Raw genomic sequence first — 140,559 nt, 5'->3', positions numbered from 1 at the left:
ATAACTGTAATTCTAACATTATTATGAATTGAAACGTGTGTGTGTGTGTGTGCGTGCAAGTGCATGCGTGTGTGTTCTGATGGTCTTAGGTGACCCCTGTGGAAGGGTCTTCCCCCCGGCAAAGTGGTCACCACTCACAGGTTGAGAATGGCTGCCCTATGTGACACTAGAGCATATAGCAAGCAATTAAGGTTAATGAAGTCATGGGAACAGACCACCTCACGATGGCACAAGGATTGCTGGGAACCAAGTGGCAGGAGTTATGTTTAACATTCGTGGGCCCTAAGTTTGATCGCTGGCACCAAAATAAAATTAAAGAGAACTGGACATCCCTCTAGCCCCCTTCTCCTCTCACCCCCTTCTCTCCCTTCCTCCCCCCTCCCAACCCCTCCTCCCTCACTCCCTCCCCCACATGTGTAGGTATCTAATCCTTGCCAGGACCCAAGAAGGCTGGTTCTTTTGTCTTAGACTTCCAGACACAAGAAATTTGAGAAAATGGGTTTTTTGTTTTTTTGTTTTTTCTAGTTCTTGGAGACAGGGTTTTTCTGTGTAGCCCTGGCTGTCCTGAACTTACTCTGTAGACCAGGCTGGCCTAGAACTCAGAGATCTTCCTGCCTCTGCCTCCCCAGTGCTGGGATTAAAGGCCTGTGCCACCACCTCCGGGATGAGAAAATGGATTTCTGATGTTTGAGTCATTCAGTTTGTGGTGCTTTCTTAACACCCCAAGCTGACTGCTGTAGCCTAGAAGCTTTCTGAGAGGGCAAACCTAACAGTTTGCCTACCGCTGAATCCCAGTATCACACACAGAGCCTGGCCTATAGTCAAGGTCTCATAAATATTCATCAAGCAAAAAGCCCTTAAATGAATGTCTAAATGGAGCTTGAAAGAGCCATGGGGCTATGCCCCTAACGAATGATGGAGAAGAGGTTAAGTTATGCCCAATATACCCAAGTCTGTGAGATGTATCTTTCTGTTTTGTATCTTAAGGAGAGCTGCTGTTCATTGAGTGCTTGCTAATGTTTCCTTTCCACTCTCCAGCCTCTGCACCAGCGTTTGCTGAGCCCGATGACCAGCCATGGCAAGGCAAACTCAGAACTAGTGTCGCTCAATTGAATCAAACTTTTCACCAGGTGCCCCGACTGTTCTGCACGTTCTAGCTGCGTGTATAACTGCATCTAGGGCTGGAGAGATGGCTCAGGGGTTGGAGCGCTGGCTGCTCTTCTAGAGGACCTGAGGTGAAGTTCCAGCATGCAACATAGCAGTTCACAAGCATCTATAGGATACAATGCCCTTTTTGGCCTTTTAGGGCAACAAGCACACATGTGGTGCACAGACATACAGACAAAACACTCATACATGTAAAATAATAAAAAATGTTTACATTTAAACATGCATTTTGGCTTTTTAATCTCAGCACTCCTTTAATCCCAGCAATTGGGAGATAGAGGCAGATGGATCTCTGTGAGTTTGAAGCCAGCCTGATCTACACTGTGAGTTACAGGACAGGTAGAACTAGACAGATAAATGCCCTCCCCCTCACACACACACACACATACACACACACACACACACACACACAAAGTGTCACTTTATAAAATGAAATTAAATATATCAATTATTCTCCCCAATTTCCTCCCCAGCTAAGTCTCAGTATAATTTCTAGCATGATCTTTTATAACTCTCCTCTTTTTATTTCTTTCTTTGTGGTCCTGTAGACTAAAACCAGGAGCTTTCGAATGCTAGGCAATTACATGCAATTGTAAAAATCTTACAAACTAATCAGAAAATTTATTTATAAATAAGGGCCTAAACATAACAGAGATAGATTTGAAGGGGACAAAAATGGAAGTGTCTTTTTCATAATAATCAAACCACTATAATTAAATCTGCGACATTGGCTCGAGAATAAACAATAAAACCCACACAGAACTGAGAACTTAGCCAGGCGTGGTGACAATCATGCATAGTCCTAGTTACTGGAGAGGTTGAAACAAAAGGCTCACCTGAGCCAAGAAGTTCAACTCCAGACTTGGAAACATAGTGAGACTCTCATCTCAGTAAAACCATAAGTTTAGAAACCACCTCACACATTTATGGACGCTTAATGCTTTATTTTATTTATATGACAGTCATTCATTCATTCATTCATTCATTGAGACAAAGTCTCACTATATGTCTCTGGTTATGTATTCCTTATGTAACCTAGACTGGCCTGGACCTCACAGAGATCTTTTTGTATCTGCCTGCACAGTACTGGCATTAGAGGTGTAGGCCACCATTAGTCTAGGTGTGGGATTTTTTGTTGTTGTTTTATGCAGGAGCTATTTATTTTATTTATTTTAGCCCACTGTAACTGTCTCCAGACACACCAGAAGAGGGCATCCGATCCCATTACAGATGGTTGTGAGCCACCATGTCGTTGCCCCAGCTGAACTCAGGACCTCTGGAAGAGCAGTCGGTGCTCTTAACCGCTGAGCCATCTCTCTTGATTTGTGGAGTCCTGAGCCTCATCCATACGAAGCAGTCCCTCTATCCCTGAGCTATACCTAACCCTAACAGCAGTCTTTATATTTTATATTTATATACATGTGCACTCGTGTGCAGGCCAAAGGACAACCTTGAGAGACAGAATCCTTTTTTTTTTTTTTTTTTTTTGGTTTTTTGAGACAGGGTTTCTCTGTGTAGCCCTGGCTATCCTGGAACTCAATCTGTAGACCAGGCTGGCCTCAAACTCAGAAATCCGCCTGCCTCTGCCTCCGAGTGCTGGGATTAAAGGCGTGCGTCACCACGTCCGGCCAGAATCTTTTCTTGACCTGGAGCTCACCAATGGAGTTAGGCTGACTTGCAAACCCTGGGGACCTTCCTGTCGCCATCTCCCACGCACTGGGAGGGCAAGCTCGTGCCAACACGTCCATAGCTTTATGTAGTTCTGAGACAGGAACTAGATCTTCATGGTTGTAAGACAAACGCGCACTGACTGAGCTAATTCTCCAACAACCCTAAACGGTCTTGTTTTAAATCTAAAAGTAAAAGCGAAAACAATAAAGAAAACAGTTATCCCCGGACCTTAGGGTAACAAAAGATATAAAGAGGACACGGAAAGCAGTTGACCGTAGAGGAAATGGTTGATAGATAGGCTGTGAATTGGCAAAGTTAAGCCATAGGCCAGACCTGGCAACTGTTTTTGCAGATGGGTCTAGGAGAGCACAGCCCCTCCCACTCATTTACATAGTTTCTATGGTTGCATGGCCCCGCCCAATCATTTACATAGTTTCTATGGCTCTTCTTGCAACCTGGCAGAGTTCTTCAGGGTCAGAGACTGTGTGGTTAACAAAGCCTGAACTATTTCCTTGTTGGCCCTTTTTTAGAAAGTGTTTGCCAGCCCTTGAATTAAACCAAATTAAAGTTAGGCGTATCAAATCATCAGGTGGCACGATTACAGAGACAGAGGAGCTAAGTCTCAAGCTGGGAAAATCACATACAGCTCAGAAAGGGCTTCTGCCCAGGAGATCCAACCAACTCCTATAAACGAAGTTGAAAAAAAAAAAAGAAACCAAACTGAGCATAAGTATGAGAAAAAAAGACTGAACACATGTATACACCAGAAAACAAGTGACTATCAGATTTAGTGACATGTTCTCAGCCGCATCAGAAAAGCAAACCAAGAGATTCCAAATTCAGATCACAGAGGAAAAAAATAACCATCGAGAGAATCGCTGATTCTTGGAAGCCTAAAGCTGCTAAGCCGTGATCAGACATGGAGGGAGCAATTATTACATTCTCACAAACGGGAGGCTGTAGCCTTTACTTTGCTGCTGTGATAAACTACTGTGACCTAAGGCAACTTAAGAAAGAGAAAGCTGCCAGGTGGCAGCTATGGCAGGCGATCCTGTTGACCACACAGGTGGCTACAGCTGCCATTAAGTTAACCCCAGCATCTGGGGGCTAGAAGCTGATCTTTTAGAGTCTGAGGCTAGCCTGGTCTACAAAGTGAGTTCCAGAACAGCCAGGGCTATGCAGAAAAGCCCTGTCTTGGAAAGCGGGGTGGGGGTGGCGGGAACTCAGGGTCTTGCTTGCATTCCTCAGACAAGCCATCTGCACTGAGGAGTACACACCCTTGCCATAATTACACTTAAGTGTATGAGTGCATGTATGTGTACCATGTGTATTCAGTATTCACAGAGGCCCCCCTGGGACTGGAGGGAAGTATATGCTAGGAACTGAACCTGGATTCTCTTGACTGCGCTCTTGACTGCGGAGCAGTCTCTCTAGCCCCAGCTACTGGTCATAGAATAACATTCTTCCTTGCATAACTGGTTCCACAGCATCCTGGACTCAGGAAACTCTAAAGGCCAGTAGGTCCTTTAGGGCACATTTCCTAATGGCCCGGAGAGACGTTCTGCTTGGTTTGGAAACATTCCCTTTGGACTCATCACGACACTATTCAGAGCTGGGACCAGCATTGCCAAAGCCCCAAGTTGGCTTCATAATAAAAGGAGACTCAATGGCTCTAGGGAGAAACCCACAAAGGCTCTGCTGAACCTAAGAAAGCTGGGACCCCAAAAGGAGTGGTCACCCCCTTTTGTCTGGGTTGATTGCTACTTTGGGGAGGGGGGATCTTCCAAGTCATGCAGCTCGTTCAGTTAGTAGGAAACATGGGGTTTATCAGCTTTGCTTGTGAGAATTAGACAGGAAAGGACAGGTGAGCTGGTGAGTTCCTGCTTATTTGCAACTTGTATCTTTTTTAAAAATTTTTTTGTTTGTTTGTTTATTTTTAAAAAATTACGCTGGGCCGGGCGTGGTGGCGCATGCCTTTAATCCCAGCACTCGGGAGGCAGAGGCAGGCGGATTTCTGAGTTCAAGGCCAGCCTGGTCTACAAAGTGAGTTCCAGGACAGCCAGGGCTATACAGAGAAACCCTGTCTCAAAAAACCAAAAAAAAGAAAAGAAAAAAGAAAGTATAGCCTGAATGAAGGAGGAGGGAGGAGGGAGGAGGGAGAGGGAGAGGGAGAGGGAGAGGGAGAGGGAGAGGGAGAGGGAGAGGGAGGAGGGAGAGGGAGGAGGGAGAGGGAGGAGGGAGAGGGAGAGATACTTTAAAAATGAGGTAGAAGGAGAGAATTGAATCCAGAGAGGGTGCCCTGATAATCACCAAACACATACACACACTAAACACAATTAAAATTAAAGAGGCCAACCTGGGCTACAGATTTAGTCCTTGTCTCAAAACAAAACATCTGAAATGGTTTCCCCCACGACACCTCCAAGCTGTCTGAGGAGTCTGCCACCTGCACACTTCTCTATGGAGGAATCAGGTGTTCAGTGACACTGGCTCCTGGCTTCTGAGGGCTTCAGGATATATAAAAGACTTAGTCTTTAGAACCCACCGTTCTGACTCATCTCTGCTGTCATTCCCTATGGCTCTGGTCAGTTCACTGGCACACTTAGTTTTTTGCTCTTCATATGGAAAGACTGCAAGTGTGCAGAGATTTGAGGCTTGCAAGGATGGGGGTGGAGGATGGGGGCGGGGATGGGGGAGGGGATGGGGCGGGGATGGGGGAGGGGAGGGGGCGGGGATGGGGGAGGGGATGGGGGCGGGGATGGGGGAGGGGATGGGGGAGGGGGTGTGTGTGGTTTGGGTTGGTTTGATTCTGGAGACTGAACTCCACTGAACCCCACCCTTTCCTGTAGAAGCTCTTGAGCAATCCTTACAAAACAAGCTGGTGTCCACTCTGGAGAGATGCCCTCACCCAGCCCCCACCTGCTTCTACTCAAGGCGACAGACAGGAAGAATCCAAGGAAGCTGTTATACAGCTTTAAAATACTGAACCTTTGTTCCCAAGGAGGGATGCCTGGTCCACCTGCTGGCACAGTGAATACAGCCGCTTTGTTTGTGCCCTTTCTGGACTCTTGACGCAGCCTTTGCTCAAGTGTTCTGAGTCCGGTAGAACCGGATCTATGCTTTACATAACACCAGTACACCGTCATTGTGACTTTTGCTGGTCACCAGACCCACAGCACGGTCTCTTACCTACCCTGCCCTCCAGCAAATCCCGGATCCTGGCAATAGAGTCCCTTGACTTTCTGTCCCTAAGCTGGTCTACTTCCTGTTTCTTTTCAATACCCGCTGGAAACCTTATTTTATGTGGCACACACGGTGGGGTTTTCTGGGCTATCAGCTTCCTATCGATTCCTATTTTAATGTTTGCCAGCCGGTGCTCCAGGCACTTGTGTGGCTTCAATGTGACTGCATAGTTCCTTTCCAGAAAGAGTGTCACCAACTAAAACCCTATGTCCAGGTAGCTCACAGCGGATTCTGGCCTTGAGCTCTGCCGGCTGTGTGGTAACACAAACCATCTGTGCAACAACAATGAGCGCCTCAGATCTCTTGGGCACTTCCTTCCTCTGATTATGAATCCCAGCAGAACTCAGTGAGAAGCCGCCGGGCAGAGCAGGCTTGGGTGCCAGTTTGGCTACCACAGTGTAGCTCTACATAGAGAAACCCCACTTCCTGTAACAGTTCTTTCCCCGGCTTCTAACAAACCTTGAACTTTCCATGATTTTGATCTCTGCTTTCCCCCAGAGGGCTTAGAGAGAAAGCTTCCATTTATGGAACCAGAGTCAGGCAAAATTACGAGGTTAAATTTCTCCTGGGTCCCTTATAGCTCTCATTTTCTCATTTTCTTGGCCTTGCCTCCCACTTTTTATGCTCCCAGAAGTGTTTGCTCCAGAAACCCCCCACCCACTCTGGTCACAAGATAGACAGACAGATGGACAGACAGACAGACAGACAGTCAGGACAGGACAGGACAACAATGTATATGCTAGGTTTTAGAGTAGTACATGCCTAGTGCACGTGAAACCCTAGGGTGAATCCCCAGAACTACCTAAACCAGGTGTGGTGACACTCACCTATAATCCCAGCATTTAGGAGGTGAAGGTCTCAGGTGTGGTGACACTCACCTATAATCCCAGCATTTAGGAGGTGAAGGTCTCAGGTGTGGTGACACTCACCTATAATCCTGACATTTAGGAGGTGAAGGTCAGACGAGAAGTTCAAAGTCATTCCGACTATGTAGCTGGAGGCCAGTGAGTACCACACACAAAGCTGGCTCAATCCAAGCCAAGGCTTGTGTGATCGCTCAGCAGATAAAGGCGTTTGCCGTAGCACCCCGATGTCTGGAGTATGATCCTTGGAACCCAATTAATGATGGAAAGAGAGACATGACCTCCATCCTCTGACTGACACAGGTACAAGGTGACATGGTGGAAAAGAACATTAAACCCGCAGTAATGATAAATAGAATAATTTAGGAAAAAGAGAAAGTCAATGTTCAATTTTTAAATTTTTGTTTATTTTTATTTCCTGAATATGGGTGCTTTGCCTGAATGCATGCATGTGCACCACATCCAGGCATGCATTGCCCACGGAGGGCAGAAGATGGCAGACGATCCCGTGGCACTGGAGTTATAGCTGAGCTGCCATGTGGGTACCTGTAGATAAACCTAAGTCCTCTGGAAGAGCAGCCAGTGCCTTTAACCACCGAGCCATCACTCCAGTCCTGAAGTCCTGTGTCTTACTAACCGTCTCCCTCTCAGCCATCCCACATCTTCACATCTATGACCTCCCATGATTCCAGAGGAAATGTCTGTGACAAATACATTGACGTGTTGGCTTTAGTCCATTTCCTGTTGCTCTCCTAGAGCACCCGCGAGGAGCTGACTTGTAAACAATCAGGGAGTCTTTGCCTTGTGGTTATGGAGACAAGGAAGTCTATGAACAAGGAACCAGCAACTGCTTGGTGATGTCTGTCTGTGCAAGAAGGGCATCATATGACAGGATGGCAAGCATGCTAGCTCTCTCTTCCTCTACTTACAGAGCCACAAAAGCCATCATGGGGGCTCTACCCACGAGCTCATCCAATCCTAATTACTTCCCAAAGGACCGCCTTCGAGTACTAGAAACTTAAATTTACCTCGGTTGATTTGTTCACACTAGGATTTTTAAAATTTTATTTGTTTGTTTATGTTTCACTAGGTGTGTTTGGATATATGACGTATGTGGGGGACATGTGTGTGAATTCAGGAGCACAGCCTATAAAATGCATGTGGACGTCAGAGGACAACTCTTGACGAGTTGTCACCTCGGGTGTTATCGTTCAGGAGTAGCAACATAGACAACAGAGTCCCAGTGGAAAAAGATGAAAAGTCTTAGCAAATTTCAGGGCAGTGGGGTATGATTTGGCCGGAGCATGGCAGCCACGTTGATTCCTCTGGGAAACAATGTTTTAAACTGGGGTCTCCAGTAAGCTGGAAGTTGCCAGTCTCAGCCTAAGGATTCGGATGGACAGTTCTTGGATGACTTGGACAATCCAAGGCCAGACAGATTGATTGGGCCGGACCTGTGTGTGCGCACGCGCCTATAATCCCAGATCTCAGGATTAGGAATGTTATGCTGTTTCTCAAGGCCAAGGTTTCACAGAACAGCTCCGGGCCGGAGGCTGCAGGTGGAAGGCGGGAGGGAATCTCTCTCCCAGGGTCTCATCAGCGCTCCGGCTGCAGCTCACAGATGGAGCCAGCCACAGTGGTAACAGCAGGCATAGCGTCCACATCCGCAAAACCTTTACATCCATCGTCGTCTTTAGAATTTTACGAACTAAGCCTTTTTTTTTTGATTCTCATAAAAGAAACAAAAAGCCATCACATCCACAACCGCGGCCCTTGGGAAACTGAAGCAGAGGACCTAGAGCTCAAGGCTACTTTGAGCAGGAACGCAGGCTGAGTTCTATAAGACCTTCTCTCATAACAAGAGTGAAAGGAAAGACAGAAAGGTCAGGAGATGGCTCTGCAGGTAAAAAAGCACTAGCTACCAAGTCTGAGGGCCTGAGTTCCATCCCTGGAATGCAAGTGGCAGAAGGAGAGAACGGACTCGCCATGACACACATACATTCATTCACAAGAAAGGAAAGAGAGGGAGGGAAGGAGGGAGGGAGGGAGGGAGGGAGGGAAGGAAGATTGGGGGAGGGGAAGGGGAAAGAGGAAAGAAAGGAAGGAGGGAGAGAGGAAGGGAAGGAGAGAGGGAGAGGGGAGGGAAGAAGCACAAAGTCCCGGGTTCAATCCCTGGCACTGCCTAAACCACGTGGAAGGAAGGAAGCAAGCAGCAGGCTCCCTATAAGCTTACTCTCCATATACAATCTGTGTCTGATTACGTAATTAATAGGAACACGATGACTCTAGTTTGCAGATGAGAAAGCTAAGATTTAAGAAAAACAAACACCTTATCCCAAACTACACAGCTATAAGTGAAATGTTCCCCTTCTGAGTCCATACGTTCTGGTAAGTCTAATGTCTTTTAATTTAATTTAAAATAATATTCGAACAGCAAACTGGGGGCAATGGTTCCACAAGCATGAGGGAGGACCTGAGTTCAGTTCCCCAGCACCCATGCAGAGAACCCTACGTGATGGCACCAATTCTCAGTGCTGGGGAGGTGGAAGCAGGATCCTGTGAGCTTGCTGCTGGCCTGCCAGTCTCCTAACCGGCAAACCCTAGATTCGGTGACATTTGTTCACCAGAAGAGCACATCTAATGTTGATCTCTGGCAAGCACTGGGTAGGCACCCACGTGAACACACACATATGCACGCACGCGCACACACACACACACACACACACACACAGACACACTGATGACACACATACCTGATACTCAGACAGGCATGCATTGTGCTTTAAGCTATTGGACCTCCATACCTTTTCTTTTGTCATGGTCACAGCAGCTTCATGTGTGGAAGCAGGGGGTAAGAATTTGAGGATAATGTAGGGTGGCTGATTTATGTATAAAATGCCTGGCCAGAGAATTCCCATGAGGAAGGTAAAGTGTCCTCTTTAATTTAAAAGCCCTTGGGGTAGACGGTGGATACCATCTGCAGGATTAAAGTGCTTGACTGAGCCTACTGCTGTCACCACGTCCCTCTCTGTGCCCCTTGTGGAGTAAAAGAGATTCAAGGACACACGCTGGGATCTCACTGGGATCCTCCAGGATGCTGTTCTTCCACACCCATAGCTTCAATACCAAGATGCCAGGCCCTCAACTTGCTCTTAGGACCCCACCCACTTCTACCAAGGAATTGAAGGGAAAAAAAAAAAAAAAAGGCGGCCAGCAACTTCACATCTCTAACCCTAGCATTCAGGAGGCTGAGGCCAGCCTAGGCTACAGTAAGTAAGATCCTACCTTGTAAAACAAAACAAAACAGAACAAACACAAAACATCAAAAGCAAAAAGATAGAAAATTCAAACAATTGCCAAGAGGCGGAAGTGTGCACCCATCATCTCTATATCTTTCCCTGGTTAACCAGGGAGATCAAAGTCAGACTGTGAAGAGAGGAAGAAGAAAGACAATGGAGCAGTTTTGTTTTTGTTGTTACTAAGCTAATTTCACCGACATTGGTTTTGCAACTCAGTATTTCTCAAGATCCTATTTGACGGGTGGCTGGTGTTGACTAGTTGACATCCCTCTGTGCCTACAGGTCCCTAATCTCAACCAGACCCACTTGTGGGGGACAACATCTGGAAAAAGAGCTAGTCCAAGTTCTGCTCAAGAGGTTGGGGAGAATAAGGAGGAAGCACTGGCAAATCACAAGAAAATGCTTTCTTTATATTTGGGTTTTTACTGTGCTGAGTATCAGGGTAGGAAAGTGAACCGGTGGGTTTTCTGGTCATGTTTTTCTTTTTGTTTTGTTTGTTTTGGTTTTGGTTTTGAGGAAACGGGTTCTCCCGACCAAGGTAGCCTTGAACTTTGTTTTGTGTCAGAACTTTTCTTGGAGAGATGCAACACGCCCCAGTGAGGGAACCCATGACAGGTCTAAGTACAAATAACACCAAAGTCCAACTTGGTGAACCAAAGAGTTTTATTGGGGATCCTTATAGGAGCAGAAATCACTCAGTGACAGCTGCACCACCTAAGCCCATCCCAGCACAGGTGACAGCTCATCAAAGCTGGCAACCTGGGGCACGCTGCACACCCTGAAGGTGGCTCAACCGGTTGGAGTGTCCCTTCCAAGTGACTCAGTTGCTGTAAATCTCTTTCAGAAGCTGGTCTGGTGTCAGAGTCTTACAGCGTGGTTTGTCTCAGAGGGACTCAGAAAAAACAAAACAAAACAAAACAAACAACAAAACTTATTATTCTATGTATTCAAAGATCTCCCTCTACAAGATCTTATTTGTAAATATTACAAACAACAGTCCTACAGTGAAGGTCTCCCACAGCAAAGGGAGCAGGCATGAAAACATTTGTGTATTCTGGTTACAACCTATAGCCCTTTTTCTTAAAAAGAATATCCTTGAGACATCAGCTTGCTCTGTACCCGTAAGTCTGTGACTGATATATCACGAGCGTTAACCTAATAGCTCAAAGCTCTATAGGAGACCAAGACTGCACGCACGGCTTGAGTAAGCACTGTGCTCCCCGTAATTACTTTGTAGACTCAAGCTGGCCTTTCAAGAAAAGGGGAGGAGACACCTCTCATTTTATGAAAAGAGAGGATGATGGGAAACAAATACTAAGAGGTTTTTACTCCTCCTAGACTGTTCATTATGAATAAAATGGAAGGTTTGCAGGTGGTCTTTCTGAAGAGCACCACCTATAAAGACCTCCAGACTTACACCTTCACCTTAGTCTGTTTGTGACTTGAGTGTCAGCATTAGCTTGCTTGGCTGTGATGGGGAGATAGACTTATCTTTGGCAACACTCATTTTCCCACCTGTGAAGAGGAAGTAATTACAGTCCCTTTAGGCTAAGATAAGTAGGTGAGAAAGTGCTGGGAGCATTTTAAAAAGCATGGTCCAAGACCTATGGGGCTATCATTATTATACTCTGCTATTTAATTTCTCCTTGTGGAGATGCAGCCATTAGCGGGAGTACCACTCAAGGATACAGTGAAGCTCTATCTTTAAGATGTTGAGAGAACTTTGAAGATGAAAGAGTGCCTCCATGTTTGTTTCCCCGGGGTCTGGTCTCACCCAGATTAAGTGGCGGGATGGGGCTGTGATCTCCTCTTCCAAAGTTTTACTTGAAAACGCTCACACAGTATGCCTCAGCAAAGGTGCTTGCTGCCAGTCCTGACCAGTCAAGTAGCCTGGCCATCAGAGTTCAATCCTTGGAACCCTCCTGGGGAAAGGAGAGAACCAACTCCCTCCCACAGATTGTCCTCGGACCTTCACGTGCATGCGGTGGCTTCTTTGAAAAGATGCTTTGTGGACCGGAGGTGTAGTGGTAGAGTTTACTTGGCGAGCTCAAGGACCTAGGTTTAGATACCTAGGCACCACACACACACACACACACACACACACACACACACACACACAATTCCAAATAGCTAATATATGTAAGCAGAGATGTTATTAAACTCAGAGAGGAGTCTTCACACGGAGCTTACGGGTACAGGGGTTTCTGAGACAAAGGGAGGAAGTAATCTATGGAAGGTGTGTCTTAGTTAGGGTTTCTTTTTCTTTCTTTCTTTTTTTTAAAAAAAGATTTATTTATTTATTTATTTGTTTGTTTGTTTATTTATTTATTTATTTATTATATGTAAGCACACTGTAGCTGTCTTCAGACACTCCAGAAGAGGGCATCAGATTTTGTTACGGATGGTTGTGAGCCACCATGTGGTTGCTGGGATTTGAACTCAGGACCTTCGGAAGAGCAGTCGGCACTCTTAACCAGTGAGCCATCTCACCAGCTCCATAGTTAGGGTTTCTATTCCTGCACAAACATCATGACCAAGAAGCAAATTGGGGAGGAAAGGGTTTATTTGGCTTACACTTCCATACTGCTGTTCATCACCAAGGAAGTCAGGACTGGAACTCAAACAGGTCAGAAAGCAGGAGCTGATGCAGAGGCCATGGAAGGATGTTCTTTACTGGCTTGCTTCCCCTGGGTTGCTCAGCCTGCTCTCTTATAGAACCAAGACTACCAGACCAGAGATGGTCCCACCCACAAGGGGCCTTTGTCCCTTGATCACTAATTGAGAAAATGCCTTACAGTTGGATCTCATGGAGGCATTTCCTCACCTGAAGCTCCTTTCTCTGTGATAGCTCCAGCTATGTCAAGTTGACACAAAACTAGCCAGTACAGAAGGTTAGGGGCTGGAGGTGACATTAAACAGTGGCTGCTATACAGGTAGATGAACTCTCCCAGGGACAGTCAGTCACCTGTGGTCATCTGTCTAGATCGAGTGTCCTCTTCCCTGGGAAGAAAGAGGGGCAAGCCTGTACCTGCACTGGCTACTGATGCATAACAGGTACGAATTTCTCTTATAAAAGGTTAGTTTTTCAGAAATCTTTCTATGACTGCTAAGCATGGTTTCTCTGAATATCCAGAGGAATATATTTGAGGTTGTATATTTTATTCTCCCCCTAGACACACTGTCCCACGCCGTTTCGGTTTTGTTTGGTTTGTTTTGAGACAGGGTCTCAGCTGGCCTCAAACTCACTATGTAGCCAAGGATGACCTTGAACTTGGTCCTCCTGCCAAATGCCACCATATGGATTTCAAGTAAGTCCCCCCCGAACCCCCACCCCTCCAGGACAGGGTTTCTCTGTGCAGCCCTGGCTGTCTTGGAACTCACTCTGTAGACCAGGCTGGCCTCAAACTCAGAGATCTGCCTGCCTCTGCCTCTGCCTCCCAATGCTGGGATTAAAGGCGTGTGCTACTATACCCAGGTTTTTAAAAGGCTCCTTCTAGAGATAAAGCCAACGTCAACATATCGAGATTGTTGTGATTTCTTCTTATGGTTATAAAATATTTTCTTTAACCAATTGACCAACTGATGGATAGTTTGATGTTTGTCTTTTTTTTTTACTATAACTTTTTATTTTCTTCCTTCGAGACAGGGTTTCTCTGTGTAGCCCTGCCTGTCCTGGAACTCACTCTGTAGACCAGGCTGGCCTCAAACTCAGAAATCCACCTGCCTCTGCCTCCCAAGTGCTGGGATTAAAGGTGTGTGCCACCACGCCCGGCTGTTACTATAACTTTTAAATTTTTAATTATATTTTACTTAGTGTGTGTGTGTGTGTTGCCACGGCTCATGTTTCAATATCAGAGGACGACCCGGGAACCCCGTCCTCTCCTTCTCCCATTGGGTTATGGGAAATGGACTTTAGATCACCAAGCTCAGGCTTTTACCCACTGAGCCATTGGTGGCTCTATTTTATCTTTGTAGGACTGGGGAATGTCTGCAAGCTAAGCTAGCACTCTTTGATTGTTATAAATAATGGCACCAGCTGCTGGTACACACTGTAATCCTAGCACCCTAGCACTCAGGAAGGTGAGGCAGAAAGAGCAAGTTCAAGGCCAGCGTGGACCATAGAACTAGACGTTAAAATACTTACGGAAAAAAACAAAATCAGTATGTCATTTATACGCAGCAGATGTCACCCTTTCCAGGGCATAGTTCAATAAAGCCTGACGTACAAACAAACAATTGGATAATCTACCTTGGCCACTGCAAAGGTTTCAAACAGTTCCTGCAGTCGGAGAGATGCTTAATGGTTTAAAGCACTTGTTCTTCCAGAGGACTGGAGTTCCATTCCTAGCAGCCTCTTTGGGGAGCTCTCAACAGCTGGAACTTCAGCTCCATGGGACTTAGAACCTTCTTCTCCTCCGGCATCTGCACACACATGTATAGGCACACACGTGTATAGGCACACACATGTATAGGCACACACGTGTATAGGCACACACATGCACATACATGATAAATTAAACATTTAAAATAGTTCCCAGTGTTTGCCTTCTGCCTCAGTCTATTATATTTTGCCACGAGGCTCTATCTTCTTCATGGGTATAAGAGCTATTAGTGTCAACATTTCTTTATACTTGGTAATTGTCTCTCAAGCTTTCGTTTGCTTTGGGGTGCTGGGGACCGACCCCTGGGCCTTGTGTAAGCTAGGTAGCCTCTGTACCTCTGAGCCATATACACAGCCTCTTTGTACTGAAAACAAATATATTATAAAGCTTGAATATATGTGGTGGGAGTAGTGACAATGTATTGTTAGCATTCATATTTTTTTATGGAATATAGAAGATCCTGTCTCAAAAAACAACAAAAGGAAGGAAGGAAGGATGGATGGAAGGAAGGATGGGAGGGAGGGAGGAAGGAAGGAAGGAAGAAAGGGGAAAGGAAAGACAGACAGACAGACACATTATCCTTTCCTTCCTGGTACAGAAGTGAAAGGTCCCATAAGTAGAAACTTCCTTTGTGTCTATTGCATTGCTAGGGATTGAAGCGACGAATCTGCACATGCTAAGGGCGTGCTACAGCCCTAAGCTACAGCCCAGTCCTAGGAGGAGAGAACTGTGCACTCCATTTATAGATATTCCCTTGAGTGTGCTGCTCTTCAGTTGCCTTCAGCTCAAAATAATCCTCATACCAGAGCGGCATATTTTAGAGCGGCATATTCTAGAGCGAACGCCTCCACCCTCTTAGAAGCATGTTAGAAATAGCAAGCCTACCTAATTTCTTTAGAAACGGCCCCATTTCTTCCTGCTCCCTCCATCTGTGGTTTGCTGCACACATCTTCACATTAAAAAAAAGGAGGAGGTGTGCTTCTGCCACCATCAGCCAATGATTGGCAAAGGTCAAGATCCTGGAGTTGCGTTTCCCAGGGGCCAGCTAGAAGCTGTCCTCCACACTGTAGGTTGGTGTCATAAACAAGGGAAGTTACCCAAGCGTTACCCAAGCGTAGGCAGAGCTTGTTTGTCTGCCCCTGTTCCTTGCTCTTTCGACACAGCCCCCATCCACTGGCCCATAACAGTTCTGCATGACTTGTCCTGACTCTTGCCCCTGGTAGAGAAAGTCTTACTTCCTCAGTGTATGTTCAAGACCTTGGCTCAAGGCATGGATCGTCGACTAGTCTATAACAATTTTAGATTTTTCAACAGGGGACTGAGAGTGTGATTGAGGGCCTGGGTGACTGGGTAGAGCTTATTTATTTATTATTTGTTTTAATTAGTTTGTTTATTTAGGTTTTTCAAGACAGGGTTTCACTGTGTAGCCCTCGCTGTCCTGGAACCCCATCTGTAGACCAGGGTGGTCTCGAACTCACAGAGATCCACCTGCCTCTGCCTCCCGAGTGCTGGGATTAAAAGCATGCTGAAATTTGATGTCTGTCTAGTCTCCATGGTGAGTTCCAGGTCAGCCATGAACTCCTTATATAGTCTAGACTATTCTGCAGCTCATCTTCCTCCTGCCGTAGTCTCCTAACTGCTGGGATTACACACAGATGCTACCACGCCTGGCTTTCCGATAATCGCTTTTCCTTCCTTATTTTCCTCGTTCCTCTCTGCCTCTCCCTCCTTCTCTTCGTTCTCTGTGCTGGCATTTGAACTCAGACCCTTCCATATGTGAAACACACTCTGCACCTCAGCGCACACCGAAACCCCTCACTATTTGGTTTCATTCCTAATTCTTCCTAGTTTTACATTTCATGTTCACATGGCTTGGACTTTGTTTTTGCAAGAGACCGCCCTTCTCCCATCTGTCCTTCTCATGTCAGACAAAAAGCTACCACCTCCTCTGAAGGTTTCCTAGACCTAGGACGTATTGATTGGCTAATTACAGACCATCTGCCATTATGATATAATTTTCCCAGCTAAATTACTAGGGTTTGGAAGGCAGGTGCCAATTTAACACGTCTTTTATGTCTCACCCAGTTCCCCCTGTTCTATGGATCTAGTGAGGTGTCAGCCCCAGAAATAGTGAAAGAAGTGATGTTTCTGACACAAAGGGACCCACAGCAGCCGTGCAGAGCATCCCTGCTGACCTACATCCCCAGCCAGGCTCCTCATCTTGGATGTGGATGATTTATGCTGCTCAATTTGAGCAGTGCCTGGGCAGCCTTCATAGTATCCCACTCCTTGTAAAAAGGCAGCATTGGATTGGAGCCATGCCTCAGACGTTAAGAGCACTGACTGTTCTTCCAGAGGTCCTGAGCTCAGTTCCCAGCAACCACATGGTGGCTCACAACCATCTGTAATGGGATCTGATGCCCCTCTTCGGGTGTGTCTGAAGACAGCGACAGTGTACTCACATACATAAAATAGAAAGTAAGAAGTCAGCATGAACTCTCAGGGAATGCTTGTCTTCAGCAGAACTTGTCTGTTCAGTTGGGTGGTGGTGGCGCACACCTTTAGTCCCAACAGTCAGGAGGCAGAGGCAGGTGGATCTTTGAGGCTAGCCTGGTCTACAGAGTGAGTTCCAGGATGGCCAGGGCTACACAAAAGAGAAAACCAAAACCAAACCAAATCAAAACTTGCCTGTTCACCCGAAGCTCTTGGCCTAGACTCTGTGGATGGTGGCATCTACCTGAGGACGCCATGTGTTTCACAGCTGTCTCTGTCAGTAAACGCCCTGCCCTGAGAATGGGCCACAACTCTGACCAATGTCGCAGAAGAGAAAAGTCATTCAGCATCAGGCTATCTGGACAGAATCAGGCTGGGGAGCAAACAGCCCTTAGCAGGCGCATGTGGATTGGGAGAGAGTAGCTTACACAGAAGGACCAGTCAGTCTAAGTATTGCAAAGCCAGACTAATGGAGCACACAGCTGTAATTCTAGCACTCAAAGGGCAGGGGAATCAAAGATTCAGAGCCAGCCTGCACTATCCGGGGAGCCTTTATATGAATAAACAAACCAACAGACACTGGGTGGTTCAGTGTCCTAATTAGCTGAATAGAAATATTTTTTTCTTTCCCACAAACTTAAAACAAACTCCTTATATCTGTGTTTATATCTGTGCTTGTGTGTATGTGTGCCACAGCGCTCATGTGGAGCTCATGTGGAGGAGCAAGCTTAGGCCATGAAGCTTGGCAGCAAGCACCTTTATCCACTGAGCCATCTCGTCGACCCTTTTACCCAATCTGAAGAGCAAATATTTCTCATCCCCTCACACAAACGCAACATCTCTTGCATCAGATGTTAAGTCAATACCGAGTAAATCATTTGTGGGCGGCAGAAACCTGGATTTTTTTTCTTTGAGGCTGGCTGACTCTTTCCCTCAAGTGACTGGGCCCCACGGGCAAGGTACACAGTGGTTCGAAGGTGACCTCAGGTGTGAAGATAACCCTGTCATTCCTGGCTGCACACACTGCCCTTTGGTCAGGGTCGCCCCGGGAAGTTAATAAGGAGTCAGTGAGTTCCCACAGATCAAAGTTCTAGAACAGAACAGTGTCTAGTATACAGTAAGCGCTCAAGTGATGTTCAGGGAAGGCCAAGAGGCCTTCTTTACGGAAAAGGTTTCTGAAAAAAAAAAAAAAACAAAAACATAGCAAGTACTTTACATTTCCCCCTTTCTATAGGGTTTCTTCAGTTGTGTGTGGTATTGTCTTGGACACAGTGCCAATTCGGTGGAAATAAGAGGGGTGAGCACCCTGATCCGCAGCACCACATAGATGGAGCATGGTGGCACACACTTACAATCCCAACACTTGGAGGTGACAGTAGCAGGACCAGAAGTTCAGGGTTCCCACGTGTGGTAGCTCAGGAGGCAGAAGCAGGCAGGTCTCTGTGCGTTTGAGGCCAGCCTGGTCTATAGAGTGAGATCCATGACAGCTGGAGCTACATAGTGAGATGCTTGGGGGGAAGGGGGAGAGGGGAGAAGGAAAGGAGGGGGAGGAAGAGGAAGAGGAAGAGGAAGAGGAAGAGGAAGAGGAAGAGGAAGAGGAGGAGCCCAGGGTTATCTTTAACTATCTGGTGAGTCTGAGGCTAGGCTAGGATACCCAGTCAGACCTAGTCTCAAAAACACAGTACTTTCCTCATCAAAGTGTGCTCACCTAGTAAGACCTCCAACTATTTGATGAACGGCTCTCGGGACTTTTGATCTCCGAGGACTTTTGAGAACCCTTTATATTTGCCAAAATAATAAGTGTTGGTGTGGTTTTGCTTTCTGAGAGAAGCTGGAATTCTATTGATTATGTGTGTGCTTGTCTGGAATTCTATTGATTATGTGTGTGCTTGTCTGGAATTCTATTGATTATGTGTGTGCTTGTCTGGAATTCTATTGATTATGTGTGTGCTTGTCTGGAATTCTATTGATTATGTGTGTGCTTGTCTGGAATTCTATTGATTATGTGTGTGCTTGTCTGGAATTCTATTGATTATGTGTGTGCTTGTCTGGAATTCTATTGATTATGTGTGTGCTTGTCTGGAATTCTATTGATTATGTGTGTGCTTGTCTCTTTTGCTTGGCTTTCTTTTCAGCTGTGACCCAGCATAGGTGCTGGTGAGTGGGATTATCAGTGAGCACCTTGGGGTTAGCATGGTACTGGACTTTTCAACTTTAGGAAGCTATAACCTATGCAAGGTGTGTGTGTGTGTGTGTGTGTGTGTGTGTGTGTGTGTGTATACATGTGTGTATGTGTGTATATGTGTGTGTACATGTGTGTACATGTGTGTATACATGTGTGTATGTGTGTATATATGTGTATATACATGTGTGTATACACGTGTATATGTGTGCATGTGTGTGTATGAGTATGTGTGTATATGTGTGTGTATGTGTGTATGCATGTGTATGTGTGTATATGTGTGTGTACGTGTGTGTACATATGTGTATATGTGTGTGTGTGTGCGTGTGTGTTATATACAAGTGCATTGCACATGAGCATTCAGGTGTATGTATGCATGGAGCCCATTAGTCAGTATCAGGTATGTTTCATGTTTACCTTATTACTGTGATTATTATTTTTAATATCATTATTATTATTTTGGAGCAGGGTCTTACTATAAAGCACTGACTGTGCTGTAACTCATTATGTAGACCAGGCTGTCCTCAAACTCATAGAGATCCACCTGCTTCTGGGTCCTCACTGCGGGGGTTAAAGGTGTGTGCCACCATGACCAATAAGAACAGCCTATTGGGGCGAGGGACTGATCTCTTGATAAGCCTGGAGCTCACTGATTTGACTAGACTGACTGGCCAGCAAGCCCTCAGGACTTCCTGTCTCAGCCCCCCATCCTGGGATTGTGGATGCCATCTGTCCCACTTGGCTTTTTACGTGGGTCTGGGAGCTGAACTCAGAGCCTCATGCTTACACAGCAAGCACTTAGCCTGCAGAGTCATCTCCTCAGCCCAAAGGCTTTAAAGATACTATACTATGTTTGTGTGTGCCTGCCTGTATGTATGTGCACCACATGGCTACAGTGCCTGAGGAGGTCAGGAAAAGGGCTCAGTTCCCTAAGCTGGAGTTACAGGCAGTTGTGAGCCACTCAGTGTGCTTGCTGGGGACCAAACCCAGGTCCGTGGCTGGAGCGGCAAGGGCTCCTAACTGCTGAGCCATCTCTCTAGTTCCCTCACATTCACTTCTATTCTGGAATAATTTTGCTCTATTTCTGTTTATATTTCTTTGGTGAAATGAACTGTTAGACATAGAAGTGCTGATTCCTTCCTTCCTTTTTTCTTTTCCTTTTTCTTCCTTTTTTTTTTTTTTAAAGATTTACTTATTTTATGTATACGAGTACATTGTAGCTGTCTTCAGAAACATAAGAAGAGGGCATCCAGTCTCCTTACAGATGGTTGTGAGCCACCATGTGGTTGCTGAGAATTGAACTCAGGACCTCTGGAAGAGCAGTCAGTGCTCTTAACCACTGAGTCATCTCTTCAGCCCTCCTTCTTTTTTTATATGTTGGAACCCACAGTGTCCACATCAAGATCATATCTGAATTGTACCCTTCTGGACCTTCTTGAGTCATCCTCATAGTTACAGACATTCGTATTTGTATTTATTTCACATAGTTGTGGGAATCCTCTTAACTGCCATGACCTAAGCTTGAAACCTGTGGTGGTTTGAACAGGAATGGTCCCCATAGGCTCATCTGTCATTAGGGAGGGGCACTACTTGACAGGGATTAGGAGGTATGGCCTTGTTGGAGGAAGTGTGTCACTAGGGGTTTCAAATGCTCAAACTGGGTTCAGTGTCTCTCTCCTCCTGTGGCCTGCCAATCCAGATATAGACCTCTTGGTTCCCTCTCCAGCACCATGTCTGCCTCTCTGCCACCCTGTATCCTGTCATGAAGATAATGGACTGAACCTCTGAATTGTAAGCCAGCTCCAATTAAATGCTTTCTTTTATAAGAGTTTCTGTGGTCGTGGTGTCTGGTACAGCAACAGAACCCTGTGTATATATATGTATGCATTATGTATATAATGCAATTTAAATCTTCTCATTCCAATTCTGCTCTCTCCCTCCTATTATTCCTCCTATTATTATATTTCTATTACTGTGACAAAATACCACGACCAAAGCAACTTATAAAGAAAGCATTTAACTGGGCTATGGTTTAAGAGGGTTGCTCCATACGGTGGAGCGAAGGCAGGATGGCAGGCACAGCTGAGAATTTACACCTTCCTTCATCCACAGGCAAGAGGCAGAGAAGGAGGCTGTAGGGGAGGGAGGGAGGAATTTCTTCTTCCTCCTCCTTCCCCTCTTTCTCCTTCTTCCTCTTCCTCCTTTTCTCCTCCTCTTCTCCCTCCTCTTCCTCCCACTCCTCCTCCTTCCCCTCCTCCTTCTCCATTTTGTGCTATCAGCCTAGTACCCTCAGGCTTACGGGTAGCATGTGACCTTTCTAGGTCCTGAGATTGTGCAAATATGGAGCATCTGTCTTCATGTGCTAACATGACCTGAACCACATTATGTGTCAGGTACTAAGTTCTTCAAGCCTTATTGAACATAATCTCTGGAAGAATGCTACAACCTGAGTGCTGTTATTTTCCTACTTTCTAAATGTGCGATGGGGTTTCAGTGAAGTCAGACAACTTACTGTGGATCACACCATCCTCATCCATCACACATTTGAACCGGGCCTTCTGATTCCTGATCCTACGCACTTAACCACCAAACACCCTGCCTTACACTTACAATGTTATCTTTGCCATGAACACAATGGAAGTTACCTGAGTGACAACCACAATGATGGGGAAAGATCAAACCAAAGAGACACCGATGGTACCAGAAAGGCTATCCTAAATGGTTTTCTTCTGGCCTTCAAGTAATCAACTTCCATAAGAAAGAACCTTTCTATTTTTAGCTATATATATATATATATATATATATATATATATATATATATATACACGTGCATGCATTGTAGAGGTGTGTGCATGTAAGTGTAGGTGCCTACGAAGGCCAGGAGAGAGTCCAATGGCCTGGAGCTGCACTTGCAGTTAGTGGTGAGCTGCCTGATAGGGGTGCTGGCAAGTCCTGTGCAAGAATACTATGTGTAGCCGGGCGTGGTGGTGCACGCCTTTAATCCCAGCACTCAAGAGGCAGAGGCAGGCGGATTTCTGAGTTCGAGGCCAGCCTGGTCTACAAAGTGAGTTCTAGGACAGCCAGGGCTACACAGAGAAACCGTGTCTTGAAAAGAATACTATGTGTTCCTAGCCATAACTTTCTCTAAGTTTGGCTGTGCTAGGCATTGTTGTTATTGTTTGTTGTTTGTGTCAAAATCATGATGCAGTCCTTATTGGCCTGGAACCCAGTTTATAGATGACACTTGCCGCAAACTTGTGTGACCTTCTGGTCTCTGTGTCAGAATGCTAGTGTAACAGGGACATGCTACCACACTCAGCTCTCTCCTAGAATTAAAAAAAAAAAAGATTTAAAATTATTTTTATTTATGTATATGTGTGTGTTGACATAGGTGCTAGGTTTAGAAATTGTGTCTTTGTAACAGCAAATTCTTGACTACCGAAGCATCTCTGAATCCCCTTTTAGAGTTATTAAGAGAAAATTTTGGTTCAACAGTTTTTCTTTATTTTGAGATGGGATTCTCATTATATTGGCCAATCTGACTTTAAACACCCGAGTTTAAGCAATCCTCCTGCCTCAAGGCCTTTTCAGTAGCTGGGACTACAGGTGTGTGTGTGTTACTATGCCAGGCTAAGAACACATATTGTCTCACATAACAAGCCCTAAGTAGGGCAGTTTCAGAGCTTGTTAATTAAAAGGTTCAAGAAGTCTCTTTAATCATTTGCGAGATTCGCGGTGTCGTTTATGTCGCGGTGTCATTTATGCCCATAATTTGGCTCCAGAATTCCCAGGCCCAGAGGGGTGTCTTTCTTCAAGGTGACAAGATGGTACCCAAAAGCTCTATCTCTCTCCCGAGTTAGTGTCTCAATAGTTGGCTCTGTGTGATCAACCCACACTGAAAGCTATCGTGGTAGTGAAGGCAAGCATGACTGACTGGCCTTAAGCCAAAGCCCTGAGCAGCCACTGAACTTTTATCCGAGGATAAAAAGTTTAGCGAGCAAAAAGAAATGAGTAAAAGATGCTGAGCAGCCATCAAGGTCTGATATTTTTAGGGTAAAAAGACTCACATTCGCTTGTCTCCATTCTGCCAAGGGTTTTATGAGATTTCTCTCACTTAATCCTTATGAACTAAAGCGAATAAAGTGGGCACATTGTTATTCCCATTACTGAAAACAAACCTGTGTCACAGCGTAGCTACTTAACATTAAAAGGCACACAAGAGCCGGACATGGTAGCGCAACTTTAATTCCAGTACTCAGGAGGCAGAGGCAGGTAGACCTCCGTGAGTTCGAGGCAAGCCTGATCTATATAGCTATACTGAGTTCCAGGGCTATGTGGTGAGACCCTGTCCCAAGAGGGGGAAAGGTCATATAAGAATGAGTATAGGGACTGGAGAGAGGCTTAGCAATTAAGAACTCTGGCTACAGAGAACCTGAGTTCAAATCCCAGGACCTACATGTTGGCTCACTGTTGCCTATAACTCTGTTTCTAGGGGACCTGACATCCTCTTCTGGCCTCAGGGGTACCAGGCACACACAAAGTGCACACACATAGACGCAGGCAAAATGTCCATACACATAAAATAATAAAGAAAATAATCAATAAGCAAGAGTGAGTGCGGTCTTTCCAGCGCTGGCCTGTCCGTCCCACAGGCCATCCTCCTTCATGTCACACGGCACCAATGAAATAGTGATCAGTTGGTGTGACCTTTAGGATAAATCTGTGTCATCATTTATCTTCTGTCTTAGCACAGAGTCAGAACCTCACCTGCAGTTGCAGGTACACAGATGTGATTGTGTCACACATGCCTTACAATCATGCTGGCTGATTTCAGGAGTGAAAAAAAATGGACCTCCTTGTTTTATTTGTTTGAGTGTTCATATCATTCTAAAAGATGTTTGTTTTTATCTCATGTGCATAGGTGTCTTGCCTGCATGTATGTCTATATGAGGGTATTAGTTACAGACAGATTTAAGCTGCCATGTGGGTGCTGGGAATCGAACCTGGGTCCTCTGGAAGAACAGTTAGCACTCTTAGCCACTGAGCCATCCCTCTAGACCCCAAGTTCCTGTATCATTTAACTCTACTCTCTGCTCAGTACTGAGTGATTTATAAAGGCAAGTCAAATATCATTATCCCTTTGCTCAAAATCTCTGGTTAAAAACAAAACAAAGCAAAAACCTTTACAGAACAGTGACTTTTCTGTGGTTGTTACATTTTTACCTTTTTTTTTTTTTTCAGTGCTGGGGATTGAACCCAGGGTCTCTTGTACATGCTAAGAAAGTACTCTGCCCACCAAGCTACATCTGTTAGGGATTTTCTGTTACTCTCTGACAAAAGTTCCCAACACTCACCTTCCACTCACACAGTTAGAAAACATTGATGTGCTGGCTGTTGTTTGGATCTGCCGAGCACTCTCCTGCCACAGGACCTTTACACACGCTCTTCATTCTGCCGGAAAAGCATTTCCCAGACACTGTACAGGACTAAGCCCTTAGCCTCCCTCACCTTCTCTACAGAGGATGCATGTATTACTTTGCTCCTCTCTCTGACAAAGCTACTTTGTATACATTTACTTTAAGTATGTTCCCCAATTAACATGGAAAGAAAAGCTATGCAGGCATTTGATGAGAATCTAAGCCAATAGGCTCCTCTATCAGTGGGACATGTGTGGTGATTCACTCCACTCACAAATTCACGTCTGTGTTTGACAATAAGGCCTTTCAAACCTGAGCCTGCCTGAGTCTCTTTTATTTACTCTACCCTTCCCTTTCCTTGGATTTTAAATGATAAGACTGTTTAACTGTTTAGCAAGGCATGTTGAGTTTTTTACAATCTCTAAGTCCCGTTAGTCAAATCTTTTTTTTTTTTTTTTTTTTTTCGAGACAGGGTTTCTCTGTGTAGCCCTGGCTGTCCTGGAACTCACTTTGTAGACCAGGCTGGCCTCGAACTCAGAAATCTGCCTGCCTCTGCCTCCCAAGTGCTGGGATTAAAGGCGCGTGCCACCACGGCCTGGCTCTGTGAGTCAAATCTTAAAACTCAGCTTTTATTTAAAATGATGCTATGTGAAAAATATAGAAATATGGCTTTTACTTTTTGTTCCTAGAAGCAGAGACTTTCCTTAGTCATACTTTGTGTGTGTGTGTGTGTGTGTGTTTGAGATGGAGTCTCTATGTGACCCTGGATGTTCTAGAACTCAGAGATCTGCCTGCCTCTGCTTCTCTGCTGGGATTAAAGGCGTGTGCCACCCCGTGGCAGAACCAGACTTTCTTAGCTTCAGGCCTGTTCAGTAAAACCCCAGGACCCCGTTAATAAAGGTGATCCACCCTGGACTACCCCTCTTCCGAATTATGATTATTTTTTTAAACAAGTGGTTCTCACGAGGCCAATGAGATGGGTCAGTCAGTAAAGTTGCCTGTGGTTCAGGACCAGCCACCCGGGTTCAGGGGCCAGGGCCCGTGTAACTACGTCAGGAGAACTGACAGCACAAAGCTGCCCTCTTCCTTCCACAGGCAAGCCATGGCAGGGGCACCTGCCCACAAACACTAATTTCTAAAAGTTAAAAGGCAGCAAGCCTAAATGATTCTGATGGGGTGCTGACAGCCATAAAATGTAATGTAGACTCTTCCCCTTAAAAATAACATCAGGGGGCTGGCGAGATGGCTCAGTGGTTAAGAGCGCCGACTGCTCTTCCGAAGGTCCGGAGTTCAAATCCCAGCAACCACATGGTGGCTCACAACCATCTGTAACGAAATCTGATGCCCTCTTCTGGAGTGTCTGAAGACAGCTACAGTGTACTTACATATAATAAATAAATAAATCTTTAAAAAAAATATCATGAAAGGGCAGGGCAGTGGTGGTGCACGCCTTTAATGCCAGCACTTGGGAGGCAGAGGCAGGCAGATTTCTGAGTTCGAGGCCAGACTGGTCTACAAAGTGAGCTCCAGGACAGCCAGGAGACCCAAAAGCAAAAGAAAACAAAACAAAAACCAATCCAAACCATGAAAGATCTTTTCTGTTTCTGTGTCTGTGTCTACTCTAGGTGACGCATGGATAATATAATATAAATATAATAATATAATAAAACACGTTTGTTAAATCGTTTACCCCAGGCTGGAGAGATGGCTCAGGTCACAAGGTCCTGAGTTCCCAGCAACCACATGGTGGCTCACAACCATCTACAATGAGATCTGGTACCCTCCTCTAAAGGCATACATGCAGGGAGAACATTATATACATAATAAATCAACAAATCAATAAATCTTTAACCCACCCACTACTCAAACTGGAGTATTTAACTGAAGCCCCTGTTATTTCAATATGGCATTATCTGAATGATGTCACAGTAGGAGTTAAAGAAGACAAATCTTGCATGGAGTGATTGTCCTCTTCTCTTACATTTGGCTCCTAAGTACACAAGGAACCTGTAAAGTAAGGCTTTCCGGCTAAAGGAAGAGTAAAGCCAGACTCTGCTTTCTAGTCATCCATAGTCGAGTGGTGCCTGGGAAGAAGTCTTTCAAGTAAGGGCTTTAAAATAGGCTGTGACTCTAAGGCCCCTCTGGGGGTGAGTTCCCTGGAGTGAAAGGCCAGTTTGCATGCTGAACACGTGAATAAATCTGCAGGAAGGCAGATAAGTCAGCCTTCTTTCTGCCCGAGGGAGGAAGGAACTACACAGGAGCCATTTCTTTCCCTTGTCCCAGACTTCTCTCCGGTCTGGCTTTCCCCCCTTCTCGTTCTCAAGTGACGATTAGGCACTCAGTCCTGATTCCAGGAAGGGTACACAAAAACGCCACAGAAGCAGCGGGTCTCAGCCTGAAGGCGACTGCTACCTTTATGTTTTAGTCACAGCACTGGGGGAGTAGAGGAGAAAAGGGCTTAGCCATAAGCAATGACGAGTTTCTCTTTTAAAAAACTCCTTAAAAAACAAAACAAAAATTCTGCTACGGCCTGCATATCATAGCAGCCTTAAAGCTTCAAACCCTCTTTCCCATCAAGGTCTCTTGCAAGCAAGTTAGTAGGACTCAAGTCAACTCCATCACGCCAAGGGGAAAACGACCCCCCAGGTCACCCTAAGCAAAAAAAAAAAAAAAAAAAAAAAGTCGCATTTTAAAAATTTAGCAGATTCCCGAAGGGAAACCTTGTTTTTTGTTGTGTGGGTGAGAACGGAGTGGTCTAATCTACTTGCTCCCCCATGGGGTGACCATGTAAGGTTGCTTGTGGGAGGCGACATTTCCAAAGTGCATTTAAATTAAAAGTACTGGATTGTTCGGTGATTATGAAATTTGTCCCCCAAATTCTCAACTGCTTTAGCCATCCACATTTGGGACACGCCTTCGCCACAGGGAGGCGGGAAAGCTTTACCACCGAAGTTCAAAAGAACCAGAGAGGATGTTTTCTTTCAAATAAGCACAACCCAGTCGCTCTTACCCCACCCACCTCTGCTAACTTATAACGGTTTGGGAGGGGCCAGCCGCACGCGTGGCTCGACCCCCTCGACCCAGACCGTTTCCACCAAGGCCGAGCCCGAAGGAGAGTGGGAAAAGTTCTCCATTATATTGCCGCCCTCTCCAAAACTTCGGCTCCAGTGACGGGAAATCACTGAGGAGTTTGCAGATTCCGGGAGGTTGGGGAAGCCCTCGGGAGAACTGTTCCAGCAGGGGCGGTGCTCGAACCCACCTTCCTCCAACAGTCCACCGGTGCTAGGACGGAGGGGCGTGGCTGAGGGCCGCGGGCGGGGCCCCACCTGCGCGCGCGGAGCTGGGCAGGACGCAGCAGCGGAGGCCCGTGGGGCGGGGCCTGGGCGGGGCCTTGGTAGCAGGGGCGTGGCGTGTGCTGGGTCCTTGACGGGCTGGGGGCGGGGTCTTGGCTGGGCGGGGTCTGGTTTGAGGTGGGTGGGGCCTTGCCAGGCGTGGGGGGCTGGGTCCAGGAGGGGGCGGGGTCGTGGCGCACCAGAGCCGGGAGGCGCCCGGAGAGGGCGGCTGATCCTGCGGGAGGGGACCAGACGGCGGCTTGAGCGGCGGCTGCAGCTGCAGCAGGACGGCTTGCCGGCGGCTCGGGGCCGCGCGCCGGGAACCTCACGGGGCGGGCGGGCGCCGCACCCCGGCCTGGCCGCCTGCGCCCCGGGGAGGCCCCCTGCGCGCAACCGGACCAGCAGCATGAGCAGCGGCTACAGCAGCCTCGAGGAGGACGAGGACTTTTTCTTCACCGCCAGGACCTCCTTCTTCAGGAGAGCGCCTCCGGGCAAGTCCCGTTCGGGTCAGCCGGTGAGTGGCGTGCTCGGGGGTCTTGGCTCCACGTGTCTGCGCCCGCGCTGGGCGATGCTCGCCCGAGGGCTGCGGGGCTCTGAGAGTGGCCTTTGCCCTTTCGGCGCCTGAAAGGTGCTGGGAGCCTGTGCAGTGGGCGTGGGCCGCCCGAGGCGAAGGAAGGAGGTGGAAGGGCGCGGAGCCAGATGGCCTGGGCCTCTCTGCTTGGGGGACGCCGGCTGCGGGAGCAGCTCCAAAGAGCCGGGAGGTCCCCGGGCCACTCGGGATGGCTCCCCCGACAGCCCTTCGGGGCGACGGCCGGGTCACCGCGCCGTCCTGGCTGCAGTTTGCTTCTAGCTGCAGTTTGCTCGATGGCCCTGAGTGGCTTGAGGGCACGCAATAGCCCAAAGTGACCGAGCAGCCCCGGTGCGGGCAAGCTGCAGGGTAAAGGGACCGGGCGATCGTCGGTGCTCACTAAAGTCTGGGTCTCATCAGGTCCGGTTTGCGGGTCCTGCGGACGTCCTGGGTAGACTTAGCTCCAGAGGGCTGAGCCTTACGCCGATTTCTTCCTTTTTTGGAGGAAGGGTGCCGTGGGAAGCGTGGCTTGGGAAAAGACAGTACGGGAAGTTGTGCCAGTTTCACAGATCGGGACAGGGATTATTATTATTTTTTTTTAGGGGCGTCTTCCAAATGGGGCACTTTGGCCGGACTTGTAAGGTCGGCGCTTAACCGGTGGCCTTCTGGCCCTGGAAGCCGCACCAGGGAGCCTGGCCAGCTCGGCCACGCTCTCGTCAGATATAGGAGCTTTAACGGAACAAACTTGTTGCTCCTAAAAACACCACAGACGCACACCAGAGGTTTCTGTCAACTCTGGAGATGAAAAACAAGAGAAACTAATCGTTCAGAGGCCCAGTGATGGGGATTTTGGTGGAGAGAAATCTCTGCCCAGACTGCCCTTGCCAACCCTTTTAAGTTTAACAGGCCGTTGTTTTCTAAAGTAAAACTCCTTTATCAGATTTGGAAGTTCTAGGCTTTTTGGTCTATTAGATTTCCAAACTAAGAGGAGGAGGAGGGTGAAAGGCTAGGATGAGGTCATTATTGCTAACAACTAGTCCCCTAGTGAAGGGCTAGCTAGGGTGGGTGGTAGCATGCCTTTATCCTCAGACTTCAGGTTGCTCCGTTTACTAGGGTGACCTTTTATTTTCAGTAGAATGTGCTAATGGGGGAATTTGGAAGTCAGAGATTACCCACGACTCCCACTCCCACACTGCCTGGCCTACCTCCTGTGGGGCAGACAAGAAATGGCCTTTTCCCCCTTTCTCATCTAGTTTTTCCCTCATTGGGGTTCTTCACCACTTTACATATTCCCCTCCCGTTTGCCTTGTAAAGAGCTTGAGCCAGTTTGACTTGTATTCCAGAAGTGCCTGGTAATTTCCAGAAAACCAGGGGGTTCTTGAATTCTACCGGTGTGGGAGTCCCCTCCACGGGGGTCCAGCCAGAATGCTGTGGTTGGAAGTCAAGAATCTTGTTCCTGCTTTTTAGTAGTTGAAGCGGCAGCTGGGGATGTAGCTAGTAGCTTGCCTAGTACTTACTGCATAATATGGGGTTGTAGTTCACAGTAGTGTGTCTGTCTGTCTGTCTGCCTGTCTGTGTGCAGGCAGGAAGATCAGCAATTCAAGGTCATTATCCAGACCCCCCCCCCCTTCACACACACACTTTAAGCAGCATTTCTGTGAGGTTTATGTACATTAAGAGAGTCTAGGTTATACGTAACCACTTTGGTAACCGTCCTCTAACTGTGTCTGTATATATCATGCAATATTGTCCATTGAGCACTGACATGACTGTATGACGTGTTGAAAATCAGGGCAGTAACATCCACTTCCTGGGTGGAGCCATTCACTGTCTATTTGAAGCTCTGTGGCCTGTTTTCTGGCATCACACGCGTGTGTTAAAGAAAGGGCTCTTGGTTAGAAGGGTTTCTGAAGCCTGAGTTTGTTTGTTTATTTTTGAGACATGGTCTGTACATAGCCTTGCCTGTCCAGGAACTCATCGTGTGAGCCAGGCTGGCCTCAGTGCATGGAGATCCACCTGCCTTACCTCCTCTGCCCCTGCAGCCACGCCTGTCTGCACCTTGGATTGCAGCAAGCGACTTGTGTTTTATTTAAAGAAGTGAGTGTATCTTAAGTTCCTGATTACATATTTGTGAACGAGGAAGTAACGCTCGCAAAGCCATGCACGCCAACGGTAGAGTGTGTCTTTTGGGTCGGGTCAGATAACACTTCTTCACTTTGATATGATTATAGGGGCAAAAGAAACACTTCTTACACGGGTACTTCTACCTCTTCCCTAGAAGGTGGGGAGAGCCATAAGGATCCATTCTTGCTTGCACAGATCCCCCCCCCCCCGCCCCCCCGCCCGCCTCCCGTAGGCTGTACCACCTGCTGGGAAAGCTAGGAAGGATGGTTTCTGGAACCCTTGCGAATATTCAAAGAAAGCAAGAGGGCTCGGCTGAATACAGGCTGAGGAGAGGGGGTGTGTTTGGAGAGTCAGGGGTAGACATTTTCTTTCTTCTCTTGCCAGGCCAGGAAACATTCAACTTCTCCCCATCTCCAACGATAACAGAAAGAGTCATAAAGAAAATGGTGTCCTTTTCTCCTTTTATTTTGTACCATGTTGGTCTTAAAAAAAAAAAAAAAAAAAAAAGAGGCTTTGAGGGGGTGTTAATGTGCCCCCCCCCCCCCAGCCAATGCTTCACTGTGCAGTTGCTTAGTGAACACTGGTTAGATGATCCCTTTCCTGGTTTGAAGATACTTGGCTCTTCACCGCTCTCAAACGTGTCTTATCTCATGGTTCTCCCAAGAACACTGCTCTTCGGAGAGGAGAGACTGTTGAGCGGCTGTCTAAGGCCCCTACTAGATGCTAGGAAGGCCGGAGCGTGGGTCAGCTGCTTTCTCAGCAGAAGCGTAGCTTAAGATGCTGTGTTCCCTTTAAATATGGACATGTGTATACTAAGGCTTTCTTAGGATTCTGACTCTGCTGCACAGAATATCTTGGCAGTGCTCAGTTCTGGTGTGTGGATTCGCCAGGCTTCAGAGGAGCCGCCTATTCTTAGTTTTATAAGCAGAACCAAAAATGTTCTGTAGTTACTAAAATCAAACTGCCTAGAACATACGCGCAGCCTAAAACTAGTAATACAATCTGCTAATCTTCTATGTGGCCTTTTTTTTTTTTTTTTTTTTTTTGAGACAGTCCCATGTAGCCCAGGCTGGGCTACACAGCTCTCTATGTAAGACCTTGAACCTCTTGATCCTCCCACCTCCCCCTAAGTTCAGGGAGTCATGCCCAGTTTCCTGGGATGCTGGGGATCAAACCCCAGGGCTTGGTGCTCATGGGACAAGCATTCCACTGCTTGCACTGAGTTTCCTCCCGGCTCATGCCTTCCCTCCCAGCTGAGGGGATAGATAACCTTTGTGTATGGTGCTTTGCCTGCTACATGTATGTCTGCACGATGTATATATAGTACCTTGGAGGTCAGAACCTTGGGTTCCCTGGGACTGGAGTTCCAGATGGCTATGAGCTGCCGTGTGGGTGCTAGGAACCACACTTTTGTCTTCTGCAAGAGCAGCCAGTGGTCTTAACCAGTGAGCCATCTCTCCAGCCCCTGCTCTCCCTTTATTAGTGTTTCTTCTGGAAGTTTTGGAGGTCGTTCACTTGGGCAAAAAGTGGCTCCCAATATCAGCAGTATTTTAGCTATATCAATTTTAATCCTATATAACTGAGTACAAGTATTTCCACCAGCAGTACTTTTTTTTTTTAATATTATTTTATTTTATGTGTATGGTGTTTTGTTTGCAAGTGTCTGTATACGCCATCCTTGCCTGATGCCTGCAGAGACCAGGAGTTGCCAGAGCAGCCTGGAACTGGAGTTAAGAGGTAGTTGTGAACTGCCATGTGGGTGTTGGGGATTGAACCCTGGTCCTCTGGAAGAGCAGCTGGTGCTGTTAACAGCTGAGACAGCCCCCACCAGCATTTTTGCCTGGCAGAAGCCGTTTACAGTGCACATCTCCCCGACATGACTGTTCTTACAGTCTTAATCCACTGAGCATTTGTGATTGTGTCAGCAAGATGCACAAAGGCATATTTCTCTCACTGAATCTCAAAGGGAAATCAGTCCCCAGCCTTCTGCAACCTCGAATGAGCGGTATGCGCGGCTGTGTTTCCTCTCCTGGCAAACATGCAAGATTTACAATGATTTGAGTGCAGTGACAAAAAAAAAAAAAAAAAAAGGACTAAAAATATCCAATGATGTAGTTCTTCTCTTTAGCCTTCCTTGGGCAGCCAGTGCCTGTCATCCTGTGACCATTATTTGTCTAGTCACACACGAGGTCAGTCCCATTCTTCTCAGTGGGGTCTGATCCCCAGCTCTTAGCCCTGAATGTCAGCCCCTTGCTTTCTCTTCCCTCCCTGGCATAAGTAACTGCCATTTCAAAAGGTCACAATAGGAGGCTCAAAGGACATTAGACATCCTTGGGCCAATTTTCGGAACCATAGCAGAAAACTAGAGTAGTGTGTATGTCCAGGTGCATCTTGTGTGATGTGTGTGCCCTGGAAAGCACAGCTTAAAGTTTTATATATATATATATATATATATCCTAGCTTCCTTTTTTTTTTTTTTGGTTTTTCGAGACATGGTTTCTCTGTGTAGCCCTGGCTGTCCTGGAACTCACTCTGGACCAGGCTGGCCTCGAACTCAGAAATCCACCTGCCTCTGCCACCCAAGTGCTGGGATTAAAGGTGTGCAACATCACTGCCCGGCTTTTTTTTTTTTTTAAGATTTATTTTATGTATATGAGTACAATGTTGCTGTCTTAAGACACACCAGAAGAAGGCATTGGATTCCATTACAGATGGTTGTGAGCCTCCATGCGGTTTCTGGGATTTGAACTCAGGACCTCTGGAAGAGCAGTCGGTACTCTTAACCGCTGAGCCATCTCTCCAGCCCCCAACACATCCTAGCATCTTAAAATCGTGGGGATCCTTCAGTTGAATATGTACAGAGAAAAATCTGACTACAGTGAGAAGTTTCTGAACCAAAAACAAATTCACAACCAAACACACAATTAATCTCCTTACCCGGTGTGTTGGTTGTGACAGACTTCATTACACCCTGGTTGTGTGCACACACCCTGGGCAGTTTGCACAGTGCATGTTGACACACCACGCAAGGTTAATTAATGGCTGTTGCCTGAAACGCCTCATGTGGACATGAGACTGTTCTGTGTTTTGAGCTACACTGTTCTGGCTAAATAAATAAATAAATAAATAAATAAATGGTTTTCTGCTCTTATAGAGCATCATGCTTAAATGATGGGAAACAAACATGAGCTGTTTCCCTGTTATTGTTCTTCAATGTGTAATATCAGTTTAGTGTATCTTTGAATTGTGCTATGTTCGAGTATTTAGTTTTGTTTTTGAGACAGGCTGTTTCTATGTAGCCCTGGTTGCTCTGGGCCTCTGTATGTACGCAGACCAGGCTAGACTTGAATTCTCTGCCTCCAGAGCACTGGGGTTAAAGGCTTCTTTCTGGCACTACCTTTGGCAAACCATCTGGTTTTTAAAAAACAAACAAGCAAAAGTGAATTTTGGTTTGGGATTAGGACACAAGTTCCTCTTTTCTCTGAGATGACCCTAAACATACAATCAAAATGGCAATTTCCTACCATTGTATGTGTGTGAATTGGCATTCAGACCACTGCCAGCATTCATGGATATAAAATCAAATATCAGCCAACTCAGACCCAGCATCTTTGACGTTTTTCAGTTGTGAGGTAGTTCCTTGTGTACAAATAGACAAACATAACTATCATCAGTATGCAGACTTGCTTTTGTCTTTACTTTTGAAATTTTACACACACATGCACACACAAAGAGTCGTTACACAATAAGTTCTCTTAAAACAATTTTTGCACATATTTATTTTGTGTGTGTGTGTGTGCACACTTATATGTAAGTTTGTATTTTGGTGCTTTTGTGAGGGCCAAAGGACAACTTGTCGGAGTTGGGTTTTCCTCCCACCCTGTGGGCCCTGGAGGCAAACTTCACACCACTGATTGGCTTGGAGGCAAGTGCCTTTGCCTGCTGAGTCATCTCACATACAGCCTTTTTTGAGACTGGGTCCTTCAGACCTCAGGCTGGCCTCAAACTCATGAATCAACCAATGGATCTGATAACTTCCAGCTTCTGATTTGGGCGCTATCGACAAGTCACAGCTGCATGCATGCTGCATGCAAGCTGCTGCAAGCACTTACCCACAGAGCTGTCTCCAGCCCCTAAAATACATTTTTTTTCATGATTTCTTACCAATGATGTTTGGTTTGTGTGCCTATTTTACATACCCATAATCCTGCAAGTCAAATTAAAAAATTCCTCTGGAGAAAAGGGAACTTGAGTAGAAACAGTTTAAGCAGCCGTGATAATAATAAATAATAATAGAGCAGAGAGTTTTATTCCCTGGGTTATGCAGGCATAACCTGTGAGAACCAGGTGTCTTCCGGCCCATGTGTTAGCCTCTTGTTTATTTTTGAGGCTGGAGATCACCGTACTGCCCAGGCTGCCTAGGCAGTGGTCTCCCCTGCCCCAACCCCCTTCATGCCTGGAATCATAGGCACAGACCTCAACTCCTTGCTTGCAGCTTCTTGTTTTAAGAAATCAAATCACTGCTTTGTATATTCATTTCGTGAAAAATGTATTCAGTCACCTTTGAGGATAGAGAACTGTAAGCAGAGCCGGTCAGATTGCTGGTTAACCAAAATATAAACCAAAGTAAACAATTCCGCTCCATTTTCCCTGCCCTCCCCCTCCCCTCCCTCCCTTCCTGTGTTTTTTAGAGTCTCACCAAGCACTTGCTGATCAGCAACTTGCTCTGTAGCTGAGGCGCATCTTTAACTTCTGACCCCCCCTAGCTTTTATTTTTAGTTACTGTTCCCCCCGCAGTAGGTAGACATTCTACCAGTGAGTTACACCCTAAATCCTTCCTTCCTGGCTGCCCTGGTACTTGCTGGGTAGACCAGGCTGGACTCCCACCTCACAGATAATCTGCCTGCTTTTGCCTCTCCAGTGCTGGAATCAATGGTGGGCACCACCATGCCCAGCTAAATTTTTTTTTTTTTAAATAAAAAGTCAACTGTGCTCCTGATCAGAGGGTGTTGGAGCATGACTGGAATTGGAAATGTATGTGAAAAAACGGTCAGAACTGGCTGTTAGGGTCACGTGACTCTTCCAAAACCGTGCTGTCCAGCACTTTGGGGTCTTGTGGTTACTAAGACCATGAAATGTGGCTGGCTTGGATTGAAATGGACCGTAGGTATTAAAAAAACATAAAACAGAAAGCAAACTCACTAGGTTCCAAGGATGTAACTCTAAAGGAAAGAATGCAAGACACACATCACAGTAGTTTAAAAAGATATGTTGAAATGTTAAAATCTGAATATGAACTATATGACACGCCCCCCTGAATGACTGATTTGAACTCCTGAATGAAACCATACGGTACCGTGTTTGAATAGCATGCCGTGTGCGTGGAATGTGAAATATGTTACACACAGAAATGTTTTAGGGACATTGGCCTACATTACTTTAACCCATTCTTAAAAACTTTATTTAAAAACACTCTACATGTATTTGCTTTTAAAAGTTGTTTTAATTGTCTTTGGAGACAGTCTTCTCACTGTGTAGACCAGGCTGGCCTTGAAGTCACAGAGATCTGCCTGCTGCGTGTGGCTCTAGGGTTCTGCGATTTAAAGATGTGTGCTGCTATGTCTGGCCTACGTGTGTGTGTGTGTGTGTGTGTGTGTGTGTGTGTGTGTCTGTGAACACAAACGCCACTGTGCAAGTATGGAGGTCAAGGACAGCTTGTCTGAGTCCGTTCTTTCTACAGGGTGAGTTTAGGGGATCAGAGTCGGCTTCCCATGCTTGGCTGCAAGTGCCTTTATCTGCTAAGCCATCTCCACCCTCACCTGTTTACTTTTAGACACCTGGAAAGTATAAGAGCAAGCATATGGCTCGGATTATATCCTAGTTGGATAGGGTTGCATATTAAAGCAGACTTCAAATCTTCATCGTCTGGGTGGCTGTGCCTGGGGTCTGGAGTACCCGCCAGGAATCCTGGGAAGAGTGTTGTCTGTGACGGGGGCTTGCTCACTGCTGGGGGGAGTAGTTCCGTGGGTCATGCATACCAACATTTTAAGGATATTATGAAATGTGTGTGTGTGTAAACCCCTCACCTCTCATGTGAGCCTAATGGGATAACACAGCCTGATGGCATGCTTGCTACACAGAGACAATGGGACTTGTGATTTTAGAGTATTAGAACAACGAGCTTAGTACGCATTTTAAGCACTGTGATTGCTAACTGCTGCTCCATGATTCAGTCAGCTAAGAATAATTTACTAATTACACTCTGCCGCCCTCAAGTTCTTTCTCCAGTTACTAAACATGGGGAGATAATGAGAGGAGGGGAAAGGGATAAATTTGGAAATTGGAGACCAGAAGAATGGATGGATGTCCTAGGAGATACTGGCTTTAACAGACTTGTTATAGATTTCACTTGAAATAATGGCGGTGGGGGAGGGGACTTTCCAGTGAGGGAGAAAAGAGACGGAGGGGTGGGGAGGGGACTTTTCTAAATCCATTTCCCGTGTTGACTGCGTGCTGGGCTGGGTGTTAGGGAACCTGGGTGAGCAAAGCCCGTTGAGTTCTTGGGCTCAGTTCTAGTCTCTGTAGACCACCCTGAGCTTGACCATCTGGGCTCAGTCGTAGGGCACTGTGTTGGTCTTTTTGTGATGTGTTAGTCTTCTGGATCCGCCTGTGCTGTAGCATGTGTATCACAGTATCTGCGTGTACATCCTCGTGCCTCCATAACCATTCACTGATGGGCACCTCGTTATTACAGCCTTTGAGTGGCTGAGCGGTGCCGATGTTGTCGAGAGGCCCTGCTGGCAGCTCCTTGGCGCGCCTACTCAGAAATACCATCATTGGGTATCATTTGGTAATTAATTCAATTTTTGATTTTTTTTTTTTAGAGAATGTCATGTTGACATTTGAGTCCTGCTCCTTAAACCTAAAATGCTGAGATATTGCCGATGACGTTAGCTTTAATTGATATCTGTATCGTGGTTTATTAAATAGAAAGTAGGCTCCGCTTATTGGAAAAACACATCTATGACCAAATGTATACGACGATAATTTCTATGAAATTACCTGACCTTTTGTCTGTGTGGCTGGTTAAATCTGGATGGCTCCAATTCAGAGCCTGTTGATCTGATAGTTCCCTTTTCCTGTGGTTGGGTGAACTTTGGGTTGTTATTATTATAACTTTAAAAAAAAAAACTTGCCCTGTAGTAGAGGGACATTCCCATAGGACAGGCATTGCCAGGAAGGCAGAGCCATGGATGAAAAGAGTGAGGAGCCAGCCGATGGTGTCCCTCACTAACCCTGAGAAAGGAGACTGTAGTTGCTGTATGTCAGGAGATCCAGAGTCCTCCCAAAACAGACATTAGAGAAAGGATGGCAGGGCAAAGGCCTGAAACCCACCCGGCAGAGAGAATTACAGCGCTTGCTTCTAGGTTTACAGTGTGACTGAAGGAACAGGAAACAGGAGTCCAGCATCGCATCCACAAAGTTGGTGCCTCTGTAGAAAATCGCTGTCGAGTCCTTACATCCTGACTAACCCCTTTCTACGCGGATGGAACTTTTTCTTCTTTCAGCTTTCAAAAAAAAAAAAAAAAGATTTATTTATTTTATGTATATGAGCACACTGTAGTTGTCTTCAGACACACCGAAAGAGGGCATCAGATCCCATTACAGATGGTTGTGAGCCACCATGTGGTTGCTGGGAATTGAACTCAGGACCTCTGGAAGAACAGTCAGTGCTCTTAACCACTGAGCCATCTCTCCAGTCCTTAGCTTTCTTTCTTTCTATCTTTTTTTTTTTAACCAAGAGAACATTTCAAAAAGAATTATAGTTGGGTGGTGGCAGTGCTCACTTTTAATCCCAGTACTCTGGAGGCAGTGACAGATCTCTGTGAATTCGAGGGCAGCGTGATCGATAGAGTGAGTTCCAGGACAGTACAGAGAAACCCTGTCTCCAAAAAGAAACAAAAAAATTTAAAAAGAATTACTGTTTGGAACTAACCAGTACCCCGGAGCTCTTGTCTCTAGCTGCATATGTATCAAAAGATGGCCTAGTCAGCCATCAATGGAAAGAGAGGCCCATTGGACTTGCAAACTTTATATGCCCCAGTACAGGGGAACGCCAGGGCCAAAAAGTGGGAGTGGGTGGGTAGGAGAGTGGGGGGGGGGGAGGGTATGGGGGACTTTTGGGATAGCATTGGAAATGTAAATGAGGAAGATACCTAATAAAAAATATTAAAAAAAAGGAATTACTGTTTGGTTTTAGGGTAGATGGGAAGTGGGTCTGGTATTCGTGGGCATGGTCATAGGAGTTTAAGTGCACACGATTTAGTTTTCAAACTGCAAAACAAAATTAGTTTAAAAAATGTATGAATAGGGGAGGTACTCATGCTAAATGAAGTCTAGTTTGCTGTTGGGACTTGTAATCAGTGAAGCATTCTGGGAAAATTAGGATGGGCTTGATTCTATTGTTCATGGGATTTCTATGGAGCTGAGACGAGAAGTAACCATGGGGTTTTACTGCCCTCTGATGTAGCAGATGCAGGTTTTATGGCCTGAGTCGTGAATTCAGGGAAACTCGACCACAGTGAGTAATTTCCCAGCTATGGGAAAATGTAAATATTATGTACATAGCTAAAGAAACAATAACATCACTTTCGTCCGCTCCAGGTCTGTCCCTGTTTGTTTACACAGGCTTGCTGATGGCTGGTCTTCAGAGCCAGGCTTCCTTTAGGGGAAGGTGCTGCCCTTTCAGAGCCTTCTGAAGTTTGAAGGTTGCTTTCTTGTGTTTCCTCTGACTGACCGTCGTTGATCGCATTATACAGTCGTCTAGCACGAAACTGCCATGCTCAGTTTGATCCTTGCTCTCCGCTAGAGGGAATTTGCTCTATACTTTTTAAAAAATACTTTATTTTATTATTTTGTGTGTATGGGCCTTTTGTCTGTCTGTATGTCTGTCCACCACATGAGTGCACCTCAGAGGGCATCATATCCTCTGGGACTGGGGGTACATCTGGTTGTGAGGCATCACGTGGATGCTGGGCATAGAACCCAGGCCCTCTGGAAGAGCAGCCTTTGCTCCAGACCAGTGGTTCTCAACCTTCCTAACACTGTGACCCTTTAATACAGTTCCTCATGTTGTGGTGACCCCCCAACTGTAACATTATTTTGTTACTACTTCATAACTGTTATGATTTGATATGCAGTCCCAAAGGGGTCATGACCACCTCTCCAGCCCCTTCCTTAATTATTCTAATAATCATTCTTGCCAGTTGGTGGGGAGAATTTGGAGGAAGACTCGTTAGGGTGAGAACTGCATTTCAAAAGGTAAATCAACTTCATTCTGTTTTGTTTGTTTCTTCTCTGTACACACGCACACACACACACACACACACACACACGCACGCACGCACACACACACATGCACGCACACACACACCACACACACACACGCGCGCACACACACACACCACACACGCGCGCACACGCACACACACGTGCACACACGCACACACGCACGCACGCACACACACACCACACACGCGCACACACACGCACGCGCACGCACACGCACACACACACCACACACGTGCACACACGCGCACACACACACGCGCGCACACACACCACACACACACATGCACACCATTCTGTTTGTATGAAGGTCAGAGAACAATTAATGGGAAGTATATCTTTCCTTCCACCATCTAGATACTAGCTCAGGTCATCGACCTTTTAAAAGCTGGGTATGCAGACGGAAAGAAGGACAGTCATGGTGCCTGCCTTTGATCCCAGCACTCAGAAGCAGAGGCAGGCCATCTCTTGAGTTTGAGGCTAACCTGGTGTATATTATAACTTTAATTTTTTTCAAACAGCTATTTTTAATGATGGTTCTTAAACCGCTTTAACTTCCCTTTTAGCCCACCACCCACCAGAGGTAGTGGGAAAGGAAGGATACGGGAAGTGGACCTGTTTAGAAAGGTTCTTTGGAACAACTCCCGTCTGTGTTGTCTGGAAATTGGCAGTTCAGTTTATAGGCTAGCAGTTCCATCCATTCGAAAACCTCCAGGGATGCGTCAGCAATTCCCGTCCAGTAGAGTTGGAGTAGCAAGCACGAATCAGCAATGGTGGCACCTAGGAGAGACAGCCAGGCCTCAGCCTCTGCTTGAGTCAGCAGGAAGGACCAGGAGGAACTCTCATGGAAGTGAAGGTCACAAAAACACTAGACCCACAGGCTGGACCCACGGGTGTAGCACAGCTAGCTCTATAAGTAAGCAAGCCTAACTCAGCCTCCATCACTGTCCACTGAGTTTTTTTTTTTAGATTTATTTATTTATTTATTTATTATACATAAGTACACTGTAGCTGTCCTCAGACACACCAGAAGAGGGCGTCAGATCTCATTATGGGTGGTTGTGAGTCACCATGCGGTTACTGGGATTTGAACTCATGACCTTCGGAAGAGCAGTCAGTGCTCTTACCCTCTGAGCCATCTCACCAGCCCCTTTTTTTTGTTTGTTTGTTTGTTTTGGTTTTTTCTTTTTTTTCTTTTTTTTTAAAAAGATTTATTTATTTACTATATGTAAGTACCCTGTAGCTGTCCTCAGATCTTCCAGAAGAAGGCATCAGATTTCGTTACAGACGGTTGTGAGCCACCATGTGGTTGCTGGGATTTGAACTCAGGACCTTCGGAAGAGCAATCGGTGCTCTTAACCACTGAGCCATCTTGCCAGCCCCGAGTCTTTTTTATATACCCTCCAAATATCATGTGTCTTCATGTGCCTCAGCATGGGTCTTGCCTCAACACATGCATCTGTCTCAGCTGACGTCACTCTGCCGATCAGCCGGAGTCCACGGAAGAGGCAAGAAACTACAGCACACCAGACGTCGTTTGGTGCCTTTCTCTCTATGTCGTCCTGACAAAGGCAGCTCAACTACACAGTGTAAGGCGGACCAATACATACGTGTCGTCACGTGTGCTTTCACATGTTTGCTTTAGCAGAACATCCTCTCTCCTGTGCTCTCATCCTCTGCTTCAGCAAACCGTTCCTTCACGAGTCTGCCTGAGCCTTTCACCTGTGTCCACTTCAGTAAATGTTCCTTCACCTGTTTGCCCCAGCCAAACGTCATCCAAAAGACTTTCCAAAGAACCCTTAAGTTTCCACGGCAAGTACTAGGCATGGCCCCAGGCTGCGGAGGGAGACACAGGAGGACCTCTAGAGCTTGCTGCTCAGCCAGGCTACTCACGACGGTGAGCTCCAGCTTAGTGAGAAAAGGTTTTTCTTATCACAGCTAGGCCGAAAAATGGTGAGGAACGCACCTGATGTCAAAATCTTTATCTTAACATGTATATGCACACACGTGGGCAAGCAGGCGAGTGGTCTAACGTCGCTCTCCCATCGGATCTATGTTTGTGAATGGTGAGCTGACTGGAGCAGTTACTACAATAGTTTGGGGTTAAATCAGGCTAGCTGTGGGCCCCGTGGGCGGGCAAGCCATCACAAGCCTTTAAGCCCCATCTGTGAACCAGCAGCCTGCGTAGCGTTAATAAATGTTAGCAGTTGCTCTCTCTAAGAGATCCCACCACCTGTGATAGCTACCCCTTTAACTGGCCAGACCGGATGGAGAGCCCGCTGCAGTTGAGATTTAAAGTGAACCATACTGTCAGCTGAAGGGTGAAAAACTACAAAAGCTTAGTGTCTCGTTGGCTGTCCTGACTTAATGGACAGGGTATCTGCGGTTGATGAGGATCACCAGTCGGTCCTGGAGGTTATTATTATCTTTTAACTGCTTGCCATATCACCGCGGTGTTCTTGTTTCCTGGGAATGGGGCTGTTGCCTCCCTGTGAGACCGAGGCCACCTAATATCAAGATGTTACCAGCTTTTTCCTTTCAAGCAGGCCGCCCCGGCTGGAGAGAAGGTATTCAATCATATATAAAGCTTTGTTTTGAAGTGTGAACTCCCTGCCTTCTCTGCACTTGCCTGGCTGCAGGATCCTCGCTGCCAGTTGTGTTCTCTTGGGTGACACTGCGCTTCCTCCTGGAGGCCTTTCCTTTTTCCTGCATCGCCCTGTGCGCATTGTTTGGGGACTTAGTCACTGTGCTCCTTCTGGTGATCATGACATCAGATGAGATGAGATAATGGTCACCAACTGCGAAGGGAGCGGGAGCCATGGCCGCTGTCCCCGGAGCAGAGCGATGTCCGAGGCTGTGGCTGGCTGCTCAGCCTTCTCCCACCCACAGCGTCCGTCTCAGCGGGCAGGGATTGCAGACAGCTATGGGGGTTGCAGCCCCTCTGGAGGCTTGCACACTCTGAATGGACTTGCTTATGCTTGAATGCAGGAGCTGAGGAAGTGCAGCCCGTCATGGGATCTGTTTGGCCAACCCTGCTGAGTTCCTTTCTACTCTGGGGGTGGGGGTGGGGGGAGCTTTCTGGGTTCTGATGTTCACTCTCTACTCCTACCCTGGCCTCCCTTTCCTTTTGAATTTGTGTTTTTCACCAAAAAAAAAAAAGTAGTCTGAAACTGGCCTTATGTTAGTTCTGAATGCTATTTATTAGCATGCTTTATACATAATCTCATTTTTTCCCAAAGATTTATTCATTTATTATATGAGTACACTGTAGCTGTCTTCAGCAGACACTCCAGAAGAGGGCATCAGACCCCATTATGGATGGTTGTGAGCCACCATGTGGTTGGTGGGATTTGAACCCAGGACCTTCAGAAGAGCAGTCGGTGCTCTTAACCGCTGAGCCATCTCTCCAGCCTGCATAATCTCATTCTTGCTGTAGTGTCTCTGATGAATCCTAAAGGACTCACTGTTGCGTGATTGTAAAATTACACACAACTCACAGGTACATATTCTTCCTTTTTAAGGAATATGTCTTTCCTTTGTATGGGTATTTTGCTTGTGCCTGTCTGTCTTTTGAGACAGGGTTTCTCCTGTAGTTCTAGCTGACCTGGAACTCACAGAGATCTACCTATCTCTGCCCCCTGATTAAAGGCATGCAAGGATTAAATAAATAAAGGATTAAAGGCATGCAGCACAACTGCAAGGATGATTTGCTGTTTTGAGTGTTAGCATTGTTAATTAGTGACAGCTTGGTAGGGGATTTTTTTTTATTAAGGCAGTGTTACTCAGTAGGGTGGATGGGAAAGAGAAACTAGGGGTTTTTTTTCTCCCGAGGAGGGGAGAGCAGTAGGGGGATGGGAAGGGTTATTTTTTGAGGGTTTCTCTCTGTAGTTCTGGTTGTCATGAACTCACTCTGTAGATCAGACTGGCCTTGAACTCAGAGATCTGCCTGCCTCTGCCTCCTGAGTGCTGGGACCCGACAAGACACCTAGTTTTGAATTTGTCGTTACCATTTCTGGGAACTTCAGGAGTCTCCTTTATCAAGTCCCTTGAGTATTGGTTTTCTAGCCTTTAAAACAGATATTCAAAGAGGAATGATTGATAGACTATCTATGAAAAGTCTCTCTGAGCTGTCAATCAGGCAGTTGACAGTCTGGCCTGGCAGACCTGTTTAGAAGCTTACAAAACAGTTTTTGCCTGCATCTTCTAATGAAGTTGATTGCAAGGACTAGTGAATAGCTTTTGAAAAAAGAATCTCTTTTGTTTATTTTCATGTGTAAAGTGATTGAAAATCAGAGCACTTTATATCTGAGTCTAATGTCATTTGGAGTTGATTGTGTTTATGGAGAAATCTTGGGAGAGAGAAGACCTTCTGGTGCATTGTTGGGCGTATCGGGGGCTTGCGGGCTTAGTTTATGTCTTCTAGATTATCTAGACTCGGAACTTGGCAAAGACAGAGAGATCTCTGGTCTATATAATGCTGTAGTTACGAGCTGGTTTCTGGGGCCCCACTCTGGGAAATGATCCTTGGGCTTCCAAATGATCATGAGCTTTAGAATGCACACAGCCAAACCTAGATGGTATCTCTCAGCCAGTCACTCCGTATGGCCAGTCACTCCGTATGCCATAGGAGACTGACGGAATCAAAGAACACGGATGTGGGGGTCTGTGGTCCTGTTGCTACGGTGACACAGAATCCCGTTTCACAGTAGTTTCACCTTGTATTTTCTTTTTGTCAGTGGAAGGCAGAACTTGCTAAAATCGAGATGAAAATATATTTAATGAATATACCAGCCAGCCACATAGTCGTTATTATCAAGTGCTCCGTCTCCGGTGTGTTCACTTTGTTTCCATGCCAATGGCAGCAGTTCACACCCGCCACACTACTCATGGAAGCAAAGTGTTGTCTCACGGTGTTAGGAAGACCGTTGTTTTATTAGATTATGTACTATATTTTCAGTGTGCGTGTGAACTTGTGTGTGTGTGTGGTGCCTGGCACAGGGACAGAGAGAGCCCTATTGATTTTTGTTTTATTGTTACTGGCATTGTCGGGATGGGGCCTTTGTGCAGCTGACGGAGGGTGTTAGTGAATTATATCCCTGGTACAGTCACATTTGCTAGTTTACCATCTGGTTTTAATATGGTCAGACTTGTGTCAGAACTGTAATTAAGAAGGAGAAGTTGGATTAAGGCAGAAAACAAGTGACTTGTTTTGTTTTTGCTTTCGATTGAGTGATAATAAGAGAGTGGTAATAATAAGTTCTGCATTCGTGTGGAAGCGAGACACTTAGTTGAAATGAAAAGGACTTTGGGCTCGGGGTGGGGAGACCCGGTTCCTAGATCACTGCTTTCTTAAAGGTCCTAATGAATTCTGTGACAAGTGGTTACGTTTTGTCTGGAGTGAAGGAAGCAGCGATTATGGTAGGAAGGATTTTTTTTTTTCCCCATGAACGTGTTGAAGCTGCATGAAGGGAACTGAAGCCAGTCGATTAGTTACTAGTGCTGCAGAAATGAGCAAAATATGCAGAATTATTTCTCTTGTGAAGGAGGAGATGTTTTGAGAGAGATCATGGGGGCGCATGGCATGGTTTATTGTATTCATCCATTTTTGGTGCCAAAACAAAAAAGAACACTAACTTGATGTGAGATTCTGTGTTGCAGGAGTTACATGTACAGTACTGAGAAAGAGCCCACCAGCAATGTCATGTTGTGTTTAAGAATCTAGTGGGCTTGAAGTGTGGCTCAGTTGGTAAAGGGCTTGCCACGGAAGCATGGGGACCTGAGTTCAATCCCCAGAGCCCATGCCAAAAAGATGGGGGTGGTAGCTTGTGCCTGTAATACAGCTCTTGGGAAGTGGAGGCAGGTCTGAAGATCGCTGGGACTCATCCAGTGGCCTCCCACGTGGGCGAGTTCCAGGCCAGCGAGAGATCCTGTCTCAGAAAACAAGGCGGCCCTCTCCTGAGGAACAACACTTGAGATAGGTCTCTGGTCTCCACATGCGTGTGCATGTGTACTCTCAACACACATAATGCCCCTACACAAACACACACGCACTTGCACACACGAATAGAATTCTATGTCTAGCACGCATGAAGGATAGAAGAGGTGTGGGCTGGCCACCGTGCTGGTGGGAGAACGGGACTTGGGTTGGTGCAGCAGGAAGTGGGGAGAAGTTTGCTGAGAGAGAGTTTGATTTGCCATTTGCTTCTAGTGTCTCCCCTTTCCCAACCGGTTTACGCTCATACTGCCAGGAAATGCTCTTCAGGATCCTCCTTAGCTAGTGAAATCCTGTGAAGAAATGATGCACCTTGTCTACACCCGAGGCTCCTCAAGACTCCCTTGCCCACTCTGTCGTTTTTTTACCCAGCCTATTTTCTGCCTCTTTCACATTGTCTTTTCCTCTTCATTGTTGCTACTGTTGTCTTTAAGGATTACTGAACAATGGAAACTATCAGTCTGGAGGACTCTGCCTATGGAAGGGATGTGGGATGAGTCAGGATTGTGGTGGTTAGCTTGATTCACTCATCTTCTCCCTCCCCAGTGCTCCCTATTGAACCCAGGGGTTTAAGCATGGGAGGCAAGTGCTCTGCCACTGAGCTACATTCCCAGCCCCACTTGATTGATTCTTCTACTTTAAATAAAAGGGAACAAAACTACTTTTATGTACTGTGTGTATGTGTGTGTATATAGTTATGTATATCTACACACACATATTTATGTAGGTTTGGGTTTTTGTTTGTTTTGTTTTGCTTTGCTTTTTTGAGACAGGGTCTCACTATGTTGCCCTGGCTGGCTAGGAACTCACTCTGTGGACCAGATTAGCTTCAAATTCCCCTTGCCTCTGCCTCCTGCTTCTGGGTTAAAGGTGTGCCTTGCCGTGCTTGGCTGACTGCCTTCATCTGAGCCATTTATTGTTGCTGTGGAGACACTGTGTATCCCAGGGCGGTTTTGAACTCTGCATGGACAGGAGAGAAGAGATCCCTACAAGTTGTCCTCTGACCTCTACAGGTGTCCTATGGCACTCTTGTGCTGTGCCCCCTCCCCGCAGAGATACATATGCAGATGCACATTCATGCACACACATATAAATAGAAATGTAACAATAAGAAAATACTCATAGAGACCTAGAGTTTAAAAAGATGCTTGGAAATAAAATACCAAGTCTTCCTTTGCAGAGTCAAACGTGACAACTGGTCACACAGTGTCTATGTGAGGGCAAAGTTCTAGCCCTCTTGGTGGCTGTTTATTGGTTATTCAATGGCAGGGAGATAACCCAGCACTTTACGGAGTTCCCAGCTAGGTGAAACTGTTGATACCGTGCCCCTCCCGCCCGCCCGCCCCTCAACCACAGTGTCATGGCTTCTTCAGCAATAGGGTCTTACAATCGCGTTCCGATAGACAGATCTTGGAATGGCAATAGCCTATTGTTTCGGTCACTCCTGACCAACAACTTACTTTTCTTTTTTCTATTAGAGACTGAGTTTTCCTCTTTATAGCCCTGATTGTCCTGGAGCTCACTCTGTAGACCAGGATGACTTCAAATTCTCAGAAACCCTCCTGCCTCTTTCTCCTAAGTTCTAGAATTAAAGGTGTATGCCACTATAAACTATACCTGGCCTCTGTCTTTTATTTTCTTAGTTTTAAGTATTATGACTAGGGTAAGGTGAAATATCAAAGTGGCTTTAATTTTGCATTTCCCTGGGGTCTCAAGATGGTGAACACTTCAAAAAAACCCAAAAACAAAACAAAAACAAAAAAACAAACAAAAAAAAAGCCCCAAACCATTCCTTAGCCATTTGTATTTTCTTTGAGGACTCTGTTTAGTTCCATAGCCAGCTTTAACTGGGTTATTTGTTTGCTTGGTGTTTTGCTTTTTGAGGTCTTCGTATATTTGTATATAGTAGTCTTCATGGGATGCTTAGCTGGCAGAGATGGTTCCATGCTGTAGGTGCCTCTTCAGGCGATCGGCGGGTGGCTTTGTAGCATAGAAGCTCTTCAATTTTGTGAACTTGGTTGTTGGTCCTGTTTCTTGCTGTGGCCAGAATCCTATTCAGAAAGTCTACCAGGGACTATATGCTGAAGTGTCTAACAGTGAGATCTCTGGTTGGTTTGGGGTTGGGTTTGTGTGCAGTTCAGAGAAATGGTCAAGTTTCATTTGGCTGCACGCAGATGCTCCTGTTTCCCCAACACCACTTGTTAAAGATGTCATCTTTTTTCCTGTTTGTATTTTTGGTCTCTTTGTCAAAAATCAGGTGGTTGTAGGTGTGTGGACTTATACCTGGGTCCTCTGTTCTATGATATCAGTGTGTCTGCTCTTGCTTGTGTGCCCTGCTGTCTTTACTACTGGGACTTGGTAGCTTACGCTGATAGCAGCAACGGAGGAGCTGATAACAGCAACATTTTTGTTATTCAGATTTACGTTGACTAGAAAACTGGGGGGGAACCAGAGAGAACCAGTGTGTTTGGGCCATGACACAGTACGGGTGAACTCATAGTACATATGGTTGCCTGCACAAAACCTACAAGATTAAGCCTTGGCCACTCAATATTTTAGTGTGGATGGAAGAGGAGATCAGGAGAGACCTCCTCTTCCCCCAGTGGGGTAACTATTGACAGTTGATGGCTTCTGAGGGAAGTCTTGAAACAGGACCACCACACAGCATCCCCCCTCCCATGAGTTCTAGGAATCAAATTCAGGTCTTGGTAACTACGCTATCTCCCATGCAAGGCCTTATCTCTCTCTGGTATCTTTGACACAGTGTTACGTGTCTGTCTTAGGGTTTTACTGCTGTGAACAGAAACCATGACTAAGGCAACTCTTATGAGGATGACATTTAGTTGGGGCTGGCTGGCTTACAGGTTCAGAGGTTCAGTCCATTATCATTAAGGTGAGAGCATGGCAGCATCCAGGCAGGCATGGTGCGGGAGGAGCTGAGAGTTCTACATCTTCATCTGCAGGCTGCTAGCAGAAGACTGGCTTCCAGGCAGCAAGGACTAAGGTATTAAAGCCCACACCCACAGGGACACACCTACTCCAACAAGACCACATCTCCTAAGAGTGCCACGCCCATCCCAGTGTCTGGGGCTGCCCTCCAGCTCTGCTATGTAGCTCAGGAATGACTTTAACTTCCTGGTCCTCCTGACACCACTGACCACACCCTCCAAATTCTGGGACTACCACCATGAGGTCACCTCGTCCTTCTGCAGGTGGCTTATCTCTGCTGGGAGGAGAATGGACTGATTGCATAGTTTAACTGCCCCTTTGACCTTTCGGTTGAATGGGCCATAAAACCTGCATTTTTTCTGCTTCCCTTTTCCAAAGGTGTTGTTGCAGGTGTGAAGTGAAAATGTTTACTAAACAGTAAATTCTCTAAGTCCTCTGCATTTCCAGCATTGTTGGGCTGCTCTGAGTCTGTGTGGGATGAAGGTCTCTAAGCTCCCCTGCTGATTCTGTGGCCAGCATCCTTTCCTCCTTGACTTAGCATTCCTGCCCTCTTGACTGTTTGCTTCATCCACAGGGCCGTCACCCTGCAGGCTTCTCAGAGGAGTGTAGTATCTTTGCCTCCTGAGCACACAGCCTAGTGGGAGGTCACGGGGAGGTGTACAGTGAAGGCACCCAGGCCACTGGCCACAGCACACACACAGGGCCCTTCACCTGTGCTGAGACATTTGGTGTAGATAAGGTCTTGGACAAGGGCATTGCTAAGAAGATGCACTGAGAGATGGTGGGGTAGAAAAGCCAGGCTGGCTGGGCAGCCGGGGTGACTGTCACATTCGCAGGGATCAGAGAAAAGGGGCTGAGTGCCATGGAGCTTGGGCGATGTGAGGAACCAGGTAGGTACAAGCCGTAGGTTATAGTGAAGTTAGGCCTGAACTTAGTGGAGATGTACTGTCTCTAAAGCAACAGTTCAACCTTCCTAACTCTGCGACCCTTTCATAAGCTTCCTCGTGTTGTGAACCTCCTCCAACCATAAAGTTGTTTTCATTGCGTCTTCATAGCTGTGATTTTTGCTACTGTTGTGAATAGTAATCTGATAGACAGGATATCTGATATGGGCTGAGAACCCGTCTTCTTTAGCAAAGGTCACTGAGATTTCTGAAGCTGTACTCATAGCTTAACTCTTGGAGACATTAGGAGGAAACCCCTGCATTTTGAGTTTCCAGGGTTCCTATTTCCATTCGGGTCACATTCATTGTCATCTGAACGTTATGCACGTACGGCAAAAGTGGAAGCTATAATGACTATGATGAATGTCGCCTCAGCTACAAAGAAGTTGGGGATTTCCAAACATTTTGTTGTCATTAAGAGCTGTCTCTAGCCAGGTGTGGTGGCTCATACCTTTAATTCCAGCACTCGGAGGCAGAGGCAGTCAAATTTCTTTGAGTTCGAGGACAGCCTGGTCTACAAATCAGTCCAGGACAGCCAGGTCTCTGCTACACAGAGAAACATCTTCTTTTTTTCTTTTCTTTTTTCTTTTTTTTTTTTTTTTTTGCCAAAGGATTTTTTTTTTTTTTTAATTGAGCAAGGCATGACAGGTACTGCAAGAAGAGTGGAGCCAGGGAACAGCTGTTCAGATGTGCGGAACCTGCCTGCAGCAGTCCTTTACTGTCTCCTGGCGCAAACACACTGGCGGTGCCCTCCAGAGCCGGAGCACCCTTCTGCGAGATGAAACACTATAGGAAAGGAGAACGAGTAAGGAATAATCTGCATGATCCTTTTTTCTTAACAAAACAAAAATTAGTAGGTCTTTGGAATTTGCTTCAAGGAATAGTGAGTGAAGTTCTGAAGGCTGGCTATGTTTCTTTTCCTTTTAGATTGATAAGAAAATTTAATAGCCCGGGTGCATTCCAAGAGTAAAGTAAGTCACACACCCCCTTATTGACACACTGAGATTCCCCAGGCACTCATGGAGATTCTGACCACGGGCACTGCTCAGAGCTCTCACTGTCCTACAGACAGCTGGGCGAGAAAAACCAACTCTCTCTATGTAAGGAGCTCACCAGCCTATGTAGGGAGGCCAGCACACTGTTGTGCAGCTCGCAAGCAGTAGAGGCTGTATGGGTGCGCACAGAGCCACTCACCTCGTTATGGAGACCGGTAACATAAATCCTGCTGTCTATGGTATCCTGATGCCTTCCTCAAGCTGGATTTGCAGCCAGTGCAGGCACAGGAAGCTAGAACAAAGAACTTCTTTTGTGTGGTATCTATCATATCTATCTATCTATCTATCTATCTATCTATCTATCTATCTATCTATCTATCTACCTATCACCTGTCTGTCTGTCTATCTATCAGCAGTCTATGTGTCCCAGGCTAGGTATGGATTTGCTTTATAGCTGAGGTTGACCCTGAACTTCTGGTCCCCCTGTCTCTGCATCCTAAGTACTGAGATTTTAGCGTGCTTCATCGTGCTTGGTTTTATGCTGTGCTGGGAATTGAAATCAGAGTTTCACATATGCTAGGCGAGTTCACTGCCAACTGAGCTGTATGCCCAAGCAAAATCGTTACAATTAAAACATCTTCTTGTATTCTTTTTTTTTTTTTTTTTTTTTTATAAGGTTCACTTATTATATGCGTGTGAGTACACTGTCGCTGACATTGGATCCCATTACGGATGGTTGTGAGCCACCATGTGGTTGCTGGCAATGGAACTCAGGACCTCTGGAAGAGCCCTCTCTGCAGCCCTGCTTTGTTGGTTTAAATCTTATTTTGGGGGAGCGATTTCTGGTTATCTTGGACTTTGCTGGGTGGTGGAGGATTACATGAACTTTTCTACCTCCTGGTGCTGGCATCACAGGCATTTTGTGGCCACCCTCATTTTATGCAGTGCTGGGGTCTGGTGTTGGGTATCCAGCTCAGGGCTTTGTGAATGCTAGGTAGGCACTCTACCAACTGTGCCTTCTAGTTTATTAAACCTTCTCAAAAGAGCTCAAGTAGCAGGCAAAAGGGGCCTGAAATGTCCAGAACAGCAAAAAGCATGAAAGGGTCTTTTTGAGGTGACCTGGCACAGTCCCTCCAGCTGAAAAGAGGCTGTGTTTCCTTATCATGTCCTTCCTGCTCCAGTTGCCCAGGTGTGCTTTGTGGTTTCCAAATACCCACTGGACCGGCTTTAGTCTGACGGCACCAGCTTCTTCATAATCCTTAACTTCCTTTTCTTAGAACCTTTATGAAACTCTCTTCTTCAACACGGCCCTCAAAACAACTCTGCTGTGCAACGTAGTCGCTATTCGAAGTTTTTCACCCACTGGCAGAAGTCAGTGGGAGAGCCCTTACTGGTGGCCTGGTTCTATGGTGGATACTTATTGGCGGAGGCACCTCTCATATTGTCGCTGTCGCCATTCTGTGGTGAAATAATGAGGAGGTTAAAATGGCTTTGCAGCTACCTGTCCAGCACCCTGTCTGCCTGCATGCCATCATGCTTCCTGCCATGACGCTAATGGACTAAACCCCTGAAACTGTAAGCCAGCCCCAGTGACATGTTTCCCTTCATAAGAGTTGCCATAGCTGGGCGTGGTGGTGCATGCCTTTAATCCCAGCACTTGGGAGGCAAAGGCAGGCAGATTCTGGGTTCGAGGCCAGCCTGGTCTACAAAGTGAGTTCCAGGACAACCAGGGCTACACAGAGAAACCCTGTCTCGAAAAACAAAACAAAAAAAAAGAGTTGCCATGATCATGATGTCTCTTCTTTGATAATGTCATACACATGTGCAATGTATCTCTACATATCCACCCAACTCCCCCAGATAATGCTAGCATACCCCCACCTTCATGCGACCCCCCTTCTTTGTACAAAGTCCAATTAGTCCAACTAGGATGTCGATTGAACAGCCCAACTGTCTTGGTCTTGTACAGGTGACCACAGCTCTAGTGAGTTTAATGGATACAGTGGCCGCATCCATCTAGTCAGCCTTCCCCATCCTTTGGCATTTTACATTCTTCCTGCTGCTTACGAGATGTTCCCTGAGCCCTGGGACCGGTGGGTGTTGATTTAGATGTCCCATTAGGGTGAGCACTCAATGGGCACTTATCCTTGGTATTTTGCCAGTTATGAGTGTCTGTGTCAACTGTTCTCTACTGCTCTGGGTAAAATCGAGTGCAGACACACATAGACTAGGACAGTTTAACAGTGTCTTAGCTGAGGTTCTACTGCTGTGAGCAGACATCATGACCAAGGCAAGTCTTATAAAGGACACCATTTAATTGGGGCTGGTTTACAGGTTCAGAGGTTCAGTCCATTCTCATCAAGGTGGGAGCATGGCAGCATCCAGGCAGACATGATGCAGGAGGAGCTGAGAGTTCTCCATCTTCATCTGGAAGCTGTTAGCAAAATACTGGCTTCCAGGCAGCTAGGATGAGGGTCTTAAAGCCCACACCCACAGTGACACGCCTACTTCAACAGGGCCACACCTTCTAATTGTGCCATTCTCTGGGCTGAGAAAATATACAAATTGTCACAAATAGCATGTTCATTTGAGTAAAACCACAGTTGGAGGTTGGTCTTTAGGGTTTATGACCTACAGAGCCATGGGCTTCTAACCAAGTTCATAGTATCAGACATGAATTTCCTTCTGTGAAGCAGGCCTCACGTCCAGTCAGAAAGCAGTTAGTTATTGCATAACGGTCACACTACTCCACCAGTGCACATCTTGCCTGAGCTGTCGATCTGTAGCTCTTGGGGTTGGCTGTTACAGCTGATGGCTTCTCTTGCAGCTTTCTAACACTGTGGAAGATATTTAGCAGGGCGAGAGTTTTAAGGTCAGTTCCAGCTTGATTTCTGTGTGTCCTGTAACCAAAGTGTGTTGTACCTTCAACAATAGGACATTACCATCCAGCTATGGGAAGCAGCCCACAGCAATGGCAGTAGCCTGTGTTGTATGTAGGGGTGAGGGTAGGGGACCTTCCTCATAGCAATTCATAGGGAGGTATCAATACTTAGCTCTGAGATTTTCACTTAATGACCCCTGTCTTCTGAGGGAACCATCTATGCAGGGTACCTGTGTTCAAACTACCTTTTAAAAAATTATATTTTGAATTAGCATACAAAATAGTGGTTTCTGTAGAGTTTTTGTACATTCGTAGTTTTGGGTAATCTACTCCCACACACTCCTGCTTTGTCCCCTCATCTCACTCCTGCTTTGACCTTTGTACAGTCAGGTCATGGAGTGAGATCACTGACCCGCGGGATTCATCTCAAGCTTCCAAGGATCTTCATTTACACCTGCAGGTTGGCAAGTTCAACTTACATATTTTTTCTTTTCTTTTCTTTCTTTCTTTCTTTCTTTCTTTCTTTCTTTCTTTCTTTCTTTCTTTCTTTCTCTCTCTCTCTCTCTCTCTCTCTCTCTCTCTCTCTCTCCCTTTCTTTCTTTCTTTCTTTCTTTCTTTCTTTCTACATATTTTTTTCTTAACGGACCATATCACTTTCCTTTGGACACATAAATCCATATAAATGTGTGTGTGTGTTTTATACACCTATGTGTAGTAACAGCTTTATTGAGATAAAGTAGTTATGCAGATAACCCTGTTAGTATTTAACGGGCATGACTTGGTGTGTTGGACACATGTAATGTATTTGCAATACTGAAGCCATCATCAAGATGATAAACTTCATCCTCTCTGAAAGTTGGAGTCACTCCTGTGTGCGGTGAGAACGTTTAGCAGGGCAACTGTCCTCCTGTCAGATGGTCAGCATCCAGTGTCCCATTGCTCAATGTAGGCATGATGTGTGATGGTCTCCAGGCTTGTTCATCTTGCACACCCTTAACTCACACTCACCAAACACTCTCTCTCGCTCTCCTTCCTCCCTGCTCTTGGCCACCACCCTTCCTAGTGGCTACTTCTTCAAGTCTGACTATTGTATTTTGTTTTTAAATTGATTTGATGACAGTGACCTCACAGATAAGAGCATGGCATGGCTAGATTAAGGGAACCACTCAGACACTTGCTCAGGTCCGAACCCTGTATATCTGTCTCAGTGACTTTCTGCACCGTTAGAACGGCCATGCTTGAGGCTTGGAGCTTAGCTTCACTGAGGGTCTTACGTTTTCCATATCAATTGTCTACTTATGTACTGTGACAGTTGAAAGCTTCATCTCCTCTTGGACAACTCGTCCTTTGGCCTGACTTCATCCATCCCTGTCAGCTGATATTACCTCTCTGGGTCTCCTGTGAGTTGACCGTGCTGTTTGTCTTCCATGACTGAGTGGCGTCACTGGTATCCTACCTCAGGTTTTGCTCACACTTTTGTGAGGCTTTCTTTCTTCATGAGGCTAAACAGTAGCCTGCTGTATGGATGACCCCATTCCTCTATCATTCTTATTTAATGTCCTTAGAGGAGATATCCTTCCTTAATGCCAGTGACTTTGAGCGTTAAAGCAGGTGATGTCAGAACTGGAAAGCAGTGGGAACCTCAGTGCATGTGGGAACAAGAGGATCCGAGGAGTGTCTGACTCAAGGGACATTGCACTTGGTCTGTTCCTGAGCCATAAACCACAGGGAATGACCCAACTTTAAGACACTAGGCTTTGACATCACAGCTAACACACACATCCAGAACTCCCAACTCAGTGGTTGCCTGACCCTGGTTTCCAGGTTCCATAGCTGGTTTCGATAGGATTTGACAGATCGTAAATCAGTGCTCCATCTGGATGGAGGCACTGCTCACCAGCAGCCATGTCCTAGTCATAAGACAGCATTTCATGGCCCTTCTTCCCATAGTCTGGCTCATACATTCTTTTTGTCCCCCTTTCTCAGTGTTCTTTGAGCCATGGAGGGGGTGATGTTGGTGTCCTGTTTAACCCGAGCACCATGGACATTCTTGTATATATTTTGGTGGACATACACTCATTTCCTTTGGACAGTTGCTTAAGAGCAGAGTTGCTGTATGTTAGAGAAGGTAGATGTCTGGCTTGGGTACATGTCATTGATTTACATATCATGAGGTATATGCCCACCAGGGATATATATATGATTCCGTTCACTCCACATACTTGCTAATGGTTGTATGCCCTATGACCCTCAACCTTGTTCCATGCTGGAGAGCAAATCAGGACTTTGCACATGCTAGCTTAAATGCTCCACCATGTAGCACATCCATGTAGCACTTGTATGTATGTGTGATTTTTTTTTTTTAAGACTTATTTTAAATCATGTTTCTCTGCATGGGTATGTGTACAGACTGATGTGCAGGTGGCTAAGGAGGGCCAGAGGCATTAGGTCTGTACAGAGGCTTTGAGTCTCCCAGTTTGCACACTGGGAAACAAACTGGTTTCTGCAGAGCGCTAGCCACGCTCTCTCGACTGCCAAGCCTCCCCTGTGTGATTTTTTTTTTAATCCTGCCTTCAAGTATGAGCCTGAGAGGAGGTTGCCAATCGATATACCTGTGGAATGAAAATCAATTGCCAATATGTAAGCACAGCTCCCTACTCATTAGGTTATCTGTCTCACGGACAGACAGACAGACACCCAAACCCAGCAGGAGGCTCCAGTAAGCACCAGGAGAATACATCGGGACTTTGCCTGCTTTTCCTTTGAAACAACCTGGGCTAATAAACTCTGGTCTCGGTTTTCTTGCATTCTTCCACGATAAGAATCATGCTGAAATTTAAACAAAAGGTCCCCCTCCTGCAGGTTCCTGGAGGGAAGTGTGACTTGAAGCGTTCCAGGGTTTTGCTCCTTTCTGTTTCTTTGTTGAAAGACCCAGGGAAACCCCTGGAGCAGGAGAGATCACACAGCAGCAGTGTTTGTCAAGCTGCTGGGGGTGGGGTGGGGTGGGGGCAGTTCTGTTTTATTTTATTCTGCATTTCTGGTGCCCACACTAATTTGTTGCTACCGGTGTGTCCAGTTGTTACCATTCCCACCCCCCTCCCCTCTCCCCATCCCTGCCAGTGTTTGTTATTTTCTTCTGATAGCCAGCCTGACCAGACCAAGACAGGATCATGAATAGTAATTGTGTGCTTGTTTGCTTGGTTTTAAGATGGTGTGGGGGCCGGGGATTAGGGTTGTTTGTAGCCCAGACTAGGGGTATTTGTAGCCCAGACTGGCTTAAACCTGTAGATAGCTGAGGAGGACCTTGACATTTTGACCCTCTTACCTGAGTGCTTCAGTTGTGTACCCCGCCATATATGATCCTGTGCTGGGGATCGAACCTAGGACTTTCGTGCATGCTGGGCAGGCACTTTACCGGCTGCATCACCAACACCCCATGGTACGGCTTTAATTTGCATTTCTGTGTTGGCTGAAAATGTTGGGCGTTTTCCCGTCATTTTACTCAGTCCCTTGAGATCTGTCTCTTCGTTGGGCAAGCTCATTGATTGGTTGGATCCTTTTCCTTCTGTCTTAAAAAAAAATGTAGTTTTTAACTATTTGTCCCCTGTCAGATGTATAGCAGGTGAAGATTTTTCTCCCCAAGTTCTAGGTAGCAGGTGTGAGTTCCCTCTCTTCGCCGTTGGACTCTGCGAATACATTTGGAAGTATTTTACACGTTTTCCTCTGACAACCTCACAGTTTCAGGTCTTGCATTAAAGTCTTTCATCCATTCTGAAATCAGTTTTTAAGAATTTGATTTATTAATTTTGTGTTGTGTGTGTGTGTTCTGCCTGCGCGTGTGGCTATCAGCACCACGTTCGTGCTTGGTGGCCCGTGGATGTCAGAAAGGGCTCCAGATACCCTGGGACTGAACTTACAGGTGGTTGTGAGCCACCAAATGGAGTGGAAGCTAGGTCCTGTGTAAGAGCCAACAGTGCTTTGAGCCAGTGAGCTGTACCTCTCTCCAGTCTGAGAATCATTTTTCTAAATATAGAAGAAAAAAAAAGTCCCCTGTACCCTAGGGTAGCCTTGAACTCATGACAGTTTGGAAGCAGGACTTGGTGGCATAGAAGAAAGGAATCTAGGACACCATGGTGGCTTGTGGGGCACTTACTCCCATCCTGCAGGTGCCCAGGATTTGGTCATTTTGACCAGTACTAAATAGAACAGGATTATCTAGCTTTCCTTTGATCTATAGGTAACACAGTCTACATTTGGGGCACTTAGGAAGCATCCCAAATAGAGACTTAAATGAAGCCTTAATTCATTCTCACAGATGAAGCTCTGTGAGATTCATCTGCTCACCCTATCAGCCATTCTTGCTAATTTGGTAAGCAAATCTGCCCATCTCCAGGCAGAAGAGAAATCAATATCTCAAAGGCAGTCCTTCCACGACTGTTAATGCTGCTTGAAAACCTTCGACTCCTCGCCTGTCCCCAGGACACTGATGTACGAAGTCCTTTCTCACGGGGGGAAACACCGGCCTCAGGAGTCTCATAGACGTCGCTCTCATGGGATGGTTTCACTGCAGTGGTCAGCAGTCGAGAAGTTTTATATTGACTCTTTGGTTTTTGCTTAACATACATGGAACCACTCCATGGAAAGTCCCCACATTGGTCTTGCTTTTGGTTGCACAGCCCTGAAACTTCCTACTTGTCCACGTGACCTCACTTGTTTGGCCAGATCTTTGTCTGTTGCCAGAACTGCCAATAACATAGGCTTCTCGTATTGTTTGTTTTTGATGCTGGGCGCTAAGCCCAGGCCCTTGCACACATACACACTCTACCTCTAAGCTAGTCCCAGCCTAGGTAGTGTATTGTCTTAGGGTTTCTGTTGCTGTCACAAAACGCCATGACCAAAAAGCAAGGGGAGACAAAGGTTTATTCAGCTTATACTTCCAGATCATAGGTGATCATTGGAAGAAGTCAGGGCAGGAACCTGGAGGCAGGAGCTGATGCAGAGGCCACGGAGGATGCTGCTTACTGCCTTGTTCTCCATAGCTGGCTCAGCTGGCTAACTTAGAGCCCAGGACCACCAGCTCAGGGAGGGCTCCACCCACGATGGGCTGAGCCCTCCCCATCAATCACTAACTGAGAAAATGCCCCAGGACTGCATCTCACGGAGGCATTTCCTCAACTGAGGCTCCTTCCTCTCTGGTTTCTTGCTTGTGTTAAGTTGGCACACAATACCAGTCAGTACATATAGTTTTTAGATTTTCTTTGTATGATGTTTTACCTTCATGTGTGTATGTACACTGTGTGCCTAGAGCCCACAGAGGCCAGAAGAGGGCATCGGATCCTCTGGAAATGGCATTCTAGGTAGTTGGGAGCCATTTGGGTGTTGAGAATGGAGCCAGGTCCTCTCCAAGAACAGCAAGTGCTCTAAACCACCGACCTAGCCAGCCCTCTAGCACTCTTCCTCCTCCTCCTCCTGTCCCTCCTCTTCCCTTCTTCCTCCTCCCTCTTCTCTTCCTCTTCTTCTTCCTCCTCCTCCCTCTTCTCTTCCTCTTCCTCCTCCTCCTCCTCTTTTTTGAGATAGGATTCCATTGTGACTATGTAGCCCTGTTTGGCCTGGAATACCCTATGTAGACCAGGCTGGCCTTGAACTCACAGAAGTCCAGTTGCTTCTGCTTCCCAAGTGTAAGATAGTGTTAAACTTCAGTTTCACCCCATGTCTCCAACACACATATCAGGGTTTTCTTCTGCAAGTTCTTGGGGTTTACATAAAACACACACACACACACACACACACACACACACACACACACACACACACACACACACATGCCCAAGGACTAATGTCCCATTCACAGCACATCATTTGTTTATTGTTTTGTTCTTGCAGGGCACACATGGGTTTAGTTTGCTAAGCTGGTATTCAGGCAGCTCCCAGACCCAGGGAGCGTCTGATACAGAGTGATGGAGGATTTGTTCTCAACCCCCACCACCCACTTCTGACTTCACCTCTGAAAGAGCTCCCTCAGTGCGGAATAACTTAATGCCATGGTGACTACAGAAACCATACTCTTACAAGTTCTTAAATATGTAGAACTCAGAAAACTTGATCCCACTTCAGTGTGTAATTTGTATTAATATTGTATTTATACTTGAAGTCTTGGAATTTGGGTTGGTCTGCCAACAAAGGAACAGATCACAGATGGAGAGAGGCTTAAACAATGGAAGTGTGTCACCTTCGGGTCTGGAGGTTGGAAGCCAGAGATGGAGCTGCTTCCTGAGGGCAGAAGCAGGATCTGAAGTAGGCCTCGCCCTTGGCTTGTAGAAGAGCATCCTTTCTCCCTGTGTGCCATGCCAGAATTTCTCCTGGGGAGGGCACCAGTCATGGTGAGCAGAGGCCACCCTAACGCTCATGCGGACATAGCGGCTTCTGTAAAGACCAGCGATACCGAGGTACTAGAGACTAGACTTGACATGTGGGGACACAAACTGATCCATAGAAGGAGCTCTAACAACCAGCCTGTGGCATTTCTACCAAGCATCGTGCACAGGGTGCAGAGCATGGGTCCCAGTTCAGGTTGGTCCCCAGGAATCTCCAGGCTGGTGGAGAGCTGCAGGGTTGAGTCCCTTCTTGCATGGAGGCCATGGAGCAAGCCTGTCTCGGGAGGAGGTGCGGCCCCTTGCTGCTTGCCAGCTCTTCGCTTACTCAGATCTGCCTAGAGTCAGTACGGAAACACATACGTGAGTCACCTCACCCGGGCACCAGAACCTTGCCATTCTCCTAACGTTTAATCAAAACTCCCTGCTTAAAGCTGAATGGATGACTGCTCTCTCATCTCCAAGTATGTGACTGTAGTCATTTTCTTATTTGCTCTTTGCAGTGACTCCTGAGTACTGTCCAAACACATATGTGCTGTGGCGTCCTGGCCATCAGAAAACCACACCAACATCTGACGCTGTGGGGCGGCGGTTCTCAACCTGTGGGCTATGACCCCTTTGGCCAACCCCTATGGCCAGAAATATTTACAGTGCGGTTCAAAACAGTAGCAAAATGACAATTATGAAGTAGCAACAAAATTAATTTTATGGTTGGCAGTCACCACAGCGTGAGGAACTGTGTTAAAGGGTCGCAGCGTAAGGGAGGTTGGGACCCCCTGCAGTGGAGTGGTAGCCAGGGGTGTCTTTATTCAGAGTTGGTTTATAGTTGAAGCTCAACTGTTTCTCTGACAGGCTGCATTGGTAGAGATCTGTACATAGAGCTCTTTAAAGTTATTGTTCAGCTCTTTATGAGTAATTTGCCGTTTTAAAAGCTTGTGATGGCCCATGATATTCTTTGATAATAATGCTTTATATGAGAGGCAGGAGCATCATAGTTTAAAAGTTTTTACATCACTGGGCTGGTAAAGAGCACTCAGCAGGTAAAGGGGTCTGCTGCCAAACCTGGCAAACAATTTAAATCCCAGGGTCCATATGGTGGAAGAAGAGAACAGACCTCCTGCAGGTTGTCCTCAAACCACATGTATGCCATAATAGTAAATAAATAGATGCATTATTTTTGTTACATTGCTAGATAGATTGGTAATAGCCCACCACCTGTTACTTGCAGTGAGTGGGAGAGCAACGGGACACATCTCTCTGCCCATCATCAACAGAGAGCCAGCCTATAGCGTGAGAGGAGCCCTCTCCTGAAATTCACTGTTGCTTCTTGTGAATTTTATTTGTAGAAAACAAAAACCAAGCTGGGGGTGGTAGGGCCCAAGGCCTTGAGAGGCATAGTTAAGAAGAGCTTCAAAAGATTGAAGCCAACCAAGTCTAACTAGTGAATTCCAGGCCAGTCAATGCTACCTTGAGAGAAAGACCCTGCTTCAACAAACAAACAAACAAACAAACAAAAGTAAAACAAAACCCCAACCCCCAAGGCTTACTGCTTTTATCCAATTAAAAAAGAAAAAATAATTTTTTCTTACTGGAAAATTGAAGTTACCGGAATATGCCTGTAGAGAAAATTGTCTTTGAGGTTATTGCTGGCGTGTGTAGACTTGAAAGGAAGTACATGCTAGGAACTACTAGATCGTAAAGTCGAAGGCTATACTAATAGGACAGAGTGGGCTGTGACCGTCACGAGTTTAGGGATTTTTTTTTAAAGAAGATTGTTTTTAGAAAGATTATTATTATTATTTATTTATTTATTTTATTTATATTAATACACTGTTGCTGTTTTCAGACTCATCAGAAGAGGGCATCAAATCTCATTACAGGTGGTCGTGAGCCACCATGTGGCTGCTGGGATTTGAACTCAGGACCTTCGGAAGAGCAGTCAGTGCTCTTAACCGCTGAGCCGTCTCTCCAGCCCTAGGGTTTCTTTCTTGATTAAAAATGTAAACAGATCATGGTGCATATACTTAAACTGTTGAATTGTATTCTTAAGTAGGTAGTCTTCACTGTCAGGAGACACCCTTAACTACTCCTCTGGGTGTGTTAAACCAAATAGGGAAGACGTGCTCCGACTGTGGGCGCGGGGCTCCCAAACCAAAGGTGAGCAGAACTGCCTGATGCAGGTTGATCTCTCTGCTTCCGGCTCCTGGCGCAGCGAACCAGCTACTTCCGGCCGTGATGGACCGTTCTTAGAAATAATCTTTCTAAGAACAATCTTCTTCTCAGACTGACAAACCCGCCATTCCTTACGTTGCTTTTTCTGGGTCCGTTTCTCCTTCTGGTCTTTTCATCTCCTAAAGCAGTCGCAGTGAAAGACAGATCAGGCAAACACTCGTTCTCCCCTGTGCAGAAATGCAGTGGTCCCAGATGTGTGCAGTGGAAGTTGTTTACACAGACCGAGTCTGCAAGCCCAGAGATGAAGGCCCGCTCAGGAAAACTCTGATTAGAGAAAAATAGGCCACCTCACTCACTTGATGGAAAATCCAGGATTTCCTGATGTGGGTCCCTCGATTGTTTAAGGGCCGTCAACCAAATAGTTGTCCGAAGTAAAATAGAAGTTTGACAAATGCAGCAACTGTGTGAAAGAAATCAGTCTCGAAGGGATAAGCTCACATCCAAGCAACTGGAGAAGCCAGGCTCATAGAGTCAGAAAATCAGGGTCGGGGGACGGGGAGTTAGAGTCTAATGGGGCAGAGTTGTGATGGGGGAGACAGTTATGAGGACGGATGGTAGTGGCGGTTATATGGTGCCGAGCAACTTAGTACAAAACTCAACACCTCATGACTCAAATTGGGCTGGGCTTTGATCTTAGCACTTAGGAGGCAGAGACAGGTGATTTTTTTTATTATTTATTTGTTTGTTTGTTTGTTTTGTTTTGTTTTCGAGACAGGGTTTCTCTGTGTAGCCCTGTCTGTCCTGGAACTCACTCTGTAGACCATGCTGGCCTCGAACTCAGAAATTCGCCAAGGCAGGTGATCTTTAAAAAAAATCTTTAAAACCTAGTAGGGTAAGTTTTTTTTTTCTGGCCCGAGATTTCCATTTTCTAATTCAGCAGACACAAAATCTACCATCATGTGGTCTTCCACTAGACTCATGGTCCTCTGTAACTTGTGAGGCCTGGCTACATTGTCCTCTACCACAGGCCGGGCTGTTTCCACTGCCCGCCTTTTCTACAGCGGTGTGCTGTGCCCCTGAATGGTGGGACAAATCAGTGCCTTCCCTCTCATCTGTTGTTTAGAAAAAAGTCAACCAATACAGAAGCAGAGACCTGTCTGTCCCTGAATCTAAAAATAGCCATGGATTTTATCACTGAAAGCCCCATCATATGTCAGATGTCAGGAGCCCATCTCCCTTCAGTCAGGAGCTCCGGGAGAAGACCAGAGGCAAAGCGCGCTGAGCTTTTCTGAGAATACAGAGGAACGCTCAAGCAACCATGTTTTGCATCTAAATATTTGGTTGTCTAAAGAGAATAAAGCAGGGAGGCAGCTAAGCAGATAAAAGCGTGACTTCAACCCTTGGAACCCATGTTAAAAAAAAAAAAAGGGCCAGGTGTGGTGTGCATCTGCGGTTCTGGAGCAATTACGGTGAGATGGGAGGTGGAGACAGGATGGCCTGACCTCTGGAGGGCCAGCTCACCTGCAGTATTACCACCACCTGATGAGGTCTCACGGGTGCTCCCCTGCCAGTCACTCCCATGGTCTCTCGAGTCCCAGGAAGATGCACCGTGTCACTGGAGCAGGTTAACATTGTGTACAGAGGTGTTGGGAATCCAGAGGGAGTTTATGAGCGGTGCATCGACTTTAAAACGTGTCGTGTTCCGTTGCTTCTCTGTGGTGGGAAGTGTGGGTGGCCTTAGAAGTCGAGAGAGACCCTGAGGTACTCTGGGAAGTCAGTATGTGGGTGAAACCTGATGCCAACCAGACCGATCCTTTCAAAATAAAGACAAAATGTCTCTCAGAGAGTTAGTCATGTCTGCATCCTAAACATCCTTAGAGCAGAGCCCCTCCTGGGTACCAGAGGACTGCATATCTAGGACCAGCCCCAACACTACTTGAGTTATATAATGGCATCTGACACAGCCAGGTTCTTAAGAAACTGCTGTGCTGTTTAAGGAGGAGACCAAAATACAGACGGGGCTTTATGTAAACTAAGGAGAGTTGAGTTCATCTTTAAAATATTACTTGTATGTGTGTGTTTCTGTGTGCACGTGAGTACGGGTGCCTATGGAGGCCAGAGTCACCGTTGTCCCCTGGAGCTGGAGTCATGGCAACTGGGTGCTAAGAACTGAACTCCTGCATAAGAGTGGTATGTTCTAACTACGGAGCCGTCTCCCCAGCCCGATTTCTTTTTTAAATTTGTATTTATTTATTTTATGTATATGATTGCTCTGCTGCACGTACACCCCTCCGACCCCCCCTTGCCAGAAGAGAGCGTCAGATTCCTTTATAGATGGTCGTGAGCCACCGTGTGGGTGCTGGGATTTGAACTCGAGACCTCTGAAAGAGCAGCCAGTGTTCCTTACAGCTGAGCCATCTCTCCAGCCCTCCAACCCAATTTCTTAAGAAGAGAAAACGGATGGGAAATGTGAGAGCCACTGGGACCGTGACCCTAGTTTCAAGGACATTCCGTGGCCCCATTAGAGCGTCCGGAGGCCTGGCTCCTCATCTGCTAAGTAAATTCTTTGAGGGAGGAGAGAGGTGAAGTGAGGTAAGAGTGAGGGTGAGGATGTGGTATTTTTGGAATAGTTTGAGATACAAAGAAATTTCCTGATAAGATTAGATTCCTCCCAAGTGAAACTTGGACTCTGGTCACTCTTACCAGCGAAAGGATAACACACGGTTAGCTCGGGGAGCCCGGCTCACTGCTCTTGCGTCAGCTTTTGTGCCATGTCCTGAGGTGGCTCTGAGGGAGAGGAGGGATCAGTTCTTGTGGGCCACGTTGTTTTGAGGGGTTTGTTTGCAGCTTTGACCAGCGAGTCACTAGGCCCGGGATGTAGTTCAGTCAACAGGGTGCTTGCCAGACGTGCATGAAGCCCTGGCCTCTGGTCTAGCTCTACGTTAACTGGGCACGGTAGCCCCTGGATCCAGCACCTTAAGGCCATCCCTTGCCTTCAGGTTGTCTTACTTTCTCCTCAGCAATGCTTTTGCTTAACCCTTGTGCCTGAGCCTGCATTAAAAGGTAATTAATTAAAGCAAAAAGTCTTCTCATGGCTTCTGGTTTTTTTTTTTTTTTTGACCCCCAACTTAGTGTGTATATGTGGCAGTAATATAAGGTCTCCACAATTAGAATACAGTAAAATTTAAAAAGGAATTTACAAAGATCAAAAGCTACAAATTATGAGCCTGATATTACTGGAAACAAATATTAATGTTTTGGGTTGTTGTTGTTGTTGTTGTTGTTTTCAACACAGGGTTTCTCTGCCTAACCCTGGTAGTCCTGGAACTCACCGTGTGCTCAAAAATGGGTTAAGAGAAAGCCGTCTCTCTAATTAAGACAAGTCGCCCCAAGGTGCTGGATCCCTATGCCACCACACCCAGTTACTGTCCTGCTGGATGCACCCTGAGCTACATCCCCAGGCCTAGATAGGTGACTTAATGTCACCTCCGTGGCCTTGAACTCACAGAGATCTGCCTGCCTCTGCCTCCCAAGTGCTAGGATTAATAAAGGCACTAATATGTTTTCTTCCAATGACTGAAATATATACTCTATATAGAAAACATGGAAATTAGCGGGAGGGTGGGGCTTGTATTTGAGGTGAGAGCAGTCTCTGCACCTCTGGGCCCTTGTCGTTCTCTCCCATCCACAGCTGAGGTCTGCTGCCTGCCCCTGCCCCCGCCCCCGCCCCCCCCCCCCCCCTTCGTGCAGGCAGCTTTGCTTTGTGCCTGCCAACCATCCATCCAGTTTTGTTGTTCTCTGAAGGACAGCGCCCTCCTGCAGTGCATACCCCAGGGCACTCTGGGCGGTTGAACCTGAGACTTGACTGGCAGAGGCCTCTTGTGGAGGGAGTGACTCCTTGCTTACAGACCTTGAGTTCAGACCCTGGTCTCCATCAGACCTTAGCAGTGGACAGACTGAGTCCCCCTTGCCCCCGTATTAGTGATAACAATGATTTCTTAGATAAGATTACTGTGCACAGGGGACTGTCACAGTTCTCTCCACGGTGAGTGATGTCCCTCACCACCGACACACCTGCTGTCCCTTTATTCAGAGGTGTTTATTGAGTCCAAGTGCTCCTAGCTTTGTTCTAGGTGCCAGGATCCAACTCCTAAAAATCCCTGCTAAGGGAAGTTGCTAATTCCTAGGAAGAAAACAGGCAATTAAGAAGATGAGTAGGCCGGGTGTGGTGGCACACGCCTTTAGTCCCAGCACTCCGGAGGCAGAGGCAGGCAGATTTCTGAGTTCGAGGCCAGCCTGGTCTACAAAGTGAGTTCCAGGACAGCCAGGGCTATATAGAAAAACCCTGTCTCGAAAAAACAAAAACAAAAAAAAAGATGAATAGAAATCCAGGGTGCTTGTCCAACACTGGGTGCAAGCCTCTCTCCTCTCCATGCACAAACAAGCACTAAGCAAGTGAAAGCCAGGTTGCAACTCGGTTGATAGAGCATTTCTCCAGCATGTGGAAAGTCCTGGGTTCTGTTCCTGGCACTTGTTTGGAGTTATGGATCATCTCTTTTTTTTTTTTTTTTTTTTTTAAAGATTTATTTATTACATGTAAGTACACTGTAGCTGTCTTCAGACACACCAGAAGAGGGCGTCAGATCTCGTTACAGATGGTTGTGAGCCACCATGTGGTTGCTGGGATTTGAACTCTGGACCTTCGGAAGAGCAGTCGGGTGCTTTTACCCACTGAGCCATCTCACCAGCCCATGGATCATCTCTTAAAATGCATTTGTGTAAGCCTGAGCTTGAATTCCCCAGCACCCATATAAAAAGCAGGGTGTGCTGACTGGCACAGACTTGTAACCCCAGCATTGAAGAAGGGGTGGAGACTGGAGGGTCTTGCTGGTCCGCCAGTCTAGCTGTATTGCTGAATTAATTCCAGATTGGTTGAGAAGCCTGGTCTCAAAAACAACCTAGAGAAGCAGTTGAGGCAGGCAATAAATATCGACCTCTGGCTTCCACATGCCTGAGCACCCGTGTGCATGCACACCCACACACAAGCACTTACACATATACGTGGACACCCCCTCTCAACACACATACATATACACACCAAACAGAAAAGAATATATTAGTGTTAGCATAGAAAAAAAACTTCCATGAAGTGATTTTATGCATGTGTGCCTGTGTGCGTTTGAGGGAAAGAATGCTGAGTGACTAGCTGCATGCTTCTCATGTGGAATGTGTCTCTAAGTCCCAGATGAGGGCCAGACCTTACCCTTGTGTAAAATAAAACTTCCTGGCTGTTCCTGCCCTGGTGGGTCCTAGATCTTGCCTGACTGGGGACGAGGACCCCAACGAGAAAGCACAGGGCTTGAGGGAGAATCGAGTGGGTGGTCTTCAGATGGAGACTGCTGAGAAGATATCAAACATTCATTAAATTTTAGCCATTGTAGGTGTCAACCCTGTTACATCCTGTTATAAAATTCAGAGCTTTAACTGGAAGCCAGAGCCACTGTCTGGGGGAAAGTGCCCAGCCCTGGAAGTGGTTCTTATACAAGTACCATACGTGGAGTCTATGCAGTCGTTGATTGATCCCCTCCTTCCTGGCACACTGGACCTCTTCAAATTCCCTGTCTTCCCTCTCCATCTTCCCTTGACCCCGCAGCCAGTTAAGAAGACTGAGTTTAAAGCAGGAAGCACAGACCTTTGACAGAGCTCTTGTCCTGGCTAACTGAGGAATGGGCAGAGGGAAGACAGAGAGCCTCAGAGTCATTAGGTCTCCGAATGTGTACATAGAGGAGGTCAGGCCGCGGAGAAATGCAGTGCAGATGTGGCGCATGCTCACTGGGGGGAGGAAAAAGATCAGACTGTAATGTAGCCGTTCTCAGCCTTCCTAATACTGCCACCCTGTAATACAGGTCTTCATTCTGTGGTGACCCCGCACCATAACATTATTTTTACTGCTACTTTGTATCTGTAATCTTACTACTGTTATGAGTCAGGATGTAAACATCTGTTTTCCAGGTGACCCCCGTGAAAGGTCATTTGACCTCCCCCAAAGGGTCATGACCCACAGGTTGAGAACCACTGCTTTTGTGCCTCTCCACTCTGCCTGTATCTTGTTTATGGACTGAGTTTGCGGTTTGGAGAGTACAGAAGCCATCTCGGGGACGTGCGGGACGTGCGTTCACTCTGAGCCCGTGTTTGCTTAACCTGCTTCTCAGTGGGCTGCCTGGGAACACGGACTCTGCAGTATGTGGGAAATCACACTTTGAGAAGTTCCCTCAATGCCACGACCCACTGTCTCAGTTCTCTGAGATAGAGCAGGTGCCCTTTAAGAAACAATACTCTATCCCACACCACTTGACCAGGCGCTTCAGAATTAATAGGTACGAAGCGCACCACCGGGCATGCGTGGTACGTGGTCACCCAATCATATCAGATCAGCGGCGCGCCGAGGAGCTGAAACCAGACACGTGGTGAGCAGACGTCTCCATCCCTGTGTTTTCGAAAAACATTTGAAGTGATTCGCTTCAGCTCGGGAGGTTTGGGAGGATTAAACCGGGCTCATAAAAGCATCTAACCCAAGATGCCTGCCAGGGCTGAATCCGACCAGTTTAACCTCTGCTAGAAATAGTTCACTTTTACTTTTGTTTTGTTTCTTTCCTTCCAAAGACAAAGTTTTTACCATGTAGCTTCTTCAGCTGGCCTTGAACTCTCCTTGACCGCGTCTCCCCTGCCGACTCCGGTGCCAGCCTTTGCCAAGTGTTTGCCACCACACCCAGCAGCCTCTTAATATTTTGAGAGCTTCTGGGGAGAGAGTGCCCAATTCATTTTATTTTATTTTACTTTTTAAAAAAGATTTATTTACTTATTATATGTGAGTACACTGTAGCTGTCTAGAGACACACCAGAAGAAGGCATCAGATCCCATTACAGATGGTTGTGAGCCACCATGTGGTTGCTGGGAATTGAACTCGGGACCTCTGGAAGAGGAGCCGGTGCCGTTCACCGCTGAGCCATCTCTCCAGCCCCATTGCCCAATTTGTAAACATTTTTCTTTTTACTGTTTATTATTATTATAAAATGCCAACTGTAATAATCTCGACACATGATGATGTCACCTGATTGTGGATTATCTCTCCCTTTTAACAAGGCCCTCTGAGAGCATATGGTTTTTTGGTGTTCATTTTTCCAGCAAGAAGCCAAACTTAGAACCGAGTACAGTGGTGCATGCCTTAGTCCCAGCACTCCAGGGGCAGAAGGCAGGTGAGTGGATCTCCGTGAAGCAGAGTCCAGCCCGGTGTACATTAGTGAGTCCCAGGGCAGCCAGCCAGGACTATGTAGAGAGACCAAGAGGTGTAGAATGCGCAGTTAGGTTGCTTTCCCGTAGGACAGCCTGAGTCGGAGGGTCCTGTGCAGCAGTTTGTGCCTTACTTACTGCCCTGGGAACTTTGCTTTCTGCGAGGCTTGGCCTTTGGGGGCAGAAGGTCAAGCCTCAGCTGCCTGTGGCTGTACCACCTAAGGGCCCGGAGCCCCGCCAGGCAGGAGTGTTTGCACTCTCAGCCTCTAAGATGTCCAGAGGTTTCCAGCTCTGCTTTCCTCTCAGCGGCTCTGTTTACCTGGGAAAATGATCGAGTTACTGTTGATTGTTAGCGCTCACAGGCGCAGGGTTGGGTTTATAATCTCTGCTTTACTGGGAGGGAGGTAGAAACCCAGAGCGCACAGTCTGGTCACTAGATACCCTGCACGCTCACTCAGGCAGGCCTATGGGGGAGATGGTTTGTGTCAGTGTCTCTTTTTGGGGATTTCTGATGCTATTGTCATTGTCTCCCTGGGAGCTGGAACCATCGGGGAACCACCTGGCAATAGATTGGAATCCCCAGTACTTGGAAATGATTAAATTGAATTATAGAATGCAAGATTACTTCTTCACATTGTATCTATGCTCAATTCATCCTTTGAATGATAAGGGAAGTTAAGCTCACCTCACAATGTTTAAAAGTTAAAGGTGAGATGGGAGGGTCAGAGTTCAAGCTCAGTTTATGATACATTGTGTGTGTGAGGGGGCTGGAGAGATGGCTCAGCGGGTAAGAGCACTGACTGCTCTTCCGAAGGTCCTGAGTTCAAATCCCAGCAACCACATGGTGGCTCACAACCACCTGTAATGAGATCTGACGCCCTCTTCTGGTGCGCCCGAAGACAGCTGCAGTGTACCTATTTATAATAATAAATAAATCTTTGGGCCAGAGCGAACAGGGCCAACTGGAGCAAGCAGAGTTCCTAAAAATTCAACTCCCAACAACCACAGGAAGGCTCACAACCATCTGTACAGCTACAGTGTACTCATACACATAAAATAAATAAATAGATAAATAAATTAATAAAGGCCAACCTAAGCTACATGAGGTATTGTCAGAAAGAAAGACAACAAAAGGAAGGAAGGAAGGAGAAAGGGAGGGAGGGACAGACAGACAGACAGACAGAGACTGATTGAGACTCTCATCCTGGGTAATGTTAGGGAATTATCATGGAGTTTCTTGGGTCTTGTAATGTTGTTGTTTTGTTGCTGTTTGTCTTGTGATTGTGGCCATGCTAGACAAGTGCTTCACGCCAACCTACTGTACCCCAGCTCCAGACCTCAAGCTGAAGGACTTGGGTCTTCAAAGACAAAACCCAGCTCTCACATAGGTAGGGGATCAAACCCCCACATCTGTCTTCATGAAGCTTTTGTTGGAAGGGTGGGCTGCAAGCTGTCCCTCAGTCCTCTCACAGCCACCTGTGTAGCTCGGGGCACTCACGTACCTCTGTGGTATCAATGGGAGAGGATTGTGGCCAGCAGGGTAACAGAACAGCAGTGGCCATTTGAAAACTGTGGTCCCCTTCTCAGACTCACAGACTAGCAGAGGAGTTGAGGGTGACGGCAGGCTCGGCAGGCTCGCTGAAAAATAACGCTGAGTCTGTGCTGAGCTGGGCTCGGAAGGGCCGGCAGGACTCCAGCCCGAAACCTCAAGGCTGGTGCCTTTTTCAGAGAGCAGCAGGTGCCGTCAAGCCCTCTGGAGGCTGAGCTAATGCATCATCTCGTTCCAAACTCCCCGAATTTGCTTTGGCTCCAGCTTTGGCCTGGAGGGCCGGTTTTAGAGGATTATGGAGGCCCAGGCCTGCCTGGCTAGGGAACCTTTAAGCCATTGTTAGGTGGTGCTGTTCTGTTTAACAGACTGCAGGAGCTCATCTCTGCTTTACATCTTTCAGGGTTTCTCTAAGACACACACGAGAAAGGCAGGTGCAGCAAACTCTGCCCCAGCCCAGAGTAAATACTTCAGCATGGGACTGACGGAACTCGTTATGCAGCATAGATTGTTTATTCTGTTTTAGGATGAGGGAAACAAGCCACAACAAGGAAGATCGGATTTGGCTTTCTGGAAGCCTTTCCCCCTTTATCCTTCCTTCCATCTTTGCTTCCCCCTTCCCTCCCTCCCTTCGAATGGTGCTGCACTCTAAAGATATGAAACCACTTTCTCAGACTCTTCTCTTTGCTTTTTTTCCCTTGAACTATTGAGGTCGGCGATGGCTAACTGAAACAGACTCTAAAAATACCCCCTAACAGCATGCTAAGTATTTTTTCTTTGTCTAAAATTAGCCCATTCCAGCCGTGTGTTCTGGTTTTCCAAAACCCTCCATTAGCTGCCCTGGCTACTCTCTGTGGGTTTCTGTGTGCCGGGCGACAAGTTGATAAGAAGCCAACCAACGACTGACTGACTCCACAGAGCATTTATTGAGGTGCCTCCTCCCCAGGACCCTTCCCTGGCCCTTGCTACATTCATTCTGTGCCCACCGTCTGCTCGGTGGCAGCTGCCCCCATCCTCTTTGTGGCACTTCTGTGTCCCACATGAGCCCTTTAGGGCTGAGCTCATGTTCCTTTGCGGTCCCTCTGCCTAGTGCAACTATTTGCTAAAGTATTTAAGTGCAGAGTAAACATTTGTTGGAGGCCAAGGCCGGTCCATTAACTAAGCAGCAGGAAGCAAAATATTATTTGTTGGTGGTGTCTGCAAAGAGATTTGTCTTTTCACATGAAAATCAAGAAGTTGGGGGGCGGGGCTGAAGAGATGGCTCGGAGTTTAAGAGCACTGACTGCTCTGCCAGAGGTCCTGAGTTCAATTCCCAGCAACCTCATGGTGGTTCACAGCCATCTGTGATGGGATCAGATGCCCTCTTCTGGGGTGTCTGAAGACAGTGACAGTGTACTCATACAAAATTAATCACAAGGGAAAAATAGAAAATTAAGGAGGAAGGAAAATTAGCCAAGAACCCATGGCCCATGGGGCTACAGGTACAAGACCCGTCACTGGTTAGAAATGTCGGGATTGGTTGCCCCCTGCCTCCTAGGCACTGGCTACTTCTAAGACATATTTTTGTCTCTAAAGTAGTGTCTTTGCAAGAATTCACTCTGTCCTGAGCAATCTCCAGGTGAATGCGGGCACACCTGGTTAGCAGTTTTCACTGGTCAGTTTCTGGAATCTTGCTTCCGTTGTTTTCCCACGCCCAGTATTTTCTTCCTGCTTTGATTTGGAGGCGGGGTCCTAACCTGTACTTTGACAGGATTTCTGTCTTATATATTCCATTTTTCAAATGTCGGCTGTTCTGAGAGGATCCCATTTTATCCCACTTCCCTTGCCTGCGCCCATACTCGGTTGAGAAGACAGAAGTAAGCTACAGGGAGACCAAGTTCTTTCCATCTCTGCTAACAGATGAAGCCGATGGGGAGGGGCATGGTTTGTCTCTGTCTTCCCCAGGCTCCGTTTGGCTCATCCAAGTGGGGCTGGCCATAGCTCAGTGGTGGAGTTGCCTGCCAAGCATGTAAAGGTCCCAGGTTCAGTCCCACTCAGCAAAGTGGGGCGTGGACATGACCCCGGGACGGTTCTGTGTCTTCCCCCATTCACATAGCCATCCTCATCAGCAGCAGGAATTTTGCTGGTTCCCTAGGCTTCACCGGCCACTTGGTAGAAGGGGCACAGTTCTGGGTTTGGCTGGGCTTCATGGTCACAGTCACTGTGTGTGACATTAGCTTTTATTTGTGCATCTGTACAGTGTCCTGCCTTGGGGGTTCGTGGTGGGTGGGCTTCAGTGTGCCATGTGTGGCCTGGACCTCTGCTTGGTCCCCTTGCTGCCAAGGCATGTGTAGGGCAGAGTCCAGAGTCACCCGGCCAACCTAGCGTCCTTTCCTCCACTCAGCACTGATTCAGCTCCGGTTGAGGCTGTCTACTGTAGAGTGGTACTTGGCTGCTTATTGCTTTGTTAATTTGGAATGGAAAGAAAAACGTTCCTAAGCAAGTGAAGTTTAAAATAGGAAAGAAGTTCCTATATCACAGGGACCCTAGGCCGACTCGGTCTCACCTGGAGTTGATTTGCAGTCAGGGGTTGGTTGGACAGCATCCCCTGTGTGACCCTGAGGAACGAGTGTCCTTCATCCTGATACTCTGACTTTTAGAACATCCCTAAGTGCCTGTTTGAAACATTTAGTTTTGTTTGCTTGTTAGAGGACTCCGCCAAGGAGTTCCCAGGGCAGGAAATCGACAGTTTAGGTGAAAAGGTAGAAAAGACGAAATCCTTTACATCCTCATGGAAGGAGTCTGGCCTGAACGAGTGACATTCTTTGCAGTCCCTGGTCCACTGTTTCCTTAGCTTCCACAGTGCAGCATCCTGTGTCCTTGGGACCGTTTGCTCAGGCGATGCCACACGAGCTGACCCTCCCTTACTGTCTTCACCTACTTGCTGTCTGCTCTTTAGCGTGGAGAGAAGGGCAGCTTCCAAGGTGCACACCAGAGCTCTGACTTAGACTCTCCCCGGTGCACACTGTCCTTCAGTTAAAGCCACCTTTCCCCCCTTCCCTTCAACACCGGATCAGCCCAGCCCTCCCCTGTCTTTGCTGGCTGACCCTCTGGACAGTGGGGGAGGGGCAGCTGCTGACACCCCCACCCCCCACCCTGAGTGGAGGAAAGGTGGAGCCGGCTTCCTCCGGGCTTTCAGCTTCCTGTGCACACCGCTGTAGGAGGAAAAGGAGAGGGAGGGTGGGTGAGAGAGACCTCTGCCTAGAAGAGCCTCCCCCTGCAAAGAGACAGTGAAAATTACAGACAAACACTAATAAAAACAAAAATACAGACAGCCACCCTTCCCGGGGCAGCTGCAGGGCAGCCTGTGTTTATAAATTGGCCAATTGTGTGACGTTAGGAACCAACTATTAATTTTGGCAGTGTGTGTGTGTGTGTGTGCGTGCATGTATGACAATATTTCTGTCTATGAATATGTGTGCCTGTTGTGTGCATATGTATTTGTGTGTGTCCATGCGTGCGTACTTGTGAGTGTGAGTGTGTGTGCGTGTTTTCACAGACCTCAGAGCTGTGGTTTGCTGTCTCTGGCAGCTCATTTCTGCTCTCTGTACGAGCAGCTGGCTATTAGCCTTGCCTAGCTGGTGCCTCTGTTTATTTTGGGGGGCAGTCGGCACATGAAAGTGGAACTCAGTTTTACTGGTAAAGTGCTCAGTTGTCTTATGATTATTTTTGTTTCCAAGGCTATTTATTTTTTATACATGAACGGCCACTTAACAGCCCCAGACTTCACTTTTTTTCTTCTCTGATTCAGCCAACCAGACTCTGAAGAAGGCTTTTGAAATGTTTGTAATTCTTATATAGTTTTTCTTCACGGAAAAAGAGAAGTGTGTGTGTGTGTGTGTGTGTGTGTGTGTCTATTCCAGACCTCCCCAGATGAAGGGCAAACTCTGTTAGTTAGCATTTTGGCATGCTTCCATATATGGGCACTTCTTTATTAGGTCTCCCAGGCTGGCCTGAAACTTGCTGAGTAGCCAAGGATAACACAGAACCTGACCCTCTCCTGGCTGTGCTCTGAGTGCTGGGATTGAAGGCGTGACCACCACATCCTGTTTATGGGTTTCCAGGGATTGAACCCAGGACTCTCTGCAGGACTTCCTGCATGCTAGGCAGGCACCCTGTCCACTGTGCTGGCTCCCCCTCCCCTTCCCCCCTCCCTTGTGTTTGTACTTGGTAGAACAGTAGAATGTCTGGCTTTTCTTTTCATGCAGAGACTCTTCCATGAGCTATATTGTACTTCAAAGGACATGATCCTAGTCCCATGGTCCTCCTCAGCTCCCAGTACTTGAAACGGTTTTCCAATTTTCTTTTTTGTTTTCTTTTTTTAAGATTTATTTACTTTATGCATGTGAGCACACTGTAGCTGTCTTCAGACACACCAGAAGAGGGCATCAGATCTCATTACAGATGGTTGTGAGCCACCATGTGGTTGCTAGGAATTGAACTCAGGACCTCTGTAAGAGCAGTCGGTGCTCTTAACCGCTGAGCCATCTCTCCAGCTCAGGTTTTCCAATTTTCGAATGAACTCTTTGGTCATGGCTAGGTAGGAATTCTCTATTTGCCAAGTATAGCATCATCGCCCACTCCGATTACCACACACTTAAATTAACTGAGTGCTTCTCTGGCAAAGTAACCCGGCCTCCACCGCTTAGCGTGTTCTCCGTCAGAGTGTGAAGGGTATGAGGTAGTGCCTGGGCAGTAACTGTGACAAGATTGAGCAGGCAGAGCTCCCCAGCCCGCCCTGGAGTTGGGTGGGGGTGGCTACCTCGGCTTGAGAGGTTGTAGAAGAAAAGCTTTTAGGAAGAAGACAGAATAAGGCTGAGGAATGGAGACACCTCCTACCTTAGTGTGGAATGGAGATGTCCTTATTCTGAGTCCTTGCTGTAGGCGGTGCCAGAGCTCTCTAAGGCAGTAAGTGGTGGGCTAGCTCACTCGGCTGGGTTCACTAGACACTCATGAGTCTCTCTGTGAACAGCTATCTCTCCTGTCATCCCACCCTCCTGGTCCAGCCAGCCTGTGTTCTGACACACTCTGGGTAGCCTATACCTCTGGATCCTTCCTGCTTTCTCCTCCCACAGAGCAGGAGGCAGGAAGAACAACAGGGAGCTCCCACTGCAGGGCTGGCTCCTGGGTTTTCTTGGCTCTCAGAGTGTGCAATCCGACCCTGTTGGCAAGGAGAAGATAATTCCTAGGGCTGCAAAGCCATTTTTGGAGACACCAAGGCACAGCGGCTTGCAGGCATCCTCCGTGGCCCTCGTTCTGGGGACGGCGGTGTCCTTCTGAGATACGGGCCATCAAGGGATTGCAAGCACCTTCATTGTGTCTTGCTCTTGGCAGAAGGAGTCAGTATTATTCGAGCCATGCCTTTTAAGGGCTAGGAACCAGCTTATCAAAAGAGCCATCTTGGAGGCGGTGAGGGGTACTCCAAGGGGAACGTTCTGACAAGGGATGGCTGGACTGGATCAATGGGAACTAGTGATAGAAACAGTTTAACCTAAACCTCCTGTGGGCTTTTCAGACTGTCACATTTGTGTAAAAGCAAGCTGGTACGGTGGTAAGTCTTAGGATCTGCTAGGCCCTGGGTTCACCTGTAGCGTGACTCATTCCTTTTGGTGCTGTGGACCTGGGGTGTATGAGATCAAGCAAGCACTAAGATGCTTAGGTTAGCGTGTTAGCGAGGCTGCACAGGGGAGGAATCAGAGCTATGTAAATCCAAGCCATAGTGGTGTTCAGTGTGACCTCTTGGACACCATCTTCCTGACGTTCTGGCATTTATAGTTTTGTTCCCTGAAAACTCAGAGTCTATGCTGGAGTAAACCTCCTTTTCTATGGCGGTAACTTACACTTGTAACAGGAAGAGGAAAGACAACACAATCCTTCCCACAGACCTGTTTCAGATCATTTTACTTTCAGTCTCCCTGTGCACAGTGTGCATGCAGTGCCTGCGGAGGCCAGAAGAGGGCGTCAGGTTCCCCCTGGAACTGGAGTTACAGGTGGTTGTGAGCCCTCATGTGGGTGGTTGGGTTAAGAGAAGCCACTTAACCACTGAACTGCCTCTCTAGCCCCCAATTTCTGATACACACACACACACACACACACACACACACACACACACACACACACACCGGTGCTGAGGACCGAATCCAGGGCCTTGTGCTTGCTACCACTGAGCTAAATCCCCAAACTCCCAATTTCTGATTCTACTAAGACTTTTTTTTTTTGTTGTTGTCTTTAAATTAGGTGTCACCTGGCAAAGTAGCCAGAGTTTTGTTTGCCCATCTCTGCCCTTGACTGACTTTTAGATCCTGCTGGTGGTGGAGCCACCTGCAGGGTTTCTCAGCAGGTCCCCACCAGCTTCCAGATTCCAGCATTCCTTTCTGGCTGGTCTCCAAACGAGCCTGTTCGATTTCCTTTCTCCGGAACCCTGGCCTGACCACAGAGTTTCAAAAGGTTGCATGGCAGCTGTGGCAGTATGAGATCTTACCTCCAGACTCTGGCCCTGTGAAGATTTCCAGTGTCCCTGGGCTGACCTGAGATGGGAGAGGGAGAAGACCCCTGAGCCCTGGTAGTAATTGCCCTTTGCTGATGGCGTGTGACCATTGGATGGCTCCAGGGTCTTCCTCCAGATTGCACCAATGAGATGCTTAATCTGCTAGAATCTGGGGCAGCAGGTCTGTTCCTTTTTTTTTTTTTTTTTTTTTTTTTTTTTTTTTTTTTTTTTTTTTTTGCCTCTCTCTTCCTTCCTAGCTTCCAGGCACCTTCTTATTCTTATTTTTCTCAGTTAACTTTTCTCATCTCCAGCACACTTGCTTTGTAGTGCTTGATTAGTTAGGGGAACGTTGCAGGCTGCTAGAATGGAGCTTTAGATGATGTAGGGGGACAGAGGCCATAGTTCAGGGCCATTGTTAATCAAGAAGCAGGGGCCCTTGAGTTGACGTTCTCATAAAGACTTCTGGCTCTGGGGAAGCCTGCGCTGGCCTCTGCCCAAGTGCCACCTCACCTGCCACCTCGTTCTTTTTTTTTTTCTTTTCGAGACAGGGTTTCTCTGTGTAGCCCTGGCTGTCCTGGAACTCCTTTTGTAGATCAGGCTGGCCTCGAACTCAGAAATCTGCCTGCCTTTGCCTCCCAAGTGCTGGGATTAAAGGCGTGTGCCACCACGCCTGGCTTGCCACATTCTTTTGCTAGTTGCCCAGGCAGATTAGCCACATTTGTGTGTACCTGGCCTCTCTCTTACTTTGTTCACCCAAAAAAAACCAAGAACCAAATTAAGCCAGCTATGAGTTGTGTCACCATTCAGAAATGAATAGCATCGTAGTTGACTCCCTTTGAAAACGTTTCAACCTGCGATGTCTGAGGCTGAGTGTAATCTGGTATTCTTTAGGGTCAGGACCTCAGACTGGTTCACTCCTGGAGAGTCGGGGCCACCTCCAAGTTTGTTTTCTGGCTCCAAACAACTGAGTGGCTGTTTGCCGACTGGCACGCGACCCGGTTTTAAAAGCACAACCATATAGGGTAGCGGTGGAGTGGTAAGCAGGGCTTTAAAGAGTGAGCTCATGGAAGGACCAGATGAAGCTCTTTCAATGTGCATCGCAGCTGCAGTTAATCTTATTAACGGGTTGGGCCTGGGTGTGCCAGGGTAGTTACGGGGTATACTTTGAAGGGCTCTTGGTTTTTGATGTGGATGGATAGCAGAAGCGTATAAAACATGGCGTCTGATACTGTAAAGCTCTCATATGCCTTTGCAGATTCATTAGGTTTTGAGAACTGAGCAAGAACATCACATTGGTTGATAAGACACGCAAGAGGCTAGAGAGGTTGCAAATGCAGACTCCAGCCAGGCTTCAGGACCCAGTCTGTTGAATAGGTCTCCTGTTCAGGACCCAGCTAGTTTGAACACAGCACTCTCCCGGTAGAAGGTTTAAGGACACAGTAGGGTGGCTGAGAAGCCCAAGGGTGTCATGGGTGCTGAACCTGGCTGTGTGTGGTGCGGGCCACACCTATGGGCTGCTGTTGGTGGGGATGGCTTCCGTTGTGGGCTGGGCCTTGAGGAGGGGAGTTGGCTTGCGGACTGCTGGGGACCACCAGGTGGCACCTGGAAAGGGTGGTGACAGGCTGACAGTGGGAGGCTGTGTTGAAGTTCTGAGCATACTGCTTGTAAGGGGAGATTGCTGCAGACCCCAGTCTCGGACAGTAGCTGCTGTTTTATTTTTGTAGTATGTTTAGATTTAACTTTCATTTGTTTGATTGTTTTCTGTTTTGTCTTGTTTTGTTTTCAAAACAGGGTTTTCCTGTGTAGTCCTGGTTATCCTGGAACTCAATCTGTAGAGCAGGCTGTCCTGGAACTCAAAAGATCTGCCTGCCTCTGCCTCCTGAGTGCTGGGATTTAAGGCCTGTGCCACCTCCTGGCATTAACAAATATATTAACACACACACACACACACACACACACACATATATATATATACATATATATATATATATATATGTATATATGTATATATGATAGTCTAAAGTACCTACCTTTGTCCTCTGGTGTCATTTTGATTGTTAATAAGTAACCTTGGGGACAAAGGATGCTTTAAATTACCAAGTTTGACTGATGTATCTTGGGTGTACTAGTAACACCACCCCCTACACCCCTCCCAGGATACAGACTAAGTGAACGGTTAATAAGACACTAGACCTATAACACACCATCATCAGACTGAAGGTGGTGAATGGCAAACTGGAAGGCAGCTGCATGATAAAGGGAAGAAAAAAATCTGTTCCTGCATAAAGTGCTGGCTGGGTCACAATTACTCAGCACCACGTTCACAGCATTGCGGAAAGCCTCTTCTTTGCTGGGTGCTCTTACTGATGCCTTAGCTGCAGGGCTTCCTAGAGCCTGTAGCATTCTAAAGGCCACGCACATTTTTATTGGGATGATGATGTGAGGGGCAGTGTTTGAGGTACAAGAGGTGTGTGTGCCCTGTCTATCACAGGACCAATGCTCTGAGGGAGACACAGCTCCCTTGACTTCTCTGGCACCCACACTTCCATCTGCTCCCAGTTTTCCATTTGCCTTTCTGCCTGAGGCAGCGGTGGGTCGTCTGTTGCTACAGGGATGACTGGGTGGGGGTTGACCAGGAGAGTGCACGCTGAGTATCTTCTGGCTACATAGGAGGGTTGCCTGCCTACCAGCTGAATTCAGGCAAGATAGACTCCCTAATCCTCACGGGACTGGAAATGGAGTGCCAGCTCTCCGAATCTTGCCAGCTAAAGAAGTCTTCCCCCATCTGGCAGGACAACAATCTCAACAGCCCAGTGGCCAGTCAAGATCAACATGCCAGGACCACACACCAAGAGAAGCACAGAATCTCTCTGGACTTGGCACCTGCGGGTTTGCACACATGACTGCGCTTTGGAGGCCACAGAGCCATCTTGAGCATCACGGGTGCTGCCTTACAGTCTCCCCTCAGTACTGTTGTGTGAGCCCCAGCCGGGGTTTTCACTCTAGCTTCTGTTACATTGTTTCCTGTTACATTGTTTCCCGTTACATTGTCTCTTGGTGCTTTTTGCCTCTCATCCTTTGTTGGCACCAGCGAGTTGCTTTCTACATTTGTGCTGTCCAGTGGAGCAATTAAAAGACGCTTGCAATTAGTTTCCTCATTTCACGCTTCGAAGCCTCATGTGACTCCTGCCTGCTGTAGGCTCACACACACAGCATGGCTGCTGGAAAGGCGGCTGGGTAGTTATGGTACGGATGGAAAAGCTGACCCTTGAAAAGACTTGTAGTGTCTGTCTCCTTCAGTATCTTAGTCAGGAGTGTTGGAGTGTTAGACAGGCAGCCAAGGTAAATACAGATCTGTCCCCCTCCAGCCCTCCTTACGGATATTCACAGGAGTTAAGCAAGACAGGCTTCTGGTCCAGAGGGCCCTCTTAGAACCTTGCAGCTTTGGCTCTGTCTGACAGCCCATTCTGCATTCAGCCCATCCCAGGGTCTCTCTCCGGTTTGCATACCCAAAAGACTTCCCACCAAAGTTGTCTGCTGCTTGTTCTATTTTAGAACTCAGTTTAGGAGCGTGTACATGCGTGCTTTCAGTCAACTTGGAATCAGTCGTATGAGGCATGCCTATAACCCAAGTACTAGATGTGGAGGCAGGGGGATACCCACAGTCACATGCATAACAAGTCTGCAGCCAGCCTGGGATACAAGAGATCCTATCTCAAAACAAAACAAAAACCTTTTCCCCATTCCCTAGGAAAACAATAATCTTTTGCTTGTTTGGAGACAGGGTTTCTCTTTGTTCTCTATGTGCCATTGTAGACTAGGCTGGCCTCGAACTCACAGAGAATCCACCCACTGCTTTTGGGGGAGGACTTTTTTTTTTTTTTAAACAAAACAAAACAAAACAAAACATGTCAGCCCTGCCCCTGCTTGCTCTGCCTCTGGTGAACTTGGTTTTTGTTTTTGATTTTGTTTTTTTGGTTTTTTTTGTTTTGTTTTGTTTTGTTTTTGTTTTTCAAGGGTGGGGATTGAGACAGGGTCTCTCTCTCTCTATGTAGACCAGGCTGGCCTTGAACACACAGAGATCTGCCTGGCCTTGAACACACAGAGATCTGCCTGGCCTTGAACACACAGAGATCTGCCTGGCACCACTTCAGTGTGTGACCACTTTAGAACTTCAGCAGGAGGAGCCTCTGCAGAGAATGGACCTCTCTAGTTTGGATCCCTGTGTTAAGTTGCTTTTCTTGTGGCTACAACCAGATATGCATGGCCAAAGCAACTGAAGGGTGGAAGGGCGTATTTCCCGCCAAGTCCAAGTGACTGCGGTTGGCATGGGGAGGAACGTGTCATAGCTGGAGTCGCCTGGTCAGTGGTACTCACCAGGAAGCTGAGGTAGGGGGGTAGCAGGGCTTAGCTGGCTTATCTCCAACCCCTTTTTATTCAGTCCAGGACCTCCACTTAGTGGGCTCCTGGTGCCCACATTTGGGGTGGGTCTCTGTTAACCCACTTCGAGCACTGACAAACACACAGTGCACACAGTGTGCCTCGGTCATGTGTTTCTCAACCCAACCAAGCTGACACTTGGAATTAACCACCACAGTCCCATCATACACTGTGTTGCTTCCTCCCTGGAACCAGGTCTGGCCGGAATTTATCACAGTTAGTGCCTGGATTCAGTTCACCTTAATTGGCCCTGAATCCCATCTGCGGCCAGGGCCCGCTGCTCCAGGAAATGGGCCTGTTTTAGGGTGGACAATGCTAGATACTTTCTTCTGTGTAATCGTAAGTCCGGAACTCATTCTGTCTCTATGCAACTGGGACCTGAGACGTCAGGAGGCGGTAGCCTGTTTTCAGAGCTAGAGGTGAGATGAGAAGTGGGAATTCATGATATCAGTCTAGGCTGGACAGAAAGCACTTGTTGGCCTGGTCAGGTTACCTTCAGCTGTTGTAGACTGGACCCCGATCCATTGGCTTCAGAGAGCGGTGCGGTGCCTGAGAGCCAGGAGGAAGGTGGGGGTGCACCACTTAGGTTCTGTCCTTCTGTCCTTCCTCTATCCTTGGACAATCTGGGTTTTTGTGTTGTTGTTGGTTTTGGGTTTGAGTTTTTTCTTCCTCTAACACCCAGGGAAGAAGATCAGTAGCTTGCTTCTCTTTCTTTTTCCTTTTTTAAACTTTAATATTTGTGGGTGTGGTACACTTAAGAATGGACACATGTTTGGAGGGTGGAGGCCTCCCTCCTGTGGATTTTGAGACAGGGTCTCTGTTGGCTGCTGCTGCGAATTGTGAACTAACTGTCTTGCTGTGTTCAGGGACCGTCCTGTCTCTGTCTCTGTCTCCATCTCACTACAGGAGATTGCAGGTGTGTGCTGCTGTGCCCAACTTTCTCTGGGGATTCAAACTCAGGTCTTGATGCTTGCAAGGCAAACAGCTTACCCACCGAGCCATGTCCAGAGACCCTCATTCCACAGAACCCAAGACCTTGGGTGTCTCACACAGCGCTGTACCCATGACCTATATCCCTAGTCCTGCCTTATTATCTTAGAGGACCGTGGTGCCAAGTGAAACAATCAACCGGTATGAGTAGGTGGGGCCAGGGGAGTAAAGCAAGCTTCGCCAGGCTGTCGGCCAGGAGGGGTGGGAAGGCAGCGATCACAACCACCTCTCACAGCTTGAAATCTGGCTTGGCACCAGTGGGCACTAATAAATAATTGTCGAATGATGGCTGGTATTGTGTCCTCTCGTTTGTATAAAGTAGGTATTGTCTTCACACATTTCACAGAGATGAGAAAGCCGGAGCTCAGAGAGGTCCCGTGACTTAGAAGGTGGCAGAGCAGAGCCATGGTTTCAGACCTAAGTATGTGGGACCCATAAGTCAGATTTCTTTACTATGCTAAATCGGAGGTAGTGATGGGCATAGTCATCTCCTTGGGGCCTCCTTTGAAGCTGCTTGTGTTTGCTCTTTATGGTTTGAGCTTTTGGGTTCTTTTGTTTTTGTTGTTGTTGTTGTTGTTGTTTTGTTTTGTTTTTGTTTTTCCAAGATGAGCTTTCTCTGTGTAGCCCTGGCTGTCCTGGAACTTGCTTTGTAAGTCCCAGGCTGACCCCGAACTCACAGATCCACCTGCCTCTGCCTGTGCCACCACAACCCGGCTGTTTGAGCCTTTGTTGTTCAGTGGTTTTGCTTTTAAAATTCTGGTGTAGCTTCAGAGTTAGCCAGGAAAGTATAAGTGACTCCCAGGTCCTCTCAGACTTGTAGGGGGTCCGTCTATCCTTAGAAAGCCTATGAGAAAGAATGCGCCTTGGACGCAGGCTCTCTGTGTCTGTGAGGTAGGTGGGTGTGTCTCTCCTGAGAAAGTTCGCTGTTGAGAAAACAAACAGCCTGGAAGTGGGGCTCCACCCTGGAAGTGAGTCTGACCCAAATTACACTCCTCGGACACGGAGGCTGAAATGCCAGGGGTGGGTTTAGAGTTAGAATTTTGCATAGACGAGCTCTCCTTGTGGCCTCAGACAGAAATGACTTGTACCCTGCCCGACAGATGCTTTGGGGTGTGGTACCAGCCCCTCCCTGGCTGCCAAGGGCAACAGCCATGCATCATTCACAGGCGGCTGCCCCTACCCTTCCCCGCCCTTCCCCTCCTGCCCTGCAGTGAGAATCCTGTTTATAGTCTGCTGTGCCACTGCCTAACCCTGCCTCCAATCTTTGCCATCTTCCTTCCCCACCCCTCTGCTGCCACCCGAGGCGCATCGAGAATGTGCGTGCATTTGGAGGGTTCTCTCCCAGGCTGGCAGACAAGAGTGTCTCGTAAAGGCTTAAGCAGTCTACAAGTTGTCCAAGGTTGTGGTCCTTCTCCAGCTCGGGCGCTATGTGGAGTCTGTCATTCCCCACCCCGCCCCCGCCCCGTCTGTGCGCTCTGTGTCTGCACTATCTGCAGTTGAAGCACCTGTGTTTGCCAGGCTACCCAAGGAACAGGCTCCTTGAGACGGGACAGCTGCAGGGAGCCCTGGGTCTCTTACCCCACCCTCCTCAAGCACTGTATGGTGGGTACATGAGTAGATACCCCACCCCCAGCCCCAACCCCCAGTTTATTATTTTTAAAAACCCAGCTCCGGGCTGTCGCTTTCCTAGGATTTACTGTCCGGTTGATCATTGAATAGCAAAGTGCTCAACCCAGGAGCAGTCCCGTAGGCCCTGAGCTCCAGCCCTCTTGATGCTTTCCAGTCTTGCCTCGGTTTAGTCTCTGAGAAGTAAAGATAGTGATCTATCTGCCTTCCTCCTCTGCCCTCAGGTGTGGGTCATCCTGGGGTCATGGCTCCTTTGATCTTTCTCATAGTGCCAGTGGGCTTCTGGTCCGAGGGGGCCTAAGCCCTGGTCCTTTTCTTTGCTATCCTCTGCCCCCTTCCATTCCTTTCCTTAGGATTCTCGCCCGCGTGACACCCCGGACCTACATGCAATGATGTTTGTGTGCAGCGAGTGGTCTGGGGGCCCTTTGACGTCCTTGATCCCTTACATGGAACCCCGTCCCTCCCGCGTCCTGAGAGAGATCAGCCATCAGATCAGATAATCTCTGCAAACAGCGCTGCGCTCAGATCAGATCAGATCTTTGCAGACAGCGCTGCGCTCAGGTCAGGAGCTCTTCAGAGATGACCTACTCCAGACTGGTCACTTAGCAGGAAGTGAGCAAACAGACTCAGAGGGTGAGCAAGGCCTGAGGCCCAGTGGTAGACCAAAGGACGTCAACAACGGAGCCTGCTGTTGCTGAGATGCTTGCCTAAGAGCCGTTCTGAATTCGGCACGGCATTCCTCCAGCGGCTTCCACGGTGACCATTCCTGGTGTGTTTGTACCATTGCCACACAGTGAACAACTGCTAGCCTGGAGAATATCCATCCAGACGTGAGCATGGTGCGCTCTGGCTGGCTGGAACAGGCATATCTTCATACTTTCTTTTTCCAGTCGCTTCGAGTTTGAACCCGACTGTACACACGCTCTTTGCATTTTCAAAGAAAATGGTTTGTCTACACCAGGGCCTTGGAGACCTGTGTAATTTAGTGCAAAAGATGTAGGATCTGGATTAAGATAGCACTTGTTCAGGTAACTAGTGGGGACTTCTTGGAGGGCCGATGGACTCTGTAGACCTCTCCTGTTTCCTGTCTATACCACAGGGAGACTAGCTAGCTCATTGTTTGAGGACGTGTTCAATGAAATGCCTGTGTGGAGATACAGGCTGCCACACAGTTGGGTTAGTGAGCATCCCCAGGCTTTGGGATGAGGCTCCACTCAGCAGCTAAGTCTCATCTGGCAAGTTAACTCACTCACTAGACTGCAGTTGTTCTGCGTGGACACTGGGGTCATTACGCCAGCTTTGCCGGTGGATTGGAGAATGGCCTGCCATCCAGGCCAGTGCCTGGTGTCCTTGACTCTCCAGGTGCTATAGTTAGGCATTGTGGACACATGGCTGCACCTGTTCTAGTTAGGTTTCTATTGCTGGGATAAGATACTATGATCAAATATGTCACCATCCAGAGAAGTCAGAGCTCCAGGCAGGAACCAGTGGCGGAGACCATGGAGGTCTGCTACTTACTGGCTTGCCTGGCTTGCTTTTGTATAGCGCCCAAGCCCACCAGTCCATGTGTGGCTCCGCCCACCGTGGGCTGGGTCCTCCCACATCAATCATCCAATCAAGAAAATGCACCACGTGCTTGCCCGCAGTTCAGTCCGGGGTGGGGGGCATTTTCTCACTTGAAGTTCCTTTTCCCTGCCTCCTTCTACCTCCTTCTACCCTGTGTCAAACTGACATAAAACCAGGTAGGATATACACGCACTGTTTGAGGCCTTTAGATCCTAAATTATTAGTGAATTCTAAAGGATCAGGAAAGAACTTAACCAGTAAGTATTTCCCCTTTCATGTTATGGGGAAAGGCCAAATAGCATGGTGGGGAGAGAGTCTGGTCACTTATATCTTGGCACAGAGACTATTGGGAAGGTAAATATACCCTCTGGTAGTTGTGCACAGTCTGACAGGCCGGTGATTACTGCTGGCTACTTAGTTTTCATTCCCTCCTTTCTGCTAAGGCACACTGTACAGCTGTAGAGACCATGACATTAATAAAATGGACTCAGGGGAGGCTTTGAGGAACCTCTTTAACTACCTCAGCACTCGGGAAGCAGAGGCAGGCAGGTCTCTGTTAGTAGTTCTAGGCCAGCCTGGTTTATATAGCAAGTTCCAGGCCAGCCAGGGCCACGTAATGAGACCCTGTCTCAAAAGTAAGCATGCAGATACACAAACAACCCTCAGAGGGAGAAATACCCAGTAGCAGGTACTCTGGGGAAGTATATTTTTCAGAAGGAACTTAGCAAAGACAGATTTGCAGGACAATATTTAGCAAAGTGCTGTTTCTAGTTACTGGTGGGTTGACTTCATTCTGCTACCCCTAGGAAGAACGAGGCCTGCTTGGCAGATGACCCTGGTGTTCTTGATGGTAAACTAGAGCTGCCTGTGTCTCGGGGAGCAACGCACCTGGCTGCTCTTTTGTGGGACACAGAAGAATCCTGGCTTATCTGCACGCTTGCCCCCCTTTCCCCCCGTGGCTGTCCATGCATGATCAGGGTTTGTTTTTCTTCTAGGATGTGGAGAAAGAGAAGGAAACGCACAATTACCTCAGCAAAGAGGAAATCAAAGAGAAAGTTCATAAATACAATTCAGCCGTTACAGACAAGCTGAAGATGACCTTAGTAAGTACTCCTGCCTGCTGGGCTTGGCTCTCACGGAAAGACGGATGGATAGGGGCAGGGTGCTGGCTGGGGTGTGTGTGTAAAAGTACAAGCTGGCAGGTTTGATCCCTGAGGCCCATGAAGAGGCCAGATGGGGCGGCACACAGCTGTAACGCCGACACTCTACAGAGAGATGGAGAGTTGTGCAGGGGCTTTCAGGACTGGTAGCCTGGGCTGCCCAAGAGCTGCGGCTGCAGCAGCCATAGCAGGGACAGAATGAGGGACCCTGCCCTGACTAGGTGGGAGGTGTGAGTGTCTGACATGCTGTGTATGCTCTGCACTAATGAGTGTAGCAGAAGTGTCATCTGCTGTGTGTCCCCTTGCCCCTGGGAATAAAGCCAGCCTGTTTTCCTAGTGTCAACTTATTGCTGACTTGGGTGTCTCAGAGCCCTCCACACAACCTTCCTTCTTGTGGAAGATTGGTGTTGAGCTCCGAGCTGAGATACACTCCAGGCTTCGAGGCAGCACTGGTCTGACAGGCGTGTGCCACACAGGACTGTGTATTCTTCAGTGGGTGCTGATCCATCCCAGAAGGTTCTGGAAGCTCAAACCTCAGGGCTAGCATGTTTCCTCCACTGCATCTGCCCTGCAGATCTTGTATGAATTTCCCACTGAGGTAGCCCCTCTCTGCACTCTTTGGTGTAAGACAAAAAAAAAAAAAATGGGTAAAAGCTGTTCGCCTTCCCGTGTGGGTTAGATCTGCTCCTTTTCCAGCCTGCTGGCCACCCGCTCAGTGTGACCTTTCTTCATTCTTCAGAATTCCAATGGGATCTACACTGGCTTCATTAAGGTGCAGATGGAACTCTGCAAACCTGCCCAGCCCTCTCCCGAGCCCAGCAGCGGTGGCTGCATGAACACGCTTCACATCAGCAGTACAAACACCGTGGGGGAAGTGATCGAGGCTCTGCTCAGGAAGTTTCTGGTGACCGAGAGTCCCACCAAGTTTGCGCTTTATAAGCGTTGTCACCGGGAAGACCAAGGTACGTGGCCACACCTAAAATGAGAGCGGTCTGTCTGTTCCTGCCTCTCTTACTCATTAGCAGAAGGACAGCTGATAGACGCCATGTCTAACTGTGTCTGTCAGAGGCCAGGGACAGACTGTGGAAGCCACACTCTATCTACAAGCAGATCTCTCTGAATGCTCCTGTTCGTATTTTGAGTTGAAGAGTGTTAGGCCTGAGGGCCCTCTAGGCTTCTGTATGAGACGACTCGTGCGGAGGACTTGCTGGTGTGCTGCACAGAGGGACAGGTTTGGTGAGGCTGTGGTAGCAATGACAGCAGTGCCCTTTGACATGCCAGAGAACACTTTTGTGGTTGAAGTTTTTGGCCAAGAGGTACCTGTACAGAGCTGGGCAGTGGTGGTGCACGCCTTTAATTAATCCCAGCACTTGGGAGGCAGAGGCAGGCGGATTTTTGAGTTTGAGGCCAGCCTGGTCTACAGAGTGAGTTCCAGGACAGCCAGGGCTACACAGAGAAACCCTGTCTCGAAAAAAAAAAGAGGCACCTGTACAGCTCACAGGTAAAAACAAACGAGTGCTGACCCCGGGTCTCCCTGAACTCACACGCATGCCCAGTGGGTAGAACGAACATTAGACTACCTCAGGAAATAGACTAGAATCTCCTGGGGAAAGTTGGAATGGAAGCTGGTGTCTACGTTCCAAGCAATAAGTGACAGTCAGCTACTTACGTCTTCCCTGGGAAAAGCCTAAAGCAGCCATAGTGGAAAATGTACTGACTTGGACATGACAGTAATGTCCTTTAGCTGCGCAGGGTGACACATGGCTTTTCCCAGCCTGTACAGAAAGATAGGCAAGTCAGAAGCCATAGGCTCAGCAGCCTGGCGGAGGAGCAGCCACCTCCAAGAAACTGCACTGTGGTTGCATCTGAAGTGCTAAGGGACACAGTTTTTGCTTGTCAGCGACTTTGCCAGCGCAGGTAGATGTCAGCCACACAATCTAAAATGACAGTGTCCAGCTGAGCCGCTGGCCACCCCCCTCCCCACCCCCATGGATGGCAAATCTTTGTATGTGAAAGTACGTCTGTGTACATCCGTAAAGACGCATTGTGCTTGTGGGATAAGTGCCTGGTCTGCTGGGTCTTACTCAGTCTGCAAAGACGTTTGCTCCTGGGAGTTTTGGAACCATGTTGTTTGGTTGAGATGTTTTCATGGTTTTTAAAGGGGTTAAGGTCCCTCCCCCACCCCAAAGTGTCCCATCTTTCTGAAGGGAGGGACAGACGGAATCACCATAGCACGCTTGATGCAAATTCCTATTTCATCTTATTCTTGGAACTCATCGCTTCCTCTTCAAGGCTCGGTGTATACTAGGTTTGTGGGACTGTGTTGTTAGTGTGATTGAATGGTGATCTAGAGGCTCGGGGAGTCTACCTGTTACTGTGGTGTGTCACAGGTGTGTGTGGGTGTGTGTGTGTGAGAGAGAGAGAGAGAGAGTGAGAGTGAGAGAGAGAGAGAGAGAGAGAGAGATGTGTCCTGTTACTGTGACGTGGTGGGGTGGGGTGGGGGAACCGTCTCAGGAACACTGGAGTCCTCTGTAACACGCTGTTTGTGTTCCTTCCTCAGTGTATGCCTGCAAGCTCTCCGACCGGGAGCACCCGCTGTACCTACGTTTGGTAGCAGGGCCCAGAACCGACACCCTTAGTTTTGTTCTTCGAGAGCATGAAATTGGAGAGGTGAGTGAGGGAGAGGTCACGGTGGCATCAGATGGCCCCGAACAGCTGGCCTGCTTTATTGCTTCAAGGAGGTGGGGGGCGGGGCAGCAAAGGAGAGAGATTTTGAATCACCCAAAGTGAACCCCTAGTTAGCTTACAGGTATGATTCTCTTAGAATATTATGTGGCCATGCGCTCTTCAGAGGTCAGAGGAAAGAATTCTTACTTACGCTCACACAGAGAGCAGTGTTCACCTCTTTGTCCCAGTTCCAGGGACTCTAATCCCAGCCTCACCTTCCCCATTATCTGCTGCTGAGAAAAGGCTCCCAAGAGCAAGGAAACCCAACAAGACGCGGGCCTGGCATCCCCTCCCCTCTACATCCAGTCAGATGACTCGGGACTTCTGTTTGCATGTGTCCTCTTCTCTCCAAGGACGACGTATTGGGGTGCCCATTGAAAACCATTTTTGGGCCGCCCTGTATATCCTCCGTCAGCGTTCAGCGATCCTGGTGCAAACTCTCCAGCCCAGGTCTCAGACTCAGGACGTGTGAGGTGTCCCGTGGAGCAGTTCTAAAGCTGAGAGAACAGGTTCTGCTCAATGGCCTAGTCAGGAGACCTGGGCCACGGATAGATAGATAGACAGACAGACAGATAGATAGATAGATAGATAGATAGATAGATAGGGACCCGGAGGCAGAGCCTCTGGTTATTCTAGCCTTCCACTCAGAAACGGTCTAGAGAGTGGTACTGAGCCTCTTTTTTGTTTTTGTTTTTGTTTTGAGGCAGGGTTTCTCTGTGTAGCCCTGGCTGTCCTGGAACTCACTCTGTAGACCAGGCTGGCCTCAAACTCAGAAATCCACCTGCCTCTGCCTCCCAAGTGCTGGGATTAAAGGTGTGCGCCACCACTGGCCAGCTTGAGGCTTTCTTAAAGTAGTTCTTATTCTCATTATTGTGTATGTGTGAGTGCATTTTGCGGGCATGTGTACCACAGCATACGTGTGGAGGACAACCTTTACATCTCAGGGGCATGTGTACCACATGCAGACGTGGGGAGCTGATTCTCTGTGGGGTTGACTAGGAGAGGAGGGAAGCCATAAAACCAATACTCAGGACTGTGAGGCAGGAGGATCGTGAGGTCAAGGCTAGACTGTACAACACAGCAAAACCTTGCCCTGGCGGTGGGAGGGGGGCCCACCCTCCCTTGGTTTCGGGGAGAACACTGAAGTGATCCTGTCTGCATTATTCCTGGATCCAGTCATGGCGTCTTCCTCTTTGTCCCTTTGTCCCCCGACAGTGGGAAGCTTTCAGCCTACCGGAGCTGCAGAACTTCCTGCGCATCTTGGACAAGGAAGAGGATGAGCAGCTGCAGAGCCTGAAGCGGCGCTACACAGCCTACAGGCAGAAGCTGGAGGAAGCCCTGGGCGAGGTGTGGAAGCCCGGCTAAGGCCGAGGGCTCTCCCTGCCCGGAAGGCACTGTTCTGGGACGCACAAGAGAGTCGCGTTGGTTGCCTCTCTTCTCAGAGAGCTGTCTTCGTGGCCCGGCCACTCTAGGGTCTTCCTCTTTTCTCTGTAGACACAGTTGTCAAAGCCTGGTCACGCAGCATCTTGCGCCTCACGAGGGACTGGCACAAGGGACTCCACAAGCTTGTTCTGTTTTGGCATGGCGATGTTACCTCTCGCAAGCTGTGAGCCTTTGGGCATCAGGCATCCCAGCGTGCTTGGAAGCATGAGCTCTGGGCTGAGGCCCCCTGTCTTCTACTAGTTACTTTAGTGACGTGATTCTGGTAACCTTCAGGATGCAAAGATGAGCTTTAAGGCTTCACTAAGCAACCGCTAAGACCGTGTTCTACGGTGAAACTACCTGCATGTTTTCATTCTCTGTTGGAGCAGCCCTACCCACCTGAACTGAAGGACACAGGAATTTAGGAACTCTGGGGGACTGGGAAAAGAGTTTGGAAGAGTTTTGACAAAGAAAGTAGAGAGCAAGTCGGGAAGGTAGAGGGAAGGTAAGGGCCCAGGGCTCGGGGAGGTAGTGTGGCTTCTAAGTTAGCGTTAGAGGAGAAAGGTGTATTTGTCTGTAAAAGAGCTAAAAGCATTCAGGGTCAATGTTGAGCTTGGTTAAAGATTGCTTAATTTGCTAGTGGTAAAATGTGGGGTCAGAGCCAAAGAGCCAGGAGCTAAGCCCAAAGGGATCCACAAACTGCAGCCGACCCGCAGTGGATTTAACCTTGACTGAGGTGGTCCACAGGTAGGTGTGCCTCAGCTGGACTTGACCTGTACATCTGTTCTGAGATCCACTGGTTCTGGACCCGCTGGTTCTGAGACCCGCTGGCGTGGAGCGGATGGCCTGGGGTTTAGCTTCTCTGTGTAGGTGGGGCCTGGCCATGTGCTGATCCCTGTTAATGTAGGTTCTCACCCCCACCCCCACCCCCACACATAGAGGTTGCTCTCTGAGTTAAAAAGGAGTTTGGGTAGGGGCAGCTGCTTCCCCTCAGCTGTTAGCTAGAAAGAAGATATAGCAAGGCCAGGGCTCACAGCACACTTTGTGACAATCACCCTCTTCCGTTTATTGCATCCTCCTTTCCTCTGCCCCTTTCCCCTGCTTCCCCCCTCCCCCGCCTCCCAGCCCCAATCACTCTTCAAAGTTGTTCTTACAAAGTAGAAGACAGGGATGTTGATTAAAGGCCGGGTCCTACTGCATCCTTGCCTCTTCAGAGACTTAACTAAGGGCCCCAAGGAAGGAAAGTCCACACCCAGCTGACTGCACAACAGTGTTAATTATGGAACTATTTTAACACAAGCGAGCATGTTCCTTCCAACCAAAGAGACGCATGTGCAATAGACAGGCGCAATGGCCTCACTTTCCACAGCAGCTTGCAAATCGGAGAGCCGAGGGAAGGGTGTTCCGATTCCGGAGGGGCCTTACGGTTGGTCTGCCTCTAGTCTAGATAGGTTTTGTTGTTTATAAATTCCCAAGGAATTGTTAACACGGTGACACCCGATGGAATCGTTTGGAAATTCCAAGGTGCCCCAGCTCTTAGCCTTTCTATGAACCGTGCCTTCTATCGAGAATCTGTCCCTTGGAGGTGGCCCTCCTGACTTGTCAGAGAATGTCGCCCTGTGGGAGGCAGATCCAAGTGTGGGTTATGCTAATGCAAGCTCCCTGGACAATCGGATCTTCTAAGCTATTAGAAAGAGTTGGGAAAAAAAAAAGTAGAGCTAGCTATAAAATATGAATGGCACATCTTGTTTAATTTTGCATGTGATTTCTTTTTTCGTGCATCAATGAGGTTTAGTGACATTGTCATCCGACACGCTGCCTTTGTTGTTCAGGGAATGCCTTCGTGGTTCTTGTACTGGTTTTACCATTGGGTTTGTGTATGCTGCCACCAGCCACCTGGTCTTCTGACTACTCCTCCCAGTGTGCCTAGCGTTTGTGAGGCATTGGTTTCTCTGATTAAGACACTGTTAGACGCTAAAGTAGCAGCTGATGGGTATCTGTGAATTTTTTTTTTTTTACTTGAAGTAGACTGTATGAAGCAGCTCCCTCCTCCGTATGCCTCCAAACCTCGCTCGATGGCGTGTGCACTTCACCTGAAGATCTGCCAGTCCGAGGTTCCTGAAGACCGATGTTCTCGCTCAAACACTGGTTACTACAGCAGCCGTTGTTTTAAAGCATAAAGGAAGAAAAAGCATAAAGGAAGCATAAAGCATAAGGGAAGAAAAGGAGCCCCAGAGGCCAAAGAGATATATATATATATATTTTAAACCGTTGTTCAGATTCTCCGGTAAAGCGAAAGCCAGCTTTGCTATAATGCTGTTTTCTCTTCGGAATGTGATGGTACAGGGATGGTGGTAAATGAAGGGTGGCGCAGGGAAGCTTTTAAATCTAAAGTGAAAAGCTATATTTATAATGTTGAGGACTTTAAGTTTTATTTTTATAGGGCAGATTTTTTTTTCTCCCCTGAAATTGTGTCTGGAATGGCAAAATTGTTCCTATTATTAAAAATTGAAGTTGTTAGTTGATAAATTTGTATGTCTTTATTTATGATAACATGCTACTATATGTGTAATATATATGTGTGTGTATTTTAGTCACAGTTTTGGAACAAGCTTTTTTTTTTAGAAGAACATTCCATAATTCAGTAATGTTTACAAAGATATGGTTTTGGCTTTGTGTTTTTCTGGAGAGGGGGCGCACACTTTCCCAAATGTCATTGTTCTTTGTTATTCTACCTCCATGTCTGCCTGTCCTGCACATTGAAATTGTTTTCCCTGTGAAAACAAATGTATGCCTTGGGAACCCATCAAAAACCACGCAAACACCAAAAGAGCTCTCGGGACACAGACTTCTCGTTCCTCCTGCCAGCAGAAGCAGGCCGTCCTCAGAGGCCCCGGTCCACCCCTGCCAGACTTGACTTGCCGGGTTTTACCTGCAAGAAGCCACCTCAACAGCAGGGCATGTTTGGTTTTAGATTCCTGCAACTGTTTGTACAAATGGGTTGGACAGGTTGTCTTGGATTCGTCTTCAAGGCTGCATAAGGTGTTCTCTCAGCCATGCTGCCCCCTGGAGGCCATGAGAGGAACAGCTTTTTTTGTTTTTGTTTGTTTGTTTTTTTTTGTTTTTTTTTTGCCAAACTCTTTCCAAAGATCCTGGGTAGGAGGCACTTCCACAGGACTCCCGGCTCCTTACTCCCTCCCCCAAGACAAAGCATAGAAATGTGAATTTCTCTTCACTGATGAAGGTCATGGAAGCAAATCTTCCTGACCTTTTGTCTTGGAGCTGGCCCTAAAGGAACCATCATCTTGTGAGACTGGAGAGGTGGCTCGGAGGTTGAATAGTGTTGGCTGCTTTTCCAGAACTGAAAAAGGTAAGTCCCCAAGCAACCAAACCTGGGTGCTCACAACCTTCTGCATGTGACTCAGTCTCTAGGGAGATCCCGGGTCTCTGGCCTCTGTGGGTACCAGCACTCAACGTGCCACACCCAAACACATGCTCATAATTAAAAATGAAAACGATTTAGAGAAAAGGAAATGCCCTTGGGTTGAGTTCTGTACTGGCTGGTTTTGTATGTCAACTTGACACAAGCTAGAGTTATCACAGAGAAAGGGGCCTTAGCTGGGGAAATGCCTCCATGAGATCCAGCTGTGGGGCATCTTCTCAATTAGTGATCAGTGGGAGAGGGCCCATTGTGGGCAGTACTATCCCTGGGCTGGTAGTCTTGGGTTCTATAATAAAGCAAGCTGAGCAAGCCAGGGGAAGCAAGCCAGAAAAGAACATCCCTCCATGGCCTCTGCATCAGCTCCTGCTTCCTAACCTGCTTGAGTTCCAGTCCTGACTTCCTTTGGTGATGAGCAGCAATGTGGAAAGTGTAAGCTGAATAAACCCTTTCCTCCCCAACTTGCTTCTTGGTCCTGATGTTTGTGCAGGAATAGAAACTCTTAGACAAGTTCCATCTCCGTCACTATGTCAATAGTAATGTTAATACAAATAACAGTAAATTATTTGAAGTGTAGCATAGGACTCCGTTTCAAAAGGGGTCCTGCCTCTTGGCTGTAAGAAAGCTAGGCGGCTGGCACACAGAGGAAGAGCAGCCTGGAGAGCCGCGCCCTGCTGGGCTGATTCTGCTTCACTGAATGCTTGTGTAGTGAAGGCTCCTTAGCGCTCCACAACCGCCCCATCCCCACTTAGAGAGCTTGGAGAGTAGAGCTCTTGCCCAGTGACTTTCTTCATCTGTATCTTTTGTAATAAGCCAGCTCATACAGGTGGGTATTTCCCAGCCTTCTGGGGGCTGTCCTAGTAAAATTAATCTGAGGAGGGGGCCAAGGGAGCCCAGATTTATAGCCATGTAACCCCGGACCTTGTTAGTGTCTAGTGTGTAGTGAGTTGGGGGGACTGGGCAGGCCCTCAGCCGTGGGTAGCACTACAAGAGGCCATCTTGCGGGTGTTCGCTGCAGGGTTCCTTGCTTGCTGGTGGGGAGTTCTCACAGTTTCGAGGCTCACACGATGGATCAGTGTTGTGAGTGTGTAACACACAAGAGGGACAGACTTCTGAGAGATTTGGAGAAGGGTAGAATACAAATGCTGCATTGGGGTGCTGTCAGGTAGTCCTAATTGGGTGTTTTGTTTTGCTGAAAGGGGAAACCTATATCTGGTACAACCTATATCAACATGTCAACTAGGTGCTAATCACGTACCAAGCCTTATTCAAAAGGCCGACAGTATAGTAACAGTAACTATCTACTTCTCAGTCAGTTAATGCGAATATTACACTCATAGTTGAGTCCCAAGGTGGGGTGTGAGTGATGGGCAAGCCTTTGACAGCCCAGCTTCTTGGTCATCTTGTTCTCAAGTTCCAAAGTGTTTAGAGCAAACACTACCTCCCCTCTGGGGGGCAGACAGGAAAGCAGGTTTGTGCTGGAAGAGGGGGGCCTTTCCACTCACTCAGTTACTGGTGAGCTTCAGTTATGGAAATGGTTGTATTAGGACCTGTGGGTCATGGCCCCTGTGGGAGTCGAATGGCTGTAAATATCTGCATATCAGATATTTACGTTATAACTCATAATAGTAGCAAAATTACAGTTATGAAGTAGCAACAAAATAATTTTGTGGATGGGGAGTGTACAGGCTAGTTTTGTGTCAACTTGACACAGCTGGAGTTATCACAGAGAAAGGAGCTTCAGTTGAGGAAATGCCTCCATGAGATCCAACTATAAGGCATTTTCTCAATTAGTGATCAAGGGGGAAAGGCCCCTTGTGGGTGGGACTATCTCTGGGCTGGTAGTCTTGGGTTCTATAAGAGAGCAGGCTGAGCAAGCCAGGTGAGGCAAGCCAGTAAAGAACATCCCTCCATGGCCTCTGAATCAGCTCTTGTTTCCTGACCTGCTTGAGTTCCAGTCCTGACTTCCTTGGTGATGAACAGCAGTATGGAAGTGTAAGCCGAATAAACCCTTTCCTCCCCAACTTGCTTCTTGGTCATGATGTTTGTGCAGGAATACAAACCCTGACTAAGACAAATTGGTACCAGCAGAGTGGGGTATTCCTGTGACAACCTGACCATGTTTTGGGGAGGGCTATGGAAGGACTTTGGAACTTTGGGCTTGAAGATCCATCCATTGTTAAGAGCTCTGTCAGATGTTGTGTAGGAGCTTGGAAGATAATGTTGAGAACACTGCAGAAGATGGAGGTTTGGTTTGTGAAATTTCAGAGGGAAAATTAAAGACTCTTTTCAGGGCCATTGCTGTTTTGATTGTGAAGATTGTGTAGTTCTGGTTAGCTGGGGCTGAAGAATCAGCTGTGATTAACAAGATACCAGAACTACTAAAGCAAAAACTTTGCATTACTGGGACTATTGATGCTGGTTAGCTGGAGCTAAGAAATTAGTGGTGATTAAGAAGAGACCAGCATCATTGAGGTGACATCTTCTGGGAAGTGTTTTCTGAAAGCACAAAGAGGCTGTGTTCCAGAGATGGCCAAGGTTGTACTCCTGCTGCAGCGGGACTTGGTAATATGTAAGGGTCACCCAGGTGGTACTGGTTTTGAAGGCATGAAGGGGTCACACAGAGCAGCTGAGGCTCGGCACTGTGAGAGGCCATGGAAGGTCATTGGTGAAGGTGCAATTGAAGGTCCAGGACTGAAGGGGTCATGCAGTGTTTTGGAGATGCCAGTACCATGAGATGACCACCAAGAGCAGCAGCAGCAGTGGAGTACAGGCATCTGGAGCCTAGAGGATGACGCGTGTGCTACAAAGGGCATGGCTGGAGAAGTGACCTAAGCCCTTGGAGGAGCCCAGAAGATCGTAAGTTGGATCCCAGAGATTGGACAGTTGTAGATTGATTTTTGCTTTTGATTGTGACTGTGCCCTGATATTTTCCCTCTTGAAGAAACTGTTTTAGTGGAGCCCACAGTTAAGAAACTTTTAATTGTAAAAAGACTTTGGATTTTAAAAGAGATGGATATTTTAAAGAGATTGAAATTTTAAGAATATGTAAAGACTGTGGGACTTTTAAAGTTATTTAGATCTTGGGGATGAATAAGAATGTAAGGGTTGAGGCTTACTAGTGATGTGTTTGTGTGTCAAGTTGACAAGGGGTCAATTGTACAGGCTAGTTTTGTGTCAACTTGACACAGCTGGAGTTATCACAGAGAAAGGAGCTTCAGTTGAGGAAATGCCTCCATGAGATCCAACTGTAAGGCATTTTCTCAGTTAGTAATCAAGGGGGAAAGGCCCCTTGTGGGTGGGACCATCTCTGGGCTGGTAGTCTTGGGTTCTATAAGAGAGCAGGCTGAGCAAGCCAGGTGAGGCAAGCCAGTAAAGAACATCCCTCCATGGCTTCTGCATCAGCTCCTGCTTCCTGACCTGCTTGAGTTCCAGTCCTGACTTCCTTTGGTGATGAACAGCAGTATGGAAGTGTAAGCCAAATAAACCCTTTCCTCCCCAACTTGATTCTTGGTCCTGATGTTTGTGCAGGAATAGAAACCCTGACTAAGACAGGGAGTCACCACAATGAGAGGAACTGTATGAAAGGGTCGCAGTGTTAGGAGGGCTGAGAGCCACCGATTTAGGGGCTAATCCTGAAATACAGGGCAGGAACTGTCCTGCTTTTCCTTTAAGGTCTGTTGCCTGGGAGGAGTGGGCAGGGCAGGGCAGGGGACCATTCATTCCTAGTGTTCCTCTTGTAATTGGTCAGAAAATTCCTAGAACAACCAGGAAAGGAAGGCAAGCCACCCAAAGCTGCAGTGGGCTGAGCCGCTCAGCCAGTCCCGAGACAGGCACCATCCTTAGCAAAGGACCGAAAAATTTCGAGTTCTCCCTGTGCTGACTTCCGACGTGAACCGCAACTTGCTTAATTTGGTGTTCTAGAAAGAATCTCTGCTAAAGAGTCAAGGGTGGAGAGGAAGGCCCGGTGAGAGCCTGGAGGGCGGGCCAGCTATGGAGCTGGCTCACCTGGTCGTCTGCACGGTGGGGTTAGGCTCTGGCTTGGTCTCTGGTCTGGTTTCCTCTGGTTTTGCTTTGCTTTTTGGGGAACCACTCCCAGTCGGTCTGTCATAGGTGATAAGATTGAGAAGCAGTTTGTGCTGTAAAGCTCTGGTTTCTGAGAGAAAATCCTTCGAAGACTTCAACGAGGGAGCTCTTTTTAGACAAGGCAGACCTCTGCACCAGTGCAGAGACTCCGCCATCTTAACATCCTGCCAGCCCCATACCTTGGCACCGAGCTCCCCGAAGCTCCTGTCTTTGTTTCTGAGGCAGGTGAGATGGGACTTAGAAATGTTTATTCACACAGCAGCACAGGACTCTAAATTTTTAAGGGATTATCTTTGTTCTGGGGAGGGAATTACTTTAGCCAATCAAGTTTGTGATAACTTTATTAGTTTGTTTTGTTTTGTCTTTTGAGACAGTTTCTACATATTCCAGGCTGTCCTGGAACTCACTCTGTAGACCAGGCTGGCCTTGAACTCAGAAATCCGCCTGCCTCTGCCTCCCAAGTGCTGGGATTAATTAAAGGCGTGCGCCACCACCACCCGGCCCGGCTTTTTCTTTTTCTTTTTTTCTTCTTTTTTCTTTCTTTCTTTCTTCCTTTCTTTCTTTCTTTCTTTCTTTCTTTCTTTTTTTTTTTTTTAAAGATTTTATTTTCTATATATGACGAGTACACTGTAGCTGTCTTCAGACACACCAGAAGAGGCCATCAGATCCCATAACAGATGGTCGTGAGCCACCATGTGGTTGCTGGGAACTGAACTCAGGACCTCTGGAAGAGCAGTCAGTGCTCTTAACCACTGAGCCATCTCTCCAGTCCTTAAAATGAAACTTTTAAAAAGAGCTAACACAAGGTAACACTTGCAGGGTGTGGGGTGCAAGCTGGTGATTTATATTTCGTTGCAATCCACCCATTTTGTCTCTCTTCCGGCATTCTCTGTCACCTTCAATTTTGACTTAAGAGAATTTTTTATCTTAGCCAGACATGGTTGTGGAGGCCAAGCAAGGTGTGCGAGCCAGAGGGAACTGGATCTGTGGCGTGGCCACTGCCAAGTGTCTTGTTTGTATTTTAAAAGTTGATTCTTACAGAAGGAAATTGATTTAAACACAGAACACTCACAACTGTAGGGTGATTGGCCTTCCGCTGTATTCGCCAGAGAGGCAGTAACAAAACTTAGATTCAAGGTACCTGGAGCAGTGGGGCCGCCGGGCTCTCCGGTCTTTTCATGGCCAAGGTGATGCTAATGCTGAGTGATCCAGACCACAGCTGGAGGCCTCAATCTTTGTTTTTTGCCAATCTTTGTTTCCATGCCTGTAAACTCTCACCCCCTCCCTAAGCGAGAGTGTGGAAGCTTACCTTTATTACCCCAGCACCCCTGAGGTGGGGGGGGGACGGGGGACGGACGGGGAGGGGGGGAGGGGGGAGGGGGGTGGGGGGGAAGGGGCAGGGGCAGGATGGGGCGGAGCCTGGGGAATGTAGCTTCAAGGCTAGCCTGGGCTCCATAGTGAAGTCCTTCCTGTCTGAATGGCTCTCAGGGATTGTCACAAGAACAAAACCAGGTTGGTTCCCTCAGTTGGTTATTTCCTTGAAGCCAGGCATTATTTTCGGGGGGGGGGGGGGAGCTTTGCATCTCTCCTAGCAGGGGGGACTTCCCAAAGGTGTGACAACAGCTTCCTGGGCAGCTTGTCCTCCTCAGACACACACAGTTGCAGCTTATGGCCTGTGTGACTGTGGCTTTTGCCCCAGCTGAGCTCTGCCTGGGCAGCACTTTGGGGCATTGTAGGGAGGACGCAGGAAGCCAGGATCGTAGACGGGAAGCTTCTCTGTTCTCGTTCTGTGAGAGGGCTCGCCGTGGCCTTGTGGGCTTCATGTGCAAGCATCTGGGAGAGTGCAGTAGAAGACTGAGGCAGCCTTGGGAGGTGACACAGCCTTAGTCGACACTCATTCCAGCTCCCTAGGAAGCAACCAAGGTGTCACACTGACCGGAGTCCATATGCGGGAGATGCCAGAGCTGGGAAGCAAGGCCACACAGCTTAAGTCGTAGGGGCGTGGGCAGAATAGAATCACCATGTGTCGGAGCTGCTGCCATCTCGGCTCGCAGAGGAGGCCAGGGCAGTGCCAACAGGTGCTCCTGCCTTGGGTCAGAGGCTTTTGGAAACCACGGAGAAGTCACTGGAGAGAAGGGTGGTCTGTGATGAGCTGCCAGCCAGGGATCCCATTAAAATATTTTCCAACATATGCTGGGTACATTTAGCAACCAATCCACAAAGACACATCTACCCTCTTTAGTAACAATAGGCTAGGACTCGTGTTTATTTATATTCCTGGGTATGTAATATGCATGCACTTAGTGGGGGCGGTGGCAGGGATTAAACCTAGGGCTTGGTGCACAGTGGGCAAGTGGTAGGCAGCACTGAGCAACATGGTCAGTTCCTGTCGTCCCCCCCCCCCCCCCCCGAGAAGTTCTGACTATGTACTGCAGGCTCCTGGAATGCTCTAACCCTTTGGTTTTGAACTTGTAATCCTCCTGCCTCCTGGAAGATAAGGACTGAGGAAGAAAGACCACAAATTGTCCTAATGCTGGGGCTACAGGCACAGGTCATTGAAGCTGGACAATGTAGTTGTGTCCTCTTTGGGGAGAAGTTGAACGTTTACCATTGGCCGGCTTTGCTCTGCTGCAGGTACCTGTAATGAAAGAAGCCTTGGCTAACAGGAGGGACAAATCCTGAAGATTGCAGAATGAGCAGAGTGTAGCAGAAAACTGGATTTGGGGCCGAGGCAGAAGCTCAGTGGAGGAGCGGGGACTTAAGCTGTGGAAGGGTTCAGTCCTGGCAGCCCTCCTGTCTTAGTCTGGGTTTCTGTTGCTGTGAGAAAACACCAGACCAACAGGAACTTGGGGAGGAAAGGCTGTGCTTCATCTTCCAGGTCCTTGTCCAGCATCCCGAGAAGTCAGGACAGGAACTCACACAGGGCAGGAACCTGGAGGCAAGAGCTGATGCAGAGACCATGGAAGGGTGCTGCTTTCTGGCTTGCTCCTCATGGCTTGCTCAGCCTGCTGTCTTATACCATTCAGGACCACCCTCCTAGGGTTGACACCTCTTGATTTACTTATTATTTTTTATACACTCAGGACTGTGGTACCACCTACAGAGAGCTCACATCCATTATCAATCAAGAATACACCACGGGCTTTCCCACAGGTCATTCTGGTAGGGGCACTTTCTCAGTTGAGGCTCCCTCTTCCCAAATGACCCTAGCTTGTCTCAAGTCAAAACCATCCAACATTGCCCTTCTCAATCTGAACCCCCATCCCCACCTCTGACCCTTTTCAGACAGTTTTGCTATGGCCTAGAACTCACTACGCAGCCCAGCCTGACCCAGAACATCAGCAGTCGTCTTGCCTTGGCCTCTCAGTTGTGGGGATTACAGGTGTAGCATCATCAACCCCAACTTTATTCTTTTTTTTTTTAAATTTATTTATTACATGTAAGTACACTGTAGCTGTCTTCAGACACACCAGAAGAGGGCGTCAAGATCTCATTACAGATGGTTGTGAACCACCATGTGGTTGCTGGGATTTGAACTCTGGACCTTCGGAAGAGCAGTAGGGTACTCTTACCAACTGAGCCATCTCACCAGCCCCAACCCCAACTTTAAACCTGGATCTTTGAAGTCCTGGTTTGTTTGTTTCTCTTTTCTTTTCTTTTCTTTTCTTTTCTTTTCTTTTCTTTTCTTTTCTTTCTCCCTTTCTCCCTTTCTTTCTTTCTTTCTTTCTTTCTTTCTTTCTTTCTTTCTTTCTTTCTTTCTTTCTTTCTTTCTCTCTCTCTCTCTCTCTCTCTCTCTCTCTCTCTCTCTCTTTCTTTCTTTCCTACCGAGAATGGCTCTTTATTTTCGGAGCAGAGGTTGGAGCTGGCCACAGTGGGCCTACAGTCCCCATCCTCTCGTGTCCAAGAGGCCAGCCTCGGTACCTCCAGCTTCAGTGCGAGGAGAGGAGTATTTCCCCCCAAGGAGGGCTGGAGAACAGCCACAGAGGGCTTTCTGTAGGGCCTACAGGAGGCAAGACTTTAGGACAGGTCCAAGGGCAGGCTTCCTTCCCGTCACAGCCTTCGAGCCTTCAAGCCTTCCGGGGTCAGCAGCCATTGTGTGGGACAGGGGTGTTGTCTGTGACTGAGATCACTTCCTGACCTCCCCCTGCCCCCGCTCCGGTCAGTCCTTTGGTGGCAGACCAATGTCCTGGTCCTATGTCTTTCACTATGACTCTGCCGTGGGTCACTCCCTTTCCTGTGGCCTTTGCTGCTGCAGCTTTTCTGGATGGTGATGGGTAGAAGTCACAGGATGCAACTTTCCAGAGGGCGGCATCCACTTTTTTTTTTTTAATGCATCTGAGCACACTGTAGCTGTCTTCAGACACACCAGAAGAGGGCATCGGATCTCATTACAAAAATGGTTGTGAGCCACCATGTGGTGGCTGGGAATTGAACTCAGGACCGTCTCTCCAGCCCCTGGATCCACTTTTAACCCTCACCTGAAGTGACTTGAGCCACTTCCTTTTCAGTACTCTGCCTGGCAGCTGAGTCTTCTAACCTCTGGGCTCTGGTGTGGATATTCTTAGCTGGGGCAATGGCCACAGGCCTGGTCATCCCAGGTCCAGCCCAGGACTGCAGGAGCCACAACCCCGAAATCCTGACTTCTATCTTTAGTATTTTACTAAGTAGCTTTGTGAGCCTTGAAAAATTCAGCTGAAGGGGGTCAGGGGGTGGGAATCTGTTCCATGAGTTTTGCTGTTTTGAGACAGGTACTCACCATGTAACTCTGGAGGGCCTACCCATTGAGACTATAGACCAGGCTGGCCTCAAACACACAGAGATCCACTTGCTTCAGCCTCCCAAATGCCAGGATTAAAGGTGTGCACTACCATATCTGACCCTGACATGAGATTTAAAGGTTAAAAATATATAGGTGCTTTCTATTTCTCTTAACCGTTGAGCCATCCCTCCAGCCCCTGCTTTCTATTTCTTTATGCTCTGGGAACCTATTACCTTCAGTTAGTTGTAGGCCAAGAGGATGGACACACATACACACACACACACACACACACACACACACACACACAGAGAGAGAGAGAGAGAGAGAGAGAGAGAGAGAGAGAGAGAGAGGGAGGGAGAGGGAGAGCGAGCTAAAGTGAGCAGCTTGGGTCTCACAGGGAGGAAGGGGGCTCAGACAGACAATTTTTTGTTAACTAGTCTCCTGCAGCCCAAGCTGACTTCAGTCTCAGCCCCTAGCCAAGCCTGGCTGGGAGCCCTGACCCCCGTGTCCCACCTCCAGCACTGGGATTATCAGGACGCACTGCCTAGCTCTACTGTCTTCCCTTTAAGTTCCAACTTAGAACTCTCCTAAGCTCTGGTACTGTAAAAGTTGGTGCTCATATTTCATACCCCCCACCTGTGTGCACATGTGCGTGTTTGCTGTGGGTACTGTGTGTGCACATGCATGTGGAGGCCTGAAGCTGACATTGGGAGCTTCATCCACTACTTGGTTGAGGCAGGGTCTCCCAGTTGAGCAGCATTTACTGATACTGCTAGTCTCATTAGCTAGCCCGTCCCAGGATTTCTGCCCCCACACCCATGCAGCTCTTAGGGATCCAGTCTCATTCCACACACTGTGCTTGTCCAAGGGCCATCTCCAGACCTTTGGTGGATGTTGCAGAGGGTCTTGCTATGTAGCCAACACTGGCCTTGACTGAGTCACCCTGAGTGGGTGAACACCCTGAATGGCAGCATTGAGCTGCCACACCTGGTCCCACTTTAAAAAAAAAAAGATTATTTTATTTATATGAGTACACTGTAAACACACCAGAAGAGGGCATCAGATCCCATTATAGATGGTTGTGAGCCACCATGTGGTTTTGAACTCAGGACCTCTGGAAGAGCAGTCAGTGCTATTAACCCCTGAGCCATCTCTCCAGCCCGTAGTCCCACTTCTTAATCTCATCTAATTACAGTGAGTCCTAAGCCACCAGGAGACCTCAGTACAGGGTTTTCCAACTTGGGTCCTGTGAATTTTGTGGCTCATGGACTAGACTTCATTGTCTCCATATGACCTGCCTGGAAGAAAGGAGGGGAAACAAAGACCTTGCAGGGAATCTGGCTCCAAGGGCAGGTACCATCAAGTCTTTCTTCTCTGGTAGTCTGTGTTGACTGCTGTTGGCTGCTGGGGAGATAGAACTTAATTTCCTGGTTCCTAAAGGACGATTTGCTTTCTGTTTAGGACTAGGCATCCCCTCAAGTCTGACCCAAGCTGATATTACGTATGCTCTAGCTTCCAGGAACTGTCCTCTCACCTGGACATGCAGGCACAGTTGGCCCACATGTGCATGTGTGCAGGCAAATAAGCGCACGCGCTCGAGGCACACACACACACCTGCACACACACATATACCCCTAGGTGATTAGAACATATAAAAGCATTGTGCTCATCTTCATGACCTACTATACACACCCTTCACCTCAAACGCCGGGTTACAAAACAGCTCTTCTGACCACATCACAGCAGTTGTGGATGGCTGCTCTGGCTTCTAGACTCCATTGGGTAGGGCAAGGAATGCATCCGACCAACCAGGCGACCAGCTGCTTAGCCAGCTGAGAGGTGTTGGGTAAGCACCAACTCTGGCCTCCCCAATCACAAGGCCCCGACTAGTTTATGAGAGTCATTTCTTAGGACTGTTGGCAGATGAGCAATTTCTATGGATGAGGAGGTCAGTCTTCCTCTGGAGCGAAGAGCAGGCTTGCTACAATACAGGTTGCTCCTACCGAGTGCTCCTCACTTGTAACAAACCCACCATATGTGGTCCCCTCGGGGTGGGAACAGGGGTTGGGGGAGGGACAGCGGGATGAGGGGGGACTGACAGGGGTTGTGCTACTTTCTAGCCAAAGCTCGGATCCAGAAGTGATCTCAGCCTTGTGGTAAACACACATTAATTCTTAAAGATTCTTATTTCTAACTAAGTGTCTATTTGTGTGACTTGGTTTGTGGGCACTGTACCTGTGGAGACCAGAAGACGAGGTTGGCTCTCCCGAGGCTGGAGTTACAGGTGGTTGTGAGCCATCTGGTGTAGGTGCTGGGAACCCAACCTGGAGTCCTCTCTCCAAGAGCAGTATGGGCTCTTAACCTCTGAACCATCTCTCCAGCCCCCAAATCAGCTTTTCCAGACAGTAATGTTAATTTTTCAATGCCTAACATCTCCTTGGTCTATGAAGCAACCATTGATGTCGGTGGCCGGCAATTTGTGGCCAATTTGTTTTCCTACATTGGAACAGAGCCGCACAGTTACGCACCAGGATTTGGACTCTCTCTGGAGCTGAAGAACCCTCACCACACTAAGTTTACGTGATGAAGGGGGTGGAACCCAGGGCCTTTTGCATATAACACAAGCACTTCTGAGCTGTAGCCCCAGCTCCTGGGCTATTTTTATGTTCTACCAGCAATGTAGCTGTGACAGAGACTATGTACGTAACCTGTATGCCTAGGATTGGATATTTAACCCTTTAACAAAGTTTGATGACTCCTGCAAAATGTAATTTTCCTTCTAGGGAAAGGGGCGACCACAGTAATACTGGCAAGGGTGAGTTAGTCTGTCTTCTTACAAGTCGCTCAAAGAAGCTGTAAGTCACTTATCAGCGGGTTTCTTTTTTAAAAAGTTTATGAATATTTATGTGTGTGTGCAGGAGGCTGTGGGGGTCAGAAGAGGCACCTGATCTTCTGAGCTGGAGTTACAGATGGCTGCTAGCTACCATGTAGGGGCTGGGAGCTGCATTGGGAGCGGGGGGGGGGGGGGGGGTGTCCTTTGCAAGAACAGGTGTTCTTAGTTACTGAGCCATCTTCCCAGGTCTCAGATGACTTGCAGGGACTGGTATCTAAGAGCTTTCTAGGCGGAGGGCGCACACGAGGAGGAGACGGTCCATTTTCACTAGGTTATTGGCTAACCTTGCAGCCGGAAGGTCTATCTCCGGGGGACAGTGCTGACCTGATCCTTTTATGTCAGCCCTGAATTTGGACCCTAGCACCACAAAACTACAGAACTCCACGAAGCAGCCACCTTCTTATACATTGTGAGAATCAACACCTGTGGACTAAAAACAAAGGACACATTGCCACTAGAACAGAAGTCAGTTTTAATTCATTGAGAAGTGCAGCAGTGAACAGGGTCCGTTGAAGGGCACTTTCTAAGGGAGCGGCTGAGATGACAGCTCCAGGCAGAGGAACTTCTACAACAGCTGATGAGAATTTACAAAGTCCATTGAGCGCAAAGTGCTGGTGAGCTAAAGAACCCAGGACACCCATCAGTCCCGCGGCCATCAGCTGATACCCCTTGCTTTGTCTTGAGGATTCTGGGCTGCCATCTTCCATTAGAAAACATAAGATAAAGATACCCCTACGTTTGAGAATACTTCCCACAGATGAAGGTGTAACTTCCATAGCCACTCTATTTTTACATAAAAACCCGGGCGCTGGCAATTCAGAAGGTGTTTGCAACAGTACCAACTTGTTGAACTCAAAGACACTCTAATGTGTACCCTACTTTGAAATTGTATCTGAGGGGCAGTTTTAAAACTGGAAATCTTATAAGGCGAAGTCCCTGCATTCCATGTTGGTTTTAATGGTTCTCCCTTTGAAGAGCACTGGTACACATATACCTGGCCTTCAAAGGAGATGTCAAAATGCTGAGTACAGAGAACAGGGCCGGCCTCCTGCAGTGCATCTCTTGTGGGTAGAGGCCATGCACGCTGCAGTCTGTTATAGAAGGTCTACTTGAATGTTTGCAGGAACGTTCCTTAACCAGGAGGTTCAGAGAGGATCTTGTGTCCCACAATCCTAATGTGTTACCTCCATCTGAGGGCCTCGAGGTAGGACACCTACTGCAGCCTACTGACTGTTACCACTCTGATGTCGCCTGCTTTCAGGAGCCGGCTATAAAACTGAAGACTCTAACATCTCAATCCCAGACCTGGTAGGAGCTGCCGACCTTTATTTGGGAACAACTGTGGTCAGCTTTCACTATTTCACTGGTCATGTTTAGAATCCAAGTGGGGGTGAATGAAGCCGGTATCCACATTCAATTCTGTAACTTTTAGTTTAAAACTTAAACTTTTCCCCCTCTAAAGTGGCCACGGCCGAGGTGTCCACTCTACTGCCTGCTGGCCTCTCAGTATCACCAAAGTTGCTGGGGTCACATGAGGTAAAGGAATAAACTCAATGGCTGTCCCCCCAACATGGCCTCTGGAATTCTCAAAGTGACTCATAGCTGTCTTACAAGTTAAAGCTGGGCAGAGGCTGTGTAAAGCTAAACCCGCTCACTGCCGACGACAGGCTGGAACCGAGTTTCGCCACTCCGTGCTGCCTCTGTGGACGTCAGGGTGGAACTGGACTTTAAGGAACAGAGTGCCGTCCAGGGCATCTGGGAAGCCGGCCAGGGGAATACTGACTGGAGCCCTAGTTAGTCAGGACTGGAAACTCGCACTTTTGTGAGATCAGGGAGTGGGGTGAGGCAGCCGGTCCTTCCCCTCCACCAGGAGACACTAAGATTTTCAATGACAATGACAGCTAACTGCAGCCAGGCAGGATGACTTGTGTGGCGCTGACACTTGAGAACCCTCCAGACAGGCACTTGTAAGTGCGGCCCTTCAGCGCACTGATCCAAGAGCTCAGGAAGCGCATCTGGCCCCCCCTGGTGCTCCTGGGCGCTCTCAGGTGGCTGGAGTCACTAAGAAGCTTCTTAGGGCAGAGCTTGGGCGACACGTCGCACATTAACCACACCACAGGGATGTCATGAATGTCCTTTCTCTACGTGTCCACAGACAGCAGCTCTTCTCGCAACTGTGTGAGTTTTGGTGAGGGGCTCGGTGTGAAATGCTATACAGTGCTTTTGATTTGGGGGCTAGCTAAAATACCAAAAGGTTTTATCTCTGCCCTAAAGTATTGCCATTATCAGAAGAGTTTTACAGATCCAGACTCGACCACGTGGGGACTCATATACTGTGCCCAGCCAAGATGAAGGGACAAGGAGAGGACAAAGACCTCAGGAGTGGTGGTTGTCATCTGAGGAGAAACAGGGTCAGCCACTTCTGACAGGGGCGGATTCACAGTACTGGAAGTCAGCTGACTGGATTATTTTTCAAACAAGACTTGAAAGAGCAAGGCCAGAGCTCCCGAGGCGTGGGCTCCCACTCCAACCACGGCACCGGAAAAGGCTGTGCAAGGATCCAACGCAGAGGCTGCTAGAGCGGATGCTTCGAGAACCTTCTCGTTCTGACGCTGCCGTGACTGTTGAACATGAGACGCAGGTCAAACCTGTACCTGAGGGAAGCAAAGGGAGGACGTCACGTGAATGCTCGCTAGCCATGTGACTTCAAAGGCATATCCTGCAGCAGAGAGCTGCCGGGAGGGACTGACACACCAAGCAGGGAGCTGTCACATAAATGTGGTTTCAGTAGCCGAGAGCATTTTCCATGCAAGCTGTGACCTGAGGAGAGCAACACGGTTAACTGCAAGAAGCAGGAGGGAGATTCCTTCAGAAAACAGCAGCAACAAAACATTACTACACAGCCTTGGCTGGCCTGGAAACTGCTACGCACCAGGCTGGCCTCAGACTCCCCAACCTGCTGCCTCAGGCTTCTGAGTGCTGGGAATAAAGGCAGGCAGGCAGGCTACGGGAGGTGAGCGAGTCTCAGGTATAAAGCATCCAGATGGAAGAGCTGACCCTCACTTAACCTCCACTCAAGCTCTGAGATCGCTTCTTCTTTTCTAGCCGCTGGCACTTTGGCGCACACACAAACACGGGTCTTAGATGTGTGCTTGAGCCAGGCTCATGAATTTAAACAACTCCAAGTTGTCTCTGGCCATCAAACAGAGAGGCATTCATGTAGAATGTATGGAACCCTCTCTGTAAGTGCTCCATGGGAACAGCTGAGAGTTTGTGGCTATAAAGAATCCAGACTGGCCAGAAATGGGCTTTCCATGAGCCGAGCAGAAACCTGGCAATGAATTTACACTCCTTCTGCCTGTGGGCCGATCTCTGCAGCAACACTTTTGTAAAGGGTCAGATGCTATGGTCAGGACTGTGGACCATCCAGCCACAGACACTGTACAACACACATGTGTGGCTGCGTTAAGAGCTTGTGCCTATAGGATCCAGTCCGATGACCCTACTGCAGAGGATCCTGGAAGGCCAAATGTTTGGCAGAAAAGAATATCCTGGGATGATAAATTAGAAACAAACTCAGTTGGTGTTTACGTACTTGGGCTAGCGATAGCACACATAACCAGCATCTCATCAGGGTTGACATAAACAAAACGCTGGAGAAACATGATGCGGGCAGCCAGTGAACCCCGGGCAAACTGTGTGTCTGATGATGACGACATGCATGCGCTGGGCTCTAGGGAGCCGACGACCGCTCCAGATGTCCAGGACAAGCAGGACAGCACCTGAAACCACCCTGCTCTGGCTGGCCAGTGCTCCAGCAGCTAAGCCAGCAGGGACTGCTGGCCATATGTCACAATCCCAGGGATTTCTCCACTCGCCTTTCAAGGGCTTAGTTACAGCTTTCAATTCCCGGAACCAGCCTAGAACTCACGGCTAGAAGCATTAAGTCCGTTTGGTTTGATACACACTGTGAGCTGACGTCTGCGCAGACACTGGGGAAGGTGAAGGCTGGATAAAGGACGTGACGGACCAGGCTTACGACATTCACTCCACTCAAACATTACTTGGTTTAAGCTAGACAGATCGACATGTATTGTCTTTTTACACAGTGGCCTAGCTATTTAAACGTTTTCCATTTTAGCAAGGCATGGTGGCTAACACCTTTAATCACAGCAACACTAGGGAGGAAGAGGTAGCCTGGTCTACATGACAAATTCCAGGACAGAGAGACCTGTCTCAAACCAATTTCTAGCTGGGGCCTGATCCGTGGGGTTGCCTTGGGGATGGAGGTGAGAGTTGCATGACCAGCATGACAGCCCTTTCTGACAGTGTGGACTCTGTGTTCCTGGCTGTGTGTGGACTACAGTGTGACAGTCCATGAGCCATTTCTCTACTCGTTCACAGCCTGAACTCCTGGGCAGTGGCAGGCAGTGTTCTGCAGCCCCAGCCCTGTAAGCAGATCCAGAGTGAGGCAGGCTGGGTAACACAGGTAAGCCACGTCAGTTACATTTGACACCCGTTTTCCTAAGTGTTTAATACTCTGAGAAATAAAGCAGTATGCTCTCAGACCGGGGCTAGGGTGGGCCAGAGCTATCCAGTGCCACCAAGCAGAACTCTGGGACAGGAAAGCAGGGCTGAGCTTGTAGTCACAGCAGCCACCAAAGGTACAGAGCCAAGTCCCAAACAGTTTATTTTCCCAACCAAACAAGCTGACACAGAGGGAACGCAGCATCCTCTCAATAGAGCAGAAGAACAAACACAGCTCAAAGCAGAAAGGAGCCCCTAGCTCCCCTCTGTCTTCAGAAGAGCCTGGCCTCTCAAGACGAGGCAGTGGCAGAGTCACTGAGGAAAGACACTTACCCAGGGTCAAAGACCCCTGGAGTGCGACAGGTCGGCCCAGAACAGGACTGCAGCATCATCAGACGATAGTTCATCTTTCCCAAAAGCTCAGGGTCTATACTCTTGGCAATGTTGGTGATCTGGTCTGGATCTGCAGTGATATTGTAGACTTCGACAAATACCTAGAGGCAAGAAAGGAAGGAGGGAAGAAGAGAGCGAAGGTTATATTGAGAGAATCCTCCTGCGGCAATTATTTCTAAATGGAAATGGAAGGAGGAGAGGAAAAGCCAAGGCCTGTCCATCATGTGGTCTAAGGCTCCCAGACCACACGTGATCACATGCCGTCTGTGTCAGGGTGCACTTGTGTTAGACACACAGCCCCATGCTGATCTGCAGCTACCTGTCTACCCCATATCTTCAGGAAAGTGACTCATGACCCTTTAGAGTGGCAGTTCACAACTGGTGTTACCCAGGGGTCACATGAGACCATTGGAAACCACACATACACATTACGACTCCTAACAGTAGCAAAATTACAGTCATGAAGAAGCAATAAAATAATTGCATGGTTGGGGGTCACCATACCATGAGAACTGTATTAAAGACTCGCAGCATTAGGAAGGAGGAGGACCACTGTCCTCAGGCTGAGCACAGGTGAGCTCTCGATGGCCTGGCCTCAGCAACAAGACAGCTCTGCAGCTACTCCGCGGGGAGCGCTGGAGGCCATATGTTTTCCTCAGAATCCTAACACTTAAGCAACAGGATGGAGTGAGAAGCATCCTGGCTTGTGGTACACCAGTCATCCCCTATTTTAAGAAGTAGTCTGGGATGGTTTGCACAGGCAGAAGGCCTCATTTACACAGCGGACATCAGCACTTTCTGCAGCACGCTGTTCTCCAAACAGAAGGCCAGGACACGGAGGTAAAGGGTGGCTCTAAGGGCTTTAAGCCTCAGCCCTCAGACTAACACACACATACAGGAAGACAGGACACGCTGCGCACCTGCGGACACTGCCTCCCTGCGTCCACAGAAGCCTTCAGATGACCCACGTGTGTCAGTGAGGCTCAAGCCCCACCTTCTCCCAGGACGGCCCTCCTGGGTAAGTCAGAGGCTGGCCAGCTCCTCTCTCTGCACACGCCAAGCACCTCACTGTTAGCCCTATTACCAGGCCAACTGAGTGGAGGTGGTGAGTGGAGAGGACTCCATTGAGAAAACTCAGAATGAAGCTGCCCGCATGAGCCTGACTTGCTGCCACAGGAGACCTGGGGGAGTGCAGAGAAGAAACAGGCCTTCCCTGGGTAGAGCTCTGGCTTCATCTTTTGCCACCAAGCCTAAACAAGAGGTGTGGTGTGGGAGGGGTGTTCAGGCACACGGTCCTTACCTCCTGGTCGTCGAACTCGCAGTACTGGAGGTTCCACAATGATGACAGTGTCCGCACGCAGGCGTAGGTATTGTTGTACGCGTCTTCACACACACAGTCCGGGAAACATTGCTGGAGGGACAGTTTACAAGTTAATGAGGATTGTTCTGACACAGCATCAGCATCTCAGGTGGCAATGCTGGCACAGGCTGGCAGAAGGCAGACCCCGGGAAAGAGACACACTCTGAAGGACTGTCTGACTGCCCCGTGCGCTTGGCACTACAGAGGAGCAGACTCCACGGTCTCCACAGGCTCTGCTAGCCCACAGGTGGTTGTGCTGTGCCCTTTAAACACTCCGAGTTTAAACAAAATGAAACAGCTTGACTGTAATTCCCTGCTGGCCTGGGACTCAGAAGTCCCCTGCCCCTGCTCTCCGAGAGATCAGATGTGGGTGCAGCACACTGGGCTGGGTCCTTTACTCGGAACCTTTGCTGTCAGGAGAACCAAGGCTCTGTCCCCAAAGCCAGGTCAGCATGGCTGCTGTCACCTCTGTGGCCTGCCTGGCTGCCACAGTGATAGCACAGCCACGGGGACAAACCCCATCTCTCCTGCTATTAGGAGATGGAGAAGCTGGCGGGTGTGGGCGTGTCTATGTAACTGGGAGAGCCTGATGCCAGCAGCGTCACTCACTCAGGTCCCTCAGGTGACCGAGCTGTCTAAATAGCACCTGCCTTGCGGTAAGGAAGCTGTGATCAAAGACAAGCTACTCACAGACACTCCAGGACTCAAAGAAGGGCAGGTCGGGTCGGTGACATTCCGGCCTTCTCCTTGATATTCCACCAGCACGTCTGACCTCCAGGTTAAGTTTCTGTCTCCTTTCTAGAAAGAAGAGCAGATGTGGGGGTCCCGTGAGGCACGGACTGATAAGTGACCACCAGTTCTCACCGCGCTGCCTGAGGGCCTTAGACAGCTGTAACAAAGGGAATGGGAAGGCCGGATGTGTAGGAAAGTCACTAATGTCGTTTCTGGTGCTTACGGTCTTCAGAGCAACAGTCTGGTGCCTGGAATGCTTTACTGTCCCTTTAAGGGCGGTATGTGAAGCGGGAGGGGATGAAAGCCAAGGCGGTGCAGGTGGCTCCAGGTCAAGGTGGGAGAACACACGGGGGCCTAGCCTGGCAGACGCTCTGCGTGCCCTGGGCAGCAGGACACACACACACACACACACACACAGAGGCTGTGCTGGGGTGTGGGGTTGAGGCCTTGAGATGACGTACAACCCATACAATCACGTTCAGTCTCTGCACATGTTGTCTGTGTGGAGAAAGGAGACAGCACTGGAAACAAACATCTGAGACAGGGACATACACTCTGGCCTCTAGGACAGGAGCAAGCTAGGGTTTAAAAGCCTGGGTGGGTTGTGAACCACAGCATCTAAGAGGAGGAAGCAGGAACAGACTGGGGGGGAGAGCCAGGGCCTAAACCTCAGCAGGCCACAAGCAGCAGGCAAGCCGGGCCAGGGGCATCTGCAGCACCAGCTGCTCGGGAGGCTGAGGCACAAGGCAGGACAACAGGCAGGAGGTGGGCAGAGAGAGGGTGGTCTTGAGTGAGAGGGGGCAAGGCCGCTTCAGACATCAGCCAAGGACAGAGGAAGGCCGAAGGCAGGCAGACTAGAAGGGACCCTTCTGTCAGTCTAACATCTTCCTTGGCAGCTGGGTGCCGCACACGTGACACCAGCCGTCTCGTGTCCTAGGGTTGTCTTTCTGGTGCTAGTGGCTGATGCGGGGTTTCACACGCACACTGGTGCACAGGAAGCTGAGCAGCACCACTCCCAGGCTGGCTCTCTCAGTGTGCTGCTACATCAGCTCTGAATCACAGGTCTTAGCAAGCCCACAGGCCTCTGTGGTGTCAAGCTGAGGACATGTAGTGGGGAATGGGAGCGAGCTTATACAAGGCCTTGAATGTCAAGACAGGGGAAGCCCTACCCTGTGCATTTCTGTTCTGCACATACACTTGGCGTCCAGGGTAGATGACTCCACAGAGGTAAAGGGTTATAGGCTGCCTGAGGGCGGGGAAGAGATGGCGGAGGGGTGACCAATGATCTGGGATGGCGGGATGCTCTGGAATTAGGTTGTGATGGCCCAACACCAGAAACGACCGAACTGTCTGCTCTCATGCACCACATGGAATTGTCTGCTCTCGCACTGTGTGGCACACGAAGGAAGCTGACAGAAGAGAGCCTCACCTTACTAACAAGTAAATGCAAAATGGAGACCAAATACTGCTCTTCACTCACTGGGCCAGCTTGTACTAACTAAACCGACAGTTTACACAGGATGAAGGGAATTCTCATCGTGGTGAGCGTGCAGGTCACTGGGGACACGTGTGTGAAGGCAGCAAACAGGACAGAACTAGGCCACCAAAGACATCCCTTCCTGGGAAGAGTCGGGCAACCAGGTCACCATGCCTTTAGGTAATGGGAGCCCGGAACAATATGGATCCAGCTTGGAAACAATACTGAATCTTAAAAAGTGCCCAGAGAGAGATCTAGTCCAGTATCGTGCCTGTGTGCATGGCCCCTCCCCGTGTGTGTGTGCATGTGTGTGTGTGTGTGTGAATGTGTGTGTGTGAAGGTTCAAAGCAAGACCCTAACTGTCTAAGGTAACATCGATAACTACCAATGGGAGGGTGTCCTTGGGGATGAGGAGACGCACCAACGTGGTTAACACTCACCTTTCAATGTTTCTCCTCCTTCCTCTTCTCCCCCTCTCCTCCCGTCTTTGGTACCGGACACCAAGCCCAAGGCCTCTGCATGCTATGCAATGCTGCCTGTAGCTGCGTCCGTAGCTAACACTCAGGTGAGTAAATGGGTCTGTCGGTTGGCTATCTGCCTGTGCGAGCAGTCTCTGTCCCCCAGACGTCGGCAACAGTGGCTATCAGTCTTAGTCCTCACCACTCTGCCAGCAGCACAGGCATCTCTCTGACTGACTCTAAGGTAATCTTTGCACAGTGACCCGGGCGATCCCTGAGCCTTACAGAAGGTTCCTCACTGCTCTCTCCCTGGACGGCAACCTCTACGCTCTCAGACCCATTTTTTTTTCCCCCCCTGGGAGGAGAGGGGAAGAGAATACAGAGGCTGAAGGTGACACGTGGTCCAGTCAGACTTTTCCTTTGGGGAACTGCTTCCCAGCACAAGGCCAGAGACAATCCTGCTCTCTGCCTCTCAGATTTAGTAGCTTGTCAATGTCCACCTGGCATTAACTCCGGAGCTCGGCGCAGGGTTGGCTGTGGCTTTAAACTCACCAGAATGGGCAGCAGGGACATCCCATCCATCTGTGTCTTGTTCAGGTCATAGCCAGCGAGGTCCAGGATGGTGGGACCCAAGTCGATGTTTGAGACCAGCATCTGCGTGAGTGAAGCAAACTGTCTGAGGCCGGGCTGTCTCATGCTCCTCTAACCCAAGAAACACTAAGCCACCCACCAGGAGCCTGGCACCGTCGCCTCCGGAAAACCTGCTCTCCCGCCCAGGGCCAGACTCCAACTACAACTCAGGACATGTTCTAGAACTCACTAGGTAGACCAGGCTGTCCCCCACCCACAAACAAACCAAGGAAGATGAGTTCATGCTATAGTCTTCAAAGTGACAGTACTACTACTACTACTCTGTCCCCAATTAATTTTAAACAGGGTGTGCCATGTAGCCCAGGCTATTCTCAAACTCATGATCCTCCTTCTTCAGACGTCTCAATGCTGGGAATACAGGTGTGTTCCACCTGCCTGGTCTTGCAATAGGCTGTGAAGGCTGCAGAAAAGCTACTCCAACTGGTCAACATGTTTCCTTAAATAGCACAAACCCTGCTTTACCGAAAACACTCTAGGGCCTGGGTGCTGGTCACTAAGCCTCAATCCTGGGTCCCACACAGTGGAAGGAGAGAACCAACCAGTCCCCACAAGTTGTCCTATGACATGCACACCATGACACATGCGTGTGTGCACACATACAAATAAAAAAAATCTATAGCTATATATCTATATTAAAACAAGCATTCTAGAAACCAGAAACAAAAGTCTTACATTTTTACCTCAACATATTCTCCTGGTTTAGAAGGTGGTTTTCCTTCTGTGATCAACACTTCTGAGCTCCTAAAGCTGCATGGCTCCATTTCAACCCAGTGGGGCTATGTCAGTGTTCATGTAAAAACCTTTACATTGTGTGTGTGTGCACAAGTGTATGTGTGTGTCAGCCAGAGTACGTCAGGTGTACAGAGCCTCTCTCTCACGGGCCTGGCTTACTGATCACCAGCCTCAGAGAGCCTCTGGCTGCTTGTGCTGGAGTCACAGGCTTTTTTCAAGTGCATTCTGAGGAACAAACTCGGGTCCTCACACTTACGTGGCAGCTTAGCCTACAGGGTGAGCCCCAGGCCAGAGAGCCCTTGTCTAAGAAACCGAGCTGAGAAGCCAGGCATGAGGGCTCAGGCCTTTTATCCCAGCACTTGGGAGGCTCTCTGGGGGACAGACACCAGCCTGGTCTACATTGTGAGCTGCAGGACAGTCAGGGCAGGACAGCCAGGGAGACATAGTGAGACCCCGTCTGGCCCCCCAACACCCCCCCCCCCGAAAAAAAACCCAAACCAACCAAACAAACAAAAAAACAAAAACAAAAGACCTCGGTGACCAGCTCCCGAGGAACATTAACTAAGGCTGTCCTCTGGCTCATGTGTTACACACAAAATATGTCTTTGAAATTGGAGAAGACAGCCATTTTAGGCAGCCAAACAGAGATCGAAAAAAAAATATCAAGTAACTGTCATTTTTAATTTAAGACCACATTGGAAGGCCTGTATGACAGACAGGAGCAGAGCATTGTGGGTCGGGGCTCAGGTTTCCGGGTGGCTGGGAGAGCCCTGATACACAACCTGGCTCTGAATCTATTAGTGCCTCTCGGCAGCTGTCGTGGGTTGCCATTCCATGGAGACACTTCAGGAAGCAGCAGTCCTTATGTCACTGAAAGTGTACTGGAGCTGTCTCCAGAGATTACCCAGACACCCCCCTCCCCCCCAGACACGGGTCGGCTTCCTTCTTTCAAGGCCCTGGGGGGGTGCGGGGTGAACCGAGCAGCTTGGTTCACAGTTGGTGTCTGGGTGTGACAAGGAAGAGATCACCATAGGAGAAACACGAGCCCCGAGAGTCCAGGAGGTGTGCGGAGGAGCCTGTGTCATTGGTACTGGGAGTCAAAGCAGGGTACAAGATAAGTTGTATGAGCTAAAGCAGTAAGAGCCCAGAATGGAAATGGTGATTGTTAGTCTCACCAAAACTCTCTTCAAATACCAGCGCTGCAGGATGGGAGACGCTGTTTAATAGCCTTTTGCTCAGTGGCTAAGGCTGACAATTCCAGTACAAATCAAATCACTAAGATGGCTTAAGAACGACAAACATGCAGGGCGATGGCTTCAAAATCTGCCCACATTATGTAAGGAGACTAGAGACCTGATGTAGTTACAGATTGTGAGCAGAAAAGTCAAGTGGGAATTGTCTACCTTGGTCTCACACAGGCTTCTGATAAGCTGTGCAAACAAGGTGAGTCCTCTCAGACACTAAAGCCAACCAAGGAGGGGCTGCGTAAGGCACGGCATACAGCACCCCACAAGGCACCCTAAGCAGGGCTGCTACAAGCAAGTCACAGAACACCCCAGAAGGCTCCAAAGAGTCCATTTGCCAAGAGCTCTGAGCACTTGAGAGGTCCAGCACCAGCAAAGGCTGAGCTGCTGTGGGTGGGTCTGCCTTAGCTTCCGTAGCTAGGAAGGAGCCGGGGTATCACACTTAGGTAGAGATGAAGCGGCTGGAGAGGTGGCTCAATGGCTAAGGGCACTGGCTGATCTTCCAGTGAACCTGAGTTCAGTTCCAAGCACCCATATTGGGTGGCTCACAGGCACCTCTACCTATAGTTCTAGGGCAGTGGCTCTCAAGCTTCCTAATGCTGTGACCTTTCAATACTGTTTGTCAAGTTGTGGTGATCCCCGCCCCCACCATAAAAATATTTCATTGCTACTTCATAACTGTAATTTTGCTGCTGTTATGAATCGTAATGTAAAATATCTGGTATTTAGGATATCTGATATATGACCCAAAGGGGCCATAACCTACAAGTTGAGAACCATTGCAGAGGACTTGATAGCCGTTCTGGCCTCTGTGGGATGAATGAGGAATGGTGGAGGAGAACTCTATCCCCAGGTATCTCACATAAGGAAGCATTGCTTCCTCCCCAATCCAGCCTGGCACCAAAAAGTCGGCTGCAACACTATCACGGCAAGTAAGAATTCCCTCCCCTGACAACTGTCAGGCCTCACTCCTTGTTTGACTTTATAAGGATTTTCCCCTCAGACCCTGTCTCTCCTGAGTATGCAGATGAAGTATCTTCCGATACCCCTGTCCTGGCCAATTGGACAGGCCCCACATGCTTTCCCCAGAGAGCCTGCTTAGAGAGGTGAGGCCTCTGACCTTCCCGCTTGCGTGGCACGAGTCAGCGGCGGAGAAGACGGAACGGTCTGTTCTTCCCGCAGCTGGTGGACACAGTCACTCCGCTTCCTTTCAGTTTCTTTCTGACAGAACATGATGTCCCAGGTGCCATGCTTCTCAGAAGGGCACCACCTACCTACTAATATGGACTTTGCACTCAGATCAAAAGCCAACCTCGGTAAGACACACTTAAGATCTGCTGACCTCCCAGCTGGCCTGTTGAGAAAGTGCCGAGACTTGTAGGACAGGTAGGAAGGCCGTTCTACCTTTCTGGGGACAGTTTAACAGTGAAGCACCAAGAAGCTGAAATAGGAAGCAGGGAAAGGTGGGGAAGGAGGAGTACTGGTGCCCTCCACCAACCACAGACAGCCCAGAGCACCCACTACCCGGATGTCTGGGCCATCTTGCGGCTTTAAATGCAATTATGTGTGTGTTGCTTTTCTCTGGTCTCAGAGCTTAGGTGATGATGCAAAATCAGGAGGAGAGAAGACATAGCCGGGGTTGCCTACTGTCACCTCCTGACCACTAGGGAAAAGTGTTTAGGATCAGGCGGCCAGCGCCTCTATGAACAAAGTGCTTCAACGAGACAGGCTGGGAAAGACTGAACCAATGGCAGCGACAGAAGATGCTGCACATCACGTGACAGAAGGGGACAGAAGGGGACGTAAGGGAGGGGACATCCCTAGATACTCCTCGCTCCCGATGTGTAGACTCAGGAACTTGGGAAATAAAATCCTACAAGTTCAGGAAATGCTAAGATTCATAAACTACTCCCTTTAAGGTTTAAATAAACAAGCATCAGCAGGTGGAAGAGAGCAGATTCTCGGTGGAGCCGTCTGCTTTCTGGAGAGAGCCCCAGTGAACTGTCTCATGAACCAACACCCATCTGTGAGCCAACATGAATGAAGGATGACTACTGATATCAAAGAGAAAACACTTTCTTAACCAATGAAAATTAGGGAACCTAGCCGGGCAGTGGTGGCACACGCCTTTAATCCCGGCACTTGGGAGGCAGAGGCAGGCAGATTTCTGAGTTCAAGGCCAGCCTGGTCTACAGAGTGAGTTCCAGGACAGCCAGGGCTACACAGAGAAACCCTGTCTCGAAAACCAAAATATAAAATAAAATAAAATAAAATAAAAACAAAAACAAAAAACTAGAGAACCCTTTTTTCTTTTTGTTCTTGAGTTCGTACCTTGGGCCCCTACATGTATTCATGTACAGGTGCATGTATACACACATGCACGTACCTGCCTACATTCATTCCCAGAACATACATGCACTCACATGAAAACTGGTGAGAAACCCCACACAATTTCACACAGTGATTCTGATGAGAGTCACCAGTGCTGGAAGTAAATTTTGAAATGAATGAGGTGGCAGTGGAAATTCACAGAGGGCAGTGGACGGTTGCAGGACAAACAGGCCACTCTTCCCAAGGTCCACACAGGCAGAAGAGCATATGGCCCGCCTTCCTCGCCAAGAGGGACAGCCACGTTCTCAAGCCACACGCTCCACACACAGGATCAGGTGCGGTCGGGCACCTACCTTGCTGGTCTGGTTTGGTTTGATGCCGGGCCCTCGAACCAACAGTGGAACTTTGATATCAAACTCATACAGCTGCCGTTTGTCTATTGGCAAAGAGAACTGCCCTGCAAGAAAACACAGAGTCAAGAGAACTGCCCTGCAACAAAACACAGTCAGCACCTCTGTGTGTGTGTGTGTAATGTATGGCACATGTGTGCACGCCCTAGGAGGTGCAGGAGATGCTGGATCTCCTGGAGCTGGAGGGATGGGCAGCCTTGAGGCCCCTGACGTGGGTGCTGGGCACTGACCTCAGGTCCTCTGGAAGCATTCAGTCTCCTTAAGCACGAGCCATCTCTAGCGCCTTAATTCTAGGTTTATCACAGAGAGCTTACGCTTGCCTCGGTTTCTTTTCAACACAGGACAGAAAAAAAAGAGTTTGCCAGATAAATAACTAAAAAGAACCTGTTCTAAACACGACAAATTGAGAATAGTGTCTGGGAAGGGATGAAAGACAAATACACACTCATTTATGTAGACGAGGCCAGACCTGGGCGAATGTCATCACTGCCAAATAAGGGAGGAACATTCCCTGTCCCCTGAGCACTGCAGTGCAGGGCCGCGGAACGAGGAAAGACCTTCCCGCGGAACCCACAGACCACAATAAGGACAGAGCGAGGTGTCAGCGGTTGGCAAGTTCAGTCTGAGGAGAGTTTTAGCAACAGCCTGCAAAGGGAATGGCAATGACAGGGTCACAGGAAGGGGCCACCCTGTGACCCACCCATCAACACTGGCACCCCTAGTGAGCCAGCCACACGGTGGGCCTCATAACCTGAGCTGGTTGAGATAGCTCTGCATCACTGAGGCAGACTTCTGGCCTGAAGGTACGACTGCGTCAGGCCTCAGCTCTCATTACCAGGCTACAGGAAATACTGAGTGGGAATGAGCACGCAAGGCCTCACAAGACAAGCAGCCAAGCCGGGATAAGAAGTGCTGCAAAGGAAGAGCACTTTCCTCAGCCATCAGCAAGCAACACCAAGGCTTAGAGGCCTCCAAATTCCAGGCCTTATCTGCTTGATAGATTAGATGGGCCCGGGACCATCTGTGCACTCCTAAGTGCCGGGAGCTGCTTCAAAGCTTTTAGAGAAGCAGCCGGATCCCATGGGACCCCAGGATCCCAAGACTCTGGAGGTCAAGGCAGCAGGAATACGAGGTTAAGGCCAACCTAAGAGATGAAGCGAGACCCTGCTCAAACACCCACCCACGGCTGGGGTTGTAGTCAGCGGTAGCGCCCTTGCCGGGCGTGCACAAGAAGCTCAGTCTAAATGTCGTCTGCAGATCCCACCTGCCTTCCCTATCCCGCCACACACACACACACACACACACACACACACACAGAAAAACACGAGGAAGGAGGGAAGGACTCTGCAGCTGAAACCTTGAGTGGGAAGACAGGAAGGAGGTTTTTATTAGTTCTCTCTGCCATGCAGAGGCAGGATCTACACTGACCAGACTGGCCTCAGACTCCTGGACTCAAGCAATCCCTCTGCCTCAGCCTTCTCAGTAAGTAATACAACAGCACACACCATCACCCTACCTACACCCCCACACACACCAGTTTCCACGCTGCCTGTTAAGATACCCACACTATAACGTAACAGACGCTGTGTCAGTCAGTCTGTCTGTCCTAGTGAGAGCAAGCCTAGTGTTAACTCAAGAGCAAATGTGTACACACAGAAAACAGAAAACATGTCTGTAGCTATCGGGGTCCAGGCTAGAAGGCTGGAAGTCAAAGGCATGGAGTTCACTCACACTGCAGTTTTCAAAAGCCAGAAGCACTCTCCAAATCACAAGATTAATGATAAAACTGTGATTGCAGGAAAACTTCGTTTCCCCGTCTACAGCAACACATTCCCTAAGTTCCACTCACCCTACAGATGCGAGATCGTCTCGCTTTCCCACGCTGTCTCTAACTTGGTAAACGATTCTGCACTCCTGCCTGAGACCAGCTGGCCTAGCATCTCCCACAGCGCATACAGAAGCCTGGCTTCTTGTGTGGAAATGCTTTCTACCCGAGGAGTCCCGAGGATGAGCCCCTCGGCCTGGCGGGTGCGCAGCTGTAAAGCGCTAGCTGCTACAGCGAGGGCGTGACAGCGCTCACCCCGCCTGCCCTCACCTGTGTGGTAGCCGTTGTCTGAGGTATAGAAGATATACGTGTTGTCCAGCTCTCCGGTCGAGTCCAGTCTCTTCACCAGTTTCTCCACAAGGTCGTCAACTGAGAGCAGGGTTTGCCACCTGGAGGACACAGGTGGAAGGCCCGTCAGGGGCAACGGCCACACAGAAACGCTCATCCCAGGAAAGCAAACAGCTAATGCTCAACCCGGTCCCCCAGGCTCCACCACTGAGCATCCCAGAACACAGTAAGTCCTTCAGAACGGAAAGATGGTAATTCAGTATAGATTACTACAGATTGGTTCAGATAAGTCTGTGCTACAATCTTGTTAAAATAGTCCAAATACTAGGCACTGGCCTAAGGTAAGAGGCCAAAGCTTGTCTTGCCCATCGCCTGTTTTTATAAAGTTTTATTGGCACACAGCAATATTTCCATATTGTCTAAGGCTGCCGTTGTTTTGGGACACACGGCCTGCAGTCTTAGAACATTTACTTTATTATTATCTGGTGCTACAAAAAAAATGTTTACTGACTTCTGGTCCAAATTCAATATACTCTAAAAGAAAGTAGTGAACTTTTAAAAATCGATATATCATATCTTGCAAACTCCAAACATCAAGTTTAAACACGTTGCTCAATATTTGGGCTGATTTTTTTAAAAGACTTATATATTTATTATATGTAAGTACACTGTAGCAGTCTTCAGACACACAAGAAGAGGGCATCCGATCTCATTACAGATGGTTGTAAGCCTTTGTGTAATTGCTGGAGTTTGAACTCAGGAACTCCAGAAGAGCAGTCAGTGCTCTTAACTGCTGAGCCATCTCTCCATGGGCTGATTTTTATATAACCTTTTCTTTAAGCATGGGGAAAAATGTCAAGCAAATAGTTCCAGTTTGTCATATTCTTTACCAGGTCTTAACATGGATGGTTTAGTCAGGCTTGGGGTCCAAAGGTACCTCATGCCCATGAACATAAAGGCGTGTCTGCATGCCTGTGAGGCCCAATGACAGTGACCCAGAGCGTCCCTCCTGCTGGCCCACCTCCCTGTCTGCTCTCAGAGCCCCACACTGAGAACAGAGTGTCTGCACTCACCTCCTCCTGAAGGCGTCATCTAAGAACCGTATTGACGAGTTCGTCATGGGAGTCTTGGCTTGCCTGATTAGCCAGTGCTTGTTCTAAGATTCAGAAGAAACAAACGTTAACAGCAAGTCACCATGGTCACACTAGGAGATTCCTAGGGTCGGTAAGACAAAGGATCACTCACACTTTATCAAGATGCCTAGAAGCTGTTGAAGCCATGTTAAGACTAGGTCAGGTTGCCTCTTCCTCCTGAGCTGCTACAGCAGCCTGGCAGCCTCTCAGATGAACTCCACCACTCCACAGCCTTCCGCTGGGAGGCACCAGGACACTCTTGTGAGTGTCCCCTGCTAACGTGAGGTTCATCTGGTAACTGATCCTATGGCAACTATGGCTACAAACGGGCAAGTGCTAACTTACCTCTCTCTACATTCTGCCTGTAAGGCCCTACTATCCATGGATCTGTCAACTCAAGAGACTGATATCCCTGGGGAAAATCCTGTACTTGAATTTAAAACTTTAAGTTCTGCAGAGACTGGAATGGCAGAGGCCGTAAGCTCGGTCCCCAGCACCCACATGGGTCAGTTCACAACCACCTGTAACTCCAGTTCTGGGGGAACTGGGCCCTCTCCTGGCCTCCTTGGGTACTGCACCACATAAACAAACCCACCCCAAAGGCAGACACATGCATGAACGCTTAAAAATAAAAATGAAATCTTAAAAAAAAAAAATAACAAAACCCCTTCAGGTCCAGTTCTGGAGGGCCCTTTTATTTACATAAAAGCCACATTTTAGTAACAGAAGGACCCTCAGATGCCATCAGCATTCACAATGAAACTGCATTTCTCCAACCGTTTTTTGGTTAAGAGGCTTCAGAAATTCCATCTTGAATCCCCTGTTGATGGAGGCGCACATCAGCTCGTGCGTGACTGGAACTACTGCACTCAGTAATATTGACATACTAAAATGCTTCTAGTACCTCTTTTTGGAACACAAAATTGAGGCCAGTCCACTAGCTTAAAGTCAGCTTCTCAACCTAACTTAACAAGCACACGCCTGAGCCGTGGCCCAGGGTGCAGATGTTTCTCTATATTTCAATCATTACCACAATCAAAGGCTTCAGACCTCTGCCTCCTTATGGAGGACAGCAGGAGGGACAGCATCTGGCTCATCTCACAGGGAGAAACTCACGCTCCTGCTCTGACTTTAAGACTCCTTCTGTATCGCTACAAGCACCGCGACTTCTAGGTAAGACTCAGGCAGTGGCGATCTCCTTATACGCTCAGCCAAGGGAGGCTTAAGTTACTGCCTGAGGAATGCTTTGAGGAGACAGGCTCGGTAGCACAGATCTCTGACCCCAGCAATTAGGAGGCAAAGGCACAGTCGCCGTGAGGTTGAGGCCAGTGTGGTCTACACAGAGAGACAGTGTCTCACCAAACCCACAGTTTGGGAGACAGTGAGCAGAAGGAGAGAATGGTGTGTGGCAATGTTTCCGTTGCTGAAAATATGACTTCTGTTGGAGGGAGAAAGAACCTTCAGATGTGGACTGAAGTTTCAGGAAATATTCTGGCAGGATTCTCCCAGGAATCTGGGCACCCAGTACCTTGGGTAGAATGAAGAAAGGGGAGTGGCATATTAGGTAAATTTAAGGGACAAACGCTGTTAACTACCTGCACACTGAATGTGCCTCCTCAGGGGAGAATCACCCAAGGCCGCTGCAAGTGTGAATGTCCTTGAGACTTGCCTTAGCTACTTCTGGGATAGAGGAGGCAGGAGACATGCTAACGGCCAACCAGGAGCCCAGGAGCCATAGTGCCTTTCCATTCCTAGGGATCTCTTCTAGCTGCTCACAGGATGTGTGGTAGGGACTTGATCTGTACCTTTAAGAACATGTCTACAATCTGTTATACTGGGGACAGGTGCAGCAGTCCCTCCAGGCTCAAAGGAGCCCGTTTCCAAGGCTTGACGCTTCCTGACTGGCTGGATACAGTGGGAACGACTCACTTCGAGGATCAGAGGAACCTACCGTCCCGTGGATGTTGAAGTTCTTGTTTCTTGGTGCGATGACATTCTGGAAAGCCTTCTGGTACTGCGGAGCAGCCGTCCACGGTGAGTGGGGCGCTGGAGTGGAGATCATCATGAAGAATGGCTCAGAGTTGGACTTGTAGTCCAGGAAGTCCAGGGAGAGGTTGGCCTGACACACACAGAGAGCTGTCATCTCCTAGGCCTGCCTAGCAACCGTCCTAGCAACCGTGCATCCAATGGGGAGGTTTCTCTTGGTAGACAGAGAGAGCAGGTGGGGTCAGTGTGGATACTAATCTCTTTCATTTCATGGTCATGTGCAGCACACTGCTGCTATAACACATCTGGTGTGGAGCTTGAGAAGTCTACCAAGGAGAGCAACTGAGACCTTAACCTATAAGACCCAGAGACTATGTTCCGCCAAAAATGTGGAATAGTAAACTGTCCACTTTAGTATTAATTTATAGCAATGATGCCTTAAAGAATGGTAGGAGGGGGCTGGTGGAATAGTAAACTGTCCACTTTAGTATTAATTTATAGCAATGATGCCTTAAAGAATGGTAGGAGGGGGCTGGAGAGATGGCTCAGCGGTTAAGAGCACTGACTGCTCTTCCGAAGGTTCTGAGTTCAAATCCCAGCAACCACATGGTGGCTCACAACCATCCGTATGAGATCTGACACCCTCTTCTGGTGCTGTCTGAAGACAGCTACAGTGTACTTAGATATAATAATAAATAAATCTTTAAAAAAAAAAAAGAATGGTAGGAGGGGCCAGTGGGAGGGTTCGTCAGGTAAAGTTGCCCCCCCCACCAAACCCAATGAGCTGTGTCCCCTCTCCCTGGCTCAGGCATGCTCGGTCAAGCTGCCTCCTCCTCATCCGGACACCCCCTTTCCCCCTACCCCTGCCCCCCATCTTTCAGGTGTCCGCTGAGAAGCCACCTCTCACGCTTTACCTTTCTGCCTTATGTCACCCAGCAGCGCCTCACAGAGTAGGAAGTGATTGCAACAAATAACTACGCGTACATAGCCACGCCCCCACGGCCCTCGTGAGAGTTCCAGCCGGAAGAGGTTGCCTTCCAAAGGCCTGGCCTTTCCCTCTCCAGTGAACATCTGCTATGTCACTGTGTGGTGGACACTCAGCAGAAAGTTTCCTTAGAAACGTGTGAGGAGGGGAGGAGTCACCTGACGCTAGTGCTTCACCTATGCCCAGCCTCGCCCAGAGGCCTGTAAAGGCCACCACAGTCGCAGACAGAGGCATTTACCTCTGGATCATGAGAATATGAGACGTGAGTCTTGGCTCTTATACAGAGAAAAACAGCCTAGAGGTCTTTAATAAGCTGGAAAGACTCTTTGGCAGACAGACCAAGTCGTTGCGCATTTCTGTTTGCCGATGCATATCTGCTGCTGTCTAGACGAAGCAGTCATGGGTGAGGCGGGGCTGCTGAGCCTCAGAACTTACCAGAACATCTGTCAGGTAGTCCACGCTGTAGTTCTCGCCGTGCTTCCGTGCCTTCCCGTTGATGGAGAGGGTGTAGTTATAGTATTTAGAATTCTTTTCCTATATGAAACAGGAAGTAAAAGTTGTGAGGAGGTCACTATTCAAAGCCAAAGTGTGACCTCCTGCTGGCTAAAGTGCACTGTTTAAAGGTGACAAGACAGAAGAGGGGCGTCTGCCTGTGTCACACTGAGCTGGGGTTAAGGAGCATTGTCATAGACTAGCAGGGCTTTGTTAATCCGTGCTGTTTTAAAAGCCAGACGTGGCTCAAGAAGACCAGGGAATCATGTGACTCAGGCCACTAATGGCAGGAGAACCACCTGGGACGAGGTGACTCACCAGCCTTTCGTTAGAGACAAATCATCTGGTGGAACACTTGTGCAGTATGGGGCCCCGTCTAGTCATTCAGTTCCATAGCCACTTACCAGGGCATACCAGTAACTCCAGCCCAGGGGGATGTGCTCCAGTCCGCCTGCGTCTGGGGCTCCATACTGCAAGGACAGTAGAGCGGGGTATTAGAGCTCCTTAGAGAGTCCAGAGAGAAACCAGCAGCCGAGAACACCTTTCAGCCAGTGCCTGAGACAACAGGGGCTCAGCTTCCCCAAACACACGACCTAGCGCATAATGAACCCTGTGACCCGAGGCTTCTCCTCAGCAGAGTCTGTAACCGTGCGTGTCGCTGTGCTGACCTGGCCTGCCGGCTGTCTCGGATGGCCAGTGTACCATTCAATCATTTAAACGTACAGAGCTGTCTAGAGAAGACTGTCTTGTGAAATGTGAGCTATGCAGACCTCAGATGTCAGTGCGGATGGTTTTGTTAGCACACAGTCAGGCAAACTCACCCACAGAGTGTGTCCACAGCTGCATTTCTACTGTGGTGGCACTGCAGAAGCTCTGGGAGACGTGTGGCCTTTAAGCCCAACATATGCCATCTGGACATTACGTGGGACCTATTCATGGGCGAGTGCTGAGCTACAACTGAATAATCTAAAAGATACTTGGTCGTTCACAGCCAAGAGAATCAGGCGCTTGCTTGCCTGCTTGCCTGTGACTTTGGCCATCCTTATAACATCTACTTTTGAGGCTCCATTTATTTGGTAAAACTATTAGAAGAGACGACAGTACACTCCCCCCATCTAATACAGTTTAGTACTGCCCATTGTAGGGAGAGCGGAACCTCTGAAGACTGTCTCACACTACACTGTTCCCCTCAAATGACTTTCAATGTGAAGTAGCCTAACTTCCCTTATGACCACCGATTTGCCCCAACCCCAATACAGAGCGTCTTCCTGCTTCTCACGATTCTTTCAAACTGACTCATCCTCCCTCAAGCCCACAGTTCACAGACCCCCTAAATGACAGGGAGGAAGGGACACAGAAAATTCATGTGACATGAAGACCTGTAGCTACTACGGGAAAAGAAAGTCAGAAAACGCACACCTCTTCCCCCGGGCACCCCAGTTAATTATCACTAGAGAGAACCCCAAACACCCCCAATGCATCATTTCCTTTTAACATAGATTCTAAGAAAACCAAGATAAGGGGGTGCACTTGGGGCTATGAAGCCCTGAGTGGCGGGCCACAGTGAGGCACCACACCCGACACAGGCCCACGAGGCCAGTGTCAACCGCTCAGCCCTATGCTTCCACAGCCTCGCAGCCCACGGGGCACTGTCCTCTCAGCATACACCCTCCACAGGCTGGGCTCGCTTTATGTCTGTCCTCAGTCTGCAGGTCAAAAAATGAGCCGTAGGTTGAACTGTTCTAATTCAGAGGTGATCTAAGAAAACTGAGCAAAGTGTCTAGTCCCATCCCCCCTTGTTACCGAAAAAGAGGAAATGGAACATAGACACTGTGACAGCCACATGACTGAGGAATCCCAGATGTCCTCAGGGGAGTGGGGCAGATGTCCCAACACTTAGGACAGTTTGTAAATAGATGCTGTGGGGGCTGTGTGAAAAGAAAGTAACCACAGAGCTGGGCACACACTGTGCTTGTCTAATTAATGGGCGGATCAGCAAAAGCCGCATAGAACCAAACTGTTGAATAGCATGACGTGAACTGATGATACCAAGGAAATAAATTAATTCCCATTAATTAAATGCCGTCGTAAGGAAGGAGATCATTCCACATACCTCGTTTAAATACTTCCCAGCAAAAAAGGTCTGATAGCCGCACACCGACTTGAGGATGGCCGGGAAGGTGTACGGCTCCTGGATCTTCTGCCAGGCCTTGCTACTGCAGTTCCCTTCCAAAGTGTTGTTAACGACGTGGTGGTTGTGGGGGTACTTTCCAGTCAGGATGCTGGCTCTGCTGGGGCAGCAAAGAGCACTGGGCACATACTGGAGAGGAGTGGGAGCCAAAGGGTGAGATTCACCGAGAGGGAAGAGGAAGGCGCCATGCCTCCTTTTCAGTTCAGCCTCTCCCTGAGCACACATCGCTCTTTACACACGGCACTCCAGAGCTGCTGGAGTCCTGTGCGCGTGCGTCAGGGACAACACAGCAGAGTGCAAAACAAAGTCAGTGAACTAGCTGTTACTTGAGACCAGGGGACCAGGGGGCAGGTGGAAGGGACGATGCGGGGCTGGTTAAATAACATAATTAAACCCATCCCTTCTGATGCCTACGCGAAAACCGACTGCCTAGGATCTGTGCTGACATCATGGTCCCTTTAAGTACTTCACTTGGTTTTGCTGCTGTTTCTGCTTCTCAAGTTGGATTTAACCTTTTCTCCTCCTTTGGTGCCAGGACTTAAAAAATCAGGACCTAGCAATCGCTAAGCATACGCCCCACCACTGAGCTAAGCCTCCGGTTCTGACTGGCATTTTAAAATACTCATGAGGGTGACTGTCTCCACACGAACACTCACTCCCTCTACCACCCCCTCCCCCCAAACCAGATGTTATTTGTCTTCTGTAATTCTTTTTAAGTTTTTGCTCTAAAAATATATTAGTTATATATGCATATGTATGTATATGTGTCTTCATGAGTGTCTGTCACTCGTGTGTGGGTGCACACATGGAAGCAGGGAGAGGGTGATACCCTCATAGTGGGGCCATTGGCCTGCTAATGGTTGATGGACCTATATTCCAGTTGTCAGGATTGTCCAGCAGGCAGCTTTAACTGCGGAACCTCCTTTCCAGTCCTGACTTCTTCTACATTGGCCATTCTTCATCCTGGCCTTGGATGCCAAATTGATGCAGCCTAGAGTCACCCAAAATGGGAGTTTCAATTGAGGGACTGCCCAGGTCAGACTGACCTGTGGGGGAGTTAGAGGCCAGCCTGGTCTACAGAGCAAGTTCCAGTGCAGCCAGGGCCACACAGAAAAACCCTGTCTTGAAAAACAAAACAAACAAAAACAACAACACAACCTTCATGGCAGTTAAGCATGGGCTGGCCACTGAGCCAGCAAGGCCAGCAAGCAGTCTTCCTTGATGGTTCCTGCTTGAATTCCGGTCTTGATGCCCCTCAGTTATGAACTATGACCATATGGATGCCAAATAATTGCTTTCTGCCCCAAGCTGCCGTTGGTCAGAGCATTTTACCACAGCAGAAAGGAAACTAGAACATTTCCCTTTCTGCTTTTTGACCTTTTATGGTCAGTTTCACACTATTACTGAGTTTTCATCTTAGTACCTAGCTAAAACATCGTCTTATGGGTTTGACCTCTGGTGCTGATAAAACCCAACCAACCTTGGGCTTGGGTGTCTAATCCGTGGCTGAGTGAATGCACAGCATACCTGACTCTCCAAACAAAATACGCTATCTTGACTATTCTTACCCACACAGTATTTAGAATCACTTAGTTGGATCTTGAAAAAAAGTCTTAAAACTTTAATTAGTATATTTTATATGTCTTTACATAGAAATGATGTTCCTATTAAGATATCAAGCATTTTTCAAAAAGTACTGTTGCTTGTATGTATGTATGTATGTATGTGTGTGTATATATATCTATATATCTATCTATATATATATATATTTTTTTTTTTTTTTGAGATAGGATCTTACTACATAGCTCTGGCTGTCCTGGAACTATGTAGGCCAGGCTGGCTTAAAACTCACAAAAATCTACCTGCCCTTGCTTCTTGAGTGTTAGGTTAAAGGCTTGCACCACTATGCCTGGCTTACTTGAAGAAGTCATATCCATTTTTGGCCAGTGCCTGTTATTCTTAGAGTGACTTTTCTGCTACTAAGTGGAACTTTTGTGTTTTTCTTTTTTAAAAGATTTTATTTATTTATTATATATATATAAAATGAGCACACTGTAGCTGTCTTCAGACACACCAGAAGAGGGCATCAGATCTCATTCTAGATGGTTGTGAGCTACCATGTGGTTGCCAGAACTTGAACTCAGGACCTCTGGAAGAACAGTCAGTGCTATTAACCTCTGAGCCATCTCTCCAATATTTTTTCTTGATCTTGTTCTCTTTCTTTCTTTCTTTCTTTCTTTCTTTCTTTCTTTTTTAAAGTCTCACTATGTAACCCTGGGCTGGATTGGAACTCGAACCCACAGAGAGCTCCCAGTCTCTGCCTCCTGAGTGCTGGAATTTGAGGCACGTGCCACCACACTGGGTTCAATCTTAAGTTGATACATGGACTGCGTTTTCCGGGTTAAAATGAACTCTTCCTCCCTTTAATTACTCCTTCTGTGGACACCATCTGGTACGGTGTAGAACTCGCTGTGACCTTACACTGATCCATTCAGCCTGTGCTGATTCATGGAACCACAGTGAGGTGGACGGTACTGACTTCATTTAAAGTGGGGAAACCAAAACCCAAAACAGAGCTAGGAACAGGTAAATAAAGAAATAAAAATGTATTCAGAACTAGGCAGCCTGGCTGCGGAGGCTATGCTTAAACCCGAGCACAGCGCTGCTACCCACCCTTCAGTGGGCTTCCCCGTGTGAAGCCACCACACAGGCACTTACAGAAACAGATTTGTTTTGGGTCTCTGATTCCATACGGGCTGCATGTGTGTCTTCAGTATCATGACCTTTGTCAGGGTGAGTTAGCAGAGTTCATGAAACTTTCACCCCGGAGCACCTTACAGAGCATAACTGTTCTTGGTTTATACAAACCAGTTGCAGCCCTTGAACAGTAAGGGTTTCAATCAAATCCCCTAGTGATAGCAGTCTAGCTTAGAAAACACCGGCGATTAGTCAGGTGTACTGGCACGTGCCTTTGAGCCCAGCATTTGGCAGAGGCAAGTCCAGTCTGTGAGTTCAAGACTAGTCTGGTCTATAGAGCGAGTTCTAGGACAACCACAGCTTGACAAGGGAGACCTTGTCTCAAAACAAACAAGCAAGAACCTTCCCCCCCCACCCACCAAAAAAAAGACCAGCAAATTATCATTTTAGTTAAAAAATAAAATTCTTCAGGCCAGGTATTTCATTTAAAAACAAAATAACAGAAAACAAACAAAAAAAAATCCACCCACATATTCCTGGGATGCAATAGGACATCTAAGGACATCACACTGGCTTCTAAACTTACGGCGCTAGAGAAAGTCATCCCCTTCTCTCCGATGAGGGCCTTGGTTTTCTTCAGTGGCGTCTACAAAGCAAACAATTCCTCGTTAAACAATGTCTGATAAAACACAGAAATCAAAGTTTGTGTTTTGTTACAACTTAAATTTATATTTTATTTTGTGTGTACGGCAGTTTTGCCTGTGTGTGTCTCTGCACCATGTGCATGCATGCAGCGTCTGCAGAGGCCTGAAGGGGGCACTAGATCCCCTGGGAATGGACAGCGACATGCAGACTGTTAGAGGCCTTGTGAGTGCTGGGAAGCCTGGGTCTTCTGCAAGAATGAGTACTCTTAACCATTCAGCCATCTCTCCAGCCCCCTTCCTCTTATCTTAATCATTTACCTCCAAATGGTCAACTCTGACACAAAGTCAAGAGAAATGATTGTGGAGGTGAACCAAACAGGTTTGGCTACAGTCAGGTAAACCCTGTGCAAGCAGGAAGAGAAAGTTCATAGCTGATAGCATTGTTCTGTCCGCAAGTAACAAAATCATGGTGCTCTCTTATTTGCCAATAGCCCCAAGGCATGGACGCATCAGCAAGGACACATCCATCATTAACGGGAAATAAGGCAACACTTGGATTTTCAAAGACAGACAAGGTTGCAAGGCTCACACAGCCTACTTCCAACCTTACACATTCACTAATGGAACACCATAAGGACTCTACTGGCTAGCCCACTGCAGTGGCACCTGAACCAGATGATAGCATGGGTACAGAGGTGCACACAGACCCTGTCAAACATAAACATACCTGTTGCAGGGCTGGGGATTGAACCCAGGGCCTTGCATACTCAGGCATGCACTCTCCCACTGAGCCACATGTGCAGGCCTGTCAGTGTGTTTCATCTGCACTCGCCATCTTTTGTGCATCCCCTAAGGTTTGGAAAGGTACAGGGGGGAAGTTAACTTTACCCCAGAAGGCAGAGGAGCGAAGGCAGTTGTGTAACTATCCTTCAAAGGCACTCGGCTCTGTCTTCACTTCCCGGACAGCAAAAACTACCATGGATGAGGCTCATGAGGAGGTCTGTGATGATTCTGAAATACCTTTCAGACCCAAGAACGGACTGTACATAGTCTTATGTCCACGTGGCACAGTAATTTCTTAGAGACTGCACCTCCAGATACATACCGAGGCTCACCAAAGTCTCACTTTCAACAATATGTGAGTAGCCTTTTCCATTGACTTATAAGACCAAGCTGCTTGTAGTCTCCAAAGGACACCATTCCAACTTGTTCTAGTCAAGCTTTGATGATGCCAGTAGTAGACCCTCAAGAGACGCCATGGAAGGTCTGTGCTAAGCTGCAGAAGCAATGGCAGTAGCTGTCCTTAACTTATCACCGGTGCCAAGCTCAGGAAGTAACCGTGGACTGAATGGAACCCTGGCTTAAGGACAGGCGAAGGACGCCTAGAGCAGTGGTTCTCAACCTGTGGGTCTCGACCCTCGGAGGAGTCACACGTCAGATACCCTGCACGGCAGAGATTTACAATTGATTCATAAAGGTAGAAAGACCACAGTTAAGAAGTAGCAACAAAAATAATTTGGCAGTTGGGGGGGTCACCACGACATGAGGTATCAAAGGGTCACCACGACATGAGGTATCAAAGGTCGCAGCATTAGGAAGACTGAGAACCAGTGATGCAGAGAAAGAATGGGAACCAAGAGGGATTTAGTCATCAAGTTGATAAGCACGCAAAACTACGGACAGTGTTAGGTTTACAGGGAGACTATAGGTGCATCGTGCGCTAATCTCAGCAAACACTGAGCTAGGTGACTTGCCCTCACCACTGCTGTAGGACCTGAACAAGGTGATCAGTGACCTCAGGTGACCAATGACCTCAGAGAGTGCAAGTGAGAGAGAGTACAGCGGCCATGTGACACACCTGGTGGGAAGAAAAGCAGGAAGCTACTTCAGAACGGCACCAGGTAGGCCCTTAAAGCAGGGAGCCTTGCTGAGAGTCCGAGCGAGGGGGAGTGGAGCTCGCTGGCTGAGGCTGGCAAATAGCCTAACAGGGCAAACAGGAAGGAGCCACTGTGGTAGAAAAAAAAAACCCAAGAGACAGAAAGGGAGGAGTGGAAGGCAAGGCTGCGTAGGCATTTCAGTTTAGAACTTTACGCTGATCATCTACGTATGGTTGAACAAGTCCCAGTTGAGAGATTGCACTAGACTGAAGACAGTTATCCGTGCTAATCTGAGGTGACAGTGGCTGGTCGGGTGGAAACCATGTGACGGTATTAAGAAACAGCCGCCTTTACTCTCCTGAGCAAACGTGTAGCTTTACTTACCCTAAGCCAATCCCTTTATAAAAACCAAAGGCTTCACTGACTTCCCTGATCTCAGGCAACAGCGCGCCAAAGGTTTCGATGGTTCCTGTAACTCAGCAGCTGACTGCCTTTAAACAATGGAAGTCATCTTGCTTTAGGCAGAGCAATGTCACATTTACTCTTTCCCTTGTTCCCGAGTGGCCCCTGACCAACCCCCCACTCCCTTTACCTAGAGTAAATAAATGACTTAAAAAACAAAACCCGTGCTCATCATTAAGAGGGAAAAGCCATGCCCTGCAAAACCTAATAAAACCACAGTCTCTCAGGTGGCACATGGGACAATACAGTGGAGTATTAACTGTGAAAGATGAGGTGACCACACATAAAATAGGGTAAAGATAACTGACAGAGGCTGGAGAGATGGCTCCATAGAAAATAGCACTGGCTGCTCTTCCAAAGGTCCCAGGTTTGATTCTCAGCACCCCCATGACAGCTCACAACCATCTCTAGCTCTCGTTCTAACTCATCTGGATCACTCCTGAGGCCTTCGCCGGCAGCAGGCAGCAACACATAGCTGTACACTCATACATGGAGGCAGGACTCCCATACACATTTTTTTTTTTTATTAAATGTGGTGCATTCCTGTAGTCTCAGCTCGTGCGAGGTAGATGCATGAGGAGAAGGGTTTCAAGTACATCCTCAGCTACAGGGATAACCTCAGCTACAGGGATAACTGAGTCACCCTGGACTGTGCTGGATAGTTTTATGTCAACCAGACACAAGCTGAACTCATCTGAGAGGAGGGAGCTTCAATTGAGACAACGCCTCCATAAGATTAGGCTGTAAGCAAGCCTGCATGTAGAGCATTCTATTAACTAGTGATTGTTGGAGGAGGGCCCAGCCCATCGTGGGTGGAGCGAGCCAGTAAGCAGCACCGTCCGTGGCCTCTGCATCAGCTCTGGCCTCCAGGTTCCTGTGCTGTTTGAATCCCTGCCTTGGCTTCCCTGGACGTGCTGTGACAATGAACATTCAAGCCAAATAAATCCTTAGCTCCCCAAGTTGCTTTTGGCCGTGGTGTTTCATCACAGCAATCGTATCCCTAACTAGGACGTGGACTGTCTTGAAAAAAAAAATCACATTAAATGGAAATCAAGGGATATCAACTTTTGATGTGAGCCAGTGTGGGTGCGTGTGTATGGGGGTCCCCATTCCTTACCTTGCCTGCTATTGTGTCAATCTGAAACACAATTCCTCTCTCTGGTAGAGACACTATACATAAGGCTTTATTCATAAATTAAGTACCGTGGGTGAACCCCACTGACGACATTCCAGAATGCCACTGAAGACTCAGTGCAAAGCGCCCCTGTGGCCTTGAGGCAACATGTGGTGAGACGGGGCTACCACGGTGTTTTCGCAAAGCAGAGAAACCTGTTGCCCCTCAGCTGTCTGCCACAGGCAGCTTCCGTGATGTTAGAAATACGAACAGGAGACACCTCACCCTCTGCCCGGCACGGAGGAAGTTCTTAAACATCACCCCGGCTCAGCTCGTCACTCTGCTATCCTATTTGACAGTCAGTGTCACGACTCCACAAGGGGCCACCAGAAAAGTCAGAATTCCCTGAAGTGCTAGGGGCTGCAGCTTTAAAACAAGCAAACACCATTTCCTCATTTATTTAGCGTCCACGGCACTTGTACGATCCAGGGAAGGAACCCATGTTGTTGACAGAACATGTGTGGGAAGCTGCAAGCTTCTTTTGTTTTGGTTTCTCTGGCTACTACAAATACTTTATATATATTTTAAAAAAAGAGCCCAGGGCCATCGAGGTGACTCAAGGGTACATGCAAACCTCTGCCAAGCCTGAGGAGTTTAAGCTCCCAGGACACTCGTGGAGAAGGGGGGACGCCGTCTTCTAACCTCCACTCTATTCAGGCCACTGTGTGCACATACGCTCCCCCTATACACACATCCTACTGGTATAAAGAAGCAAACAGAAAAAGAGAAAGTTCTAGAGGCAAGTACCATTAACACAAAGTGAAAGACCTCGACTATACACAGACAACAGCTGTGCTAAGTGACAGTCACTAAGCTGGGGCACCTTATATGTAAGTAGTGGATTTTGTTTCCAACAGCAGTATTAAGGCTGACCTGTTGAGTACTCTGGGAGAGACAGCATTTTTTTTTTTTTCCTGAACAAAATACTTTTTTTTTTTTGAAATCCCAGCACCGGTGAAACAGAAGATGGATCTCTGTGAGTTCAAGGCTAGCCGCGGCTATACAGTGAGACCCTGTCTCAAAACGAAACAAAACACAACCAAACAAACGAAATAAAGCAAAGAGAAAGAGAAAGAAAGAGAAGAGAGCTATGGGAACTGTTGGAGGGAGGGATAATAAAACCTAAGAGGGAATTAAGTCAAGACTTTTGGTACAGGGGGTGGGGGCTCGCTCTGAGAGAGAACTGGCTTAGCAGGCCCTCCAGCAGGGTGGGAGGGGAGAAGAGATTCAACATCCTTATGGCTCAGGGGATACCACAACAGCAACAAGGCGATGAATGGGATCTATGTAGATATAGAGAAGGGCCAAGGGGATTGGTAACAGAACACCATCTAGAAAAAGACAGTTCGCGGAAGGCAAAGTGTTACTGCCCAGCCCAGAAATACACAGGCTCTGCTAACCATTATCACATGTGACACGTGGAAAACCAAAATGTTGGCTCACTAGACTCATTTCACAACTCACTGATCAGCTGGGACCAGCAACTTGAAGGACATTGAGCCAGGGTTAATGACCACACAGGAAAAAGTAGGACCCTCCTGCTTAGAGGTTTCACAGCTACCGCAATCAGCTGAAAGCAGAAGGAGAACCGAAAGAGGGAGAGAGTCTCGACTTGTTTCTTTTTCCTTTTTAGTGAGAGCAATGCTGACCCAGGACGGAATACCATTGGAGGGTTGGTCCTAATCTGCCTCCTCCCGCTCAGTGCTTTGGGCAAATCCCTAGAGCACCAATGGATGGAGATTGGCGTTCATGTTCCCAAAGGTCAAATTCCGGAACCTCGAAAGAGCAGAAGTGACTGGGAAGGAAATGCAGTCTTCATGACTAACACCCATTAGACCTAAATTGGAGCCCTGACAGTAATGCCTCAGCCAACTGTTCGATTAGGCCAATTGATTTTGGTTTTGATGCTTCTTAAGCAAAAACACTCTCTGTCAATAACAGCTCGACAGCCTACAAACCCACTTTTATAGCCACCACAGAAGCACGGATGCCGACGTCCCAGGTCCTCCGTGAAGAGGGCTGACGTGGCCTCGGATCTCCCTAATCAATCACTGGCCTCCACAGGTTTGCCCTGAGCGGCGAGTGTCCACTGCAGCAGTAAGGTCCAGGCTGGAGGCACCGTGCGCACGGTGCGAGCCTGTGGGTGAGCTCGGGGGAGGAAGCCGGGTCCCATGACTCGTCCAAGCTCCCGGAGGGCCCGGAGTGACCGCGCACAGCCACCCACGGCCAAGCGGCCCAGCAAAGGGGCAAGGGGAGGGCGTGGACACGAGTTACCATGCCGCCGAGCTCCGCGTCCTGGTCGTCGGTGAGCAGCAGCAGCACGTTGGGCCTGCGAGCCGCCCCCACGAGCCCCAGGCAGCCTCCCAGCAGCGGCAGCAGCAGCAGCGCCGGCAGGCGGCGGGGACGGCCCGGCCGGGGCCCGGCTGCCGAAGGGAGCCGCATGGCGGCCAAGCTCCGCGGGGGAACCGAGAGCTGCGGAGAGACGCCGGTGAGCGCAGGAGACGGGGTCAGGCTTTCTCTCCCTAGGCGAGATCACGTGAGGCGGGGCAGGGGGCGGGGCGCGTCGTCACGTGACGGGCGGCCGTGGGCGGGGCCTGGGGAGCGGCGGAGAGCCCGGGCGCTGGGCAGGGCTGGACAGAGCTAGGACCGCGCGGAGCCTGGCCTCGCCACTGGTTAGGCCTGCTCCTGATGCTGCAGGAGGAAGGACAGAGCACCGGAGATGAAGACAGGAGTCAGTCCGCTCATCTTCCCTCCAGAGTGAAGCAGCGCACGTGCTGTGAACACAAGATCAGCTGCTGGTTAAAGTCCCGGCCAGTCCTGGGGTTAATGGACAGCTCTGCCTGTGTCCTTTGACTTTTCACCTGTCGAGGTGAAGTTCTCATTTGGCTCAGCTGTTGTTATTCCACTTTCCTCGGCTGGCATGTACTTTCAAACAATTTAGGAACGTCTTTACGACGCTAGGAGCTCTGGTCAACGTTTCAAGTTTTAATCACACTTTAATTTACATTTATTTTTGTGGGTTTTGCGTGCTCACGCACCTTCCGCGGCACGTGTGTGGAGGTCGGAGGGCATCTTGCGGGCGTCAGTGCTTTCTTTCTGTGGAGTGAGTGCAGGGGATCTAACTCAGGCCCTCAGGCTTGGCGGCAGGTGCCTTGGCATCTTGGCCAGTCCTACTTGGTGAGTTTTTGCAAGCCTTCTTGGAAACTTAGAAGTGCATGGCTCAGTGGTTACGAGTACTAACTGCTGCTCTTCCAGAGGTCCTGAGTTCAAATCCCAGCAACCACATGGTGGCTCACAACCATCTGTAATGACATCCGATGCCCTCTTCTGCTGTGTCTGAGGACAGCTACAGTGTACTTATAATAAATAAATAAATAAATAAATAAATAAATCTTAAAAAAGAAAAGAAGTGCACGACCAGTAGCAACACATCCTTTGTTGAATGAAACCTCAAAAAATATTTTAAGTTAGCTAAAAAGTTAAGTTGCTGTTAGGGATTCCTGCGAGGTCAATGCACGATATACCAAGTGAGCACTGTTCTATGCAGAACAAAAGAAGGTACAGCCATTTGCCAGTTGATTGTGTGTTGGACTCACACCTTTGCGATTTCTTTTTAAAAGATTTAT

At 48.1% G+C, this 140,559-nt stretch overlaps 2 protein-coding genes, 1 long non-coding RNA gene and 1 pseudogene across 7 annotated transcripts; 1 reads left to right on the top strand and 3 right to left on the bottom strand.

The window, feature by feature from the left end:
- Positions 1-12,718: 12,718 nt before the first annotated feature.
- Gm40787 lies at positions 12,719-15,986 on the bottom strand. Of its 2 annotated transcripts, XR_872128.2 has the most exons (3): positions 15,511-15,983; positions 14,493-14,665; positions 12,719-12,759 (listed from the first exon to the last, which is right to left on the bottom strand). It is a non-coding gene; the product is annotated as a predicted gene, 40787 (long non-coding RNA). The 2 variants fall into 2 exon arrangements; XR_872127.2 differs by lacking the exon at positions 12,719-12,759 and having other exon boundaries at positions 14,384-14,665; positions 15,511-15,986.
- Positions 15,987-28,315: 12,329 nt separating this feature from the next.
- Rassf3 (Ras association (RalGDS/AF-6) domain family member 3) lies at positions 28,316-94,216 on the top strand. 3 transcript variants are annotated; one of them, NM_138956.3, is made up of 5 exons: positions 28,316-28,563; positions 87,374-87,481; positions 88,278-88,500; positions 90,099-90,208; positions 91,481-94,216. In NM_138956.3, the coding sequence occupies exons 1-5, from the start codon at positions 28,456-28,458 to the stop codon at positions 91,628-91,630; spliced, it is 699 nt and encodes a 232-aa protein (NP_620406.1). In that variant the 5' UTR covers positions 28,316-28,455; the 3' UTR covers positions 91,631-94,216. The 3 variants fall into 3 exon arrangements, with proteins under 3 accessions (NP_620406.1, XP_006513442.1, XP_011241690.1); XM_006513379.1 differs by lacking the exon at positions 28,316-28,563 and adding an exon at positions 42,358-42,656; XM_011243388.1 differs by lacking the exon at positions 28,316-28,563 and adding an exon at positions 68,777-68,860.
- On the bottom strand, positions 103,274-103,853 carry Gm18730 (predicted gene, 18730; annotated as a pseudogene).
- On the bottom strand, positions 107,312-139,476 carry Gns (glucosamine (N-acetyl)-6-sulfatase). 2 transcript variants are annotated; one of them, NM_029364.4, is made up of 14 exons: positions 139,208-139,476; positions 133,363-133,422; positions 130,002-130,208; positions 128,293-128,358; positions 127,832-127,930; positions 126,377-126,544; positions 124,366-124,448; positions 123,275-123,393; positions 121,123-121,226; positions 116,364-116,465; positions 113,835-113,942; positions 113,085-113,195; positions 111,725-111,885; positions 107,312-109,518 (listed from the first exon to the last, which is right to left on the bottom strand). In NM_029364.4, the coding sequence occupies exons 1-14, from the start codon at positions 139,373-139,375 to the stop codon at positions 109,440-109,442; spliced, it is 1,635 nt and encodes a 544-aa protein (NP_083640.1). In that variant the 5' UTR covers positions 139,376-139,476; the 3' UTR covers positions 107,312-109,439. The 2 variants fall into 2 exon arrangements, with proteins under 2 accessions (NP_083640.1, NP_001351624.1); NM_001364695.1 differs by having other exon boundaries at positions 130,002-130,176.
- Positions 139,477-140,559: the final 1,083 nt, after the last annotated feature.

This window comes from Mus musculus, chromosome 10 (genome assembly GCF_000001635.26).
Source record: "Mus musculus strain C57BL/6J chromosome 10, GRCm38.p6 C57BL/6J".
Taxonomy (NCBI): Eukaryota; Metazoa; Chordata; class Mammalia; order Rodentia; family Muridae; genus Mus; species Mus musculus.
The sequence above is the reverse complement of the archived record's forward strand: the minus strand, read 5'-3'. Positions and strand labels throughout refer to the sequence as shown.

Bases quoted from the DNA above. Each gene is read 5' to 3' on its own strand.
- Rassf3 (NM_138956.3), top strand. From the start codon at position 28,456: ATGAGCAGCGGCTACAGCAGCCTCGAGGAGGACGAGGACTTTTTCTTC. The intron at 28,564-87,373 runs GTGAGTGGCGTG...TTTTTCTTCTAG, and splicing joins AGTCCCGTTCGGGTCAGCCG to GATGTGGAGAAAGAGAAGGA. The intron at 87,482-88,277 runs GTAAGTACTCCT...TTCATTCTTCAG, and splicing joins ACAAGCTGAAGATGACCTTA to AATTCCAATGGGATCTACAC.
- Gns (NM_029364.4), bottom strand. From the start codon at position 139,375: ATGCGGCTCCCTTCGGCAGCCGGGCCCCGGCCGGGCCGTCCCCGCCGC. The intron at 126,545-127,831 runs GTAAGTTCTGAG...TGTGTGTGTCAG, and splicing joins ACTACCTGACAGATGTTCTG to GCCAACCTCTCCCTGGACTT. The intron at 113,196-113,834 runs GTGAGTAGCTTG...CTGTCCCTCCAG, and splicing joins CTTTGAGTCCTGGAGTGTCT to CAATGTTTCCCGGACTGTGT.